Below are 144,179 nucleotides of genomic sequence, written 5' to 3'. Positions count from 1 at the left end.
AAAGCTCTTTACATTGGAAGTCAATCTTTCTTAGATCCACAAAATAAGTTAATAACAGTTGATAAACACAAGCAGATGGATTTGTGATTGGTCATGGGGTTCTGTTTCTGTGTACCCCCAGCCCCAAGTAAAATGTGGTACTTGGAATATTTTATTTTGATTTTCAAATTGCTAAGTAAACATGCCAGACTGACATCCAAAAAGTTAATATTTCCCAAACTATTTAAGACATTTTGACCATTTTCTTGTAATAGCATAAAAAGTTATAGTGATGTAAAAAAATGACTCATGCTAAATTGTATGCTAAACACATCCTTTCAATTTTTAAACTTGTTAAATCTCATTTTTTGTAAGTAATCATTTGCAAATGTTGGTGATTATTTACAATACCGATTATGATACAGTGATAATTTGGTGGCACCATAATTATGGGCAGCAACAAAAATCGTGAAATAAGTGTCTGAGGAATGGAGATCGTGTGCACGAAGAGACAGCGGTTATGGGCACCTCTGTAGAGCAGGGATTCTTAAGATGGGTGGGTCATTGCTTGAAAATCAGAATTTCTTTAAACATTGAAAAGCTTGCTTTTGAATATTGAGCATGTGCTACACGTTCACTTATCAAGTGAACCCTTTACATGCACTATATCTAATTCTTATTACCATCCTATAAGTTTGATTCAATCATATTCTCATTCTACAGATGAGGAAACTAAAGCTTCAAGAAGTTTTGTGACTTGCCCAAAGTCACATAGTAAGTTGTAGTGAAGCTAGCATTTGAATCCAGACCTACAGTTCATGGTCTCAGGTTCTGTGTAAACTGCCTATGAACTACGAAAAAGTAAAGTTCCATAAAATCTCAGATGCTCGGGCTACCTTCAGCCTGGGCATGGGAGATGGGATGATACAAGTATATCAAAGCTCATGAGAGTAAGCCAAAACATAAAGGTGCTTTTTTGTTTTCACATTTTAGGGCAGTCAAAAAACAGGGAAAGAGAAAGTTATTATTTAGAAAGTTAAAAAAGGTCTTTGACCAAGCTGAGCCTAAAATTCTAAATCAGAATATTTTCCTTTCTTCTGAGCATGTTGGACTGCCTGGGAATATCAGACATTTCCTTTATCAACCCTGTGATCATTTTTCTGAGCTTGTTCATATTCTCATTCTAGGTTCCCTTGGAATTGTAAATGGACTTAACCAGGACCTTTTAATTATCCTGAGTTTTTATAAAACTTGGGGAATAAACTTCTGACCCTGTATTGTACTTCTGTGCCAATTAGGAAGATGTCAACCTTTTCTCAGCAGTTATTAGCAAATAGATAAAATGCCACTGGCTGCTGCTAAAGAATAAATTTCCAACAAATTAGGTATGTTTATTTAAGTGACATACTGCCAGTAAGTGGCAAGGCCAAATCTAGAATTCCAGGCTTTCTGACTCGAGTCTATGCTATTAACTTTCATTTTGTTTTGGTTTAGTTTTTATTTCTCTTGCTAATCCTTTAAGGTGAAAAAACTTCGACAGGAATTCTTTGTATTTTCTTTACCAATTATATTAATGGATAACAACTTGTAAAGACAATTTTTTTTTTTTGGTCGTCATTTAAACTTAGTTTTCACCTGGTCTCAGAGATCACTGAAATGATGTCAGAATCATGGCAGTCTAAGTCATTCTTTTCTCACTCCTTTTTTAATAACAACTAACTAGACCTCCATAACAGAACAGAAGTGCCTCTGCACATTACACCAAGGGACACACCAGCCCACCTGTGCAAAAATAACAGGTCCGTAGTAAGGGCTGTGGATCCATGGGGTTTGGTGAATCTGCCCTACCCACCACCACTTGCCATGATGGGGGGGAAAAAAAGCCTGGAGAGTGCAAAACTGGGCAGATATTCACAGGTGAGAGAGAATTGGTGGAAGTCCAGCCTACCTCGGGAGATTCCAGCACACCATCAGAACAGCATAGACACAGATAGAGATGAGTTTGGATGCAAAGAGGGAAGAACTCACACAGGCAGCCGCCTTCCCCAAGAGCGCACTGCAAGGGGCTGGGCTTTTGGTGGCAGCAGTGGCAGCCTCTAAGGCAGAGGAAGTGGAAAGTGGGGACCTCGCCCATGGAGAAGCTAGGTGGAGAGCAAAAGTGGTGAATGATGCCTGACTACCACAGTTGTGCAGAGTTTGGCTGGAGAAACCCATCTCTCTCCAGCAGCACCAAGTTTTCTGAGAACAGACATCCATGACTGGAGAGAGGAAAGAGAAAGGTAAGGATATCAAAGGGCATTAAAGAAATGCATTTCCTGGTGTCTGCTTCAGGACTTTAACAGGAAGTCCACCAACAAACCTCTGGGAGTATTCCCAAGGATACCCCCACCAGGCTGTGGGCACCATCATAGCCTCAAGTGCCAGACTCACCTCCACCCCAGTCTACTGCCAATTCCTTGTGCACACTCCTGAATGCATCCCAAGAGCTAGCTCCTATAGACACAGAGGATGCCCAGATAACAGCTCAAGCTCAGTGAGCAAGGGAGAAAGCCACAAACTTGAGCTTTAGAACCACAGTCTGAAATACAAAAGAAAGGATTCTAATAGCCTGTTGAACTGTAAGAACCAAAGAGGACATAAAACCTTAGTTAAGGTGACTGCTGTTTCAAATGTGAAAGCAGGAGTTCGTACCTACAAACATGAATAATCAAAGAAGTATGGTATCACAAAAAGAAAAATAATTCACCAACTGAACACAAGGCACAGTAGATGGCAACCTAACTGATAAAGAATTCAAAATAGCTTTGATGAAGAAATTCATTGAGCTCCAAGAATACTCAAAGATAATTCAATGAACTAGGGAATAAAATGAATGAACAGAAGAAGGTTATTTTTTTTTTTGGAGGTTATTTTTTAAATTAATTTTTATTTTATATTGGGGTATAGTTAATCTACAATGTTGTGTTAGTTTCAGATGTACAGCAAAGTAGTTCAGTTATGGAAGGAATTCTTTAACAAAGAGAGTTAAATTATAAAAAAGAACCAAATTCTGGAGCTGAAGAATTAAATAGATGAAGAATGCAATAGAGAGCATCAGTCACAGGACAGACCAGATGGAAAAGAGAATAAGTGACTTGGAGAATAAGAATATAGAAATAATTCAGTTAGAAGAGGAAAGAGAACTAAGATCTAAAAAGAGTGAAAAAACCTTATGAGAGTTAATTGAATTCAATATGAAAGACAAGATTAATTGGTGTACCAGAAAGAGAAGAGAGAGATAAGAAGACATTATTTAAAGAAAAGCTGAGAAGGTCCCAGAACCTGGACATACATACCATAAAGCTAATAGAACAGACTATTACTTCAATGCAAAAAGACCTTCTCCAACACCCATAATGAAACTGTTAAAAATCAATGATAAAGAATCTTACAGGCAGACAGAGAGGAGAAAAAGTAACCTACAAAGGAACCCCCATTAGGCTAGCAGTGGATTTCTCAGCAAAAACTCTACAGTCAAGGAGTGAGTGAAATGACATATTCAAAGTGTTGAAAGATAAAAAATACCAGCCGAGAATACATCAGGCAAAGTTATCCTTCAGATATGAAGGAAAAATACTCTCTCAGACAAACAAAAGCTGAGGGAATTCACCACCACTAGACCTGCCTTGCAAGAAATGCTCAAAGGCGTTTTTTAAGTTGAAATTAACATGCTAATTAGAGACATGAAAACATGAAAGTATACAATACTCTGGGAAAGGTGAAAAATAGAATTAGAAAACTAACTCAATATTAGAATGGTGTGTTAACCATTTAACTATAGCATAAAGGTTAAAGGAAAAGAGTATTACAAAATAGCTACTATCATTTGTTAATGAATACACAGCATAAAAGAGGTAAATTATAACATCAGAAATATAAAAGGGGAGGAACAAAAGGGTAGAGCCTTATATATAAAGGTTTATATATGAAGACTTATATGTCTTATATATGAAGACATATGAAGATAAGTTGCTATCAGCATAAAAAGGACTGTTTTATCTATGAGATGTTTTAAGTAAGCCTTATGGTAAACACAAAGCAAAAAATCTAGAGTAGATTCAGGAAACAAAAGCGGGGAGAGGAGGCAGAGCATACCACCATGGAAAACCGACAAAGGTAGGCAGAAAGGGAGGGAAAAAGAAACAATGGAGATACAAAACAACCAAAAGTCTAACAATAAGATGGCAGTAGTGGGTCCTTACATATCAATAATCACTCTAAATGTAAATGCATTGAATTCACCAATCAAAAGACCAAATGGCTGGATGGATTGAAAGAAAAAAAAAAGACCCAAATATATGTACTGCCTGAAGGAGACTCATCTCAGCCCTAAAGACACATAGGCTCAAAGTTGAAGGGATGGAAAAAGATATTACATGTAAGTGGAGACCAAAAGAAAGCGAGGGCAATCATACTTATCTGACAAAATAGACTTTAAGCCAAAACCAGGAATGAGACAAAAATGGTCATTATATGATGATAAAGTGGTCAATACATCAAGAAGATATAACAATCATAAAACTATATGCACCCAACATTGGAGCACCTTATATATATTAAGCAAATACTAACAGATCTGAAGGGAGAAATAGACAACAATACAATAATAGTAGGGGACTTCAATACCCCACCATCAGCAATTGACAGATCATCCCCACAAATATTAAGAAGACATTGGAACCATACTTTCAACCAAATTGATTAACAGACATATAGAACATTTCATCCAACAGCAGCAGAATACATTTTGTTATAAGTGCACGTGGAACATTCTCCAGGATAGATCATATATTAGGCCACAAAACAAGTCTTTATAAACTTGAGAAGATCTAAATCATCTATCTTTTGTGATCACAACAGTAAACTAAAAACAAGAGGAAAGCTGGAAAATCAACATGTGGAAAGTAAATAACATATTTCTGAATAACCAATGAGTCAAAGAAGAAATCAAAAGGGAAATAAAAAATTATCTTAAATAAAATGAAATCACAGCATATCAAATCCTGTGCTGCAATAGTTCTGAGAGGAAGGTTTAAAGCACTAAAAGCATATATTAATAAATTAGAAAGATCTCCAATAAACAACCTAACTTGGCAACTTAAGGAACAACTTCAGAAGAAGAACAAATTAAGCCCGAAATAAGCAAAAGGAAGGAAATAATAATATCAGAGTGGTAATTAGTGAAATAAAGACCAGATAAAAATAGAAAGGATCAACACAACTAAGTGCTGGTTTTTCAGAAAGATAAACAAAATCAACAAATCTTCAGCTAGAATAAGAACATGAGAGCAGACTCAAATAAAATTAGAAATGAAAGAGGAGACATTACAACTGATTGCTACAGAAATACACAGGATCATAAGAGATTACTATGAAAAATTATATGCCAACAAATTAGATAACCTAGAAGAAATGGATAAATTTCTATAAACACACAACCTACCAAGACTGAATCAGGAAGAAATAGAAAATCTGAACAGACCAATAATGAGTGAAGAGATTGAATCAATAATCAAAACCTCCCAACGCAGAAAACCCCAGAACTAGACAGCTTCACTGGCAAATTCTACCAAACATTTAAAGAAGAATTAATGCCAATCTTTTTCAAACTCTTCCAAAACATTGAAGAGGAGGGAATACTTCCAAACTCATTCTACAAGGCCAACATTACCCTGACACCAAAGCCAGATAAGGACACTACAAGAAAACTCTAGGTCAATATCCCTGATAAATGTAGATGCAAAAATTCTCAACAAAATATTTAGCAAACTGAATTCAAGAACATATTAAAAGGATTACACAAGATGAGCAAGTAGGATTTATCACTGAGAGGCAAGAATGGTTCAACATAGGTAAAACAATAAGTAATACATCATGTTAAAAGAATGAAAGATAAAAATCACATGTTCATCCCAATAGATACAGAAAAAACACGACAAAATACAACATCCTTTCAAGACAAAAACCCTATGACCCAGCAATTCCACTTCTTAGTATATACCCAAAGGAAATGAAAACAGGATATTGAAAAGATATATGCACTCCTATGTTTATTACAGCCTTATTCACAATAGTCAAGATATGGAAACAACCTAAATGTCCATCAACAGATGAATGGATAAAGAAAATGCGGCATATATACAGTGGAATATTATTCAGCCTTTTTTAAAAAAGGAAACCCTGCAATTGGTAACCACATATATGGGCCTTGAGGACATTATGCTAAGTGACGTAAGTCAGACAGAGAAAGACAAATACTATATGATCTCACTTATATGTGGAATCCACAAAAGCCAAACTCATAGTGTTCTGGTTCAAGATGGCAATGTAGGAAGATCCTGAATTCACCTTATCCCACGAATATACCAAATCTACAGCTACAAATGGAACAATTTCCTCTGGGAAATTACCCAAAACTAGGCTGAGCAACTCCTACACATCAGGCAAATGAGGAAAAAACCCATACTGAAGCGGGTAGGAGAGGTTGAGACACAATGTTACCATAAACCCCACCCCCGGCACAGAGAACCCTGAATTGGGAGGAAACTCAAAATCTGGAGCTGCTTCTTGAAGAATGAAGGGTTTGAACCCTGTATCAGACACCTCAACTTTTAAGACCTGCACTTTATAGACGAGCCCCCCAAACATCTAGCTTTGAAAAACCAATGGGGTTCATGTCCATAATAAATACAAGGATACAGTGAACTGAGAAATGACTCCTAAAGGGCTTGTGTGCTCAGACTCACCCACCACAGGGAGCCAATTGAGAGGCACTGAGACGTCCTGTGATAAAGGTTTATTTGCTTACCTTAAAGCACTGACTTAAGGGGCAGGCACCTGATTTAACACACATCTAGGGACCTGCTGGGGTACCCTCTGGAGATGGACACTCGTGGGTGCTATCTTTGCTCACTCCCTCTGCCTCATGTCAGCTTGCTGGTATCTCTGGGAAAGGAGCTTGTACCCTCCTCTAACACTGATTTTTGTGGCTGCCACCAGGGATACCTTTGAGATTGACTGGCTTTGGTGACCAATCAGGCTTACACTGGCAGTTCCCATAGGCATGTAACCAATCGAGAAAGTGTTCTTAACTGGCTAACACCCCCAGAGCACAAGAAGCAACAGACTGAGGCACCCAGTCCTACTGTGAAAGAAGCCTATTAGCTTATCTTCATAGCTGTGGCCTAAAGGGCAGGCTTCTAATTAAACACACATGTGAGGGTCCACTGTAATCCTCTCCAGAGACCCCAAGTGTGGGCACTATCTTCATGCTCTCCCTCTGCTATGCTCCAGAGTGCCCGTATCTCCTGGAGAGGAGCCTGTACACATATCTGGTGCCCTGGTTTTTGTGGCTGTGGCCTAGGGGATGCCACTTGATTGCCTAGCTCTGATGGCCAGCAGGGCTTGTGTTCCTGAGTCCCATGGGACTGAAACAAATGGAGATACAGATCTTGGCTGGCTACCATGCCCAGGGCACTGTGCAGACAAGTGGACTAAAACACCCCCCCACATACACTCTTTCTGTGAGAGAGACCGGTTTGCTTATTCTGGAGCTTCAACCTGATGGGCAGGCTTCTGGTTTGACACATCTAGGAGCCTGCTCAGCTCCAGGGATGGAGGCCAGTGGAAACCATTTTCCATTCTCTTTACCTTGCTCCAGGTCACCAGTATCTCCTGAAAGGAACTACTGGGTTGGTCAAAAAGTTCGTTTGAGTTTTTCCATCAGATGTTACAGAAAAACCCGAATGAACTTTTTGGCCAACCCAATAGTATACTCATCTGTTGCCTCAATTTTTGTGACTCCCACCCAGGGAACATCTCAAGATCACCTGGATCTGGTGGCCAGCAGGACTTATGCTTGCAGTTCCACAGGTCTGTATATATCTGCATACTTTAAAAGCTGCTGCCTGGGGGTCTAGCTTTCAATCAGCCTGAATCTAGGTACTGAATGAGATCTTTCCCTTTGGAGTACTGACAGGTCTTGACATACCCTCAACTATTGGGAGCCACGAAAAATAAAATAGGCTCCTTGGACAATCACAAAAGTTTGAGAGACAAATAAAAGATAGGACAAGGTTGAATGATAAGGCTCATCTCCTACACAAGACTGCTTACTCAAGACAAGAAGAGGTGGCTGTTTTATCTAATACATAGACTCTAACACAGAGTGTCAAGGAAAATGAAGAAACAGGAATATGTTCCAAAAGAAAGAACAAGATAAAACCTCAGAAAAATCCATTAATGAAATAAGAATAAGTGATTTATCTTATAAAGAGTTCAAAATAATGGTCATAAAAGTGCTCACCAAATTCTGGAGAAGAATGGATGAACACAGTGAGAATGTCAACAGAGAAAGAAAATATAGCTCTTGGCCCTAGTGCCATCTTCTGAGAAACCTCCACGCCATTAGAGCAAAGTGGAGGAAGAAGCAAATGTGCAGGCTGAAGCGCAAAAGAAGAAAGATGAGACAGAGGGCCAAGTAAACTTGTACACCCATGGAAGCCACAGGAGCAGAAACAAGGGCACCCAGAGGCCAGGGATGCTGGTACAAATTGTTGGACTGCATGCCTACTGTCTAGAACTTGTCTCAATGGATCTAGAACATCTATGGCCATTCTGGTCGCCTCTCCCACCTTTGAGAGACCCACCTTGCTCATATCAAAATGGTCCCTTTTGGTCCTTTGCCCTGGACCTGTGACATTCTGGACTAGTTCTGTTCTCAGTTGTGGCTGAATATAACACATGTACAATAAATCAAATCTTTTGCTGTCTTAGCTGAAGAAAAAATCATTAAAATAAAATATAAGATAGTATCAAATAGAAATCATGGGGCTGAAGAATATAATAACTGGACTGAAAAATACACTAGAGGTAGAGGGGTTCAACAGCAGACTAGATGGAGAAGAAAGAATCAATAAACTCAAAGACAGGAAAGTGGAACTTACCCAAGCAAAGCAGAAAAGAAAAAAAGTTAAGATAGCTTAAGGGACTTATGGGACAATATCAATCAGACCAGTATTTACATTATAGGGGTCCCAGAAGAAGGGGAGAGAAAAGGGGGAAGAAAACTTATTTGAAGAAATAATGGCTGAAAACTTCCCACACCTGGAAAAGGAAACAGAAATCTAGATCTAGGAAGCCCAGAGAGTTCCAAAAAGATGAACCCAAGAGAGCAACACCAAGACGCAGTATAATTAAAGTATCAAAGTTAAACAAAGATAGAGTCTTAAAAGCGGCAAGAGAAAAACAACTTGTTATATTCAAGGGAACCCCCATAAGACCATCAGTAGATTTTAATAGAAACTGCAGGCCAGAAAAGAGTGGCACAATATATTCAGGTGTGAAAGAAAAAAAACTGCCAACCAGTAATACTCTACTCGGCTCCACAAAAGCAAAAGCTAAAGGAATTTATCATTACTAGACTGGCCTTACGAGTAATGTTAAAGGGATTTCATTAAGATGAAACAAAATGGTGCTAATGAGCAACAGGAAAATATACGAAAATATAAATTTCACTGGTATAGGTAAATGTACGTAATATTCAGAAAATCTAATGTTGTAAATGTGGTAGATTAGTTACTAATAAAGCTACTATGAAGGTTAAAATACAAAAGTAGTGAAAATTACTATAACTACAATACTTTTTAAAGGGAAACACAAGATAAAAAATGTAAAATGTGACATCAAAACATAAAATGATGGGGGAGGGGCATAGAATAAGAATGTAGACCTCCAGAATATGTTCAAACCTAAGTTGTTATCAGCTTAAAATAGACTGTTGTAAGTTATTATTTATAAGCATCACGGTAGCTACAAAGCAAAAACTTATAGTAAATACACAAAAGAGAAAAGAGAATCTAAGCATACCACCACAGAAAAATCATCAAATCACAAAAGGAAGCAAGAGAAGAAAGGAACAGAAACACTACAAAACAGCCACACAACAATTAACAAAATGGAAATAAGTACATACCTATCAATAACTAAATGTAAATGTATTGAATTCTCCAATCATAAAACAGAGTGGCTGAATGGACAAAAAGACAAAAACAAAACAAACAAAAAACCCAAGACTCAATATATACTGCCTACAAGAGACTCATTTCAGAAGTAAGAACACACACAGACTGAAAGTGATGGGATGGAAAAAGATATTTCATGCAATGGGAACCAAAAGAACTGGGGTAATTATATCAGACAAAATAAAGTTTAAGACAAAAACTGTAATAAAAGACAAAAAAGGAATTACATAATGATAAAGGGATCAATCCAACAAGAGGATATAACATTTGTAAATATTTATGCACCCAACATAGGAGCATATATTTTATATTTATTGACAGACATGAAGGGAGAAATAGATAGCAATGTAAAAATAATAATAGTAGGAGATTTTAATAACTTGCTTTCATCAATGGATAGATCATCCAGACAGAAAGAAAGAAAAAAAAAAAAACACATTGCCTTAAACAACATATTAAAGCAGATGGACTTAACAGATATAACTGATACAGAATTCATTCTATCCACAAGCAACAGAATACACATTCTTCTCAAGTGCACATGCAACATTCTCTGGGTTAGATATATGTTAGGCTAGAAAACAAGTCGTAATAAATTTAAGAAGACTGAAATCATACCAAGCATCTTTTCCGGCCACAGTGGCATGAAACTAGAAATCAATTACAAGAAAAAAACTGGAAAATTCACTAATATGTGAAGATTAAACAACATGCTACTGAACAACTAATAGGTCAAAGAAGAAATCAAAAGAGATCAAAAAATACCTTGAGATGAATGAAAATGGAAATACAACAAACTAAAACTTATGGGATGCAGCAAAAGCATTTCTAAGAGGGAAGTTCATAGCAATAGATGCTTACACATCAAGAAACAAGAAAGATCTCAAATAAACAACCTAACTTTATATCTCAAGGAACTAGAAAAAAAATAAAATAGAGATGATAAAGGAAATAGAAAAGATTAAAAAAAATCAGCTCTTAGTTTCATTAAAAGAAAAAATTGACAACCTTTAGCTAGACTCACTAAGTTAAAAAGAGTGAAGACTCAAAATCAGAAGTGAAAGAGGACATGTTACAGCTGATACCACAGAAATACAAAGGATCATGAAACTACTATGAACGATTACATATGTCAACAACTTAGATAACCTGGAATAAATTGATAGATTCCTAGAGACATACGACTTAGCAAGATTAAATGAAGAAGTAGGAAATCTGAACAGACTGTTTACTAGTAAGGAGATTGAATCACTAATCAAAAACCTCTCAAAAAACAAAAGTCCAGGACCACATGAATCAACTTATGAATTATACCAAACATTTAAAGAAAAATTAACAACAATCCTTCTCATGCTCTTCCAAAACGAGAAGAAGAAACACTTCGAAACTCATTTACAAAACCAGCATTACCCTTATACCAAAACAAGACAAGGACACAAGAAGAAAAAATAATTACAGGCCAATATCCCTGATGAACAAAGATGCAATAATCTTCAACAAAATATCAGTAAACCAACTTCAACAATACATTACAAGGATCATACACCATGATGAAATGGGTTTTATTCCAGGTATGCAAGGATGGCTCAACATAATATAATCAATGTCATACATCACATTAACAATATGAAGGATACAAATTATATGATCATTTCAATAGATACAGAAAAACATTTGACAAAATTCAACATCTATTTATGATAAAAACTCTCAACAAAGTTGGTGTAGAGGAAACATACCTCAACATAATGAAGGCCATATATGACAAGCCCACAACTAACATCATATTCAACAGAGAAAACCTGAAAGCTTTTCTTCTAAGGTCAGGAACAATATAAGGATGCCCACTATCCCCACTTCTGTTCAGCGTAGTATTGGAAGTTCTAGCCACAGCAACTAGGCAAGAAAAAGAAATAAAAGACATCCAAATTGGAAAGGAAGAAGTTAAAGTGTCACTATTTGCAGATGACATGATATTATATATAGAAAAACTTAAAGACACCACAGAATACCTGTTGGAACTAATACAAGATTCTATACGCTAATAATGAACTATAAGAGAAATTAAGAAAATAGTCCCATTTACGATTGCATCAAAAATAATAAAATAGGGCTTCCCTGGTGGCGCAGTGGTTGAGAATCTGCCTGCCAATGCAGGGGACACGGGTTCGAGCCCTGGTCTGGGAGGATCCCACATGCCGCAGAGCAACTAGGCCCGTGAGCCACAATTACTGAGCCTGCGCGTCTGGAGCCTGTGCTCCGCAACAAGAGAGGCCGCGATAATGAGAGGCCTGCACACCGCGATGAAGAGTGGCCCCCACTTGCTGCAACTAGAGAAAGCCCTTGCACAGAAACGAAGACCCAACACAGCCATAAATAAATAAATAAATAAATAAATAAATAAATAAATAAATAAACTCAAGAGTTAAAAAAAAATTTATAAAAAAAATAATAATAATAAAATAACTAGCAATAAATTTAGCTAAGGAGGTGAAAGACCTGTATACTGAAAACTATAAGACATTGAGGAAAGAAACTGAAGAAGACACAAATAAATGGAAAGATATTCCATGCTCATTGATTAAGATGTCTATATTACCCAAAGCAACCTACAGATTCAACACAATCCCTATAAAAATTTTAATGGCATTTTTCACTGAAATAGAAAAAAACAATTCAAAAATTTGTATGGAACTAAAACATACACACACACACACACACACACACACACACACACACACACACACCCCAAATAGCCAAAGCAATATTGAGAAAGAAGAACAAAGCTAGAGGCATCATGTGCTCTGATTTCAAACTATATCACAAAGGTCTATAATCAAAACAGTATGTGTCTCTCTTTATGCCAAAACCAGAGATCAACAGAACAGAACTGAGAGCCCAGAAATAAACTCATGCATATATGACCAATTAATTTAGGACAATGGGGTCAAGAATATACAGTGGGGGAAAGGACAGCCTCTTCAATAAATAGTGTTGAGAAAACTGGACAGCTCCATGCAAAAGAATAAAACTCGACCACTATCTTACAGCATACCCCCCAAATTAACACAAAATGAGTTAAAGACTTAAATGTAAGACCAAAACCATAAAACTCCTAAAGGAAAACAGGTGGTAAGCTCCTTGACTTTAGTCTTCCTTGTGTACATCAAAGGAAACAATTAACAAAATGAAAAGGCAACCTATAAAATGGGAGAAAATATTTGCAAATCATATATCTGATAAGGGGTTAACACTCAAAATATATAAAGAACTCATACAACTCAACAGTAAAAACATAAACAATTCTATTAATTATTGGGCAGAGGATCTTAAAGACCCAAAGCAGACATATAGATGGTCAACAGGTACATGAAAAGGTGCTCATCACCAATTATGAGGAAAATGCTAGTCAAAACCACAATGCGATATCACCTCACTCCTGTTAGAATGGCTACTATCAAAAAAACAAGAAATGACAAGTGTTGGCGAGGATGTAGAGAAAAGGGAAAACTTGTGCACTGTTAATGGCTGCACCAATTTACATTCCCACCACAGAAAACAGTATGGAAGTTCCTTGAAAGATTAAAAATACAACTACCATATGATCCGGCAATTCCACTTCTGGTTATTTATCCAAAAGAAATGAAAATGCTAACTTGAATAGATATACGTACCCCCATGCTCACTGCAGCATTATTTACAGTAGCTGAGATATGGATGAATGGATAAAGAAAATGTAGTACAGTCATCCCTCTTACCTGAGGGGGATTGGTTTCTGGACCCCCCACAGATACCAAAAGCTCCAATGCTCAAGCCCCTTATATAAAATGGCATAGTATTTGCTTATAACCCATGCACATCCTCCCATATTCTTTAAATCATCTCTAGATTACCTATAATACCTAACACAATGTAAATGCTTTGTAAATAGCAGCCAGCATTCAAGTTTTGCTTTTTTAAACCTTCTAGAATTAAAAAAAAAAATTTTTTCTGTCTCAGTTGAATTCATGCATGCGGAATCTGCAGATATGGAGGTCTGATTGTGTGTATGCGTATATATTCAATATATATATGCATAGATATATATAATTTCCCACATATATAAAATGGGAAATTATTCAGCCATAAAAAAGAAGGAAATCCTGCCATTTGCAACAATGTGGATGGACCCTGAGGGCATTATGCCAAGTGAAATAAGTCAGACAGAGACAAATACCATAGGATCTCACCTTATATGTGGAATCTATAAAACAAAAGCAAATAAAAAACCTGAGCTCACAGATACTGAGAACATGTGGCAGGTGCCAGAGTCAGGTGTGGAGTGGGTGAAATGGATGAAGGGGATCAAAAGGTACAAACTTCCGTTTATAAAATAAGTAAGTTCTGAGGATGTAATATACAGCATGGTGACTACTGTTAGTAATACTATATTGCATATTTGAACATTGCTGAGAGTAGATCTTAAAAGTTCTCATCACAAGAAAAATATTTTTAACTATATGCGGTGATGGATATTACCTAGACTTATGATCACTTCAAAATAGATACAAATATCAAGTGATTATGCTCTCCATCTGAAACTAATATAATGTTACATGCCAATTATACATCAATATGAAATTAAATAATGTTCTTAAAAAGCCAACCTCGGGGCTTCCCTGGTGGTGCAGTGGTTGAGAGTCTGACTGCCAGTGCAGGGGACACGGGTTCGAGCCCTGGTCTGGGAAGATCCCACATGCCACGGAGCAACTAGGCCTGTGAGCCACAACTACTGAGCCTGCGCGTCTGGAGCTTGTGCTCCTCAACAAGAGAGGCCACGATAGTGAAAGGCTCGTGCACAGAGATGAAGAGTGGCCCCCGCTTGCCGCAACTAGAGAAAGCCCTCGCACAGAAACGAAGACCCAACACAACCAAAAATAAATAAATAAATAAATAAATAAATAATAAAAGTAAAGGAATTCCTTTAAAAAAAAAAAAAGCCAATCTCATGTAGCCACCAATGGTGTGGTTACCAGGGGTTGGGGGTTGGGGGTATAGGACGGATATTGTTTAAGGGTAAAAACTTGCAACTAGAGGTAAATAAGTCCTAGAGATCTAATGCACAGGGTAGCAAACATAGTCAACAATAATGTATTATAATCGTAAAACTTGCTAAGAGACTGGAACTTAATGTTTCCAATAACTAAAAAGAAATGGTAATTATGTAATATGATAGGGGTGCTAATTATCACCACAATGGCAATCATAATATATAAATGTATTAAATTAACACATTGTACACCTTAAATTTACACAATGTTATATGCCAAATAAATTTCAATTGAAAAACTTATAGATGACCAATACATATGTTTTGTGACATTTGAATGTAAACATAGATCTCATCCCAGCTCTTCCCATGAAGAAACAAACCCGTGGATTTATGGAGAGATGGTGTATTTATCATGTGTGAGTGTAGCCAGGAGACTTTTAGCATACTGTAAACGAGGTATCCTTGTTGTATTTCCTTCTAATAACATCTTGGATACATGGCAATTTGGGAACATTACCCCATGCCCTGCCTTGAGGGTTTTTGTTGTTTGTTTTTACTACAACCAGATTTCATTTTTACATGAATTCTATTTTTTTATATTGAGGTATTTATATTCATTTGGGTGCAAAAATCTAAAGAGTACAGCTTTATGATTTTTAGCCAATGTTTATAATCACCGTATAATCACCACGCACACCAGGAAACAGAACACTTTCAGTACCCTAGGAGGCTCCCCTGCAACCCCACTCGGTTAATATTCAACCCCCCCTTTCCAAAGGTAAACACTTTTCCTACCTCTCTCACCATATATTTGTGTTAGCTGTTTTTGAACTTCAAAGAAATGAATTCACACAAAATGGACTCTTGTGCTTGGCTTCTTTTGTCCAACATTATGTCTGTGAGATTTATCCATATTGTGTGTAGCAATAGTTTGCTTACTTTGCTGTATAGTATTCCACTGTATGAATATGCCACAATTTATTCATCCCATTGTTGATGGAAACTTGGGTTTTCAGTCTTTGGCTGTTATGAAAAAACAAGCTTGTGACCAGGCCTTTGAACTACAGAAAAACCCAACAAGTGGGATACCATATACTGTAGTGACAATTGCTCTGCTAAGGCCACCAGCAAACTACAACTTGATTTAGTGCTCTAGAACAAGCCCCAAACTCCAGAGACAATATAAATTCATTGTTCATTGCAATATAATCATTGTTTATATGGTGATCCCCAAAACAAAGGGAAAAATGTCTTCAAGGTGCTACAAAATCAGAGCAAATCTTAAAATGTGTACTATTAGTGTCTTAATAAAATGAGATGTCTTGAAGTGTATATTTACTGTTATGACTTTCAAACAAACCTACATATAATTTCCTTTCTCTTTATTCCCTTTTCTCAACTGTTGAGAAGGGCTTTTGCTCTTTGAAGAAGTGGACTGCAATCACGATGATAATAACAAAGGTGATGATGACGATTCAGGGATTTGCATTGAAATCCGACCCTACTGCTAAGATCCTAGATGAAGGTGACTTCAGCAAAATAGATAAAAGTAGATAATAGAGCTGGATTTCCCTCTCTGCTAGGGCACTTAAGGGGAGGGTCCTTACCGAGTGTTCTCTCTAGCTTTAGTGCCTGGCACATAGTGGGTATTCAGTAAATACTTGCTGAATCAATGGTTCAAACATCAAATACTATTTCTTCTCAGGTTATTACTTTCTAAAATGAGAAACTAATTACTTGAAGGATGGCATACTTTCAGTTTTTACTTTTCATTGAAATAATCCCAAACTTACAGAGAAGTTGCAAGAAGAGTATTGAGAATTTTCACATACTCATATTCACTGAAATTTAACGTTTTACCTCATTTACTTTTTTTTTTAAAGACTTTTTGTTTTAGAGCAGTTTTAGGTTTATAACAAAATTGCTGTGGCCTCACACATGCGCAGCCTCCCTCATTACCAACATTGCTCATCAGAATGGTACACTTTTTAATCAAGGATAAACCTATATTGACACATTATAATCACCTGAAGTCCACAGTTTACGTTAGGATTCACATTGTACGTTCTTGGGTTTATATTCAATGGGTTTGGACAAATGTACAATGACATATATCCATCATTATAATATCATACAGAGAATTTTCACTGCCCTAAAAATCCACTGTTCTCTGCCTATTCATCTCTCCCACACACACACACATCCCTGGCAACCATTAATCTTGTTACTGCCGCCATAGTTTTGCCTTTTCTAGAATGTCACACAGTTGGAATCATACAGTATGTAGCCTTCTCACATTGACTTCTTTCACTTAGTAACATGCGTGTAACTTTCCTCCATGTCTTTTCATAGCTTGATAGCTCATTTCTTTTTATCAGTGAATCACATTCCATTGTCTGGATGTACCACAATTCACTCATCCATTCACCTACTGAGGGGCACCTTAGTTACAAGTTTTGGCAATTGTGAATAAAGTTGCTATAAATATCTGTGTGCAGGCTTTTGTGTGGACATAAGTTTACAGCTCATTTGGGTAAATACCAATGAGCATGATTGCTGAATCATATGGTAAGAATATGTTTAATTTTGTAAGAAATTACCAAAGTCTTCCAAAATGACCAAACTGTTTTACATCCCAAATAATGTATGAGAGTTCCTGTTGCTCCACATCTTCATCAGCATTTGGTGGTGTTAGTGTTCTGGATTTTGGCCATTCTAATAGGTGTGTAGTGGTATCTCATTGTCTGACTTTGCATTTCCCTGATTATATATGATGTGAAGCACCTTTTCATATAATCACTTGTCATCTGTATATCTTCTAGGGTGAAGTGTCTGTTAAGATCTTTGCCCATTCTAAAATCAGACTATTTGTTTTCTTATTGTTGAGTTTAAAGAGTTATTTGTACATTTTAGTAACAGTCCTTTATCAGGTATGTCTCTTGTAAATATTTTCTCCCAGTGTGTGGCCTGTCTTCGCATTCTTTGGACAGTGTCTTTCACAGAGCAGACTTTTAAATTTTCATGAAGTCCAGCTTACCAGTTATTTTTCATGAATTGTGTCTTTGGTGTTGTATCTCAAAATGCACCACCAGGGAATTCCCTGGCAGTCCAGTGGTTAGGACTCAGCGCTTCCACTGCCAGGGTCCCATGTTCAGTCCCTGGTTGGGGAACGAAGATCTCACAAGCTGTGCAATGCAACCAAAAGAAAAAAAAAAAAAAAAGAACTAAAAAAAAAATTAAAGTCACCACCATATCCAAAGTCATCTAGGTTTTCTCCTATGTTATCTCTGTTACCTCCTAGAAGTTTTATAGCTTTGCATTTTACATTTAGGACTGTGATCCATTTTTAGTTAATTTTTGTGAAGGGTGTAAGTTGTGTGTCTAGGTTCTTTTTGCTTTGTTTTGTTTTTTGCATGAAAATATTCAGCTATTCCAGCACCATTTGTTGAAGAGACTATTTTGCTCCATTTTATTGCCTTTGCTTCTTTGTCAAAGAACAGCTGACCATATTTCTGGGAGTCTATTTCTGGGTACTCTATTCTGTTCCATTGATCTATTTGTCTTTTGACCAGTGCCACACTATCTCGATTACTGTGGTTTCATAGTCTTAAAGTCAGATAGCATCAGTCCTCCAACTTTGTTCTTCTCCTTCAATATTGGGTTGACTATTTTGGGTCTTTGGTCTCTCCACATATCTTCACGATCATTTTGTTGTTATTCCCAAAATTACTCACTGGGAACTTGATTGGGATTGCATTGAGTCTATAAACCAAGCTGAGAAGAACAGACACCTTTGACGATATTGACAATATCATCCTATCCATAAACATGGAATTTCCATTATTTAGTTCTCTGATTTAATTCAGAGTTTTATAGTTTTCCTCATATACATTTTGTACATATTTTGTTAGATTTATACCTAAGTTTTTTGTTCTAATGTAAATGGTATTGTTTTTAATTTCAAACTCCATTTGTTAATTATTGGTGTATAGCAAAGTAATTGTTTTTTTCTTTTTTGGCTGCGTTGGGTCTTTGTTGCTGCGCACAGGCTTTCTCTAGTTGCGGCGAGCGGGGGCTATTCTGTTGCGGTGCAGGCTTCTCATTGCAGTGGCTTCTCTTGTTGCAGAGCATGGGCTCTAGGGCACATGACCTTCAGTAGTGCTGGTGCATGGGCTCAGTAGTTGTGACTCGTGGGCTCTAGAGCACAGGCTCAGTAGTTGTGGCACATGGGCTTAGTTGCTCTGCAGCATGTGGGATCTTCCTGGACGAGGGATCAAACATGGGTCCCCTGCATTGGCAGGTGGATTCTTAACCACCGTGCCACCAGGGAAGTCCCAGTAATTGGTTTTTGTATGTTAACTTTGTATCTTTAACTTTGCTATAATTATTTATTAGTTACAGGAGTTTGTCAATTTTCTTTTCTACATAGGCAATCATGTCATCTACAACCAAAGACAGTGTTATGTCTTCCTTTTCAGTCTGTATACCTTTTATTTCCTTTTCTTGTCTTTCTTGTGTTAGCAAGGAATTCCAGTATAATGTTGAAAAGCAGTGGTGGGACATCCTTGCCTTGTACCTGGTGGGAAAGCTTTGAGAGTCTCACCAGTAAGTATATGTTAACCATAGGGTTTTTGTAAATAATCTTTATCAAGTTGAAGTAGTTCCCCTTTACTCCTAGTTTGCTTTTCATCATGAATATGTGTTGGATTTTGGCAAATGCTTTCTCCGCATCTAATGATGTGATCATGTGATTTTTCTTCTTTGGCCTATTGATGTAATGGATTACCATAATTGAATTTTTAAGGCTATCCTTTGACTCCTAAGTATTAACTACCTACAGTCAATTATCCTATTTTACTTTTCCTTCTTTCTCTTTCCCTTCTCTAAATTTTTATTTTTGTCATTTTGACCTTTTTAATTTTTACTTTGGAAATTTGTACATGTATACAAAAACAAAGAAAATATTATAATAAATCCAATGTTCCCATCACCCACTTTCAACAATTATTAACACCTGGTCAATTTTGTTTCATCTACCTTTCCCTGAACCCACATGCCCCCAGATTATTTTGAAGCAAACTTCTAACAGCATATCACTTTATCTGTAATTATTTCAGAGGGTATCTATAAAAGAAGACTCTTAAAACAACCACAATGCCATCATTCTAGCTAAAAGAAATTAACAATATTTAATACATAAAATATCTAGTCAGTGTTCACATTTATCCAATTGTTTCAGTTTTGTTTTGTTTTGTTTTTTTGGCAACAGGTTGTCTGTTTGAATCCGGATTTAAATAAGTTCAATTTATTGGTCTTGGTTGACTTATCTCTGACACATCTCTTAAGCCTCTCTTGATTTAAAGGTTCCTACGTACTGACCACTAGTGATACTGGGCACTTTTTCCTTGCTTATTGGCCACTTGTATGTATATCTTGTTTTGTGAAATATCTGTTCAAGTCTTTTGCCCCAGTTTTAAAAATTGGGCTTATTTTCCTCCTTATTACTGAGATGTAGAAGTTTCCTTATATGTTCTAAGTACAGGCCCTTTGTGTGTGTGTGTGTCTCTCTCTGTGTGTCTCTCAATTATTTTCTCCCATTCTGTGATTTGCCTATTCTTTCTCTTAGTGGTATCTTTTGATGATCAGAGGTCTTAATTTTTATAAAGTTCAGTATATCAATTTTTTCCTATGTGATTCATGTTATTTAGGTCCTCTCTCAGTACTCAGTAAAGGTATTATACTTAATATTGTTAAATTCCTGTATTATTGTTGGAGCAGGGTGATGAGGGACACTAAGTGGCAAAACCTTAGAGGCTAAGACAATAAGTTACGGCATTTAAAAAATTGAGATGTAATTAACATATTAGTTTCAAGTGTACAACAATGATTCAACATTTGTATGTACCACGAATTGATCACAATAAGTCTAGCTGACGTCCATCAGCACAGGTCGTTATAATTTTTCTTGTGGAGAGAACTTTTAAGATCTCCTCGCTTAGCGACTTTCAAATATACAATACACTGTTATTAACTGTAGTCACTATGCTGTACATTACATCCCCATGACTTATTTTATAACTGGAAATTTGTACCTTTTGATCCTATTCACTCACTTTGCCCATAGCATGTGTTTTAAAAAGTGTCTGTATTAGTTTGTCCTTTTGCTTATTCTAAAAATAATAGCTCCTCTTAAAAACTATTCAAAATAAAGCAGAAAGTAACTGGGTGGAGGGGGGGTGGGGGAGTGTTGGGGATGGGGAGTTATGAAGGAAAACTTCGAAAATGTCTCTTACATCCTAAAGGAATGGTTTTAACATTTTTGAGCAAGAGATTGACATGGCCCAATCAAAACACTCATGTCCATGTTCAAACCTCCAAATCAAAATATGCCCTGCAATGGAGAAGCTAGAAGGAAATGTCCTGCTATACTGCTGAGCATATTGTTTTTTCAATCAAGTTTAAATTTTTTATACTTTGAAACAATCACAAGTTATAGAAAAGTTGGAAATATAGTACAAAGAATTTTTTCTTAACCATTTGAGAGTTAGTTGCCAACCTGATGCCCCTTACCCTAAATACTTCAGTGCCTGTTTTCTTAAAAAGGACATTTTCCTGCAGAACCATAATACCACCATCCTCGAACCCCATGTAAGTTTCTCTAATTGTTTCAGTGATGTCCTTTATAGCAAAAGGGTCTAATTTAAAAGCACGTGTTACATTTAGTTGTCATGCTTTTTTGTCTTCTTCGATTTAGGGCAATCCTCAGTCTATTCTCAACTTCCTGACCTTGACACTGTGGGGCATGATGGACCAGTTATTCCATAGCATAGCCCTCAATTTGGGTTTGTCTGATTTCTCCTCATTAAGAGATTGAGAGTATATACATTTTTGGTGGGAATGTCATGGAACTGGTGCTTTCTTCTCACCACATCCTGTCAGGTGGCCCACAGTTTCCATTTGTCCCATGACTGGTGATGTTCATTTGGAACACCTGATTAAGTTGGTATCTGACCCTGTAAAGTAGCTATTTTTCCCTTTGTAATTAATAACTATTTTGTAAGGAATATTCTGAAACTATGTACATGCCCAGTTTCTCCTCAAACATTCCATTTATTCATTGATTCATTTATATCTGTATGGAGTCATGGTCCCCTACTTTATTCAATAGGTTATAATCTGTTACTTTCATTATTAATTACTGTGTGCCAATTGTGCCACTGTCCAGCAGTCCGTTCAAGCTGGCTTATGTGTCCTTTTGACATGTTCCCATGATGCTTTGAGCACTTTCTTGTTTTGGGCCACAAGATATTCCAGGCTTTTCTTATCTTTTTCCTGCTCCAGCCCTAAAATGAGCCATTTTCTCTAAGGAGCCCTGGTTTCTTTTAGTGGAAAATAACATTTATAAACCAAGACCTGGGTGTATATATTATATATATGCTTGTATATTAAGAGGGTCTCTGCTCCTAAGCTGTCTCAGTGAAAAGTGCTAGGGAATATACCCAAGACCTACTGAATTAGAGTACACATCTTTAACAAAACCCCAGGGTGATTCACACACACATTAAAGTTTGAGACACACGGCCCACCTATAGAGTAAAGACTGCCGTGTCCTAGCCAGCTGTTGGCGTGTCAGGTGTCACAGCTGCATCTAAGGAGTCGGGAAGGAAGAAGAAGGCAGAAGGACTCACCTCCCTGTTGCGTCACCTTCCTTTAATCCCAGAAAACCCTCACAGCAGTCCTGCTAACAGCTCATTGCTTCAAACTTATTCACCTGGCTGCATGCAAGTGAGGCAGGAAAATCTAGATTTTCCAGCTGCGCCCATTGCCACCCAGAGTAAAATTAGCAATCTGTTTCTAGGGGTGAAAGGGAAGGATGCATATTGGGAAGGTTACAGGAATCTGTCCCTCTGGCCTCATTTGGTAATCCCTCTGTGTCCTCTCAGCATGTAGGGAAGTTGTTGGCAGCAGCAGCCGACACTGGGCACAGCTGCCAATCACCCATATGTGGACAGCAGGGAGGTCACCAGGGCCAACCCAGAGTTGAAGCCCAGAGGTAAAATCTGCCTTTCATTTAGGCTCTGGTACCATCATGCCTGCCCACCCCACCTTCTGCCCAGCAAGGGCCAGAATTCAAGGAGCAGCAAGGTAGAACTGAAAGTCTGGAGGGCCTAGTTTATCACCGTGTCTTAGGCTGGAAGACTCTAGAAGCAGACCTCCAGGTTCACATCCCAGCACCATCACTTACCAGCTGTAGGGCTTTCAGAAAGTTATGTCTCCTCACTAGGCCTCAATGGTCTCGTGTTAAAATGGGGATGAGTGTAGCCCTACCTCACAGGTTCTTGTGAAGATGTAATGGAAATCACCCATGCAAAGCTCTTGGAGCACCTGGCCCATGTGAATTCTCCACAAACAGTAGCTACTATTACTGAGCAGAACTACCACAAGCAAAGACATGACCTCCCTGGAGAAGGCCGCCTACCCTGACAGTGGGCTTGGGCGCAGAGACCCGTCGCACAGGAAGTATGGAAACCACCAACTTGGAAGTGCTATCGATTTATTTAATACTTTTACTCAATATTCCCACCATCTTAGAGAAGAAGGCAACTAGCTTCCTTTACTATTTAACACCTTTGTGACAAATTCCCAGGACTTTCCTGTTTGTTGTTATTTTATGGCACAGTATCTTTTCTTTCCTCAAGTTTTGTTTCCCTTCTTGACTACTTGAACTGCTCCCAAAGCACTTTTTTTGAACAATACTTGAACAAAAAACCAACATACTAGATAGAGCATTTGACCTTACACTCATCTTTTCCACGATAAAGCCTGCAGCCACCACTGTCCCTTCACAAGGACTTAGCGAACCCTGGCAAATCCACATTTGTCACTGGATACACGAAAAGGGACACTATCATTTTCTTAGACAAACATCCTGGGCAATCTGGTTTCTTTTACTTTCTCGTTAATACATCTGGTTTTGCTGAGTATCTTAGGGGACCTTGAAAGACCAGTTCTTGTTATTTTAACCTCCTCACTGTCTTATCATTTGGGTTTGTAATTCTAACATATTTGCCAATGGCTTCCAGGTATCACTGAAAGAAATTCCTAAGATAAACAAAGAGCATTTTTTCTTCCTAAGATCTGTGTCACCGTGATGGGGAAAGAGTTGAAGAATGCCAACAAGTGTGTGAACATGTGAGCAAGTGTTTATGCAAAACCAGAACTAAATGTCCCTGGCAGCTCTGCTTTAGCTCTTTCTGCCACTTCCCAGTTTGGCTGAAAAGGTTGGAAGTAATCCCTCCGCCCTTTTAACCTGTGATTTAAACTGCGATCTAAATGACACCTGGCTGGCCACCTCAGGAACCAGAGAAGTGAGTGAGAAGAGTAACACCGCCCCCTACAGGTGTGTCTATGACAGTGAACTTGACCATCGGAAACCTCTCCCAGGGGCTCCCTGAAAGCAGCCAGATTGTGTCCCTTGGTATCTGGCCTGATGGCAAGTGCAAACTAGTGATTAATGGAGAAAATAAACATGGCACTGGCATAGATTAACCAAGATGGCGGAGTAGAAGGACGTGCTCTCACTCCCTCTTGCGAGAACACCAGAATCACAACTGGCTGCTGGAAAATCATCGACAGGAAGACACTGGACTTCACCAAGGAGGATACCCCACGTCCAAGGACAGAGGAGAAGCCACAGTGAGATGGTAGGAGGGGCGCAATCAGAGTAAAATCAAATCCCATAACTGCTGGGTGGGTGACTCACAGACTGGCGAACACTTATACCACAGAAGTCCACCCACTGGAGTGAAGGTTCTGAGCCCCACGTCAGGCTTCCCAACCTGGGGGTCCGACAACGGGAGGAGGAATTCATAGAGAATCAGACTTTGAAGCCTAGTGGGAATTGATTGCAGGACTTCAACAGGACTGGGGGAAACAGAGACCCCACTCTTGGGGGGTGCAAACGGAATAGTGTGCGCATCGGGACCCGGGGGAAGGAGCAGTGACCCTGGGGGAGACTGAACCAGACCTACCTGCTAGTGTTGGAGGGTCTCCTGCAGAGGCAGGGACTGGCTCTGTTTCACCGTGGGGACAAGGACACTGGCAGCGGAGGTTCTGGGAAGTAGTCCTTGGCGTGAGCCCTCCCAGAGTCTGCCATTAGCCCCACCAAAGAGCCCAGGTAGGCTCCAGTGTTGGGTTGCCTCAGGCAAAACAACCAACAGGGAGGGAACCCAGCCCCACCCATCAACAGTCAACTGGATTAAAGTTTTACGGAGCTCTGACCGCCACAGCAACAGTCAGCTCTACCCACCACCAGAGCCTCCCATCAAGCCTCTTAGATAGCCTCAACCACCAGAGGGCAGACAGCAGAAGCAAGAAAAACTACAATCCTGCAGCCTGTGGAACAAAAACCACATTTACAGAAAGATAGACAAGATGAAAAGGCAGAGGGCTATATACCAGATGAAGGAACAAGGAAAAAAACCCCAGAAAAACAACTAAATGAAGTGGAGATAGGCAACCTTCCAGAAAAAGAATTCAGAATAATGATAGTGAAGATGATCCAGGACCTCGGAATAAGAATGGAGGCAAAGATTGAGAAGATGAAAGAAATGATTAACAAAGACCTAGAAGAATTAAAGAACAAACAAACAGAGATGACCAATACAATAACTGAAATGAAAACTACACTAGAAGGAATCAATAGCAGAAGAACTGAGGCAGAAGAACGGATAAGTGACCTGGAAGACAGAATGGTGGAATTCACTGCTGCGGAACAGACTAAAGAAAAAAGAATGAAAAGAAATGAAGACAGCCTAAGAGACCTCTGGGACAACATTAAACACAACAACATTCGCATTATAGGGGTCCCAGAAGGAGGAGAGAGAGAGAAAGGACCAGAGAAAATATTTGAAGAGATTATAGTTGAAAACTTCCCTAACATGGGAAAGGAAATAGCCACCCAAGTCCAGGAAGCGCAGAGAGTCCCATACAGGATAAACCCAAGGAGAAACACGCCGAGACACATAGTAATCAAAGTGGCAAAAATTAAAGACAAAGAAAAATTATTGAAAGCAGCAAGGGAAAAATGACAAATAACATACAAGGGAACTCCCATAAGGTTAACAGCCGATTTCTCAGCAGAAACTCTACAAGCCAGAAGGGAGTGGCATGATATACTTAAAGTGATGAAAGGGAAGAACCTATAACCAAGATTACTCTACCCAGCAAGGATCTCATTTAGATTTGATGGAGAAATCAAAAGCTTTACAGACAAGCAAAAGCTAAGAGAATTCAGCACCACCAAACCAGCTCTACAACAAATGCTAAAGGAACTTCTCTAAGTGGGAAACAAAGAGAAGAAAAGGACCTACAAAAACAAACCCAAAACAATTAAGAAAATGGTCATAGGAACATACATATCGATAATTACCTTAAACGTGAATGGATTAAATGCTCCAACCAAAAGACACAGGCTTGCTGAATGGATACAAAAACAAGACCCATATATATGCTGTCTACAAGAGACCCACTTTAGACCTAGGGACACATACAGACTGAAAGTGAGGGGATGGAAAAAGATATTCCATGCAAATGGAAATCAAAAGAAAGCTGGAGTAGCTATACTCATATCAGATAAAATAAACTTTAAAATAAAGAATGTTACAATAGACAAGGAAGGACACTACATAATGATCAAGGGATCAATCCAAGAAGAAGATATAACAATTATAAATATATATGCACCCAACATAGGAGCACCTCAATACATAAGGCAACTGCTAACAGCTATAAAAGAGGAAATTGACAGTAACACAATAATAGTGGGGGACTTTAACACCTCACTTACACCAATGGACAGATCATCCAAAATGAAAATAAATAAGGAAACAGAAGCTTTAAATGACACAATAGACCAGATAGATTTAATTGATATTTATAGGACATTCCATCCAAAAACAGCAGATTACACGTTCTTCTCAAGTGCGCATGGAACATTCTCCAGGATAGACCACATCTTGGGTCACAAATCAAGCCTCAGTAAATTTAAGAAAATTGAAATCATATCAAGCATCTTTTCTGACCACAACTCTATGAGATTAGAAATGAATTACAGGGAAAAAACCGTAAAAAACACAAACACATGGAGGCTAAACAATACGTTACTAAATAAGCATGGCACTGATTGCCAGTGTCTCAAGGAGCCCAGAGACTGGACCCTCCATGTTGTCTCTGCAGTGGGCTGTAGTAGCTACAGCTGGGGTCTCTTTGGCTGGTTTTCCCATTCCTCTTTTCCTGGTAACAGTACCCCCTTTCCTTCAGGAAATGTCCTCCCAACTCCAGGTGACTCTAGTGGGTTTGACAAGCCACTGTGTTTGATCCTGTCTACAGGGGTAGGTTATGACCCTGCCAGGCCAGTCTTGGACCTGCCTACCTTTGGACATTATTGAACAAGCTGGAAAGCAGTATGTCATCCTTGATACCAACTGCCCCCTTACCTGCCACATCCAAGGTGTCAAGGCCTGCCAATTTCACCACCTACATTTCTTTGCTGTCCATCTCTCCTGTCACCCTAATCCCAGCTGTTACTCTCTCTCCCAAACAACTGTATAGCTTCCTAACAGATGTTCCCACATCCACCTCGGTCACCTCCATCCAGTCTACTGCAGCTGGAGTCCTTCTTTCAAAGGACAAATATGATTGTGTCACTCCATCCATTCCCCATTTCTATCCTGGCTTCCCATGGCCTTAGGATAAAGACAAATTGTTTTAATGTCACCCACATGGCATTCCATGGACTGCTACCTCCCCGTTTCTCCTGTCTCACTTGAACTACTCTCCACAGGGTACTTTCGTTCCAGCTACTCAGGCCTTCTTGCAGCCCCAGGCCTTGGTATTAACATGCTGCTTTGTACATGCTGTTCCTTCCACCCTAAATACCTCTACCCTAACTCTGCACCTAGGTTACTCATCCTTTTGACCTTAGCTCAAATATCATTTACTTACGGAAGCTTTCCCTGACCTCCAAGGTCAAGTCCTTATGTACACTCTCATAACACCACCTATCTCTTTCTTAAGGCACCTGCCACAGTGCAATCTTGCACTTGTGGCCATTGATTTACATTTGTCTCCCCCTATTGATTATGAGCTTCATGACTACAGTGTCATTTTGCTCATTATATTTGTTGAATGACTGACAATGAATTGGTCCAAGTGACAGGCACCCGGCATAGGCTGGGCTGACTGGAGCCTTTCCCCAGATTTCCCAAGTCAAAGGTGAAGGAGAATTGCTCTCTTTTGTCTTGGGCTCGTGAGCTACCAGGAGGCAGGCTCTGGGTTGCAGATGACCATCTTCCCTGCCTTATGGTGCTCATCTTACCACAAGATGAAACCTGGCAAGTGGAGGGGAGACAGGTCCTGCCAGAGTGGCGTCCCTTGCTCCATCCCAGGCCTTGAGCTCGGAGCTCTCCCCCAAGTTCTCCAAGCCTCCCCAAGTCATTCCCAGCTGTGAGAGCCAGTAAGACCCCAGGTTATACAATCTGGTTGGGGTTTTGTGACTTGCAACAGAAAGATTCTTGGCTAAGGCAAGTTAACCTGGTGGCATGAGCCAAGACAGCTAGGACTGGAGAGACATTATGTTAGGCCTTTAACAAACAATCAGCCTAAAGGCAAGTTAAAATTGTATTTGATAAGCCAAATTTTGCCTGCTACAATTAGATGGCATGAATGCTGACGGCCATCGGCCATAGGGAAGTTGGCTGTAAGCTGCCGGCAAGCCTCTGGGGCATGATTCAACTATTTCATGCGAAGGCTGAGTCCGTTTCTGCAGCAAACAAGCAGCAGCCAATCTAACCAGCCATCCATTCTTGCAACATACATGTATTGTGTACCTACTATGTGTACCAGAGTTTCCATAGGGAGCACAGATGGATAGGAGCCAGTCTCCTTGAGAGACCTACAGTATGGTTTGTTAGGGGGTGGGGCACAGATGTGGACAGGATAGAAAGTGCTCAGAACTCCTGTCAGGTATTGGGCTGGCCAAAAGTTTTGTTCAGGTCTTTCCATACCATCTGAGGGAAATAGCTAACTTCTGACAGGCTGCATGATGGGTAGGGCAGCAGCATGCTGGTAAGAGTCAGAAAGCCTTGGATGTGGATTTTGGCTCTTCTTCTCACTGACACTGAGCCTTACTTAGTTTCCTCTGCTCTTAATGGGGATAATAATACCTTTGCAGGTTATCAGGAGGATTAAAACAGAGAGAATATATAAAGTGCCAAGCAGAAAGGCTTTCAGCAAATTGGAGTTAATGTTATGTGTCCAGATGGTACTTTGAGAGCCACCTGGAAAGAGCCTCTGTCCAAAATTAACCTTCCACACATCAGCTGGAGCACTTGAAATCCCAGCTTTAGGGATTCAGGTTGTGAGTTTATGGTTTGATTGCTAGAAGGTCCCTGTAAAAATGCAAATGTGTTACTTGAAAGTGCTAACACAATGAGTCAGTAGAAGACATAAACACTTAACAAGGATGAATCAAACTAAATCAGCAAAGAACAGAATAGAACTTGGAGAATAAGGCAAAGGATAATGTGACCCAGCTGCATGCGGGCACTGTGGCCTGTGTTTTTCACACCCAATTTCCCTCAGATAATTGAACTAAGCTCTTGGTGGCTCAGTGTCCTTATCTGGAGACCCTAATAATAACCGCATCTCTCTCATAGGATTGTTTTGATAGTTGATTAAGATAATACAGGAAAAGCACATGCCAACATGCCCAGGCACGCCAGAACTGGAGCCCAGGCCTGTCTGAATGGTTAGGAAGCATGTGGAGCCATGGTCCATCTAGTAAGAAGGGAGACAGCAAAAGGAGAGGAGGGAGCACTCAGGTTCATCTGCCACTAGAGCAGTTAAGATGCTGTAGTAACATGACCATGTAGTACTGCTTCACCAACTAATTTCATTTCCCCTGGATATAGGCCCAGGAGTGAGATTACTGGATCATATGGTAGTTCTAGTTTTTGGGGGAACCTTCACACAGTTTTTCTATAATGGCTTTACCAATTGGCATTCCTGTTAATGAAGTTATAAGGGTACCCTTTTCTCCACATTCTCACCAACATTTGTTATCACCAACTGAAAATGGCCAATGAAGGGATGAGGAAAACGTGAAGGAGCTGGATCCTTTTGTGATGGTAACAGGAAAGAACGAGATGTGACCAGATCTCTCTGACCTTGAGGAAATCTGTTCTTGAAATTCCACCAGTTCTGTGAATGTCACCTTTTAAGGTGTGTTCTCTCTTTTTGTATTTCCAAGGACTAAGATGTGCGCTGTCTCTAATATTCTAAGACAGGTGAACTGACAAGAAGATGATACCAACAGGAAAGATTGAGTTATATGGTTAAAATATCTGAAAGCAATGTAAACACTGAGACTTCTTGTTGCAATAGTCCACAGGGGGGCATTGCATGCCAATTCATAATTTATGGAACTTTCTGTTCTGTCACTAGACACCTGAACATCACAAACAACTCCTACACACAAACAAATGACAACTCTGTTTTTATCTCTTGTCTTTATTAACTTATACTCCTCTTCTGATGGGATTGGTTGATTTTTTTTTTCAAAAAAGGTCAGTCAAAGGCAACAAAAGCAAAAACAAGTGGGACTACATTAAACTAAAAAGCTTCTGCACAGCAAAGGAAACCATCAACAAAATGAAAAGGCAACCTGAAAAATGGGAGAAAATATTTGCAAATCATGTTTCTGATAAGGGGTTAACATCTAAAATATATAAAGAACTCATACAGTTCAATAGCAGAAAACCAAAAAATCTGATTTTTTAAATGGGCAGAGGATCTGAATAAACATTTTTCCAAAGAAGACATACAGATGGCCAACAGGTATATGAAAAGGTGCTCAACATCAATAACCATCAGGGAAATGTAAATCAAAACCACAGTGAGGTTTCCAGTCACAATCAGGTTCCCAGTGAATAATCACAACTTAGATTTTGTGGAATCTTAAAAAACCAAACCAAACTAAACAAACAAAAAATTGAGCTCAGGGGTACAGAGAACAGATTGGTCGTTGCCAGAGGTAGGGGGATAGGGAGTGGGCACGATGGGTGAAGGGGTTTAAAAAGTACAAACTACTAGTTATAAAATAAATAAATCCTGGCGATGTAATGTACAGCATGGTGACTATAGTTAATAATACTGTATTGTATATCTGAAAGTTGCTAAGAGAGTAGATCTTAAAAGTTATCTTCATAAGGAAAAGAATTTGTAGCTATGTGTGTTGATAAATGTTAACTAGACTTATGATGATCATTTCACAATATATACAAATACTGAATCATTATGTTGCATACCTGAAACTAATATAATGTGACATGTCAATTATCTCTCTCTCTCTCTTTCTCTCTCTCTCTCTCTATATGTGTGTGTATATATATATATACATATATGTGTGTGTATATATATATATATATACACACATATATATATATACTTTAAAAACAGAAAAGGTTAGGGAGAGATCAAGATGGCAGAGGAGAAGAACATGGAGCTCACCTCCCCCCACAAACACATCAAAAATACATCTAACACGTGGAACAGTTCTCACAGAATACCAACTGAAACCTGGCAGAAGATCTGTTATACAACCAAAGCTGCAAGAAAGATCCCCACGTAGTTGAGTAGGATGAAAAGGGAAAAAAGAAGAAAGGAAAGAAATCAGGACAGGACCTGAGCCCCTGGGAGGGAGCGGTGAAAGAGGAAAGTTTCCCTCGCCCTGGAAACCTCCTTTGCAGTGGCTAGGTGCTGAAACTTGGGCTTCAGCTAACAGACCTGGGGAGAGGACTCTGTTTGGCTGTGCTGGACAGCCTGAAGGGCCTGGAGTGTGGTCTGGGCCTCCACTGTGGGTATGAGCAGGACAGAACACGGGTCCACCAAAGAAGCGCCATCATCAGTGCACAAAGGATGGGGTGTAGGTCCACCGTAAGAGACTCACTGTCAGCATGCTCATGGCAGGGCTTGGTTTGGGCCACCTCAGGCTTTGTGAGTGGGCATGTGCTGGAGGGGGAGCAAACTTGGAGCCAATTATAGGAACTCCCACAGCAGATGGGGCTTCAGTGGACTTCAGAGGTGGGACTGACATCTGAGCTGAGTACCAGCACTCCTGCGGGGGGGGGGTCTCACTCCTGCGGGGGGGGGGGGTCTGGGGGCAGCGCCAGCAGCAGCAAACTTTGTAGGCATGCACACCTGGTGGTGGGTTTTGCCACAGAGTCGCACGTCTTGGTGGACAGCCCCTGGGAAGGAACACACAGTGGCTCCTTTCCCAGTGGGAGTGCTCCAGTCCTGCCTACCTCACACTGCAGCTTAGAACTAGATCTGGGGGTTTCTACTCCAACAATGGGGGAGCAGACCCTGTCCCCAACAGGGCTGTGTCATCCACAGAGCAGAGGAGGCCCCGCCCAATGTCCAGTGCAAGCTCTGGTCACTACAACACCAAACACACCCCCTATCAAGGGGACAATGGCCAGTATACTCTGAGGAAAGATGTGGCAGGCATTCATACCAAAAACAGCCCTCACACCAAAAATATTAGACTCATGGAGGCTATCAGTAGATAACTGTTTCTCCTAAATTCATAGAGCCAGAGAAATTTAAGTTAAATGAAAAAACAGAGGAACTACTCCCAATTAAAAGAACAAGAGAAATCCCCTGAAAAAACAAACAATGAAATAGACCTCACCAGTCTACTAGGCTCTGAGTTCAAAAAGCAGGTTATAAAAACGTTAAAGGAATTAAGAAAGACTATTAATAGAAATGCAGATCACTGTAACAGGGAACTAGAAACTATAAAGAGGAACCAATCAAATCACCCAATCAGAACAGCAGATAGAAAGACAAATAAAAAAAAAAATCAAAGCAATATATGAGATCTCTGGGATAATATAAAGCATACCAACCTACACATAACAGGGATTCCAGAAGGAGAAGAAAGAGAAAAGGGGATCAAAAATGCATTTGAAGACGTTATGGCTGTAGACTTTCCAAACTTAAAGAAGGAAACAGATATCCAGGTAGAGGAAACACAGAGGGCCCCAAACAAGATGAGCCCACACAGACCCACATCAAGACATAACGTAAGTAAAATGGCAAAAGTTGAAGAGATGCTTCTAAGGGCAGCAAGAGAAAAACAAAGTCAGTTACAAGGGAACCCCCATAAGGCTATCAGCTGATTTCTCTACAGAAACTCTGTAGGCCAGAAGGAAGTAACAAGATATATTCAAAGTCCTGAAAGGAAAAAATCTGCAACCTAGGATACCCTACCCAGCAAGATTATCATTTAGAATACAAGGAGAGATAAAGAATTTCTCAGATAAACAAAAACTAAAAGAATACAGCAATATTAAACTTAAACTAAAAGAAATAATAAAAGGGCTTCTAGAAGAGAAACAAGAATCTATAGGAAAGGGAAAAATCACAACAGGAAAGGCAAATATATAAAAGAATTGAAGATCACTTACATAAGCCAGTACATAGATTAAAAAACAATTTTTCTGAAAATGGTTATAACTACAATGAACAGCAAAAGGATAAACATGAAGACGTAAAATAGAACATCAAAATCACAAAATGTAGGGGAAGGGAATAAGAAAATGTAGATCGTTTAGAATGTGTTTGAACTTACATGACTATCAGTCTAAAAGCAAGTAGATATAGTTACGGCTTAACATACTTGAAAACCAAGGTAACCCCAAACTAAAAACATGTAATAGATTCGCAAAAACCAAAAAGAAAGGAACTCAAGCATAATACAAAAGAAAACCATCAAACCACAAAAGGAAAAACAAAAAGAAGAAAGGAGCAAAGAACTACAAAATCAACTAGAAAACAAGGATCAAAATGGCAATAAATACATACTTATAATTATTTTAAATGTCAATAGACTAAGTTCACCAATTAAAAGACATAAAATGGGACTTCCCTGGTGATGCAGTGGTTAAGAATTCGCCTGCCAATGCAGGGGACACGGGTTCGAGCCCTTGTCTGGGAAGATTCCACATGCTGCGGAGCAAAAAGCCCGTGTGCCACAACTACTGAGCCTGCCCTCTAGAGCCCGCAAGCCACAACTACTGAAGCCCATGCGCCTAGAGGCCGTGCTCTGCAACAAGAGAAGCCACTGCGATGAAAGGGCCGCACACCGCAACGAAGAGTAGCTGCCGCTCACCGCAACCAGAGAAAGCCCGTGCGCAGCAACCAAGACCCAACTCAGCCAAAAAAAAAAAACGAGAAAATAAAGACATAAAATGGCACACTGGATAACAGAACAAGAACCTACAGTAAATAATAAATGATGGAGAGGGTGTAGAGAAAAGGGAATCCTGATGGGAATGTAAAGTGGTGCAGCCACTATGGAGAGCAGTATGGAGGTCCCTTAAAAAACTAAAACTAGAGTTACCATATGATCCTGTAATCCCACTTCTGGGCATATATCTGGAAAAGATGAAAACTCTAATTCAAAAAGATAAATGAACCCCAATGTTCATAGCAGCACTATTTACAATAGCCAAGACATGGAAGCAACCTAAATGTCCGTAAAGAAGATGTGATATATATATATATATATATATATATATATATATATATATATATATACACACACACATGCAAAGGAATATTACTCAGCCATATAGAAGAATGAAATATTGTCATTTGCAGGAACATGGATGGACCTAGAGATTATCATTAAGTGAAGTCAGGCAGAGAAAGACAAATATCATATGATATCACTTATATGTGGAATCTAAAAACATGATACAAATGAACTTATTTACAAAACAGAAATAGACTCAAAGACATAGAAAACAAATTTATGGGGGGGATAGCCAGGGGGAGATAAATTAGGAGTTTGGGATTAACATACATACTACTGTATTTAAAATAGATAAACAACAAGGATTTACTGTGTAGTATAGGGAACTATATTCAATATCTTGTAATAACCTATAATGGAAAAGAATCTGAAAAAGAATATATATATATATATATACTGAATCATTTTGCCATACACTTGAAACTAACACAACGTTGTAAATTAACAATACTTCAATTCAAAAAAACAAACAAAAAAAGGGAGACCAGCCTTGAAAATTCCCTGATCAGACAAAACCAGTTTAGTCAAAGAAATAAAGCTTAATTTAGCCTATTTTTGGAGACTAACGTGACCTGGGTCATTTCTTACATGTATCTCTGGAAATTGTAGCAAAACTTGGACTGTTTCCCTAGGTTGATATGACCCAACCACTGAAAATTCTAATACTGTAACCAACCACTGTGAAGAATAAATGGTAACGTTTTTTCACTATATAAGCTGCTTTATAACAATTTACCCCTGAGCCCCATTCCATGTTTTGGTTTGAGTGCTCCTGGTTTGCAAGCTGTCTTTTTCATATGTGCACAATATACTTTCACTAATTAAAGACAAACAAACAAAAAACCAAACAAACAAAAAAACCCAAGAACCTACAATATGATGCCTACAAGAGACCCACTTTAGGGTGAGAGATACACATAGGTTGAAAGTGAGGGGATGGAAAAAGATATTTTATGCAAATGGAAATAAGAAAGTGGAGGTAGCAATACTCATATCAGACACAGTAGAGTTTAAAACAAAGTCCATAAAAAAAAGAAAAAGAAGGATGCTATATAATGATAAAGGGATCAATATAAGAAGATATTACACTCATTAACATATATGCACCTAGTATAGGAGCACCTAGACATATAAAACAAATACTAACAGACATAAAAGGAGAAATTGATGGAAATACAATAATAGAAGGAGACTTTTGCACCTCACTGACATCAGTGGACAGATCTTTCAAACAGAAAAATCAGTAAGACAGAGATCCTAAATGACACAATAGAACAGTTGAACTTAACTGATACCTATAGGACACTACATCCAAAACAACAAAAAAACAAAACCCAGAATGGAAGTGCACATGGAACATTCTCTAGGATAGACCACATACTAAGAAACAAAATAAACCTCAACAAATTTTAGAAGACAGAAATTATTTCAAGCATCCTTTCTGACCACAATGGTATGAAATTAGAAATTAACCACAGAAAGAAAAACAAGAAAGTTCAAATGAACTTATTTACAAAATAGAAATAGACTCACAGACATAGAAAACAAACTTATGGTTACCAAAGGGAATGAGGGGAGGGGAGAGATAAATTAGGAGTTTGGGATTAATGTATACACACTACTATATATAAAATAGATAAACAACAAGGACCTACTGTGTAGCACAGGGAACTATACTCAATATCTTGTAATAACCTATAATGGAAAAGAATATGAAAAAGAATATAAGTATATATGTATAACTGAATCACCTTGCTGTACACCTGAAACTAACACAACATTGTAAATTAACTATTCTTCAATTAAAAAAAGAATTAAAGTATAGCCTAAAAACACAGAAAAAAATAATTACATGGAGACTAAACAACATGCTACTAAAAAATACCAATATGTCAATCATGAAATCAAAGAGGAAATCAGAAGATATCTTGAGACAAATGACGATAAAAACACAACAATACAAAAGCAGCTCTAAGAGGGAAGTTCATAGCAATACAGCTTCTCAAAAAAAAACAAGAAAAATCTCAAATAAACAACCTAAACCACCACCAAAAAGAATTAGAAAAGAAGAACAAACAAAACCTAAAGTAAGCAGCAGGAAGGAAATAAAAATCAGAGAGGAAATAAAGTAGAGATTTAAAAAATAGAAAAAAAAATTAATAAAACTAAGAGCTGGTTTTTTGAAAGGATAAACAAAATCAACGAACCTCTAGCCAGGCTCACCAAGAAGAAAAGAGAGAGGACCCAAATAAAGTAAGTAAGGAAAGAGGAGAAATAATTGATACCATGATACCACAGAAATACAAAATAAAAATCATAAGAAAATACTATGAACAGTTATATGCCAACAAATTGGACATCCTAGAAGAAATGGACAAGTTTCTAGAAATATATAGGCTGTCAAAACTGAGTCAAGAAGAAACAGATAATTTGAACAGACTGGTCACTAGAAGTGAAATAGAGTCTGTAATAAAATAAATAACAAACCCCAAAAAACCTCCCTGCAAACAAAAGTCCAGGACTCGATGGCTTCACTGGGCAATTCCACCAAACATACAAAGAAGAACATTCACCTATCTTTCTCAAACTCTTCCAAAAAATTGAAGAGGAGGGAACACTCCCAAAGTCATTCTATGAAGTCACCATCACCCTGATACAAAAACCAAAGACACTACAAAAAAAGAAAATATCTTTGATGAATACAGATGCAAAAATTCTCAACAAAATATTAGCAAACCTAATCCAACAACACATAAAAAGGATCATACACCATGATCAAGTTGGATTCATTCCAGGGTTGCAAGGATGGTTCAACATACACAAATCAATCAATATGATACACCACATCAACAAAAGAAAAGACAAAAACCACATGATCATCTTCATAGCTGCAGAAAAAGCATTTGATAGAATTTGACATCCATTCATGATAAAAACTCTCACCAAAGTGGGTATAGAGGGAACACACTCAACATAATAAAAAACAATTTATGACAAACCCATGGTCAGTATAATACTTAACGGTGAAAAGCTGAAAGACTTCCCACTAAATTCTGGAACAAGATAAGGGTGCCCACTCTCACTACTTCTATTCAACATAGTAATAGAAATTCTAGCCACAACAATAGACAAGAAAAAGAAATAAAAGCTATCCAAACTAGAAGGGAAGAGGTAATATTGTCATTATATGTAGATGACATGATACTCTATATAGAAAACTCTAAGGACTCCACAAAAAAGCTACTAGAACTAATAAATTCAGCAAGGTAGCAAGATACAAGATTAACATATAGAAATTTGTTGCATTTCTTTACTTTCTCTTATATTTTATTGTTAGTGTAAAGAAATAATCCCATTTAAAACTGTCAAAAAAAGAAACTACCTAGGAATAAACCTAACCAAGGAGGTGAAAGACCTATATGCTAAGAACTATAAAACGTTAAGAAAGGAAACTGAAGATGATTCAAAGAAATGGAAAGAATTGGAATTGGAAAGAATTAATATTGTTTAAATGGTTATACTACCCAAAGCAATCTACAGATTTAATGTGATCCCAATCAAATTACCATTGACATTTTTCACAGAGCTAAAATAATCCTAAAATTAATATGGAACCACAAAAGACCCAGAATTGCCAAAGCAATCTTGAGGAAAAAGAACAAAACTGGAGGCATAACCATCCCAGACTTCAGACAATACTACAAAACTACAGTAATCAAAACAGCATGGTATTGGCACAAAAACAGATATATAGATCAATGGAATGGACTAGAGAGCCTAGAGAAATAAACCCACACACCTACGGCCAATTAATCTTCGACAAAGGAGCCAAGAATCTACAATGGAGAAAAGACAGTCTCTTCAGCAAGTGGTATTGGGAAAGCTGGATAGCCTCACGTAAATCAATGAAGTTAGAATATTCTCTCAACACCATATACAAAACTAAACTAAAAATACTTTAACTTAAATGTAACATGACATGATAAAACTCCTAGAAGAAAACATAGGCAAAACATTCTCTGACATAAATTGTAGCAATATTTTCTTAGATCAGTCTCCTAAGGCTAAATGAATAAATAAATAAATGCAAGCAAAAATAAACAAGTGGGACCTAATCAAACGTAAAAGCTTTTGCACAGCAAAGGAAACCATCATCAAAATGCAAAGACAACCTATGGAATGGGAGAAAATATTTGCAAATGATGCAATGCAACTGACAAGGGGTTAATATACAAAATACACAAATAGCTATACAACTCAATATCAAAAAACCCCCAAAAACCCAATAAAAAAAAATAGGCAGAAGAGCTAAATAGATATTTCTCCAAAGAAGACATACAGATGGCCAAGAGTCACATAAGATGTTCATCATCACTAATTATTAGAGAAATGCAAATCAGAACTACAGTGAGGTATCACCTCACACCAGTCAGAATGACCATCATCCAAAAAATCAACAAATAATAAATGCTGGAGAGGGTGTGGAGAAAAGGGAACCCTCTTGCACTGTTGGTGGAAATGTAAATTGATACAGCCACTATGGAGAACAGTATGGAGTTCCTTAAAAAACTAAACATAGAACTACCATATGACCCAGCAATCCCTCTCCTGGGCATATATCTGCAAAAAACCATAATTCAAAAAGATACGTGCACCCCAGTGTTCATTGCAGCACTATTTACAATAGCCAGGACATGGAAGCAACCTAAATATCCATTAACAGAAGAATGGATAAAGAAGATGTGGTACATATATATAATGGAATATTACTCAGCCATAAAAGGAAATGAAATTGTGCAATTTGCAGAGATGTGGATGGACCTAGAGACTGTCATACATAGTGAAGTAAGTCAGAAAGAGAAAAACAAATATTGTATAATATCACATATGTGGAATCTAGAAAAATGATACAGATGATCTTATTTACAAGCAAAAATAGAGACACAGACATAGAGAACGGATGTATGGATACCAGGGGAGGAAGGAGGGGTGGGATGAATTGGGAGATTGGGATTGACATATATACACTACTATGTATAAAACAGATAACTAATGAGAACCTAGTGTATAGCACAGGGAACTCTACTCAGTGTTCTATAGTGGCCTAAATGGGAAGGAAATCTAAAAAAGAGGGGATATATGTATATGTATAGCTGATTGACTTTGCTGTACCGCAGAAACTAACACAACATTGTAAAGCAACTATACTCCAATAAAAATTAATTTAAAAAATACTTTGCTGAAACCCATTGAGGAGTTCCCAGTGTTTCGAGCACTAGCTGTCTGGACTCTTCACTTGGTGCCCTGCAATAAATGCTGCACTTTCCTTCACCACAAAAAACAAAAACAAAAACAAAAACTACAATGAAGCATCACCTCACACTGGTCAGAATGGCCATCATCAAAAAGTCCACAAATGATAAATGCTGGAGAGGGTTAGAGAAAAGGGAACCCTCCTACCCTGATGGTGGGAGTGTAAACTGCTGCAGCCACTATGGAGAACAGTATGGAGGTTCTTTAAACTAAAAATAGAGTTACCATATGATCCTGCAATCCCACTCCCAGGCATAGATCTGGAAAAAGTGAAAATTCTTATTCCAAAAGATACATGCACCCCAATATTCAAAGCAGCACTAGTTACAATAGCCAAGACATGGAAACAACCTAAGTGTCCATCAACAGATGAATGGATAAACAAGATGTGGTACATATATACACTATGGAATATTATTACTCAGCCATAAAAAAGAATGAAATATTGCCATTTGCAGGAACATGGATGGACCCAGGGATTATCATACTGAGTGAAGTAAGTCAGAGAAAGACAAATATTGTATGATATCACTTACATATGGAATCTAAAAAGTGATACAAATGAATATATTTACAAAACAGAAACAGACTCACAGACATAGAGAACAAATTTATGGTTACCAAAGGGGAAAGGGCTGGGGGAGGAGTATGGGATTAACAGATATACACTACTATATGTAAAATAAACAACAAGGATTTACTGTAGAACATAGGGAACTATGTTATATATTCAATGTCTTGTAATAACCTATAATGGAAAATAATTGGAAAGGTATATATATATTATGCATAACAGAATCACTTTGCTGTACACCTGAAACTAATACAATATTGTAAATCAACTATACTTCAACAAAAAAAAAAAGGTCTGTGACTCAGCCTGAGATTTGGAGAGAACCATGGGGTTGGTGGAGATTCCCAAACACTGGACAGCTGGCCAGTTGCATCAGGATGACATCGGGAGTTTTCAACACATGCCTGATTCTCAGGGTCTGCTCCTTATAGAACCTCACTCAGTAGTTCTGGGATAGGAAGTGAGTGAGCACATGTGGCAGAGACTTCTTTCTTCTTTTGGTTAACAGCTTTATTGAGATATAATTCACATAGTTTACAATTCACCCATTTAAAATGTACAATTAGTGGTTTTTTGTATATTCACTGAGTGATGCGACCATCTCCATGACCAATTTTGGAACATTTTCATCACCCCCTAAAAAAAACCCTGTGCCCATTCATCATCAGTCTTCAATCCCGCTATCACCCCAGCCCTAGGCATACACTGATCTACCTTCTGTCTCTATAGGTTTACCTATTCTGGACATTTTATATAAATGGAATCATATAATATGTTGTATTTTGTGACTGGCTTCTTTCACTTAGTATAATGTTTTCAAGGTTCATCTATATTGTAGTATGTGTCATTATTCAATTCCTTTTTATGGACAAATAATATTCCATTGTATTGATAGGCCACCATTTATTTATCAAGTCATCATTTGATGGACGTTTGGGTTGTTTCCAGTGTTAGGCTATTGAATAATCTGCTATGAACCTTCATGTACAAGTGTTTGTGTGGACAAGAATTATTTTTAAAGTGCTCCCCTAGATCAGTGATTCTCAATCAGGGGTAATTTTGTGCACCAGGGCACCAGGCAATGTGGAGAGAAATTTTTGGTTGTCACACCTGGAGGAGGAGTGCTTCTGGCATGGAGTGGATATAATTCCCTAGAGTGCCATTATTTTGTGCAATCGTTTATATGCAGCCAAGTGTTACCAAAATTAGTGCTTTGCTAGTGTTTCCTAAGGACTGATTTACCATTCAATGGGGGAGCCTGGATGGCAAACCCTGTTCTCAGGTGTTGCCATCTCCCACTGTGCGTGTGCACGGCATAGCTGGAATTCCTGCCAATTTTAGGTGGAAGCTTTGTTGTTATTGCATCATCAGTGTTGTTTAGAGAGGATGATGGTTTTCTCTTGCAGTTTTTCTTGCATTTTAATGATAACTTTTTGTTTCTTTTCCTCCTTGGCAATCTGGTTCATTGTGGGTTTGTGTTGTCAGCCCTGGAGGTTGTGGTAGGGAATGTTTCATTAACACTACTCCGTCACTTGGGTTCTAAGTTGTGTGTATTTATTTTTGTGCCTAATTGTCACTTTAGCCTATCCAGCTTCTGCTTTCATGCAGAAACAGCACTCCAGTTTTATTTTGGGGACCCCTTCCCCGACCCTCGTGTCCCTAGTTGGACTGTGTAACTTGGAGTCTTGCCTCCCCTGCCTCCCTCCTTGCCCCTGCCCCAGGGGTGTTCAGCTACCCAGGCTAGCCAAGAAGAGCACATCCTTCTTCTAGCCATAGTGAGCCTGGGTTCGGGGATGGGGTCTGACCCATTCTAGACGATCAGGGTCCTCACTGTGAGTTGGCAAATTGATGCTCATTAGGAGGGAGCAGGCTGCCCTCTTCCTCTAGGACAGTGGTTCTTAAAGCCAACACTTCCTTTTTATAAATATTTTGTTATTATCCCTTTAACACACCAAAAGGGAATTCATAGAGAATACATATGCCGTTAAAAAAATGTTGCCCTAACTCTAATGCAAAAGAGAAAAATCGCTCATAAAAAATAACATAATAAAAATAGTTTATAGAAACAGTTTATAATGGAATAGTAATGCATTAATATATACATGCATGGGCATGCCTACACTAGAAGATAATTATATGCTTGCCCCAACGTATAGAATCACTGTGAGCAGAACAGTGACAGATGGAGACATGTACAGGTGAGCTGTATGGTACCTCTAATACCATTAGTGACATTACCATTGGTGATGTGATACCTGAAATAGTGAACCTCCCTTGTTAAAATTCCAAACAAAAGAGTACAATTTTCCCCTCACTTTATACATGGTAGTATTCATGGACACTTCAGTGTATATTAAAACTGTACAGCAATGGGAATATATGTATACATATAGCTGATTCACTTTGTTATACAACAGAAACTAACACAACATTGTAAAGCAATTATACTCCAATAAAGATGTTAAAAAAAAAACTGCACAGCATATCTAGGGGCCTACCAATGTGCTCTCTCAGGATGGGGGCCAGGGTACTCTATCTTTGCTCTCTGTTCTTCTGCCTCTTTCCAGGTCACCAGTATCTCCCAGAAAGGAGCTTATATACTCTTCTGGCCTGTGATTTTGGTGGTTGCCATCCAGGGGACTCCTCTAGATCACCTGGCTCTGGTGGCCAGTGGGGTTTATGCTTATGGGCCCCACAGAACTGTAAAAATGAAGAGTTCTTAACTGGCTACCAACCCCAGGGAGAGTAGAGCAGCAGAGAGGCAACAGACTGAGGAGCCCAGTCTTTCTGTGAAAGAGGCCTATTAGCTTATCTTCATAGCTATGGCCTGAGGCTCAGGTTTCTAATTAGACACACACCTAAGGCCATCCGTAATCCTCTCCAAAGACCTCAGAGTGTGGGTGCTATCTTTGCGTTAGTTCTCTGCCATGCTTCAGAGGGCAGGTACTCTTGGCAGTGCCCCAGTTTTTACATCTGTTACCCTGGTTTTTGTGGCTGCCACCCAGGGGACATCCCTATATCACCCGTCTGTGGTATCCAGTGGGGCTTATGTTCACAAGTTAAATAAGATTGTAGCAAAGAAACAAGCCATTCTTAACTGGCTATAACTCCAGGGCTCAGTGCAAAGGGAGCAGACAGAAACAGCCATCTCAGTCTTCCCCCAGAAAAAAAAATTTACATACTTTAAAAGCTACAGCCTGAGGATCTACTCTTCAATCAGCTTGAATCTAGGTGCTGACTGAGGTCATCTCCTCTGAGACACTGACAGGTCTTTGCACACTCTCAACTACTAGGAGCCACTTAAAAAAAAAAAAAAAAGGCTGCACAAAGGTTTGAGGACATAAAACAGCTAGGCAGGGTTGAACTAAAAGGCTCATCTCCAATATGAGGTTATTCCTTTAAGACTGGAAGTGGTGGTTGCTTTATCTAATGCACAGAAACCAACACAGAGAGTCAAAGCAAATGAAACAGAGGAATATGTTCCAAATGAAAGAACAAGATAAAACTTCAGAAAAAGGCCTTAATCAAATGGAGATAAGTGATTTATCTGATAAAGAGTTCAAAATAATGGTCACAAAGATGCTCACCTAGCTGAGGGGAAGAATGGATGAACAAAGTGAGAATTTCAAAAAAGACATAGAAAATATAAGGTATTACCAAATATAAGTCACAGGGCTGAAGATACAATAACTGGACTGAAAAATACACCAGAGGGGTTCAACAGCAAACTAGATGCAGAAGAAGAAAGGATCAGTGAGCTCAAAGAAAGGGCAGTGGAACTTACCCTATCAGAGTAGCAAAAAGAAATAAACAATGAAAAAGAATAAAGCAAGCTTATGAGACTTATGGGAAAACATCATGTGGACCAACATTCACATTATAGGGGTCCCAGAAATAAAAAAGAGGGGCAGAAAACTTATTTGAAGAAATAATGGAGAAAAACTTCCCACACTGGGGAAGAAAACAGATATCCAGATTCAGGAATCCCAGAAAATTCGAAATAAGAGGAACTCAAAGAGACCTACATCAAGATACATTACAATTAACATGTCAAAAGTTAAAGACAAGGAGAGAATCTGAAAAGCAAGAGAAAACAACTTGTTATGTATAATACAAGGAAACCCTCAGAAGGCCATCAGCAGATTTTTTTTAGCAGCAACTTCACATACCAGAAGGGAGTAGAACAATATATTCATTCAAGTGCTGAAAAAAACAAAAAGCCAACCAAGAATACTCTACCAGGCAAAGTTGTCATTCAGAATTGAAGAGATAGAGTTCTCCAGAAAAGCAAAAGCTAAAGGAGTTCATCACCAGTAAACTGGCCTTAGAAGTTAAAGGGACTGCTTTAAGCTAAAACCAAAGGGTGCTAATTAGTAACAAGACATGTGAAATTAAAAATCTCACTGGTGAAGGTAAATATTAGTAAAATTCAAAATAATCTAATGTTGTAAAGGTGGTGGATTAATCACTTATAAAACAAGTGTGAAGGTTAAAAGACAAAAGTAGTAAAACTAATTATAATAATTAAAGGGATACACAAGAAAAAAAGGTGTAAAATGTGAAATTAAAAGCAAAACGTAGGGGTGGGGAGTAAAAATGTAGAGCTTTAGAATGTGTTAAAACTTAAGTTGTTATCAACTTAAAATAGATTGTTATAAATATACGTTGTTTTATATAAGCATCATGGTAACCACAAAGCAAAAACTTATAACAAATACACAAAAGATAAAGAGAAAGGAATCTAGCATACCACTATAGAAAATCATCAAATCACAAAAGAAAAGAAGAAAGGGACAGAGGAACTACAAAACAGCCATAAAACAATTAACAAAAAGGCAATAAGTACATGCCTATCAATAATAAAATATAAATGACTTAGATTCTCCAATCAAAAAACAGAGTGGCTGGAGCAGAAGCAAGAAGAACTACAGAAGCAAGAAGACACCAGAAGCAAGAAGGACTACAATCCTGCAGCCTGTGGAACAAAAAACACATTCACAGAAAGGTAGACAAGATGAAAAGGCAGAGGGTTATGTACCAGATGAAGGAACAAGCTAAAACCCCAGAAAAACAACACAATGAAGTGGAGATAGGCAACCTTCCAGAAAAAGAATTCAGAATAATGATAGTGAAGATTATCCAGGACCTCGGAAAAAGAATGGAGGCAAAGACTGAGAAGATGCAAGAAATGTTTAACAAAGACCTAAAAGAATTAAAGAACAAACAAACAGAGATGAACAATACAATAACTGAAATGAAAACTACACTAGAAGGAATCAATAGCAGAATAACTGAGGCAGAAGAACGGATAAGTAACCTGGAAGACAGAATGGTGGAATTCACTGCTGAGGAACAGAATAAAGAAAAAAGAATGAAAAGAAATGAAGACAGCCTAAGACACCACTGGGACAACACTAAATGCAACAACATTTGCATTATAGGGGTCCCAGAAGGAGAAGAGAGAGAGAAAGGACCCGAGAAAATATTTGAGGAGATTATAGTCAAAAACTTCTGTAACATGGGAAAGAAAATAGCCACCCAACTCCAGGAAGCACAGAGAGTCCTGTACAGGATAAACCCAAGGAGAAACAAGCCGAGACAAATAGTAATCAAATTGGCAAAATTAAAGACAAAGAAAAATTATTGAAAGCAGCAAGGGAAATTGACAAATAACATACACGGGAACTCCCATAAGGTTAACAGCCGATTTCTCAGCAGAAACTCTACAAGCCAGAAGGGAGTGGCATGATATACTTAAAGTGATGAAAGGGAAGAACATACAACCAAGATTACTCTACCCAGCAAGGATCTCATTCAGATTCGATGGACAAATCAAAAGCTTTACAGACGAGCAAAAGCTAAGAGAATTCAGCACCACCAAACCAGCTCTGCAACAAATGCTAAAGGAACTTCTCTAAGTGGGAAACACAAGAGAAGAAAAGGATCTACAAAAACAAACCCAAAACAATTAAGAAAATGGTCATAGGAACATACATATCGATAATTACCTTAAACGTGAATGGACTAAATGCTCCAACCAAAAGACACAGGCTTGCTGAATGGATACAAAAACAAGACCCATCTATATGCTGTCTACAAGAGACCCACTTCAGACCTAGGGACACATACAGACTGAAAGTGAGGGGATGGGAAAAGATATTCTATGCAAATGGAAATCAAAAGAAATCTGGAGTAGCAATACTCATATCAGATAAAATAGACTTTAAAATAAAGAATGTTACAATAGACAAGGAAGGACACTACATAATGATCAAGGGATCAATCCAAGAAGAAGATAAAACAATTATAAATATATATGCACCCAACATAGAAGCACCTCAATACATAAGGCAACTGCTAACAGCTATAAAAGAGGAAATCGACAGTAACACATTAATAGTGGGGGACTTTAACACCTCACTTACACCAATGGACAGATCATCCAAAATGAAAATAAATAAGGAAACAGAAGCTTTAAATGACACAATAGACCAGATAGATTTAATTGATATTTATGGGACATTCCATCCAAAAACAGCAGATTACACTTCCTTCTCAAGTGCGCATGGAACATTCTCCAGGATAGATCACATCTTGGGTCACAAATCAAGCCTCAGTAAATTTAAGAAAATTGAAATCATATCAAGCATCTTTTCTGACCACAACGCTATGAGATTAGAAATCAATTACAGGGAAAAAAAATGTAAAAAAGACAAACACATGGAGGCTAAACAATACGTTACTAAATAACCAGGAGATCACTGAAGAAATCAAAAGCAGTTCTAAGAGGGAAGTTTATAGCTATACAAGTCTACCTCAAGAAACAAGAAAAATCTCAAATAAACAATCTAATGTTACACCTAAAGGAAGTAGAGAAAGAAGAACAAACAAGACCCAAAGTTAGCAGAAGGAAAGAAATCATAAAGATCAGAGCAGAAATAAAAGAAATAGAAACAAAGAAAACAAGAGCAAAGATCAATAAAACTAAAAGCTGGTTCTTTGAGAAGATAAACAAAATTGATAAACCATTAGCCAGACTCATCAAGAAAAAGGGGGAGAGGACTCAAATCAATAAAATTAGAAATGAAAAAGGAGAAGTTACAACAGACACCACAGAAATACAAAGCATCCTAAGAGGCTACTACAAGCAACTCTATGCCAATAAAATGGACAAGCTGGAAGAAATGGACAAATTCTTAGAAAGTTATAACCTTCCAAGACTGAATCAGGAAGAAATAGAAAATATGAACAGACCAATCACAAGTAATGAAATTGAAACTGTGATTAAAAATCTTCCAACAGACAAAAGCCCAGGACCAGATGGCTTCACAGGTGAATTCTATCAAACATTTAGAGAAGAGCTAACACCCATCCTTCTCAAACTCTTCCAAAAAATTGCAGAGGAAGGAACACTTCCAAACTCATTCTATGAGGCCACCATCACCCTGATACCAAAAGCAGACAAAGATACTCCAAAAATGAAAATTACAGACCAATATCACTGATGAATATAGATGCAAAAATCCTCAACAAAATACTGGCAAACAGAATCGAACAACACATTAAAAGGATCATACACCATGATCAAGTGGGATTTATCCCAGGGATGCAAAGATTCTTCAGTATACTCAAATCAATCAATGTGAAACACCATATTAACAAATTGAAGAATGAAAACTATATGATCATCTCAATAGATGCAGAAAAAACTTTTGACAAAATTCAACACACATTTATGATAAAAACTCTCCAGAAAGTGTGCATAGAGGGAACCTACCTCAACATAATAAAGGCCATATATGACAAGCCCACAGCAAACATCATTCTCAATGGTGAAAAACAAAGCATTTCCTCTAAGATCAGGAACAAAACAAGGATGTCCACTCTCACCACTATTATTCAACATAGTTTTGGAAGTCCTAACCACGGCAATCAGAAAAGAAAAAGAAATCAATGGAATACAAATTGGAAAAGAAGAAGTAAAACTGTCACTGTTTGCAGATGCCATGATACTATACATAGAAAATCCTAAAGATGCCACCAGAAAACTACTAGATGTAATCAATGAATTTGGTAACGTTGCAGGATACAAAATTAATGCACAGAAATCTCCTGCATTCCTATACACTAATGATGAAAAATCTGAAAGAGAAATTAAGGAAACACTCCCATTTACCACTGCAACAAAAAGAATAAAATACCTAGGAATAAACCTACCTAGGGAGACAAAAGACCAGTATGCAGGAAACTATAAGACACTGATGAAAGAAATTAAAGATGATACCAACAGATGGAGAGATATACCATGCTCTTGGATTGGAATAATCAATATTGTGAAAATGACTATACTACCCAAAGCAATCTACAAATTCAATGCAATCCCTATCAAATTACCAATGGCATTTTTTACAGAACTAACACAAAAAAAATCTTAAAATTTATATGGAGACACAAAAGACCCCGAATAGCCAAAGCAGTCTTGAGGGAAAAAAATGGAGCTGGAGGAATCAGACTCCCTGACTTCAGAGTATACTACAAAGCTAGAGTAATCAAGACAGTATGGTACTGGCGCAAAAACAGAAACATGGATCAATGGAACAAGATAGAAAGCCCAGAGGTAAACCCATGCACCTATGGTCAACTAATCTATGACAAAGCAGGCAAAGATATACAATGGAGAAAAGACAGTCTCTTCAATAAGTGGTGCTGGGAAAACTGGACAGCTACATGTAAAAGAATGAAATTAGAACACTCCCTCACACCATACACAAAAATAAACTCAAAATGGATTAGAGACCTAAGTGTAAGACCGGACACTATAAAACTCTTAGAGGAAAACATAGGAAGAACACTCTTTTGACATAAATCACAGCAAGATCGCTTCTGACGCACCTCCTAGAGAAATGGGAATAGAAACAAAAATAAACAAATGGGACCTAATGAAACTTCAAAGCTTTTGCACAGCAAAGGAAACAATAAACAAGACAAAAAGACAACTCTCAGAATGGGAGAAAATATTTGCAAACGAATCAACGGACAAAGGATTAATCTCCAAAATATATAAACAGTTCATGCAGCTCAATATTAAAAAAACAAACAACCCAATCCAAAAACGGGCAGAAGACCTAAAGAGACATTTCTCCAAAGAAGACATACAGATGGCCCAGAAGCACATGAAAAGCTGCTCAACATCACTAATTATTAGAGAAATGCAAATCAAAACTACAATGAGGTATCACCTCACACCAGTTAGAATGGGCATCATCAGAAAATCTACAAACAACAAATGCTGGAGTGGGTGTGGAGAAAAGGGAACCCTCTTGCACTGTTGGTGGGAATGTAAATTGATACAGCCACTATGGAGAACAGTATGGAGGTTCCTTAAAAAACTAAAAATAGAATTACCATATGACCCAGCAATCCCACTACTGGGCATATACCGTGAGAAAACCATAATTCAAAAAGACACATACACCCCAATGTTCATTGCAGCACTATTTACAATAGCCAGGTCATGGAAGCAACCTAAATGCCCATCGACAGACGAATGGATAAAGAAAATGTGGTACATATATGCAATGGAATATTACTCAGCCATAAAAAGGAATGAAATTGGGTCTTTTGTAGAGACATGGATGGATCTAGAGACTGTCATACAGAGTGAAGTAAGTCAGAAAGAGAAAAACAAATATCATATATTATCACATATATGTGGAACCTAGGAAAATGGTACAGATGAACCGGTGTGCAGGGCAGAAATTGAGACACAGATGTAGAGAACAAACATATGGACACCAAGGGGGGAAAGCAGTGAGGGGTGGGGGTGGTGGTGTGGTGAATTGGGCTATTGGGATTGACATGTATACACTGATGTGTATAAAATGGATGACTAATAAGAACCTGCTGTGTAAAAAATAAATAAATAAAATTCAAAAATTAAAAGTTTGCCAACCAAAAAAAAAAAAAACAGAGTGGCTGAATAGATATTAAAAAAACAAGACTCATTACATGCTGCCTACTAGAGCTTCACTTCAGATATAAGGATACACACAAGCTAGAAGTGAAGGGATGAAAAAAGATATTCCATGCAAATGGAAACCAAAATAAAGCTGGAGTAGCTATACTTAGACAAAATAAACTTTAAGATAAAGGCTGTAATAAGAGACAAAGAAGGGCATTACATAATGCTAAAGGTATCAATCCAATAAAAATATATAACATTTGTAAATATTTATGCACTCAACATAGGAGAACCTAAATATAAAATATTAACAGACCTGAAGAAAGAAATAGATAGCAATACAATAATAGAGAACTTTAATACTTCACTTTCGTCAATGGATAGATCATCCATACAGAAAATCAATAAGGAAACATTGGTCATAAACAACACGGTAGACTAGATAGACTTAAACATTTAGAGAACATTCCATCCAAGTAACAGAATACACATTCTTCTCAAGTGTATGTGGAACATTCTCCAGGATAGATCATATGTTAGGCCACAAACAAGTCAATAATTTAAGAAGATTGAAATCATGTCAGCATCTTTTCCAACCACAATGCTATGAAACTAGCAATCAATTACAAGAAAAAAACTGGAAAATTCACTAATACATGGAGATTAGACAACATGCTACTGAACAACCAATGGTCAAAGAATAAAAAAATACCTTGAAATAAATGAAAATGGAAATACAACATACCAAAACCTATGGGATGCAGCAAAAGCAGTTCTAAGTGGGAAGTTCACAATAATAAATGCCTACATAGAGAAACAAGAAAAATCTCAAATAAAAAATCCCAATGTTACATCTTAAGGAAGTAGAAAAAGAACAAATGAAACCCGTAGTAGAACTAAGGAAAAAACAAGGATCAGAGTGGAAATAAATGAAATAAAGCCTAAAAAGACAATAGTAAACATAAAAAAAAACTAAGGTGTTTGAAAAGATAAAAATGACAGGGCTTCCCTGGTGGCGCAGTGGTTGAGAGTCTGCCTGCTAATGCAGGGGACACGGGTTCGAGCTCTGGTCTGGGAAGATCCCACATGCCGCGGAGCAACTGGGCCCATGAGCCACAACTACTGAGCCTGTGCATCTGGAGCCTGTGCTCCGCAACAAGAGACGCCGCGATAGTGAGAGGCCCGCGCACCGCGATGAAGAGTGGCCCCCACTTGCCACAACTAGAGAAAGCCCTCATGCAGAAATGAAGACCCAACACAGCCAAAAATAAATAAATTAATTAATTAAATCCTTGTTTAAAAAAAAAATGACAAAACATTAGCTACGTTCATCAAGAAAAAAGGACTCAAAATCAGAAATGAAAGAGATGTTTCTACTGATACCACAAAAATATAAAGGATCATAATTACTATGAACAATCATACACTAAAAAATTGGACATCCCAGAATAAATTCCTAGAAATTTACCAAGATTGAATGATGAAGAAATAGAAAATCTGAACAGACCAAAGAGTAGTAAGGAGATTGAGTCAGTAATCAAAAACTTCCCAACAAAAGTCCAGGACCAGGTGGCTTAACTAGTGAGTTCAACCAAACATTTAAAGAATGCCAATCCTTCTCAACTATTCTAAAAAATAGAATGTACACTTCCAAACTCATTTTATGAGGCCAGCACTACTGATACCAGAATGAGACAAGAACACCACAAGAAAAGGTCAATATCCCTGATGAACATAGATGCAAAAATCCTCAACAAAATATTAGCAAACTGAATTCAACAATACATTAAAAGTATCATACATGATAAAGTAGAATTTATTCCAGGGATGTAAGAATGGTTCAGTATCCACAAATCAATGTGATACCACATTGATAAAATAAAGGATAAAAACCATATAATTATCTCAATAGATGCAGAAAAAGATTTGACAGAATTCAACATCCATTTATGATAAAAAAACTCTTAACAAAGAGGCTATAGAGGAAATGTACCACACATATATGGTGTGTTTAATAAAGGCCATATATGACAAGCCCATAGCTAACATCATTCTCAACAGCACAAAACAAAAACAAAAAACAAAAAACCAAGAAACCAAAAAAAAAAAAAAGTGAAAAAATTTCCCCTAGAATAAGTAACAAAATTTTCCCCTAAAATCAGGAACAAAGTAAGAATGCCCACTCTTGCCACCTCTATTCAACATAATGTTGGAAGCCCTAGTTACAGCAATTAGTCAAGAAGAAATAAAAGTTATCCAAATTGGAAAGGAAGAAGTAAATTGTCATTATTTGCCGATGACACGATATTATGTATATAAATTCTTAAAGATACCATCCAGAAACTTGTTGGAACTAATAAACGAATTCAGTAAAGTTGCAACATCTATACACTAATAATGAACAGTCAGAAAGAGAAATTAAGAAAAATCCCATTTAAAATAACATCAGAAAAAATACCTAGGAATAAATTTAACTAATGAAGTAAAAGACCTCTATACTGAAAAATATCAGATATTGATGAAAGAAACTGAAGACACAACTTAGTTGCAAAGATATTCCATAAGAATGGATTAGAAGAATAAATATTGTTAAAATGCCCATACCACCCAAAGCAATCTACAGTTTCAACATAATCCCTATCAAAATTCCAAAGGCATTTTTCACAGAAATAGAAAAAATTCTAAAATTTGCATGGAACCACAAAAGGCCCTGAATAGCCAAAGCAATCCTGAGAAAGAAGAAGAAAGCAGGAGGCATCATGTGCTCTGATTTCAAATTATGTTACAAAGCTCCAGTAATCAAAACAGTATGGTATTGACATAAAAACAGACACACAGATCAATGGAACAGAATAGAGAGCTCCAAAATAAACCCACACATATATGGTCAATTAGTTTATGGCAAAGGAGTCAAGAATACACAATGAGGAAAGGATAGTCTCTTCAATACACAGTGTTGGGAAAACTGGACAGCCACATGCAAAAGAATGAAACTGTACCACTAATTTACACCATACCCACAATTAACTCAAAATGGATTAAAAACTTAAACATAAGACCTGAAACCATAAAACTCCTAGAAGAAAACATAGGCTGTAAGCTCCTTGACATTGGCCTTTGCAATGAAATTTTGGTTGTGACACCAAAAGCAAAGGCAACAAAAGCAAAGATAAATAAGTGGGACTAAGTCAAACTAAAAAAGCTTCTGCACAGCAAAGGAAACCATCAATAAAATGAAAAGGCAACTTACCAAATGGGAGAAAATAATTGCAAATCATATAATCTGATAAGGGGTTCACACCCCAAAATATATAAAGAACTCATACAACTCAAGAACAACATTAAAAAATCTGATTAAAAAATGAGCAGAGGACATTCTTTTCCAAAGAAGACATACAGATGGCCAACAGGCACATGAAGACATGTTCAACATCACTAATCATCAGGGAAATGCAAATCAAAGCCACAATGAGAGATCGCCTCACTTCTGTTAGGATGGTTATTATCAAAAAGACAAGAAATAAATGTTAGTGATGGATGTGGAGAAAAAGGAAGCCTTGTGAACTTTTGGTGGGAATGTAAACTGGTTCAGACACTATGGAAAATAGTATGGTGTTTCCTCAAAAATTAAAAATAGAACTACCATATGAATCTGGCAGTTCCACTTCTGGGTATTTATCCAAAGGAAACAAAAACATTAACTTGAAAAGATATGCACCCCCATGTTCAATGCAGCATTATTTACCATAGCCAAGACATGGACGTGTCCATCAATGGATGAATGGATAAAAAGATGTGGTGTACACACACACACACACACACACACACACAGGAATAATATTCAGCCTTAAAAAAAAGAAGGAAATCTTGCCATGTGGCAACATGGATGGGCCTCAAGGCATAATGCCAATGAAATAAGTCAGAGAAAGACAAATACCATATGCTTTTACTTATCTATGAAATCTAAAAAAGAATAAAAACCTGAGCTCACATATACAGAGAACAGATGGTGGTTGCCAGAGGCAAGGGTGGAGGGTGGACAAAATGGGTGAAAGAAGTCAAAAGGTACAATCTTCCAGTTATAAAAAAGTCACGGGAATATAATGCGATGGTGACTATAGTTAATACTATATTGTATATTCGAAAGTTGCTAAGAGCACAGATCTTAAAAGTTCTCATCACAAGGAAAAAATGTGTAACTATGTGTGGTGATAGAAATTAACTAGACTTATTGTGGTGATCATTTCACAATATATATAGGTATTGAATCATTATGTTGTACGCCTGAAACTAATGTTATGTCATTATGTTATATACATCTCAATTAAAGATAACCCCATTTTATATATAAAGTCATTTGCAGAGTTAAGTCTAGACTCAGTTCATTATAAATAGGCTTTCCACCTACATGAATGTCCAGTGGGAGGTTAGAAATTTGTGTAGAACATGGGAATTCTTCTTTGTATAGGAGTGCTCCGTGCTCTGCAGGATGTCTAGCATGAAATTCAAGCAGTAGCTCCCCACTGTCATTGTGACAACTCCAACCATCCCCAAAGATTTCCAAGATGACTTCTAGGGGGGTGCTGCTGCCGCCCCCCCCATTCCTCTCATTGAGTAGCACTGTTCCAAGATGGTGAACTTTATGCTTGGGCTGCCTGCGGTCCTCTCTCCCAGCTTCATGGAAGCAGCCATTTGTGGAAGCTATGTATGAAGCCAACGTGGAGAGGATGGCAGAACAGAGAGGGGGCAAGGGAGAAAGGCAGAGTCCTCAAGATATTATTTGAGCTCCTGGATCCAGCTATGCCTGAAGTCAGATCTAACATCTATACTTCCCCCTTCACATGAACATTAAATGTCATTTTTCTTGCGTTTGGTTTCTGACATGTGCAAACAAAAATTTAGTCTAATACATGCTTCAAAAGGCAGTTGTAGGGCTTCCCTGGTGGCGCAGTGGTTGAGAATCTGCCTGCTAATGCAGGGGACACGGGTTCGAGCCCTGGTCTGGGAAGATCCCACATGCCACGGAGCAACTAGGCCCGTGAGCCACAACTACTGAGCCTGCGCGTCTGGAGCCTGTGTTCCGCAACAAGAGAGGCCACGATAGTGAGAGGCCCGCGCACTGCGATGAAGAGTGGCCCCCGCTTGCCGCAACTGGAGAAAGCCCTCGCGCAGAAACTAAGACCCAACACAGCCAAAAATAAATAAATTAATTAATTTTTAAAAAAAACGGCAGTTGTAGACACAACTTAACTTTTTTTTTGCTTGTTCAGTGATATTTTATCATTACTACTGACTTATTTTTTCTCCTGCAAAGTAGGAATAGAAAGGGAAGGTGAACTCTAGGGTGTTACGTTCCAATAGGTCAGACTTAGTAAAGCGTATGAGCAAATGACTCTACCTTCTCTTTTTCTCATGGAATTGATCTACACCCTGCCCCACCCCACCCCCACACACACATGAACTCTAGCAGGCATATTCATACACTATGGTCACGTTCTCTGGGTATAACTGATTGGACCAGGGATGCACCACTCAAATTCTCTTTCCCTGGAATTACAACCCAGGGCCTGGCGGACTGAAGCACTCTCTCCAGGGCTGGAACTGTTACCAGGTGACAATGAGCACTAGGGTGGGGGAGGGGGGAGAGCTGTAAGGCAGCTTTATTCTGCCTGGCGGCTTCGGGAAACAGGAGAAACTGATTAGCAGATACATAGAACGAGGAAAAGAGACACAGAGTTTCAGGAACTTTCTAGTTCCAAGACCCATTGCTTCCCAAGATCCAACTATAGTCTGCTCTTGGGCTCTTTAAGAAGCCCTGTATCTTTAAGTGAATTTCCACTCTTTGTTTACATCTCCAGTGGGTTTCTATTACTTGTCTCTAAAGAATTCTAATCTAACACTTTATTCCTATAGGTATTCTAAGTTTTCTCCTCACATCAAATCAGATCACCAGGAAGCCACACTGCATGGTGAGGGTAAGGGGGTGGGTTGTCCCTGCAGAACCAGGGGGTTGGGAGAGGTGGTGGGGAGCTAAGTGTTGCCCTTGGCTTTATTTTTAATTTTTCTTTTCAGAGTTTCTTTCATTATTTTTTAAAACGTCTTTATTGGAGTATAATTGCTTTACAATGGTGTGTTAGTTTCTACTTTATTAAAAAGAATCAGCTATACATATACATATATCCCCATATCTCCTCCCTCTTGTGTCTCCCTCCCACCCTCCCTATCCCACTCCTCTAGGTGGTCACAAAGCACCGAGCTGATCTCCCTGTGCTACGCGGCTGCTTCCCACTAGCTATCTATTTTACATTTGGTAGTGTATATATGTCCATGCCACTCTCTCACTTTGTCCCAGCTTCCCCTTGGCTTTAATCAAAGGTCAACACAAGAAACAACCACAGGCTTTCACAATCAAATCTAGAGATCCAGGCTCTGAGCTTCATCAGCTGTCTCTTAGGGTAAGTTACTTAACTCCCCTGATCTTTAAGCTTGGGACAATAATGACAACCTAGCTCCCAGGGTTGCAATGGCAGCTCAGTGAGATGAAGACAGAAATGTGCTCAGCACAGTCGTCTGGGCTCAGTAAATATTTCTCCTACGTCCTCCCCTTTCCTCTTTGCAACCTTGCTCTTAGCTGTTAACCAGTTCCTCAGTATCGGCACAACAGGTAATGCCTCTCTTGCACTTGAATTTTAATCTGAAATTCTGACAAAGCACAGAATGATAGAGGAGGATTGGGTCTTAAAAGTTATCTAGTCCAATCCCCACCCTGTTTAATTTAAATTTTTTTAATTTTTAAAAGGTTAGAGTTGCATATAGGTTAGAGAGCCAACTAATTCTATAAGGTTTATGAAGGCAAACAGCAGTCTCTAGACCTCACCACCATCTTACCCTCCCTAGAGGCAATCTTTCCTTGTATCTGGCTGATAACCTCCATGCCACCAAATACCACGCTTGTAACGCCGCATATTTTTCGGGATCAGGCATCATCTATTGACCTCTCACTATAGAAAATGAGGATCTGCTCCCTTATTTTGCAGATCAGGAAGCTGAAGTGGTTCAAGACCAGTGACTTGTCCAAGGCCCCACTTAGATAATTTGAGGTTGAGGTCAGAATTGTTTTTTTTAAAGCTTCTAAGCATTGTCTCACACTCGATGCAAGTTTGAGTCGCTGCCAAGGCAGTGAGAGCTTCGGAGGCGGAACTTCAGCATTTAAGTCTTGGCTCTGATGCCTCTGGCTATGTCCTCTTGAGAAAACCTTTTCTGAGCCTCAGTTTCTTTATATCTAAAATAGGCACATTTTTAAGGACTTACAGGAATAAAGGGGGACGGCATGGTCAAATGCTGCATGAATGTGAGTGATGATTGTGAGTTCCAGCTACAAAAGCGTAGGCACAGTAGTGGCTTCCCAGAGCCTCATTTTCCTCATCAGCACAATGGGCCTCACCTGGCCCCATCTTACCTCCTGCTCCTCCACTCCAATTCAATGGCCTTATTTCTGTTTCTCCAACTGAACTAAGGGTTTCCTCACACTTGCCCATTTTTCTACTTTAAACACTTCTCTTTCTCACTCTCTTCACAGGCTCTTCATCTGACTCATCCTGACTCACACCTCAGGTCTCAGCTAACTGTCCCTGGTTCAGGGAAGCCTTGCCTTTGCCCCTGACTCAGGGATGACCCCTCCTTCCCCAACCCCATGCATGCTCTGTGCTCTATGCCTGTCCTGCATAGAACAGATCGTGCTTAGAGTCTATTGTGATTTTTTCTTGCTGAATGTCTGAGACTGTGTGAGCACTGCAACAACATCTGCACGGTCCCCAGGTACCCACAGCCCGGGCACAGGGCAGACACATGGTAGATGCTCCACTAAACATTCTCTCTCTTGGCTGAATACCAGTGCATCTTGCTGAACCAGCTCACTGCTAGAACCACCAGCTCAACCTTGCCCTTCCAACTCACCGACTAGAGATGCAGAAAAGCTGGTTGTCCTCAAGTTCATGTTTATTTCAACAAAAGCAAAGTCCGATAGCTGAATAGTAAGACAGGCTCAGCAGGCAGGGCATACCCAGGTGGGTTACTGTTTACAGAGTGTCCTGGCCTGGCTGGTAACGCACTGTCTTCATCGCCAGCCATGGACCTGTGGCTCTCATTTCTCTTGAAGGAACCAAATCTTCTTTAAATGAATCCTTAAACAATAGAGGGCCAAGAGGCAGGGAGCGCCCAGCTCTGCTGCAGAGCTGCGGGGCATCACTGCAATTCACATGGTATCCTCGCAACTGAGGAAGAGGGGCCAAAAAGAATCAAAAGCAGAAACAAAGCTTTTCCGAAAAGGCATTCCAAGAAAGCCCTGTACCCTCAGAAAAGGGTGGCTTGGGTCATTTCCAGTTGTACTGTTGGGGAAAGAGTTATTTCTCTTTTTTAACTTTCAAATACAAAGATACTGTTCAGTGGCAATCATGTGTTCCTGATTTTTGCTGATTTTCAGAAGTCAAAAGTATTCTTTTAAAAAGATAAGGCGAACTGTGTTATGATATTCTATCGTTGGAAGAGAAATTTCTAGTGCTAAACAAATTCATACCTAGAAATATTTTCCATTCAATGAACACCTGAAATAGATGTTGTAAGGGGACTTAAGCATGTGGTAGGACCGTTTAGATGACAAATGATGGCAGTTATTAAAAGCCTGGGCACTGCAAATACAAGGTACAACTGCCATCTCCCCACTCCCACATAGGACAGGGGTGGCTAAGTTTTGGTAACGGTTGAGCAGGACAGTTGAGAATGTTGGCTCTAGAATCATGCTGTCTGGGTTTGAATCCTGGCTCTGCCCTTTAACACCTGCATGACCTTGGGCAGTTTACTCAACCACATAATGCTTCAGTTAGCTCATTAACAAAGGAGCAGCAGAAGAGTACCTGCCTCATATTGTGTGATTGGCTGAATGACTAAGTGATTTGATATATATATATATATATATATATATATATATATATATATATATATATGGCACTTAGAAGGGTGTTTGGCCCAAAGTAAGTACTCAAAAAATATTAAGCTCTTAAGTCAAAAACTAGACACAACCCATGTGCCCATCAACAAGCCAATGAATGGATAAATTGTGGTATATACATACAATGGAATACTACTCAGCAATGAAAGGAAAAACTATTAACACACACAAGAACCTGGGTGAATCTCCAAATAACCGTGCTGAAGGAAAGAACCTAGAGCAAAAAAACTATATGATTCCATTTACACAGAACTCGTGGAAAAACGAACAAATCTATAGTCACAGCACATCAGAGGTTTCTTGGGACTGGAGAGGTGGGAGGGAAGAAAAAGGGGCACAAGGGAACTTCTGATGGTGATGGATATGTTTACTGTCTTGACTGTGGTGATGGTTTCAGGAGCGTATGCATGTCAAAACTGATCAAATTATACACTTTAAATATGCGGCTTGTATGTCAATTATGTCTCAATAAAACTTTTTAAAAAATGTCAGCCATAAAAAAAAAAAAAAAAAAAAATGTCAGCCATTACAATTTCCCACTAATCCCACCCTTGTTTACACAGCGCCCCAGGTGGTCATTAATGGATCAGAGTCACTCAATTCTAGTCCTATTGGTTATCCCTGGTTTAGATGAGCTTTTCTGATTCTCTCCTACTTTTGAGAATTTATGATTTTGTAACTTACTAGTGCTCTGACCTTAGACAAGTCACAAACTCTGAGCCTCCATGTTTTCCATCAGGAACATGGAAATTATATCTACCTGCCTTTCTGGATAGTTGTGAAGGTTGAATGTGGAAATGTTCATCAAAGTGCTCCAAAACACAGTACAGTGTTAGGCAAACACGAGGGACTGACATGTGCTGTATTCGTTTGAATATCTGATGTATTTGCCAGGACTTGGTCTGCCAGCAGAGCTTGAGACTAAGCACCTCTTAAAGCAGCCCTTTTTACAAATACTACTTGGATTGATGGTTTTTGTATGAATACCATTTTAGCTCATTTTTATGGTTACTCATCAGGCTGTGAGGAGGAGGGATTCAGAGGTGTCAGAGTCTTGAGGGACCCAGGCCAGGCCACTTGGAGAGGCATGGCCAGTGTTAGCTGGATCATCTTATACAGGAATTTTCCAGGTGGAGATTCTGCTACCTATCAAAGCTTCTTCCTTCTGGCCAGGGCCCCTTGCCCTTTGATGAGTTAAAGTCTGCTGCTGAGTAGTGTAGCAGGGACTGGTTTGATCCCTTGTGTTAGAAAAAGACAATTGTTTAGTATCACTCCAGAGAGCCTGCAGGGGTGTTTGCAAGAAACAGCACTTGTTAGAAGACCTCATTTTAGGGGTGAGAGGGAGTTTATAAACCCGGAGTAAAAAAGAGTGGAAAGATGCAAACTAAAATTGTACCAAGTATGTGCCAAGAGGTATAAACCAAAACACTAACGGTGGTCACATTTTGACTTAGGGTTAAGCTTTTTACTTTCTTCTTTCAGCTTATCTGTATTCTCTAAATTTTCTACGAGTGGACATCACTTTTTCAATAAGAAACTTAAAAAAAAGCCAAACCAAAGTATTTCTGGTATGGAATTGCTACCTTTGTTCAGAAAAGCAAGAAACATTCCTGTTACCTCTAACCAATAAAGATAACATCAGCTGTAAACAGAAAAAGAATTAAAATGCCTAAGTATGATCTGCCAGCTCAGGCATCCGCCTCTGAAAGCTGTGCCACTGGGTAGTTTCAGGAAGGTCCTGCTATGCCCCTTGACACCCAGATGAAAAAGATAATGCTGTCCCCAAGCCTCCTTACGTCCCTTAATGCTAGATCTTGCTCTGTAATCCATACGTAAATCTCAATTCTTCTTGAACCCACATGTTTTCTACCTGTATGACTCAGCTTGAGCCTAACCCTATTGGACCCTGAATTCCCCCAAAACTATTAGTCACTGGGTTCCACCAAGAGTGATGAAACACTGTCACCGGTTCATGGCCATCCCTGCTCAAACCGAGACCGGAAGCCACCGCAAAGAACTTTCTAAAAAGTATGGTGATCCCAGGAGCATTTCATGTGCCCACTTTGGCCATGCCCCACCATTGTCCTTTTGTCTTACATTTCACTGCAGAGCCCAAACAGTCGAATTTCAAATCCTGGGATTTACCCGCTGTGTAACCTTGGGTGAGATAGTTAATTTCTCTGTATCTCAGTTTCTTTGCATCCACTTACCTCCCTCAGTAGGTCCCCAGCAGCATGGGAATCAAATCTTCACTCTGCAGATGGATGAAAAAAGACTTTGAATAAAATCCCAGGCGATGCTTCAGAGACTTCAGTTTTATCTCAGCAAGCAGCTTGGATGAAGCTCTTAATGCAGCCTCCTAGGGAGCCATCTCTTCAAGACTAGACATCATCTCGCAAAGAGCAAGTTGGAGCCAAACTCAACCTTCAGAATCCTAAAAACCTATGAGGGGCTCTGACTACAACGGCTTTTATTCACCCTCCCGTAACTTTCACACCTGGGAAGTTTTAAAAACCAGATGCCCAGGATGTAGCCCCACACCGATTAAATCAGGATCCCTGAAGGTGGGACTTAGGCTTCAGTATTACAAGCTCCCCCTCCCCAGGTGATTCTAATGGGCAGTCAAGGCTGAGAAGCGCTGCCTGGGTCTAAACCAAATGTCATGGGTTTATGAATGTTTTCACAGTAGTAATGGGTCACAGGTGGTGACTAATGTGTGTTGATATTTAAAGATATGCGATGCTAAGAAATTGGCAAGATTGGGGGCAGAAAAGGTTCAGGAATGGGGCCCTTTAATGAAATAGGCTGGGACTTGGGACCCTTTGCTGCAGTGCTTGCACCTGGACAGACAACTCTGAGCAACAAACTCCATAAGATGTTACGGATAAAACCTGAACGAACGTTTTGGCCAACCGAATACAAAGACACTCTAAGGGACTAAAAATAACTGCATGAATGCTCAGTTGGGCAAATTATGAACAACAGATACCAAAAGACAAAAACCCAGCTTCCACTTCTGAGGTGCCAGGAACAAAAGCAGGGGCTGCCCATGATCCCTGCACACGGCACCACCCGGGGGCAGGCAGACCACCTAAGCCGTCCCTCTGGCCTGACCCACCAATCCACTCCCACCCTCACCCCATTTAAGGGACCAGCTCACCCCGCCTCGGGGAGCAAGCAAGGGCACCTGTTACTGGTTTTCACTCCCTCGTGCAGCAGCAGGAGACTCAATAAAGCCTTGCCTGAATTCCTCGTCTGGCCTCTTAGCAATTTCTATTAATTAAAGAGTCCAAGAACCTAGATCAGTAACATTAAGATGTCAAAGCTCCATAGTATTTGATCTCCTTTTCAAAAGATGCTTGGCTTGGGGGATCCGCAGGTAGTACTGCTTGTGTTCTTGTAATTTACAGAGCTTTAGGGGAACAGTTCCCTCTTGTTTGCTAACACCTGTTCTGCTCTCAGAGCCTCCTACGTGAAACCAAAGGCAGGGCTGGGCAAAGGCAAAGCTGAGCCTCGCCCTTCTGAAATGGCCCTCACGGAGGAGAACTGATGTATAAAGGGGAAATGACCAACCCTCCCACACATGCTGAAGGTGCAATGGGAGCCGCACCTGGAACACAGGGAAGGGGGCTATGGAGAGTCTCTGAAGAGGTGAGGGGAAGCTGGAGGAGGCCATGAGGGAGGGACGAGGGCTGTGTGTCCCTAAGAAAGTTTCTCAACCTCACTGTGCCTGCTTCTTCAAAGGTCAAATGGGGATAATAGCATGTATCTCAGGGTCACTGTGAAGACTGAGTTAATACAGTCTATGGAAAGTAGATAGTGCTTGGCACTGAGAAAACCCTTACAGGTTTAGCTGTGCTTATTATTATCATCGTCAATATTAAGTAGCAGTGGTTATTCAGACTCTTCTACAACCTGGATTAAGTTTTCCTTTGAGAAACTTTTGAGAGGCAGCAAACTCCTTTCCATTGTAGCTTTTGGGTAATGCTTTGGATGGTCTTTGAACTCTGACGTCCAAGGTCTGTGTTTGTGTCATAATCATGGTTGACATCTACACCACCTGTAATAATTTAACAGTGTGCTTTCACTTTATAGCACATTTCTCTACAAAAGGTCATTTGTTCTTTATCCCCTACATCAAAACATCTATCTTTACCTCAAAAGCTGTGGGTGTGGGTACCATACAGCAAAGGACCAAAAAATTACACAAAGTAGATAAGGGGCTATATGCAAATAACATTTAAAAGGCTTAAAAAGCAGTAGATGGATTGCCGCAACCATGATGCCCAAACGAAAGAAGCAGAATCAGCAGCCTTCGCCACCGCAGCAGCAGTCCCTCCACCCCTCCCCACTGCCAGCGCGGGAAGAGCCAGGAGATGAGGAGGATGAGTGCCATTGGACCACCCAGCCTTCTGGGCACCCCCCCAATGACCAATGGAAAGACTGGTGGCCCCAAGTCAGACAAATTCGACCGCCCTGCCTGCCGACACTTTGCCAAAAAGGGCCACTGTCGATATGAGGACCCCTGTGCCTTCTATCACCCAGGTGTCAATGGACCTCCTCTGTGAGACTGTGCCTTCCCATCCACACTGGACGGAGCTCTCTGACCTAGCGGCCATATACTTCCCTGTGGCCCTGTGATGGCTACCATGAGGCTGTTCCACCCGCCACCCTCAGTCAGTCCAACCCCACCACCACCTCCCTCACTTGGGGTCCAGAATCGTGTTCCATCACTGGTGCACGGTGTGCACCCTTTCTTCCGATCCAGCCTCTAGAGACTCGCCTCCCGGACCCCATCTTTGCTCCATTCAGCTGCCTCCTGGATCCTCTTCCCCCTTGCCAGCTGACTGTGGAACAGGAAACCTCTTTGGTGCCATTTCTTGTGCATCTGTCCACCCAACCCTCGGTATTGCCCTGGATTCCTGAGAGCCCTGGAGCAGTTTCCTACCATTCCCTTCTTCAAGCTGCTTGTTCTAAGTCCTTTTTATGTGACACCCCCTCCCCGCCAATGTTGTCAGCTGCTCTGTGCCACTCACCAGGTTGTCTGACCTGGGGTCGAGTTGGGATGACTGGTACAGAGTCACTCCTGAGAGGCCATGCTCCCTGCTTTTGGATGTCGTGGTTTCTGTGTCAGCAGCGTGATCCCCACCACTGTGGTCTGTGATCACTGTGCCTTGTGAAACTGAGCATCCCCTCAAGGCCTTTCTCAGTGTCCGCAGCATTTCTGTGACTTCCCAACACTAGAGTAAGTTTGTCTGCCAAGATGCGTGGGGCCGTTGGTGCCCTCTAAACTTTCCCCACCTCCTGACATGGGAGAACTGTGAAACTTCCACAAGACTGCCTCTCTGGTCCTCCCCATTCTCCCAGTGTCGGTTTCTCTGGGTTTCACACAGGCCCAAGAGATGTCCTCTAAAGCCTTGGATGGGCCTACCCTATCTCCTCTCCGGCCCATTTTAGTTAGACTACATTATTGTTAGGCCACCAGCCCTTTCGTTTGAATTCGGTGAATCTCCACTTGGTCTTCCTGTGGGGGAACTGGGCGACAGTACTGTTGCCCTCTTCCCCTACATCCCTGGCACTGGTTATTTCCTGTGAAAATGGCAGTGAACAGGTTCAGTTTTGAACTGGCCCTGACGAAATGTGTCAGGAGTTGTGTAGGCAAGAGGGAGGGATGAGAGCTGTTGGAGAACTGAGAATTAATTTTTTTCTTTTTAACGTTTTTTATATTAGTAATAAAGGCAGTGGAAACAAAAAAAAGCAGTAAATGGTGTATATGTTTGGTAATACTACGGATCACACTACAGAAATAGCCTTTAAAAAATAAAATCTATAAACTAGGCTGTAGGTTCTATGAGGTTGGGATACTGAATCTGTCACGGCAGTGCCCAGCCTATAGGAGGCATTCAATAAATAGTCCTTGACTGAAGGAATGTTAAGCTTTTGTTGAATGCCTACCATGTGCCAGGCACAGAGTAAATTAAAATACCCCTTAAAAATAATAGAGTTGATTCAGAGATTGAGCACCATAAAATTTATTTACTTAAAACTACATTAATTGTTAAAAACTATAAAGGGCATCATGGTAAAGTAATGGCAGAGATTTCACAAGGAACCCTTGAAAAGCAACTTCCTAGAACATGGGCTGTAGATGCAGACTGCCTGCTTCATATCCCAGCTCCACCACTTACAAATTCTGCCATTTGGAGCAAGTTTCTCAACTTTTCTGTGCCTCAGTTTTCTCATCCATATATGAGGATAATATTAGTACCTCCATATATGAGGATAATATTAGTACCAATATGGTTATTGTGGGAATTAAATGAGTTCATTTATGTGAAGTGTTCAGAACAATGCCTGGGAGAATAAGTTCTTAAAGTGTTAGCTATTATTATTATACTTATCTCTTGGACATGTTTGAGCAATGTATCTTGCATAGTGCTGGGTAAACAGAAGGAGCTCAATAATGTTCTTTGATAAATTGTAACATCAATAACCTAAAATGTGAGGGGAAGAAGCAAAAGCATAGAATTTCTATATGCTATCAAATTTAAGTTATCAGCTTAAACTAGGATGTTATAAGATATTTTATGTAAGCTTCACGGTAACTACAAAGGAAAAACCTGTAGTAGATATGCAAAAGATTATGATAAAAGAATCAAAGCATACCACCACAAAAGGCGTCAAGTCACAGAGGAAGACAGCAAGAAAGACTGAAACAAAGGACATATAAAACTGTCAGAAAACAATTAATAAAATGGCAATAATAAGTCCTTACTTATTAATAATTACTTTAAATGTAAATGAATTAAATTCTCCAATAAAAAGACATAGAATGACTGAATGGATTAAAAAAAAAAAAGAATCAATGACATTCTCCCTCAAAGAGACTCTCACTTTAGACTGAAGGACACACAGGCTAAAAGAGAAGACATGAAAATATATATTCCAAGCAAATGGTAACCAAAGGAGAGCCAGGCAGCTGTAGTTATATGAGACAAAATATACTTTAAGCTAAAAATGTTAACAAGAGACCAGGAAGGTTATTACATAATCACGAAGGCATCAATTCATCAAGAAGGTATAACAAATGTAAATATTTACCAACTCACATAAGAGCACTGAAACATATAAAGCAAATAGTAACAGAACTAAAATGAGAAACAGCAGTAGAATAATAGTAGGGGACTTTAATACCCCACTCTCAATCATGGATAGATCATCTAGACAGAGAATCAATAAGGAAACAGTGGATTTGAACAACACTATAGACCAAACAGACTGAACAGATATGTATAGAATATTCCATCCAACAACAGCAGAATACACATTTTTCTCAGTGCACATGGAATAATCTCTAGGGTAGATCATGTTAGGCCACAAAACAAGTCTCAACAAATTCAAGGGAATAGAAATTATATCAAGTATCTTTTCTGACCTCAATGGTATAAAATTAGAAATCAATAGGAGGAAATATGAAAAATTCACAAATACATGGAAATTAAACAACACTCTCCTGAACAACTAATCGATCAAAGAAGAAATCAAATGAGAGATTAAAAAATTCTTGAGACAAATAGAAATGGAAATACAATATATCAAACTTAAAGGATGAAGCAAAAGCAGTTCTAAGAGGAAAGTTTATAGCCATAAATACCTATGTTAGAAAAAAGAAAGATCTCAAACAACCTAGCATTATGCCTCAAGGAAGTAGAAAAAGAATAAACTAGGCCAAAGTTAGCTGAAGGAAGAAAATAATGAAGATTGGAGCAGAAATAAATGAAATAGAGAATAGGAAAAAGACAAGATTAACAAAACTAAGTATTGGTTCTTTAAAAAGATTTAAAAATTAACAACCGTTAGCTAGACTAACCAAGAAAAAAAAAAGGACTCAAATAAAATCAGAAACAAGAGATGCTACAACTGATACCACAGATTTAAAGGATCATAAAAGACTACTATGAACAATTATATGCCAACAAACTGGGCAACCTAGAAGAAATGGATAAATTCCTAGAAATATACAACTTACCAAGACTGAATGATGAAGAAATAGAAAATCTAAACAGACCAATTGCTAGTAAGGCAGTTGAATCAGTAATTAAAAATCTCCCAAAAAACAAAGGTCCAGGACCAGATGGCTTAACTGGTGAATTCTACCAAACATTTAAAGAAGAATTAACACAATTCCTTTTTAAAATCTTCCAAAACTAGAAGAAGGAACACATCGAAACTCATTGTCCAAGGCCAACAATACCCTGATACCAAAATGAGAGAAGGACACCACAAGAAAAGAAAGGTACAGGCCAATATCCCTGATGAACATAGATGCAAAAATTCTCAATGAAATATTAGCAAGCTGATTTAACAATACATCAAAAGGATCATGCACCATGATCAGGTGAGATTTATTCCAGGGAAGCAAGGATGGTTCAGTACCTCAAATCAAATAATATGATGTACCAAACTAACAAAATAAAGGATTTTAAAAATCATATGATCATTTCAATAGATGAAGAAAAATCATTTAGAAAATTTAATATTCATTTATGATAAAACTCTCAACAAAGTGGGTATAGAGGAAACATACCTCAACATAATAAAGGCCACATATGACAAGCCCACAGTTAATATCATAATCAATGATAAAAAGCTGAAAGCTTTTCATCTAAGATCAGGAACAAGACAAAGTGCCCACTCTCACCACTTTTATTCAACATAATATTGGAAGGCTTAGCCAGAGCAATTAGACCAGAAAAAGAACTAAAAGCCATCTAATTCAGAAAGGAAGAAGCAAAACTGCCACTATTTGCATATTACATGGTATTATACTTAGAAAAAACTAAAGACTCAATCAAAAACCTGTTAGAACTAATAAATGAATTCAGTAAAGATACAAAAATCAACATGTAAAAGTTTGTTGTGTTTCTATACACTAACAACAAACTACCAGAAAGAGAAGAAAGCAATCCTATTTACAACTGCATAAAAAAGGAATAAATTTAACCAAGAAGGTAAAAGACCTATACAATGAAAACTACAAGACACTGAAGAAAGAAATTGAAGAAGACACAAATAATTGGAAAGATATTCCGTGTTCATGGATTAGAGGAATTAATATTGTTAATACCAGGACTTCCCTGGTGGCGCAGTGGTTAAGAATCCGCCTGCCAATGCAGGGGACACGGGTTTGAGCCCTGGTCTGTGAAGATCCCATATGCTGCGGAGCAACTAAGCCCGTGCACCACAACTACTGAGCCTGCGCTCTAGAGCCTGAAAGCCACAACTACTGAGCCCACGTGCCACAACTACTGAAGCCCACGCACCTAGAGCCCATGCTCCACAACAAGAGAAGCCACAGCAATGAGAAGCCCGAGCACTGCAACGAAGAGTAGCCCCCGCTCACTGCAACTAGAGAAAGCCCGCACGCAGCAACGAAGACCCAACGCAGCCAAAAATAAAAAGTAAATAAGTTAATTAATTTTTTTAAAATGTCCATACAACTCAAAGCAATCTACATATTTAACACAACGCCTATCAAAATTCCCATGGCATTTTTCACAAAAATAGAACAAACAATCCTAAAATTTGTATGGACACTCAAAAGACCCCAAATAGCCAAAGGAATCTTGAGAAAGAACAAAGCTAGAAGCATCACGCTCCCTGATTTTAAACTATATTACAAAGCTCTAGTAATCAAAACAGTATGATACTGGCACAAAACCAGACACATAGATCAATGCAACAGAATAGAGAGCCCAGAAATAAACCCACACATACAGGTGAATTAACTTACTACAAAAGAGTCATATAATGGGGAAAAAACAGTCTCTTCAATAAATAGTGCTGGGATAACTTGACCACTATCTTACACAGTACCTCCCAAATTAACTAAATATGGATTAAAGACTTGAATGTAAGACCTGAAACCTTAAAACTTCTAGAAGAAAACATAGGTGGTAAGATCCTTGACATTGGTATTGGCAATGAATTTTGGATGTGAAACCAAAAGCAAAGGCAACAAAAGCAAAAATAAACAAGGGGGCTACATCAAACTAAAAAGCTTCTGCACAGCAAAGGAAACCATCAATAAAATGAAAAGGCAACCTACCAAATGGGAGAGAATATTTGCAAGTCATATATCCAATAAGGGGTTAACACCTCAAATATATAAAGAATTTATACAACTCAATAGCAAAATTTAAAAATCTGATTTAAAAATGGGCAGAAGATCTTCCTTTCCAAAGAAGGTGTACAGATGGCCAACAGGTATAAGAAAAGGAACTCAACCTCACTAATCATGAGGGAAATGCAAATTAAACCACAATGAGGTATCACCTCATTCCTGTTAGAATGGCTATTATTAAAAAGACAAGAAATAACAAGTATCATTGAGGATGTGGAGAAAAAAGAACACTTGTGCGATGTTGGTGAGAGTGTAAATTGGTGTAGCCACTGTTGAAAACAGAGAGTTTCTTCAAAAAATTAAAAATAGAACTGCCATATAATTCAGCAATTACACTTCTGGGTATTTATCCAAAGGAAACAAAAAACACTGACTTGAAAAGACAAATATGCCCCCATGTTCATTGCAGCATTATTTACAGTAGTCAAGACTCGGATACAACCTAACTGTCCATGAATACACACACACACACACACAAACACACACACACACACACACACACACACACACACACACACACACACTCAATGGAATATTATTCAGCCATGAAAAAGGAAATCCTGCCTGGTGCAAAAATCATGGATAAAACTTGAGGGCATTATGCTAAGTGAAATGAGTCAGACAGAGAAAGACAAACGTTAAATGATCTTACATATGTGGAATCTAAAACAAAACACATTCATAGAAACAGAAAGTAGACTGATGGTTGCCATGGGCTGGGGCTGGAGGAATGGGTGGTGGTGGTCAAAGGTGTAAATTTCCAGTTATAAGATGAAAGAGTTCTGGGCTTCCCTGGTGGTGCAGTGGTTGGGAATCTGCCTGCCAATGCAGGGGATACGGGTTCGAGCCCTGGCCTGGGAGGAGCCCACATGCCGCGGAGCAACTAGGCCCGTGAGCCACAACTGCTGAGCCTGCGTGTCTGGAGCCTGTGCCCCGCAACAAGAGAGGCCGCGATAGTGAAAGGCCCGCGCACCACGATGAAGAGTGGCCCCCGCTTGCCGCAACTAGAGAAAGCCCTCGCACGAAACGAAGACCCAACACAGCCAAAAATAAAAAAAAATAAAAAAAAAAAAAGATGAAAGAGTTCTGGTGATATAATGTACAGTATGGTGGCTGTAGTTAATAATCTGTACTATGTACTTGCAGGTTGCTAGGAGAGTAAACCTTAAATGTTCTCATGAAAAAAAACAATGTAGCCATATGAGGTGATGGATGTATTAATTAACTGTATTATGGTGATGTATATATGTGTATCAAATCACCACATTGCACACCTTAAACTTGCACAATGTTATATGTCATTTATATCTCAAAGTTGGGAAAAAAATACTCTAGCAAAAAAATGCCCACTGGCAATGAGTGATTAAGAGCTGACTGTCAGGGGCAGAGATTGGGGATGGAGGAGGGCAGGGACTTACACAGAGGCCAGTCCTGTTTTAGTTCAGATTCAGGTGTGGCATTAGTTAAAGGAAGGAAATGGCTTTGTTTGGACATAGCCATGGGGTTGAGCCAGGGCCCAGGCCCTTCACAGGTAGAAGTAAGTTCCCAGGAGGAAAAGCCTGACCAGGATGCTTCGCTTTGCTGCCTGAAGACTGGACCAGATCCCAGAGCATACCTGATTAGCCTCTAGTCAAGGGGATGCTAAGGGACACCCCTGCCTTGCTATAGAGCAGCCCTCCAGATCAGAGATGGCCCACAGGCAAAGGATGGAATGAAAATCCTCTTGAAGTGGGTAGAGTGATTAACATGACTTCATAGGAGGAAAGGGTAGTTTAAGAATCCACTAACATGCCCGAGGCCCCTGAGCCAGAGGCCGCTGAGCTGGGATATGAATTCCTGCTGCCATTCTCTTAGCCGCTGCCTTATACGGTCTCCCTAACTCTAAGGCCCTAAGTCTCGATTCCCTTTTCTGAAAAACCAGAACAGTCGAAGGTTCCTAGCTCTCAGTTACTGGGGAAATTAAACGGCATGATGTACATCAGAGCCTGGCACCCAGCAAGCCTGTGAGAATGAATGGGGGCTCAGCGGTGCTGTTCTCCTTCCCTCGTCTCAAATTCCCATGTCAGGCCCTCAGCTCTCACCCAGTGGTGACCTGCATCTTTAAGGACTTTCCATGATTCTGATGAAATCCTAGAATAAACTATTCAGACCTATGAAAAAGTCATCTGTGACCTTGGAAAAATTACTCCACTCTCTGGGCCTGTCATTGGTGGGATGTTGCTCTTACTGTTTGCCTGAAAGAGTTACAGGAGGATTAAAGGGCAGGAAGCACAGAGAGGGCCCCGTGCCTGCCTATGACGGACACACGTGTGACTGCTGCTTCCCTCCAGCCTCCTTCCACCCCGATGACCACCGCGAGGCGGGAGGAACGCTATCTTGGTTTAACTAAAATAACAGAACTAGGAGGATTACTTTCCACAGCGACTAAAAATGAGAGACTGTTGAAAGAACTTGGGATGGTTAGTCCAGAGAACAAAGGGTTTATATGAACCCAGCTAACTGGGTGCTGGCACCTATTTGAAATCAGGGCTTCTTGGGGATCAAGAGTTGCCCAAACCACTTCCAGTTGATGAGGTTTCTGGTATATTAAGGGGAAAAAAATTGTTGAAGTTTCTCATATATTAGGGGAAAAAAATTTTTCTAAAAGGAAAAATATTTAGTATTTAAAAAATACTAAAGCAGGGTTATAAATACTGCGGCATACCTTAAGTGTTACATATAACAAATGTTAACACATAAAACTGAACCTAATAGAAATGTTCTAGTCATAGGGTAATTGCTAGATGTATGCATATTTTGAAAACCTTAATTCACAGTGTACTGCAGGCAGTGTTGGCAGGTAATGGGACACAAATTTTTTTCAACCCTGTCAGGGCACTGACTTGCAGAAAATGTCAACATTTTGAGTTTGAGGGTCGGTCTGAATGTGATCTGTCTCTGTCTCTCACGCCGGACCCAATGGAAGGCAGACTGGACATTCTGCAGGCCACAGAGATCAGAACGCGGCCCTGGGGCGGGCGCTTGGAGAAGAGGGGCTTCTCCTCAGCTGTGCCTCCCTCACCCCTAACCCCCAGCAAGGAGCCTGAGCCGAGATGCTGGGGCAGTGTGGGGAGTAGTTAGTGAATTACTCATCAGGCGGGGGTACAGGACATCTATGCTGCTGGAGCAACGATTTTTAACTTTTGTGAGTTCGAGGAACCTTCTGAAAATCCGATGAAACCCTGGACCTTCTCCCCAGAAGAATTCCATCACCTCATCCATCCACGCACAACTTTCCCCCAAAGAGCCCCCAGGAGTCCATAGACCCCGGGGTGAAACCCCTGGCCCGAGGGAGGCACTGGCACTTTCTAGAGTCTCTCTACCCTGAATTGCGTCTCAGGCCCCGCCTCGCACCTGGGAGCCCTGCCCGGGGCGCAGGCCTGCCCGGGGGCTGTGCACGGGGCCGGGCCCTTGGCCGTGGACGCGCTCCGCCTCCCTCCCTTCCCGAGACCCGAGTGGCGCAGCCGGAGCGGGGCGGCGACCAGGAGGCCGGCCCCACCTGCGGACACTAGAGGCGAGGGGTCAGCGGGAGCCCGGCCCCGCCCCGGACCGCGGGGCCAGCCCACTGCACCCACCGCCGCGGGGCTCAGAGCAGAGGACCGCGCCGCCGCCGCCGCCGCCGCCGCCGCCGCAGGTCCGGCTTCCCCGCCGATCGCGGAGTCCGGATTCGCTAACCGCGCCGCCGCCGCTGCCACGGGTCGGGTTCCCAGCGCTGCTCCGGGGCCTCCGCCCGAGCCATGAAGATGCATTTCTGCATCCCAGTGTCCCAGCAGCGGCCCGACGCGCTGGGGGGCCGCTACGTGGTGCGCCGGGGGTCGGGGTCCGACTGGGCAGGGAGGAGGAGGCCGTTGACAAGGCGGGGGCGGGAGCTCACCTCGCTCGGCTAATCCGGACGTGATGACTCTGTTTGCAGCTGTACTCCGTGTACCTGGACGGGTTCCTGTTCTGCAAGGTGCGCTACAGCCAGCTGCATCGCTGGAACGAACAGGTGAGCGTATCCGCGGCGGGTACCAGCCCGCCCACCTGAGGCAGGTGAGGAAAGGTGCGCCCAGGGGGCTCTGGCTGCTTGACTCTGGCAGGACGCTGCACCTCTTTTTTTAAAAAATTATTTATTTATTTATTTTTGGCTGTGTTGGGTCTTCGTTTCTGTGCGAGGGCTTTCTCTAGTTGCGGCAAGCGGGGGCCACTCTTCATCGCGGTGCGCGGGCCTGTCAGTGTCGCGGCCTCTCTTGCTGCGGAGCACAGGCTCCAGACGCGCAGGCTCAGTAGTTGTGGCTCACGGGCCCAGTTGCTCCGCGGCATGTGGGATCCTCCCAGACCAGGGATCGAACCCGTGTCCCCTGCATTGGCAGGCAGACCCTCAACCGCTGCGCCACCAGGGAAGCCCCGACACTGCACCTCTTGAGGGCTTCAGGCTCTTAATCCTGGTCGTGGTAACAATTGTGAATTGCTTGGCATACAGCTCAATGAATACATGATATCGCCCCTAATCACCTATAGCTGTGAAATGAGGGAACAGGGCGCAGGTAATTATCCCAACCCGTTCCAGCCCGGTGATCCCCGCCAGCCCCACCTGGGCTGCATTGCAGTGCCAGCTGCTCCCCCAGGACAATATCCCTGTTCAAAATGAGCAAACCAAGTCTAGATCAAGGCGTAGTCTTAGGAATCTTGTACATGGGTAATCTCTTTTCTCCCAGAGTTTAATTTCCCCCTCTTTAAAAAGGTGTGTCTTTATTTTTGTTTTCAAACGAGGGTATTCATAGGCTTCAAACACGGGCGGTCTGGAAACCCAGGAAACAGACGACTTATCAAGTCAGAAGGCCATTTCTCACTCCAGTTTCTCACAAGTCCTGATGGCATTTTCTTCCCGGAGGTAGACTGATTTATTAACCTGCCCTAATGGGTTTTATTTTCCTAATAAGGAAGTGTTGCAAGTCTTCAAAGTGGGTTAGAGGAGTACGTGGGCGTTTGAAATGAACGCCACCCTTCCCCCACACTCATGCACAGTGTTTTTTTGTTTTTTTAAGATTTTGTGTACTGATTATAAAGAGCACATACCTAAAGCTGAAAGAAAGAAAGAGACAGAGAGAGAGAGAGAAAGGAAGAAAGAGAGAGAGATGGAGGGAGGGAGAAAGGAAGAGAGGAAGGAAAGAAAGATGCTTGCCTAGGCAACAGCTATTAACATTTTTGGGAGAGTCCTTTCAGACAATCCTGGTTTCTAGTGAGTAGATACATCACATTTCCTTTAAGACCATTTTCTGTTGATAGCTCAGTTCCATTGTTCTGCTATTAAAAACATCATTGCAGTGAGCCTTCTTGCTCATACATCATAGTGCATTGGAAAAGTCCATTTTCAAGGTATGACTAAGTTTCTTTGGTGTCAACAAAAACAGGTGTAATGTGGTCATTAGTTAATTTCTGTGCTTGTCTTTAAGTCGGTAGCACCTAACACAGTGCCTGTGACCTGGTAGGTCCTCAGGAATGATTGTCAATGGCTGAATAAAAAGGGCATGGATTCAGACTTCTGAAGGATGACAGGCTACTTGTGACCGAAACATGTCTGGGGAGTTGGGAGGACTGCAGAGGAAGGCAGATGCGGATCTCAAAGGAAGAGAAAGTACAGGTCGTTTAGGCATTTGGAGGAGGAATTTGAGGGTCATATCCCGCCCTCATCTGTCTTCCTGTGTGTGAGGTGTGATCAGGGAGGTGACTATCACGGGGTAAAAGCAGGAGACGGCCGGGAGGAGCAGGGAGGGCGTGGGATTGACCGACCACTTCCTGGATGGACACTTCACCTCTTCTCTGATCTTCAATTTCCCTTTCAGAAATAATCAGGTAATCGGTTATGGATGTCAACTTCACAGGGCACTTATGAAGATTAGGGTCCAGTTTCTCACAGAGCGTGGCACATAGTTTATGTGCTCAGTTAACATTTACTGACTCAGATGCTTGGAGAATTCCTGAATCTGGTCCTTATTAACCAACAGACACAGGAAAATGCTTGTTTTCAGGAAAATTCGGACCTATCCAATCTTAGAAGGTCCAGGAGTGGAGATATAAAGCCAGTTCTTTTGACCTTCTATTTTGGAAACCATGAACAAGAAACCGTCTGTTATTCACTGCAGTGGACTTTTTTTTTGTTTTTCTTTATTTTTTTGGCTGTGTCGGGTCTTAGTTGCAGCACGTGGGATCTTCGTTGTGGCGCGCAGGCTTCTCTCTAGTTGTGGTGTGCGGGTTTTCTCTCTCTAGTTGTGGCACACAGGCTCCAGAGCACGTGAACTCTGTAGTTTGCAGCACGCAGGCTCTCTAGTTGAGGCACACAAGCTCAGTAGTTGTGGCGTGCGGGCTTATTTGCCCTGCGGCATGTGGGATCTTAGTCCCCCAACCAGGGATCGAACTCTCGTCCCCCGCATTGGAAGGCAGATTCTTTACCACTGGACCGCCAGGGGAGTCCCTGCAGTGGACTTTTACATATGGAATTGCCACAGCCCAGTGCCCTCTGTGAAGTATACAAGGGATATTAATGAATACTTCATATCTGTCCCAGGTTTTTCAAAATTCTAAAGTCGGGATTTCTTTAGCCAGTTTCTAACTACCTTACACATGTCATTGTTTCCCTTTTCTGTAGGAACAACTTCATTTTAAAGAAACTATTTAGATCTTAGGAGGTGGCTATTGGTATTATTATTAATTTAAAACAATAACTAACATCAGTTTTTCTGTGCTAAGGTTGGTGCCAAGAGCTTTCCATGTCATATCGTGTTTAAGTTTTACAACAGTCTTATGAGTTAGGATTATAATTAGCCCCTTTTAACAGATGAGGAAACTGAGGTACAACTTGCCCAAGGTCATACTGCTAGTAAGTGTTGGAGCCAGGATTTGATCTCTAGAACCTGCTCTAACCCATTACATTTTGTGGTTCCTTATCAAAGTTGACAAAATAAATTGCATCAGAAAAACAATTGCATCCTACACTACCATCCTGTTAGGCATAACATAATAAAATTCCCCAATTTTATGTATTGTGTGATGAATTTTGGTAAATATATACAATTACCACCACCATAATCAAGACAGAGAACAGTTTCCACACACATAATGTTCCCTTGTCCCTTTGCCCTTGGTCCCCTCCCTCCACCTCTGGCCCCAGACAACATCTGATTTCTGTTATTAGAGTTCCAGGCACAGGATTTTATTCCACCTGCCCAGGAAGCCCCTGTAAGGTGGGTATTGCAAGATGAAGAGTCCAAGTAAGGTTGCTAGATTTAGCAAATAAAAATACAGGATCTCCAGTTAAATGTGAATTTCAGGTAAACAACGAACACTTTTTTAGTGTAAGTATGTCCCATGCAGTATTTGGGGTAATCTTAACTGGTCATCGTCTATTTTATCTGGCAACCCTAAGTCTGAGACTGAAGGGTTGGGTGACTTCTCCCAGCCACTTCTCAGCTAGTTTTTATTCTTCCTATTCCATGGAAGATGTGAAATGGCTCAGAATTCTTAATCTGATCTAATACTAAGCACTATAAAAAAGGGAAACAGTATAAAGGCCCCATCTGTGTTTATGTGTGTGTGTGTGTGTTATGTGTATGTTTGGTGAGTATAAGTTCATTTCCAATTGATTTTTGGGGAAGTTCTGCATCACAATAGAACAGAAATTTCATCTTAATAGAATTAACTGATTTCCTCATTTACTTAAGAATATTTACTAAGTGCCTATTAAATACCAAGCACTATGTTAAATTAAGTGAAGACTCTGACTTTAGCACGTGTGATTTTTGGATTTACGAATTGGATTTCTGTTTTGTATATTGGGGAACTCTGCAATCAAGGAGGAGAACCTGGCCCAGGTGAAGTGGCGCCTGCTCCTCTCAGCTAAGCTGTGCGGAGACTAATGCCTATAAGACTGACCTGAGGAGAGATGGTTGTGTTTCCCAGAGGTCAGCTGCGCTCTCTGAAGTCATCACTGGCGGCCCTGTCCCCACTGAGGCTCCCTTAAGGTCTGGCGGCTTCCCTCGGCTGCTGAGTGCTGCCAATCTCTCTGCTGTGTGAACTGCCTGACCTGACTGCTTTCTGTGCCTTTAGATGAATAAAACCAGTTTGATCTATGCCCTTGTCTGTACCGCCTCCCTCAAGGGGACTTAAAGAAATCTGTAAAAGAAACCTTTAACTAGCTCATTTTGGCCATCCTGTGTAAGTGAGGGTAGACTCTGTGGAAAGGATGCTTGCTTCTTTGAAAGCACCCTGCCAGTGCCAGACATGGCAATGCAGACAAGCCGTGGGAGCTTGCAAAGGATCCTTCAGTGGGAGAGGAGGGCTACACACCGGCTCAGTCTTCCTCCCTGCCGAGCGCTGACTCAGCCTTGCTTCTTCCCTTCTTTCACCGGATAGCCCCTCTTTCCCCCACTCAGACCCTCTGTTCTCATCAAGCAGCCCATTGCCTCTGCCTGGCTCACTTCCCCCTTCTGGGAAGACCCCTGCTTTCTGGCCCATGGGTTAGGGACCAGCCCTTTCTCAAGGCTCACCTTAAGCCTCACCTCCTCTGGGAAGTCCCCCTTGATTGCACAAGATGCCTTTCTCTGATTCCTGTGCCACTTTATGTTTAGACCTTGTCGCGTTCCTTTTGTGTGTGTGAAGATCTTGTTTCCCCTGTTTATTTAGTTGAAAAACCCAAATACTTAAATGAAGGAATGAATGAAGGCTGTAGGCATAGTGTATCCAGCACAGAATCGTGCTTTAGGAGATGCCCAATAGAGAGTTGATGGAGGAGGAGGATGGGAGGAAAAGAGGGCAAGGAGAAGGAAAAAAGAGTAAAAAGACTGTGTCCAAGTTCTGCTGCTGTAGGATCTTGGTTTAAGTCACTTCAGCTGCCTGAGCTTCAGGTTACTCATATTGTCAAGGAACCTTGTTGTCAAGGTGGAAGGATGTTGTGAGATTGCCCTCGTTGTCAAGGTGGGAGGATGACAATGTTAATGGCAGCGATGATCATCTACCTCACAGGACTGTTTTGAGGAAGAAATGGAATAATATACAAGGCTAGTGTTCTTTGGTACAAGATATCACAGTTCAGATTGCTTTGAGCTTGTGGCCCTTTATCTGGAGAATCTGAGATTTTTATTACCAGGGGCCTTGGAGAGGTGGGATGAATGAGTCAACAGTAGAAAAAGAGACTGTAAAAAGGACAGCATTTGTGACTGTAAGTCCACTTGTCCCAGATCACCATTGTGGGATAAGAATAGGGGTCTGTGAGTGCATGGGATGGGGAAGGAGGTGACATTTTCAATTGGCCAGTAAAGTTCTCTTCATGTTAAGAGGCAGAACTGTACGATGGAGAAATTAGAACAGGAGATTGTGCTGGGATTTAAAAAATATGCTATCTGAACATGGTCTTTCAAAGCAAACAAACAAGCAAAAACACCTCATAATAAATGAACAGAAGAGGTGTGTTTTCCTTTTGATCTCTTGAAACAGTTTTTGAAAGAGTGATGGAGCTAAACTCTAATGCCAGATAATTCTTAGTATGTGAGTGCTTTTACTAGCTAAACTATGTGCTATTTGAGACCAGTGGAAAAGACTGTATTTTGATAGAGTTGAAGAACTTGTGGAGTGGGTGATTGACTTTTGGTGGACTTAACTGCTCAGTTTATTGTATGTTTATCTCCCCCCCTTAGACCAGTGCTCAAGAAAGGAGGGGAAAGATTCCTTGAGAAGTCAGCTCAGGTTGTAAAACCTGCTGGGAGAGTTTTTGCTCTGGGTTGGGTATTAGGACCTTAATCCTTGTTGACTTTTTCCCCAGCTCTTGGCCTTAGGGCTCCCCCCCCTCCAGATGCTCCCCTGTAGATGGGTAACCCAGGCAGCCCTACTGGCTCAAGGCTGCTATGATTCCAACCAATTTGGGAGCATCTGCTGCATTTATGAATACATGCCAAGGAAGACAATTGCCTTTTAAAGATCACTCACTCAGTTCATCAAGAAATAATTGCATGCAAAGAAGACAAATTCCTGCTTCTACTTAATGGAATTAGCAGAGATGGGGTGCATAAATCCCAGGTCGTTGGAGCAGCCCTGCCTGGGATGGTGCTCTAACTGGGGGGCCTTTGGACCATCTCTGTCACAGCAGGAAAATTTCCTTGAATTTAAAAGAAACGTATCGTTCCTCTAATATTTTATACTACTAGATTTAGAGGAAAGATGACAAACTAAATGGCTACTGGGGTCAGGCAGGTAATTTAAATGAGAGGCATGGATCAGATGAGAGGCAGTGGTGGGTGGTGGGAACAGCCTGAGAGAATGTAAACTTGGTGATTCCAGACCTTCTGATTTTTCAAGAGAAGCCAGAACATCAGTTTTTCTTTTTTTAATAAACATTATTTTTGTGGCCCAATCTTAGATTTATTTTAAAAAATTGCAAAGATAGTACAGAGAGTTCCCATCTACCCTGCAACCAGTTTCCCCTGTTGTTTTCCATGAGTATTATACTTTGGTTACAGTTAATGAACCCGTATTGATACCATGTTATTTATTCAGACTTCTTTAGTGTTTACCCAATGTCCTATTTCTGTTCCAAGATCCCACCCAGGTCCCACATTACATTTAATTGTCATGTCTCTTTAGGCTCCTCTTGACGGTGACAGTTTCTCAGACTTTCCTTGTTTTGAATGATTTTGACAGTTTTGAGGAGTACTGGTCAGGTAGTTTGTGGAATGTCCCACTATTGGAATTTGTCCAATGTTTTTCACATGACCAGACTGGGGTTATGGTTTTGAGAGGAAAACCACAGGGGCCAAGTGCCATTCTAATCACATCATGGCTAGGATACTTGATATTGACATGACTTAACACTATCGATGTTTACCTTGGTCACCGGGCTGAGGTAGTTTTTGTCAGGTTTCTCCATATAAAGTTACTTTTTTCCCTCCTTTTCCACAGTGTGCTCTTAGGAAGGAAGTCACCATGCACAGCCCACACTTAAAGAGTAAGGATTTATGTTCCATCTCCTTGTGGGATAAGTATATACATACATTATTTGGAAATTTGTCTATTCTCTCCGATTTGTTTATTTATTCAATAATTTATTTTTTTTAATACATTTATTTATTTATTTATTTATTTATTTATTTATAGCTGCATTGGGTCTTTGTTGCTGCGCACGGGCTTTCTCTAGTTGCGGCGAGCGGGGGCTACACTTCGTTGCGATACGTAGGCTTCTCATTGCGGTGGCCTCTCTTTGTTGCGGAGCACGGGCTCTAGGTGCAGGGGCTTCAGGAGTTGTGGCTCGCGGGCTCTAGAGTGCAGGCTCAGTAGTTGTGGCACACGGGCTTAATTGCTCCACGGCATGTGGGAACTTCCCAGGCCGGGCATCGAAACCATGTCCCCTGCATTGGCAGGTGGATTCTTAACCACTGTGCCACCAGGGAAGCCCCTAAAATCATAATTTTTTTATAGACGGGTTTTTAAGTCTTCATGGGAGGGGTCAGCCTGCATTCAGTCTTAGTTTTTAAGGTAAGTTGATCGAGTGTGGGTCCCAAGGCGGGGAGGGCAAGTTCTTGCTAATTAACAATCATCATTTTGGTGAGTTAACATTTTTCTGGAGCAGAAGGAGGAGCAGTGAGGCAATGGATCAAGGGCTTAGGAAGAGGAGCCTCAGGGACCAGGCCACGTAGGGCCACAGGGGACATTCTTAGTCCTTACATGTCCCTCACACTGCCCAGAACAGTGAGTGGGTCAGCCACATAACAGGGCAACAGGGACAACCTGAGGTGGGTATATAAAGAAGATGGACAGGACCTTGGAAACGAATCACTGCATATGGCAGTGGAGCCAGTGTCAAATCTGGGGTGACACCAATGACCCAGTCCGGAGTGCCTGGCTTAGTGCTGCTGTCCCTGTGGAGAACTTCCCAAGCAGGAGAGTGTTTCCGGGAGATGTGCACTGGTGAAAATGAAGCTGGAGATCCTGGTGGAGATGCAGATGTCAGGTGTGGGTAGTTCATGGTCAGGACACAGCAAATGGAGGCCCTGCTCGGAGGGGCAGGAGAGAAGCCAGTGGATGGGTGCAGTGTGTAGATGAACCACTCTCATCAAAGTCCTGGCAGTAGTGAGCCCTTGTGGAAGTCCCTCAACCTCTCTGAGCTGGACACCCCTCCTTTCATAAATGGCAATAATAATAACTGAATCACAGCACTGGTTTGGTTGAGTAGATAAATGGAGTCAGTCACAGGAAAGTCATCAATATTGGTTCCCAGAGAAAAGATAATCCTGTCCATCAGCATGGGACTGGGGTATGAGCAGGGCTCCTGGTGTGGGGATCGGCTGGCAGAAGTGTCAGGATGGACAAGGTGTTCTTTCAGTCCCCAAACCTGGGTGGGGGGCAGGGGAGGAGTGAAGTGACCAGACTCCTGATATCCTGAACCAGGCAACCTGGCATTGAAGCCCAGATCCCTGTCCATTTCTGGAAGATCACAAACAGATGACACATCATCTCTGTGCCTCAGTTTCCTCTCTAGAAAGGGTCCATTAGCTGCACGGGTTCTTCTTACTCTCTTACCACCTGAAACTCCTTCAACGTCATTGCCAGCCATATTTGCGATAGTCATAAGACCCTTTCTCCACTGTGAACTCTCTGATGTTTAATCAAGTGGCACCTTTGGGTGAAAGATTTACCACATTCCTTGCACTCACAAGGCTTTTCTCCAGTGTGGATTTTCCTATGGATGCAGAGGAGCTGTCTTTGCTTAAAGGCTTTTCCGCATTCACTGCACTCATAAGGCCTTTCTCCAGTGTGAACTGTGTGATGATCATAGAGAGAGGATCGAGTAGTAAAAGATTGCCCACATTTACTGCAGTCATAAGGCCTTTCTCCACTGTGAACTCTCTGATGACGAAGAAGGCTAGAGCTACCAGTAAAACATTTCCCACATTCACTGCAGTCATAAGGCCTTTCTCCACTGTGAACTCTCTGATGATCATGAAAGCCTGACCTAGCAGTAAGAGATTTCCCACATTCACTGCAGTCATAAGGCCTTTCTCCACTGTGAACTCTCTGATGACCACGAGGGCCTGACCTAGCAGTAAAAGATTTCCCACATTCACTGCACTCATAAGGCTTTTCTCCAGTGTGAACTGGCTCATGCTGAATAAAGTTACATGTGTGGGTGCAGGCTTTCCCACGTTTGCTGCACTCACAAAACCCTTTACTAGTAAGGACTCTCTCATCCTGAACAAGTATTTCTGTGTGGCTGGAGGCTTTCTTGCCTTCTCCCCAGCTGTGATGACCTGTTCCACTGTGAAAAACAGCTTCACACTCCTTACTGTTGTTCGTTTTCTTCCTGGTGTTAGTGGCTTGTGGCTGAAGTCCCATGTTGGCCACGAAGTCGTTCCCAATCTCCATGTAGGTAGGTAGATTCCCTATTGTGTGGATTGTGCAGCTCTTCCAAAATGAGGGTCTCCCCATATCATATCGTACGGGATTCTCTCTAATATGCGGCTTCTGGTGCTCTTGAAGGTTTGCAGTGAAACAGAATTGTTTCCCGCATGGCCCACATGTGTATGCTTTCTGCCCCCTATTTGTTCCTTGCTCTTCAGCCAAGTGCAAAAATGTCTCTCAAGACTGGGGTGCACATCTTACAGGGCTGGGTCTTCTCAGGAGACAAACCTGCCCTGGGGGTCCTCATCTGTCACACTCCTTCTGCAGATACGCTCTGTTCAGAAGGTGTCTTTTCATCCTCAACTCCAGGAAAAGAACCTGCGGGAATTCCTTGGCAGTCCAGTGGTGAGGACTCGGAGCTTTCACTGCTTTAGCCTGGGTTCAATCCCTGGTCAGGGAACTAGGACACTGCAAGCCTGAATCCTTAGCTGCAACTTTGGGGCTACTGGTGTTAGGGCACTAAGGAGTAGGGATGCACTCTGGCTAGCCATAGTAACCACAACACATGACCAAGCAGTTGAAGAAGAAAGCAGTATCCATGGTCCAGATGTGAGAATGACACAGCAGCCCCTAGGGAAAAGCAGAAAGGCAGAACCTAGCTCAGAGGATAGGGGTGGGTGTGAGGGCCTTACCCAGCATGCATACAAGTGCAAAGTTCTCCACCATGACATCAAGGTACAGGTGTATCTGAATCTCATCAAGAAGACACCATTCCTCCCAGGAGAAGTACACGGCCACATCCTCAAAGGTCACACTGCCCTGAGGTGGGTCCATCAGCGCAGGCGCTGCCATCGGATCCTTTGCGCGGAGCGGAGCGGCGACAGTCCAGCAACCGGGTCAGACTCGGCATGGTTACTCCCCACCTATTCAATAATTTATATCTATGTAGACTCCTAGATATTTACTTTATACTTTAGGTTATACTTCAGTAAGACTTTATTTTATTGTTCAAATTGTTCCAGCTTGTCCTATGGGAGCTCTTTCAGTTTGCTCCTGCATTTCTTTGACACACCCCTGTTGTTGACTTTTGTTTGTTTTGCACACTTTCTTATTTGCTGGTGCTACAAGATGCCCCAGACTCACCTTGTATATTTCCGGTCCTAGAGTCAACCATTTCTCCCTGGAGCCCTAGTTGCTTTTATTGGAGAATGATATTAGAAACCAAGATCTGGGCACCAGATGTGTTCCCTGCTACTGCAGTGTCATTGCTTCTAGGCCCTCTCAGCTGACACAGCAAGAAAATATATGTGTATATATGCATGTCTGTAAATACTTCTATGTGTAACCATCTGTATGTATATTAAGTTAAACATGAGTTCATACCAATATCTCTGACAATAATCCACTACCACATGGCTTACTCTAGCCTATTCCCTTTACTTACCCAAAAACTCTCATTCCAACAGTGAGAAATCTGACTCCCACCATCTGCCATCCATTTACTTAATTATTCCATTCTGTACACACATATAGTGGTATTAGAATTGTTAACCTGTACCTGTGTAGGAAACAACTTTATCAGCTAAAGCGCAGTGCTTCTGTACAGCTTCTTTTGCCTTTACTGTTACAGACTCCACTCATTTGCAAAGTGACTTAGGTCAGCACCTTTTCCCTCGTCCCCTTCATTGCAGTTGTTTCATATATTTGTAATATAGTTAAATTGTTTTCTCACATTCTGCATTCCATCCTGTTTTTTTCCCCACTTCCTAAATTATTTTTAAAAATATTTGGACACATTAAGGTTGTATTCTAAAGTTCAGTAGGCTTGACAAATGCATAGCCTCATGTATCCACAATGACAGTATCATACAGACTAGTTTCACTGCCCTAAAAAATTCCACGTGCTTCACCAATTCAATACCCCCATCCCAAGCTCCTGGTGATCATTGATGTTTTCACTCTCTCTCTGATTTTGCTTTTTTCCAGAATATCATATAATTGAAGTCATATAGTATGTAGCTTTTTCAGACTGGCTTTTTATTTATCAGTATGTATTTAAGATTCCTCCATGTCTTTTTATGGCTTGACAACTCATTTCTTTTTATTGCTGGGTAATATTCCATTGTAGGGATACACCAGAGTTTGTTTATCCATTCACATACTGAAGGACATCTTGGTTGCTTTCAGCGTTTGGTGGTTATGAATAAAGCACCATTTGTATGCCGGTTTTTATGGACATAGTTTTCAAATCTGTTGGGTAAATAACTAGGAGTGTGATTGCTGCATTATGTGGTAAAACTATGTTTACTTTGTAAGAAATTGCCAAACTATCTTCCAAAGTGGCTGTACCATTTTGTATTCTCTTCAGGACATAACTTTAAAATTTTTTTAATTGCAAAAATAAATGTTGGCATCAAATGAAAATTCTTTAGTAGTCAAACAAACAACCTAGCAGACCAAACAAAACAAATCAGGGAGCTGTTATCTTCCCTACAGGTAGACAGTTAATAACATTTCTAGGTGTTAGATCAACACTGTCCAATAGAACTTTATGTGCTGGTGGAAATGCTCTATATCTTTTGTGTCCAATTCAGTAGCAACTTGCCACATTTCCAGTGGCTATTGAGTATTTAAAATGTGGCCTGTATGACTGAGGAACTGAATTTTAAATTTTATTTTATTTTAATTTAAGGAGTCACAGGCAGTTAATGGACATCTTATCGGATGGTACAGTTCTGGGCCACTCTAAGGATTTTGGCTTGTACTTGAGTGAGATGGGATGCCATGAAGGATTTTACACAGGGCAGAGGAATGATCTGACTTACATTTTTAAGTTATAACCTCAGATTCTGTATTAGGAATAGACAGAAGGGAAGCAAGGACAGAGGCAGAGAGATCTGTTGGAAGAGATGACAGTGGTTTGGGCCGGGGTGATGGCAGTGGGGGTGGAGAGATGTGGTCAGATTCTGGTTGTATTTTGAAGTTAAGGCCTATGCAAGGTAAATATTTGCCAAACACACACTGTATTTTTGACAGAGGTCATGGAATGAAAGTTCTTATTTGTTTGCAGTCTCATTTCTCTTAGATCTGCTTTCATTTTCTTTAAGCCACTGAGCCTTCCTGCTCCAGAGGTACCATGTTAAAATCTCAGTGGGTTTCTCACTGGTTTTCTTTCTCCTATTTTAAAGAGAATGATGAGGTATCTTATCTTCAAGCTATCACTGTAAGTGTAAGGCCAGAATGAAGGAAGATGCACTTTTGGTTATCTTAATTTAAAAATTATTTTTGATGCATCCACTATGAGCTTGCATAAAAATAATTTCCGCCATGGTCTTGGGTCATATGTGGGTGGGGAGGAAGAAGGGGCCTAGCTGGGTTTCTATCGGGATTGTCTGTCAGCATTATAGGAATTCTAGAAACCAGCGTTGTCCACTAGAAATATAATGTGAGCCACATATATAATATAAAATTTTCTGTTAAAATTTTAACATGTTAAAAAGCATAAAAAGAAACAGGTGGAACTAATTTTAAGAATATATTTTATTTAATCCAACAGATCCAAAATATGATTTCAACAGGTAATCAATGTAAAAAATTATTAACGGGATGTTTTGCATTCTCTTCTCTCTGTACTAAGTCTTCACAGTCTGGAGTGTATTTTACTCTTACAGCCCATCTCAGTTCGGACTAGCTGCATTGTCAGTGGCTACCAAATTAGATAGCACAGCTGTAAACATCTGCTGTTATATTCAGATTGGGTGGGGGGCATGGTGGGGGAATTAAATTCCTAACTCTCATCATTGACGTCACAGATACTATTGGGGAATTAATTAAAGGAATATTGTATGATGTGACTGGTGGGCAGTTTTGTAAAAACAAATGCAAAATTAAAATGTACCCCAAATCTACCAAACTCAGACTGGAGTTGTCAGTCCATGATATTTCTAATAGTGTTCTAGAAACCTATACAGAAATAAATTGCTCCTTAAGAAAATCAAGGTATCTCCTTTTGGCCACCAGGAAGGGTTCATTTTGAATAAAGTGCTGGAGAGAGACTTGCCCTAAGAGGAGGCTTTGGTATCTCACCAACCCTGAATTTCAGGCGCTTTGCCTTAACCGTGTGTTTTCTGGATCTTTCAGCTAAGGCGGGTGTTTGGAAATTGCCTGCCACCCTTTCCACCAAAGTACTATCTCGCAATGACTGCATCTATGGCTGATGAGAGAAGGGACCAGTTGGAACAGTATTTGCAAAATGGTATGTGTTTGGATTTTTTAAAACAGATTTATCGAGATGTGAAAGTCACCCATTTTATATATATACTCAGTGGTTTTTAGTATATTTACAGGATTGTGCACATCACCATAATCTAATCTGAGAACATTTTTACCACCCCAAAAAGAAATTTTATACCTATTATCAGTCAATCCCTGTTTCTCTCCTCCACCAGCCCCTGTCTTTATACACTAATTTATGCCTTTATAAATTTGCCTGCTCTGGATATTTCATGTAAATGGAGTCATAAAATATGTGGTCTTTGTATTTGGTTTAAAAATGCTTTGTTTAGTTTCACCATCCCCCATCCCCTGCCCCCGGGGGCTCTGTGTTGGCTTTGATTGTAGAAGTCAAAGAAATATCTCTGGATTAAGACTGAACAAATGGATAAAATGAACTGCTTATGTGAAAGCTCTCAGGAGATAGCGGAGATGTTTACTGGCAGTGCCAGAGTTGGTTATTCCATCTCTGTCTTCCCCAGGAGCCATGCTAAGGCACCAGGGATACTCTGAGGTCTGCTCTGGCCTTGTGAGGTTGGCAATACAGAGGTCCTGGCCCATTGCTGGTTTCCTGAAAAGTGTTGTACACAACAGGACTGAGCTCTCACAAAGAGAACGGGGTGGGGAGAAATAGAAACACTGGCATTCAAATATTTAAAGGTTTAAAAAGGGGGAAATGGTATAGACATAAAATGTTTTAAAAATATAACCCGTCCAAAGAGTATAAAATAAAAGGTACATTCCCTTCCACCTGAGATTCCCAAGCCTCTAGAAGAAAACACTATTACAAGTGACTTGTGTATTTCTCAGAAACCATCATGTGTATTCTAGTGTGTGGGTACATCCCTGTTGGTTAAACACAAATTGAAACTTACCTTATATACATTTCTGTATCTGAGTTTTTGAAATTTTTATTCTGAAAGAATTTCTGATTTACAGAAAAGTTGCAAAATTGATGCAAAATTTTCTGTATTCTCTTTACCCAGATTTCCCAAATGTTAACATTTTACATTTGCTTTATCTTTCTCTCTCACTTTCCCATATCTCTGTTTGTATTATGAATGTATGCATACATATATATTATATATAACTTTTTGAGATGCTTGTTTTGCATATACAAGCCAGTTTACCCTTAAATACATCTATGTGTATTTCCTAAGATCGAGGACAACTCTTCTGTAACTACTGTATAGTTATCAAATTCAGGCAATTAGCATTGATATAATAATGCTATCTAATATAGAGACCTTATTCCAACTTCACCAACTACCCCACTAATGTCCTTCATAACAAAAGAAAAAAAGCTTTTTCTTCTGTATGCTGATTTTATTCCTTTTAAAATATTACTCTTACAGGTCATTTTAGGTGAGACATTATAGATTTACCTCATTATTTCTCAGGGCTGCACATATTTTTTTTAAATGTAGTAAATAGAAATTCTAGACGTCATCTATTTTCCATCCATCTTTTGTAGTGGAGACTATCCCTCTTTTAGACCTGTTAAATAAACCCTTTCTAGCTCAAAATGTAATATCTTTTGAATTTTCATTCCTTCTTGGTTTGTGTTCTCATATCTTCGTGGAATACTCCTTTTAACAACTAGCCTTTTCACAAATGATCACACTGCTTAAAGGGTCACTTCTCCAGGCCTGGCCTTTATCTGTAGTCAGGATGCTTCGTGCATCCTCTTGGAAGGTAAAGGAAGGAGACAGTGCAGCATAGTGCTGTGACTGTGAACACAGGCTCTATTCAGACCTAGAGTCAGGTCCCAGGTTTGCACCTCACTGGCTGTGTGACCTGGGGCAAGACACTTACCTTCTCTGAGCTTCAGTGTCTTTATCTGTAAAATGGAGATACTATCTACTTCAGGTAATCTTCTTTTGTTGTGAAGATTAAGTGAGCTAAAATATACCAAGTGCTTTGCATAGTACCTTGTACTTAACAGTTGTACAGTAAATACTAGTTGGATGAACACTTCTTCAATAGCTTTCCCCATCCCCAAGGATCCACGCTAATGATTATAATGAGTAGTTTGTATACATGGTACACATATTCCAGAAAATAAGACAAGAGCTTTTTCCCCCTTTAAAAAAGAGGGAATACGTTTTATAAAAAAAGTTTCTCCTGTTACAGAGACACTCTCTCTCTTAGTTACTTTATTTTGAAAAACATGGCATCGTTTGGGAAGCACTACCTCAAATGACCTCAGTCAGTGCTAGTTTTGAATGCTGGTAGAAGTTATTTGACAAAATCAGTAAAACAGGAACAAAAAGAAAGACATTTAATACAGATTTAGAAATTGGATAAGTTTAGCTCAAGTGCAGGGTCCAGGAGAGGACTTGTGGGGAGGAAGATAAGAAGTGGGGAAGCGGCTGAGAAGCACTTCACGTGTGAGTGTGAGGTCCTCAGGGGAAAGTCTTGGCCCATCTGCTCGGGCCACAGCTCTGGGTATTGGTATCTGGAACCTTAAAACGAAGGGGGAAATTGCTCTTATAAGTATAGAAGAATGAAATTTTAAATATCTGACAGCCTTATAATTGCTTTTTTTTGGTAACCTCTTGAGAGCTCCCATCTTGAAAAGAGGTCCTTTCAATCAGTGTTTCTTGGTTGATTTAAAATTTTCAAATTACCAAGCATCTTGCTAAAGTGGGAGTCTAGGTCCAAGTTTTTAGATCTCATTGCTACCTCGTATTAACCTCATCATCCTTCTATAGGGGCAGCTAGATGGATGTTGGGCCATGGGTGTGCATGAATAAAGTAGGATTCCTGGAAACAGTCAGCCGGATTGGTGTGATGGGTTCATGCCATCTGCGAGGCTGCCTGGAGGAGGCGGGCTTTGTAGATTTTCTTGAATTTGAGAAGTCACAGGCTCCATCGCCTTCAAGGAGGCAACGGTGCACTGGCAAGGCCTGGAGGGCTTCCTGGAGGACAGAGCAGTCAACCCAGCCCCGTGGTAACCTGGCTTGCTGTCCCTGTTTTTCAGTAACCATGGACCCAAACATGTTGAGAAGTGATGTCTTCGTTGATTTTTTGAAACTGGTGCAGCTGGTAAGCTTGCTTTTCTTGACTAAGGTCATTATTTCACTGCAGAATATGTCTCCATGTGTGCTTTTCTGGTCATCAGCCCTACAGAGCCTGGATTCAGATAAAATACATTCGTTTGGAGTAACAGGAAAATGGTTCCTATTTTGTTGTTTTGGAAGTTTAGATTCTAGATGGAAAATTAAGTGTGTCACTTGACCTTTTGCCCATTTTATTTAAGCAGATACCTTTTTTCCTGTAGCTTAAGCATTGTGCATCTCAAAACTGGCCATGGAGAAGAGAACCTTTTACCATTAAGGGCCCCCATGACAATTGTGGGACCCTACTTTTGTAGCTGGGACTTCCAAGTGTGCCCCAGTGAAGACCTCAGGACAGCAGTAATAGCCATGCCAGCTATTACTTGTATATTCTCTGCTCCTAACTTTATCGTAAACGGATCATGGAGAAAATTCAGTCTCAACAGAATGACAGGCAGCAACTCCCTTTCCTTTGTTGGTTCTTTTTTTTTAAACTTTTTTTTTTGTTAAGTTTTTTTTCCCCCGCAGTTGCATTTTTAATTTATTTATTTATTTATTTATTTATTTTTGGCTGTGTTGGGTCTTCGTTTCTGTGCGAGGGCTTTCTCCAGTTGCAGCGAGCGGGGGCCACTCTTCATCGCGGTGCGCGGACCTCTCACTATCGTGGCCTCTCTTGTTGCGGAGCACAGGCTCCAGACGCGCAGGCTCAGTAGTTGTGGCTCACGGGCCCAGTTGCTCCGCGGCATGTGGGATCTTCCCAGACCAGGGCTCGAACCCGTGTCCCCTGCATTGGCAGGCAGATTCTCAACCACTGAGCCACCAGGGAAGCCCTCCTTTGTTGGTTTAAAGAACAACTGGCCCCTTGTCCCCTAGAGGCTGGAACTTGGCCAAGTACATTTGTTTAGCACAGCACCCATTTAGGTGGTACACATGGGAACATTTTTATGCCTGCATGTACTTTCTTTTTTTTTAACATGTAGATTTAATTAATTAATTAATTAATTATTGGCTGCGTTGGGTCTTCGTTGCTGCGCGCGGGCTTTCTCTAGTTGCGGCGAGCAGGGGCTACTCTTCACTGTGGTGCACGGGCTTCTCACTGCGGTGGCTTCTCTTGTTGCAGAGCACGGGCTCTAGGCGTGCGGGCTCAGTAGTTGTGGCACGTGGGCTTCAGTAGTTGTGGCTCGCGGGCTTCAGTAGTTGTGGCTCGCGGGCTCTAGAGCGCAGGCTCAGTAGTTGCGGCGCACGGGCTTAGTTGCTCCACGGCATGTGGGATCTTCCCGGACCAGGGCTCGAACCCGTGTCCCCTTGCATTGGCAGGTGGATTCTTAACAACTGCGCCACCGGGGAAGCCCTGCGTGTACATTCTTGACTGAATGGAAGAGCTTCAAAAGGATTGAAATTGCACAATGACGTGATATTATTGAACTGGCTCCTTAGGTCAGGGAGGAATGATACCTTGATCAGACGTGTAAAAACTGGGAGCAAATTTGCATTTACTCAGTTGTTCAAGTGTGTTGACAAACTTACTGGTCCATACAACTGAGAAATGCCCCTAGAGCCTCCCCTCACATTGTATAATTGCTCATACTTTCACATACACTTAATGGTATGTTTGTATATATATATGTATATGTATATACTTTTTTTCTTTGAAAAGGTTGTTTTTGAGGTGCTGCTGGTGGTAACATTCCAACGGCACAAAAGGGTCTATGATGAAAGTAACCTCACACCCACCACAGGTCTCCAGCGCCCCCCCTCAGAGACAACTGTTGTTTACAGTTTAATGTACGTCCCTTCTACACATTTCCATGCACATGCAAGCATTCGTATGTATGCATATCCTTTTTTGCTTTACAGATAAGCACACACTCTACCCACTTTCTGAACCTTGTTTTTCAAAGTTTACATCTTGCAAATCATTCTATGTGAATGCATGGAGGTACCATCAGCCGTGGTTCTGTCATCTTTGTGTTCATTATGGTTTTTGCTTTCAATGCTTTCTAAAAATCATTCAGAGGGTGGCAGTGTTTTGGAGCTTGGTTTTGAGTGTCTTTTTTTCCTCATAATTTAAAGGAGTTTTTTTTTTTTTTAATGTGTTTTTCTTTCCTCCTTTCTTTCTTTCTTTCTTTTTAATTGGGATATAATTGTTTTACAATGTTATGTTAGTTTCTACTGTACAGCGAATTGAAGTACAGTTCCCTGTGCTATATAGCAGGTTCTCATTAGTCATCTATTTTATACATATTAGCGTATATATGTCAATCCCAATCTCCCAATCCATCCCACCCCGCCTTTCCCCACTTGGTGTCCATACATTTGTTCTCTACATCTGTTTTATTTGATTTTAGTGCTCTCAGTATTTTTTTATCTGTATAGCTCTGCACAGAAACCTTTTGCCCCCGCTGCATTTTGCAGTGTCTCTTCTTGCTTCTTCTGATGAGATTTTCACTTCTGCAATGGCTTTATTTTTCGCTTCTGTTGCTTCCGTGAACTTGGCCAGCTTCCTTTCATGTCTATTCGCTTACCTCTTTTTTGAGACCTTGATCTGTTCTTTGAGGTCTGAGTTCAGAGAAGCCTTATTTTGATTAACACAGCCATTGTTTTCATCTCCTTGGTGGCATCACTTTTGGGGGGATATATTTTTCACCCTTAGTTGGTCATGTTTCTTTCCTCCTTTCTTGCGGAATTTTTGCCTCTGGTTCTTCCCAGGTGATCCGTCAGCTTTGAAAGGGGTGCATTCAGTGAGCCAGCTGATGGCTGACGCACGGTGTTGGGAGTTGCTGGAGCTGAGCTGGTGGAACCTGTCTGCCGTACTTCTGGATCTTGCCTCTCCGTTTCTGAGGACTTTCTCACTAACACTTTGCCCCAGGCCAGAGCGTCATGTCTGCAGTGAAACCCAAACCACAGTTTCTCTTATCAAGATCACATCTTCAACCATCCTGCTGACTAATCAGCCTCAGAACTAGCTTAGTGGTTAGGAGTGCAGGCTCAAAGTGAGATGGCCAAGGTTCAAATTTTGGCTGCCCTACTTTGGATTTGTGTTTACTTAGTCTCTTTGTATCTCAGTCTCCCTATCTCTAAAATGGGGAGAATGGCTCCTCTCTTAGTGTTGTTGGGAGGATTAAGTGAGCCAGTGCTCTTAAGGCACTTAAATGTAATCTGGCCAATGTCATAACACCTGTGAGGTCCTCCTGCTATTACCAACGCCAGTCCTTTTTCCTCTTCCCAGCCTGCTGAGAGATTGCTTCCGGCAAAGATGGCGCCAGCACATCTCTCCCCAGACACTAGGTGGTGTCAAATGGGCCCAGAGTTGTGCTCCCAGACCTGCCTAGTGCCTCCTGATGAACTGCTTTAACACAGCTTCTATGTGGCTTGAGTCCTGCCTGCTGCATCTTTGTACCTCTGCTTCCCTCCTCCCTGACCAGACCCAATTTTCACCAGAGACAGCCCCTCTGAAAACCCAGTTGTCCAGGCTTGGGACCATTTTCAACTTCTTCAAAGATGGTGAGGTGTGGGTCTGCCAGACCATTAAAGGAACCCAGGGAGCAGGGATTGGGAAGTTTCCCCACCTCAGTATTATACAGACCCCACCTAAATATTTTCACTGCCTTTGATAAGTGCCTGGCCTGCAGTTTCCCAGTGGTTATTGCCAAATAATCACACGCTCACGGGCGTGGCCCTCCAGGGCTCAGCAAGTACAAGCACATCTTCCTGTCTCTGGGCAAGGACACGCCGTGTGAGAAACGTGAATACATGTGACTGCGTAGGAGACTTCCGAGGAGGCTCTATCAAGGATGGCCAAAGGCAAGCTGCAGTCATCAGAGGGGGTTGCCTCTGCAGGGCATTCAGTCTGGGCCAGACCCAGTGCTTTCTGTGTGGTATCTCATTTATCCCTCACAACTTGTTGAGGACGGTGCTGTTAGTATCTCTTTTTCAGGTTAAGTAATTTGTCCAAGGACCCACATCTTCATAAGTGGAAGCCCAGCGAGCCTGGATCCACTGATGCCATGAGATATTTCTAGAGTGGTGGCCGCCCCCCAGCCCCGCCCCCCACCAAGTACCCCTTGTTGTGTGTGTCTAGCCTCCACCCACCCCCCCGCCCCCCGACTTACCATGCTCTGTGTTTTTGCCCTGCGATTGCCTCTGAGATGAAGGGACTTTTGAAAAGGCAAAACCAAAGTTTTTAGACTAAAGACTTTTTATGTTCCTGGTTGTTAATCTAAAGTGTGAACAACATGTTTGAGAAAAAGGAGACTAAGAAGGTATTTGGAATGGCTTTTGTATACTTGGGAAGTTAGGGGCAATTTATGTATCTGGGAAGTGTTGCCCACCATAGCTCTGGGGGCTCTAGGAAAAGACTGTTTCCCCATTTCCTCTTAAGAATGTTTTCTGTGTCCCTTGGAGTGAAATAATTAGGGCCGATTATTAAGTGTGATGGAAATTTAGAGGTTGGCGAGTCCAAATATGGATTTTCTTGGATAATAAAGCTCAGGGTAAGCACTGTGGCTACCAGACATTCTTCTGCCTCAGAGCAGAATATCAATAAAGCATACTGATGGAGCTTCTTTGATAAATTAAACAATTTCTCAGGGTGTTACATTCGATTTGAAAAGAATTAGCACGTTTCAAAATGTGTTAAGGCAGCCCATGGTATTGGAGGATTTCAAGGTTTCTTAAAGATAAATGCATTCCATTTACTACTGTGAATTGTGTGTTTTAATTCCTGATCTGCCCTAGATCAGGATGAGTTAAGTTTTGTTTTTCTACAATCCGAACCCACCACTTTGGTTTCTTTCCTCTAATTGCATTTTTGTATGGCTTTTACATTTTATAAATTATATATGTAAAGTAAAATTCAAATATCACAAATAGAGCCAAATTCCTCCTTGATCACCACTCCAAATGTTTTATCTGTTGTTCACTTGCTTTTCTCTCATAATACAAAGGTTTTTCAATGGTTTATTTCTCCTCTTTACCATATTGTTCTAAAAATGTTTATTTTTTTAATCAAAGCAAAATGTGCTGATAGTTTTAAAAGTAAAATAGTGCTAAAAAGGATTTAAAAGTAAAATAGTGCTAGAAAGGATTATACTATAACCATCTCCTGCTTTCCAGAGGCAATGGCTTTCAAATCTTTTAGCTTTTTCTTTAGATATTTAAATATCTAGAGGTTAATGATATACATCTCTTTCCCCTGTTCTTCAATTTGAAGACATTATCCACTGACTGCCTGTTATGGGGGACGAGGATTCAGCTTTCTTGTATCACCTTCTTTCATTCCCCTCTTCCCCCCAATTTTGTTATATTACAATTAAAAAAAATTAAATCCTTAGTCAATATTTTGATCATTATAATATTTCTTACTACTGAACAAATAATGTTGATGATTACCTTTACTTTCTTGAACAACTTTTGTGGGTTTTTTTGGGGGGAGTTAAAAATGGCATCATTTAAAAGAAAAAAAAATGCTTAGTTGTTTTTAAACATATGACTCTATCCATACCCATAGCAGTGCTGAAAGCAGAACTTCTCCCACGGTCAAACCAGTCAGATCCTTTTCTTGGAGGTGATCCACCCAGAGTCTCTGTCTTTCTGATGTTTGAGAGAGATTTGAGTCAATCCGCCTGCTGGTGGGGAGTAGCCAGTAGAGAAGGAGATGGGATTGGCCTTGATAATCAATGGGACCAAGTCCTTGAGGAAGGAGGGTTGAACACGAACTGGGATTGGGTTGAGGAAGGATTCCTCTTGAACTGAATGTGAGACAGAGAGAAAGTCTGGGCGAGGCTACAGGCAGGTCTGAGGTTTGTGAGTTGAAGTAGACTGAGTCCCCTCTTGATGTTTCCTCTGTGACTTATAAGAGGTGAGGTCACCTGGTGGGGATGAGGGAGGAGGTAAATATGGTTGGAGTCTTGGGGAAAGTGGGGAAGCTTGAAGCAGAGTGATAGTCAGAACACCGCTAGCTCAGGCAACCAAGAGGACAAGCTGGAGAGGCGGGCAGTTGAGGGCCAGTTGCCAACCAACGCGTCTCCTTTTAACCAATGGCAAAGAGTTGGGTGGCGCTTAAACTTTGTACCTCCTTTGATGAGGAGGTTACCCACGGAGAGGAGGTTGCCCAACTGAAACCAGCGTCACTGTGTCAAACAGAACACTGGAGACTTTAATCTTAACATTCTCTTCTCAAATCGAGGTCACGTAAATATGGAATGATGGGATAAAGAGGGAGGTTATGTGCATAAATAATCAATTTTAAATGTACCATTTTAGATGCCACTATCATAGTTCCTTTGATCCTCTCACTTGGATTATTTTGAGAAATATGGCACCAAGATTATTCAAATATCTGTTTGCACAGGGCACCCTTCAAAATAAATGTACTGCCTAATCCCTGCTCTGAAGGAGTTTATCATCTAAGCAGCCATCTGACCCAGCTTTAAACAAATTACGTATAAAAAAGCCAAGAGCACAGGGCTTCCCTGGTGGTGCAGTGGTTAAGAATCCACCTGCCAATGCAGGGGACATGGGTTCGATCCCTGGTCCGGGAAGATCCCACATGCCCGTGCGCCACAACTACTGAGCTTGCGCTCCTGAGCCCATAAGCCACACCTACTGAAGCCGGCGTGCCGCAACTACTGAAGCCCACGCGCCTAGAGCCTGTGCTCTGCAACAAGAGAAGCCACTGCAATGAGTAGCCCGCACGCAGTAGCAAAAACCCGACGCAGCCCAAGATAAATAAATAAATAAATAAATTTATTTGTTAAAAAAAAAAAGAGTATGCAAGAAATGAATACTTAGCATAGGTAAGGTGGAGTTCAGCTATTTCCATATTAGTCAGGCCTTTTTCAATCGCAAGGGACAACCATAAAAGGGAAATGTATTCATTTAACTGAAAAGCTGGGGAAGCTTGGCCGGCACACTCTTTCCACTCCCTACCCCGAGCTCTGCTTTCCTCTGTGTTGATTTCATTCTCACAGAGCGTCTTCACGCCATGGCCTCTGCTTCAGGACTGGCAGCCCCACCTGAAGGAGAGTACCCTCCTTTCCCCCTCTCGGATGGGGTCAGAGCTCCACTGGCTGAGGCAACCTGTAGGGTGATTGCTAGAGAGAAGGAGGAAGGAGAGTGAAGGGCAGCTGCCAACTGACTTGCCTCATCCTGACCAATGGCAAAGGGCTGGGTCTCCGAGACAGAATAAGAAATAGATATTTAGACTCTGAAGTTTTTCAGAGTTTTTGGTGAGGAAGATCACAAAGGTAACGTGCCATTCCCGTCACATCATATCAAGGGTATGTACTCTCAAGATGACTTATCACTGGTGATGTTGACATCAATGCTAACATTTTTACGATGCTGATTATCTTCATGTCCATTTGTAAACTGAGACAGAGGAAACTAAAATATAAGATCCTAAATATGTTAAATATTAACTTCTCATTTTATGTGCACATAAGAAAAGAAATAAATTATGGAACACTTAAAAAAAAAAAAAAAGAAATAGATATTTGGTCTCTGAACCCGGTTCCTGACACAGAGCTCCAGAAACCCTTGCAGTTTCCTGAGTGATGGGGATGATAGGAGCATCTGACAGAGTTCCTAAGGCCCCTGGAACCTCTGGAGTGCTAAGGGTGTCTTTTTGCATGCTGATGAGATAATTGGTGGCTGGGGACCCCTACAGAGCTTCAGGATGGGGGCTGGTCACCCCAAAGACTAAGGCATGATTGGAAGGTTGGAACTTTCAGCCCCACCCCCTGGCTTCCCGGTTTGGGAGAGGGGCTGGAGATTGAGTTGATCACTGATCATGCCTACATGATGAAACCTCCATAAAAATCCCTGAACTATGGTGTTCAGAGAGCTTCTGGGTGGGTGAACATGTAGAGGAGCTGGGAGGGTGGTGCACCCACATCCCTTGCTCTATGCTTCTCTTCCATTTGGCTCTTCCTGAGTTGTATCCTTTATAATAAATGAGTTATAGTAAGTAAAGAGCTTTCCTGAGTTCTATTCTAGAAAATTATCAATCTCAAGTAGGGAGTGCTGGGAATCCCAGATTTATAGCAAGTTGATCAGAAGTATGGGAGGCTTGGACTTGCAGTTGGCTTCTGAAGTGAGGGAGGGGCAGACTTGTGGGACTCGGTCCTTAATCCGTGTGGTCTGTGCTAACACGTAATTAGTGTCAAAAATGTTGATGTGAGTGGCGTAGAGAAAAATAGTGTTTTTCTTTTTAGTGTCCCATGAATGATGTAAGGACATTAGAGAGTTTGGAGCACGAGAGGTACATTTTCAGGTTTGCATTAAAAAAAAAATTTCTCTGACTGCTGTGTGGCGAATGCCTTGTGGGGAGCAGGGGAGTGGGGCAAGAATGGAAACAAGGTGACCTATAAGGAGGCCATTGCAGGAGTCTAGGGGGGAGGACATATCAGTTGGGACTAGAGTGCTGGTGGTGAAGATGAAGAGAAGTAGACGGACTGAAGAGATACTTTAAGATGTGAATATACAGGACTCAGAACTTGATTGGATATGAGTGTTGAAAACATCTCTCTGAATCTTTTCTTTTCTTTTTTAAAAATTTATTTATTTATTTATTTATTTATTTGGCTGCGCGGGTCTTAGTTGAAGCACGCGGGATCTTTAGTTGCGGCACGTGGGATCTTTAGTTGCAGCACGTGGGATCTTTAGTTGTGGCATATGGGATCTAGTTCCCTGGCCAGGGACCTAACCTGGGCTCCCTGCACTGGGAGCGCAAAGTCTTAACCACTGGACCACCAGGGAAGTTCCACCCCTGAATCTTTTCTTGACTCTCTTATTTCTTATCTGTTGCCGCTAAGTCAAATCAAAGATACATAACGACCTCATCATTCCTACTGCTAACAATAATGAAACAATAAAGCTGTCATCTGAGTGTCTGCAATGAATGGCATCCCACTCTTGCCAGCCTTACTTTTAGAGCTGAAGGAATGGAGTACACAGAAGGGAAGTCACCTGTCAAGGTTTACACAGGGTCACATGCAGTGAGGGTGGACTTAGGCTTGGAACCAAGCAGTCTGCTCTGTGGATCATGCATTTCTTAAGCACACGGTCTAGCCCCGTCCCTCAGTACCTCGCACACGGATGACTGTCTCCAGCTTTGCTCAAGTCTCTCACATCCTCCAGTCCCTCCTCTAGCTCATTTTCACCACAGTGCCAGACACATCTTTCCATGACTCCATTTACATCCTTCCATGTGCCTGATCCAGAACCACCATGACCCCCTTTTGCCTTTTTAAATAAAATCCTCAAGTGTCTGATTTCAGGGCCATCTATAATCTGACCCACTCTACCAATGCAATCTGCTTCCTCGCTTTTCTTTTGCAGAAGAATTTAATATGGATATGCGTTTCTATCATTTTAACTGTTTATATAATTTAGATATCTATTGGTCTGCAATATAGTTTGAGTTGGGTGTTGCACTGAAGTAACAAATTAATGGTAGCTTTTCCTTAAATCAAACCCAAAGACAATGACATCTTTCCATTCATTTCAAGTGTGTTTTTCCTCGGAGGTAAGAAGTGTTTGTGAGGCCAAATACCTTTAAGAACCTAAGACCTAGGCAAAGGTATACCTAGAAAGGGACTGTTTGCAACAGTTGCTCTGGGGAAACCCCTGACCCTTGACTACTCTGCTAGATATGGGGTCTTGGGAGCCCTACTGTTATCAGTTATCATAACTGCAGGGGAAGTGGGGAAATCTACCAGAATTCCCCCAGGAAGGTAGAAGTGAAGAAAGTATGGCTGAGGTTGTGTAGGGAGAGCTCAGGGCCTGTGCTATGGAGGCGGGAAACCAGTGCCCCTGACATGCTGTGGGAGGGCTTGGAGTGATTTTCACAGGATCCCAGGAGGTGGGTTGTCCCAGCACTGGATGCCTGAAGGGAAAACCTGGCAGGTGGTTGGTTTAGCATCTGCTGATTTGGAGGCTAGTACTGACAGGGAGAAGCCACAGGACTGTTTGAAAATTGACCAACACAGTGTTCAATAAGTGGCAGATTCACTCAGGCAGACAGACACTTACTGTACATGGAGGGGGCAGCATAACATGGTCACTCATGCTGGTACTATGGTAGTAACATGGCAGCCATGTAACTTATCCAAACTCGGACACTTTTGAGAGTGGAAGGAACACTATGATTGTTATGATACGTTAGTCTGCTCGGGTTGCCGTAACTGGGAATCTTAAAGAACAGAAATTCCTAAAACTGTGAGAAATAAATTTCTTCTTTGTGCGTGTGTGCAGAGAGAGCAAGCTCTGTGGTGTCTCTTCCTACAAGGAAACTAATCCCATCATGAGGGACACAACCTCACTTAACCCTAATCACTTCCCAAAGGCCCCATCTGCAAATACCATCACATTGGAGGTTAGGGCTTCAACATATGAATGGGGGAGGAGGGACACAAACATTCACTCCAAGGCAATGCTGGACCAGCCTTCCTGGACCAGCCAGGAGTTAAGTCCAACCTAGTTGAGCCCAGGCTGTAGAGTCATGAGGAGCTGGCCTTGAATCCTGCCTCTGCCACCAACTAGCAGTATGTCCTGGAGGAGTTCAATATATGTGAAGCAGTTAGCACAGAGCACAATTATCAGTATCGTGATCTAACAATATATTTGTATGTAATAAATACATAGCTATTATATTTACTCATAAATGAGATGCTATCTCTACAAGTTGCCTGTATATGTAGATATAACACATTCACAAACTGCTGCTTTTGTGGACGAACCCTTTGAATTTGGGAAGCAGCAGCATTTCTCTTCTAAAGTACTTAGGTTCAGAATCATAGACATTTAGTGATTGTAAGTAAGTGGGTTCAGGGTAGGCGTGGTTAAGATTGAAAGTCAAAGCTTGCCCTTGGATAACAAAATTAGGAAAAAATAAGCCTGTCACTAACATGATGGACCTTTTGAGGTACCTGGGCGGTGCGATTGGGTTGTTGGATTTCCTGGTTCCCTACAAAGCCAGGTGCCTAATCCGCTGTGTCTGTGAATGGCAGGGGGTGGTCAGGAGGACTAAGGAGGGCGAGGTGCTGCCTGTTGAGGGGAAGGGGGTCTCACCTGGTCAGCTGACCTGAACCCCAACCCCGTGATCCCCCAATAATCTTCTGATCAGTCATCAGGATCTTCCCTCCCCCAAACCAATACCAGGAAGGAGGTGGCCTGGATGTAAATTTTCTGGTCACTAAAAAGAGATACTGCCTCTCCCCGCATACCCCCCGCCCCCATCCCCACACACTGTGTTGCTAATTACTAATATTCTGACTTATATAGCAGGCTCAGAACACAGAAAATGATTTGAATGGCTCTTTTCTCATTTCTGCCAAGGATGACACACCACTAGTGCCATTCTAAATGCCTAGGAGAGAAGTGAACGCATTGCATGCAGTGGCTGCGTCAGGGTTTAGTCCATTGTGGAACCTGAGATGAGAACGCTGTGACCGGGATCAGCCTCCCAGAGACAAGCAGCTCTGTGGACTGACAGGGTCCCCTTCAGAGGCACTGAGAACAGCCCCCCCCCCCGCCAGATGCAGCTGCCCTGGAGGCCCGTGTGGGCAGCTGCTGGCCCTGCCTCCCCGCCAGGGTCACTCTCTCTACGGTAACTGAGTGCCAACCTCAGCCTCGCGCTTTCCTGAACTCGGACGGGCTTCCCCTGTCTCTAGCATGTCTCTGACATACTAGAATGCTCCATCCAAGAGGTTCACAGGTGCCCGGATTCGCAGTCCCCTCTGGAACACACGCATCCCCTCAGAGAAGGCCAGAATGCGAAAGTGCAGGCAGGGCTGTGCTGAGCTGGGGTGTTGGCCCCTTAGCTGGGTGCCTATTCACCAGATAGAGACCAGATCCCCGCACAGGCCTCAGAGTTTGCGGCTTCAGAGTTTTGCTGCAGCAGAACCATAAATTAGCGCATATTACAAACTTTTAGGGATGCCTGGCAATATTCAATATGAGAGTTGAAATCTGGGATGACCAAGAGTCACGTGGATGATTTTCTTAAAAGCTTTTTTCCTAAGACGAATGCCTTGTTTATTTGGAAATTATTCAAGCTGCATGTCATTGCTTTGCCTGGGCTCCTCTCCACCCTCTCCTCACCCCCACCCCACCCCCAAAACCAGTCCCCCAAATCTCTGCACTTGGCTTTCATTTGCTTTGGATACTGTATGCCCCAAGGGCCCACAGAGAAGAAGATGACTGTTTCCTGCATCGATGTGCCCCACGGAAGGGCGACAAAGCTCATTGTGTTTCCTTTTGCTTATAGGACACATTTAGCATCACTACCAAGAAAGCGTCTCTGGATATATTTCTGCCCGATGGAAGGAGCATTAAAGTCGAAATTCTAACATCAGATACTGCCGAAAGAGTCCTAGAGGTAAATTCTATCCAAATTCCAGCCCCAGAATTGAATTTAGGAATCATTCTGTTTGAAGGCAGGGACTAGGATACGGTTACCTTCCAGAAGCTTCCTGCCTATCATTTTACTCTGGATGACTTATCTGTAGAGATGCTGGCTTTTTCTGACAGACTGATGGATGAATCTCAGCTACAGCCAATCCCCAGGGTCTCTTTGGTTTTTTTTCCCCCTCTGTGGGCATCAACTTTCCAGGTCCTTGCGAAGGCTGCTGTTGGTTCTCTGGAACTCAGCCAGGGATGTGCCCTGCAAATATGCCAAGTGCTTTATTACAGGATGTCCCTACTTAGGAGCAGGAAGGAGGGTGGAGCCCAGATGAGACTACCCAGGTGGGCTGGTGACAGCTTCTGGCAGAGAGTGACAGTGGGGTTGTCAAAGCCAGAAAGAGTGGTCCCTCCTCCCTCGCAGGGGAAAACCCCTGAAACCAATGCCCAGCACTTCTAATTCTGGGTCCACAGGGCCAGAACTGAGTTCTGGTCGGTTCTCTGAGGACTCAGAGGACGAGACCCAGAAAGCATCCTTCCTTCTGCAGATGCAGCCATTACCAGCTCTGTCCCTGAGGCCCTTCCTTCCTCGAGCTCGGCTTCAGAGAGGCCTCTGTCTTCTCACACCCACACACTGCTCTAGGGCCAGCTCCCAGGTCCCTTGCCTTTGGAGGGTTTTAGTTTGTCAACTTAAATAAAAAGGTAAAATGAGGTAGCTCAAAATTGTCAAGAAGATGAGTGTATTCAGGAATAGCAGAGGAATTGCAGCTGGGGACATGAAAGCTGGAAAGGCTGCCGGCATGTCTGCTGAGGGTTTGGGGGAGGCTTTATTTATGGGCCGGGAATGTAAAGAGGGGAGAGTTCAGTTAGAGTCTACTAAAATCAAAACAAACGGAGACCAGATTTGAAAATTCCCCCAGCAGACAAAACCAGTCCGGTCACACAAACAAAGCTCAATTCCACTTATTTTGTGAGACCAACCTGACCTGGGTCATTATCTTGTTTGGGTCTCTAGAAACCATGAGCAAAATTTCCAAGGCTGATATGAGGCAACCCCGGACTAACTCCCTATCATTTAAGAAAATTCCAATATTATCTGTTTTCTGTGAATTAGGCATTTACGGGAAATCAGCCTCTCAGTCCTTACGTCTTGTCTTCCTGAGTCACACTTGTGGGGCTTTCCATCTTATATCCTCCGGTTCCATTTAGATCGAAATTCTTTCACAAATTCTAATCCTCCAGAGAAACATTCAAGGGAGAATAAGAAGTTATAAACAGGAGGAAGTCGGAAAGTTTCTAGGACCTTTCCAAGGACGGAAATTTCTTGTGCTGGGGTCCTGGTGTCTGCCACCTTCTGAGCCAATGACTGGAGGTGCTCCCTGCTGGGCTCCCAGCTCTTGAGCCTGCCTCTACCTGAGACTGTGGGACCCTCCTCCTGCATCATGGCTCCCCTTCCCAGCCTGGAGATTTGAGCCCACCCTCCTGGTTGAGTCCTCAGATTAGGAAATACTCCTTCTCTAGATCTTGCTCTGCTCAAGAATGATTATTTTGCACCTTTCTTCCTACTAGTCACTACATACACCCTTTTCTTGGCTCCTGGATTGTGACCTGGTTGCTGAGGCCATCCATTGAGAAGCTACCCTGGGTCCTCCTCCTTCACCCCCCAAATCCTACTGACACTACATCCCAAGTCTCTCTCCTATTCATCCCCCTCCCAATTTCCTCCCCTTCATCCCCATGCCCCTAGCAGCTCCCAAACTAATCTCCCTGCTTCCAATCTTGCTAATCTGTACTGATTTCTAGAATGATCTTTCTAGAAATTATCAAGGGCCCTTGATGCTTAACACTTGAGTGGATTTATACCAAGAGACCCCAAAATACAAAACACAGTTCCCTAAATTGCCCTCCCAGGACTTACAAGGTGGGAGACAGACACGTAATAGAAAGAGGAGGAGACAGAAATAGTGAAGGTAGGGACCACAAACTCAGGTACTCTGGGGCCAGGCAGGTAAGTCAGGGGTGCAGCTGTAGGATATAAGCTCATTTGGAAATGGTTGAGCCTACACAGAACCGGAGAGCAGCTGCCCTGCCCAAGGACACCATTATTGACATGTTTTATACACACTGGGCTCACTGGCCAAACTAGACATAACTGTAGCTGAAGTTGGCTGCTGGTGGGAGTATGGGATCTCCTATCTGCTGGGGTTAGGACAAGTCCCAGATTCAAATTACAGAGCTGCCACATGTGAGTTTGGGTAAGTTATTTAATTTTTTGAAATGATGTCTAAGTAATTATAGCAATAGCTCACGATCCGTCAGCAGTGCTGAGTACGGTTCTTTATCATCATTAGTATTGATGTTAGAGGGAGTGCTGAATAAGTATTGAGTAGGGCAGTAAGTCTAGGGTTCCACAGTGCAACTTGTTTTGTCCAGTTCCCCTTGTAACTGATAGCAGAAGTTGAATGAGGTACATTAACCTCAGAAAAATGTACTTCCCCTCTTCCATCACATTGGCTCGTGAGAAATTCAAATCCATAGCATGGACATCATTAGCACTGGAGGTAAAATGAAGTAAAGGAGTTTCTGTATAAGGTAAAGCGAGCACTTGGCCAGGCACAGATGTGAGTTCTCTTCCAGGGGCTGGGAAATTCTCTAGCTGACATAAAAATGTAACGTACATTTTGTAATTAAAAATTATTGTCCGTATCTTCTCAAGCATACTTGTCACCACGCTCACTTTCCTTCTCTAGCCATCCTGATGGGCTCTTTAAGGACCAGCAACAAACTAAAATCTCTTTTTTGCTTTCTATGCATTTGTGCTAATGTAGTTTTATTGGTGGTGTTTGTGTTTTGAAGCATCATTAACATTTGCTAAGAAGGAAATACTATTGTGTCTCTTTTTGTTCTGCTTTCTCCCCCTCGAAAGGTGTCTGTATTTATGTCTTTATAAATTATAGAAAGTGCCTCCGTTCCCACTCCTCTATCTTCCTTGGCATGTAAGCTTGCTGTTTTCACTGAATGAGTCAGAGAAGAGAGAAATCTAATTTGAGTGGGCATGGGTTCATATTTACTCTAGGAGAAGACGACTTTGCAATCTGTTACCACTGGTGCACACTCAGCCCCACACACAGAGGTGCCCTGTGTTTTGGTTCAGGGTTTTGCTTTGTTGTTTTTGTTTTTGTTTTTGTTTTGCAAGGGCATGGGGAAGAGAGTAAGGTAGAAAGAAGGAGAATGGGGATAAACATTGAGTAGAAGTTGTGAAAAGTTCCCAGGCTCTTCTTTATTTTCAGAGCTATTCTGAGAACACCTACTCATACCATCCACCTAATCAGACCGTCTCCCAAGGTAATTTACAGACCTCGGACAAGAAAGTACCCCTTTGAGCCTGGTACAACTGCCACCTTGAGAACTTGGAGCCATGGTCAAAGGGTCAGCTCACGCACAGAGCCATACAGGTGGACCCTCGCGCAGAGGGTTGCAGAGGTGATCTAGCGAATTCAGACTAGGCATGCAGAGAAATCACCCAGGAACCCAGCCTTAAAGAGAGGGTGGGCTGGCCAAGTGGAGAGGGAAAGAGTCTGTGGAAGCATGAATGTTCCTACTAAGGGAGGGTGAATGGATGTGAAATGTTTCGAGGTTACAGCCTCATGACCAGTTGGTAAAAACGAAATCACTGGTGTTGAAATGAAAGCTGTTTGAGGTAAAGGTCAAAGAGGAATATGAAATGAGGGCAGCCTGTGCCCGGGTTCTGAGGTTTCACTGAGCAAAAGCCACATAAATTAGCCTTGAGCGTCACAGCAGACATCAGAGAGAAGCAGGCCTGGCGTGTCATAGGCGGACATTAGCCTGTATACTTCTATATGCCAGCCAATGGTGGGGAACATCTCTTTTCCCAATATCTGGTAATCCAGCCCCCAGGGAAGGTAAATTAGAGTGTGGGTCCCAGGGGTAGGTATTACAGAAGGGCTGATGGTCCTGGAGAACAGCTACTGCCCTCCAGTGGACAATAGATGCCAAACCGATCTGGGAGACAAGTCCTCATCCCAGATGGGACAAACCAGTCTCAGCTGGGGGCCAGTTCATGTCCATTGTTGGGGGGACTGGTTTTTATTTTTTTCACTGTAATTTTTTAAAATTTCCAAATTTTCTAAAATGAGTATATACCATTTTTAGATTCGGGAAAGATTTCTCTTAATATCCATTGGCCCCTTAAAGCTCTTTTTATTGGTATTTACAGGCGGACACTCCTAACTTTTCCCTCCTCTTTCTCATCTTTGGTTAAAGGTGGTATCACGCAAAATTGGACTGTGTCAGGAGCTGCTGGGATACTTTGGACTATTTCTCATTCGGTCTTACAAAGAGGGCAAGCTGTCTGGTAAGGAGAGAAGGAAATGCAGGCAGCCTGAGACGGGGTGGGCAGGTGTGGGCAGGCACTCAGCCAGGAGATGCGGGGTTGCAGCTGAGGGGCCAGTCACCCCCCCAGGGGAACGCCCTAGTGTGTGGTCTCTACTACGACTCTCGGCCCCTGAACCGGACATTGGGGGATGGGGGGCTGTGCCTTTGTTCAAGGTGAGCTGGGGGTGAGCAGCTCCAGAGAGGCAGTGTGGTCAGGAGCAAGACATCAGTTCTCTCCAGTAACCACACTTCGTCTTGTGCCTCCTGAGCCCCAGCGCTTCTGTCCGGTGCACCTTTATCCCTGCACACTGGGGGCTGGTCTCCAGCCACGCCACAACCCCCTTGTGGATGAAGTGCTGGTCTCCGGGCATCAGCCGATCCCATCAGACCTTGTTAAGGAATATCTCCTCGTTAAGGAATATTTGCTATGAAATGTGGATGATGTAAATAAGTTCTTAGGTTCTTTAAAAAATACACATGCAGTGAGATCGTGACCAATGACATTGTTTCATATAGCTTTTGCTTTTCTCTACAGTGCATTTCGAGATATTACAACTTTTTTTGTTGTGAGATGGTATCAGTTGTCTCCGAGTAGTTTACATATGTCCTCAGAAGCTGTGGGGAGGTGATTTGGAGGTGGAAGTTAGCTTGGCCACCAGGAGCTGTGGTGTGCTGGTGAAGGCACTGGACCTCTCTGGACCCCAGTTTCTTCATCTGTATCACAGTGAAAATGTCCCCTACTTAAGCCATTGGTCTTTTATGAGGATCACATGCTACTTATTTTTTAAATGAACTTCAGAAAGTTAAAAATTACATATAAATGCAAGACAGTATTATTATTCTTCCAATAGTAATGCTCTATTTTATCATTTTAAAGCACTGCACTGTATGAAAACTATCTGTGCTGTTTCAACCAATAAGACTCTTTTCCCTTTCTCTAGTCATTAAAAAACTGGTGGACTTTGAACTCCCTTATGTTAGCCTTTGCAGTTCTGAAGTGGAAAACTTCCAGGTTGGACTCAGGAAGTGGTGAGTAAGCATTTACTGTGACAGAAGGTATCTCAGGATATCTTAGCTTTGCAGATCAGAGCTTGTCAGAATCTCCCACATCCAGCTCACAGTCTGACAGCTCCAGGGAGCTCAGGAGCTTGGGGAAGGTCCAGGAAAGCAATGAAGGAGAGAAAGGAGGGAATGAACCAGAACATTTGCCCTAAAGAATAGGATGTTGAGGATGACTTTCACTGGTCTCAAGTTAAAAACTTGAGGGATATTATCATGAGGATGGCAGCCATGAAGGTAAGGCTGGGGGTGGTGGGGCTGGGGATTGAAGCAGGTAATGGTGAGGAATTATAGGTCGTGTGTTTGCTTTGGAATAGATGACTGACTGTATTTAATTGAAGGACTTTGTTGATGATTACAAGCAAGTCTGATTTATCTGTTGAACTGTGGTATTCCCTGAAGGCAAAGAGTGGACTCAGCCGATTCGCAGTGAATTTTTTTTTTTTTTTTGCGGGATCCTAGTTCCCCGACCAAGGATTGAACCCACCCCCCTCTCAGCAGTGAAAGTGCAGAGTCTAACCACTGGACCCCCAGGGAATTCCCCCACAGTGAATTTGAACTCTACGTATTTGGCTTATATTCCTAAAGGGTTCCAACAATACATGCTAATTTACTAGAGCCAGACATATTTTCCTAGATTGATAGGACACAATCTAGGAAAAAAATCTGCAGTATTTTTGCAGAAAATACTTTTATTTCTCCCAGAAACAAGGGGTCCTCTGAAGAACAAACAAAATAACAATGGGGGAATGGGAGAATTAATCTGTAATTTCCCATGTTTATTACCGTGGCTGTATTGGATTGCTTCTTTGGCTCACTCTCGCCCAGCCCAGTTAATCTGTAATCTGAACACAGAAGTTTTCAAAGAAAGGCATTTTGACATCGAGGAATAGTAGATATCTTGACCTTGTGATGCCTTGCTAGAGCTCCAGGCTGTGCCTTTGAATTTTGGAAGAAGTTTCCCAGCAGGGCTAGAAGTTCATATACTGCTATTCAAAAGTATTCTGAGAAACAGTCAAAACCTGTGACATGGAGCCCTGAGAAGGGGAAAAGGATGCAGTTCCGTCTGAGAGTTTAGAGAGTAGTTATTCTTCTGGAAGCTGCCCATAATAACAGGTGGCTAAGCATAGTTGTTCCTGGGATCTGAGTATGTGAATCGCAGGGTTTAGCTGAACTTCAGTCAAGTTATTCAAGCTCTCTAAGCCTCAGTTTCTTTATCTGTAAAATGGGAAATAATAATAATAGGGTCTATCTCATAGGATTATAGTGAGAGTTAAATGGAGTAATCCTATATGCTCAATAAATTTTGGTCATGTTTATTATTGTTATATTGATGATAATAATGATGATAATAGTAACCACCCCTACCCCCCAAATCCCTGGGGCTTAGACTGTTTTGTCCATGGACTCTCCAGAGAACCTGAGATCAAAGAAGAGATGAGGATTCTGTCCCTCACCTCGAAGCTTGAATTGGAAATTGGGCTTTGCCTATGTCTTCATTAAATAGATAACTTCTGGATCATAAGTGCAAGGCAAAAATGTCTACCCCATCACCAGCCTGTATCTCAGATCCGGGCAGATTGCCTTTGCTCCTGGGGACTGGGAGGAAAGGAGGTCCCACTTCAGCTGTTAGAGCTGAGGATGAGGTCACTGGAAGGGGAGAGCCTGGAGAAAGGATCCCGCAGGTGCCTGGCCCTCTGTCCAGAGTGAGGTCTTATTGGGTTGGAGCAGGGAGGCTCGCTTGACTAACACTAGCTGTGGAATTCCCAGCAGGTGAGGCCTCGCAGTGAGACCTAGTCAAGTTTTAGGGATTTTTCTCTGTCTGTGAATTCCCTGGTGCATCTCTCCAAAGATGGTATAGTTCCTTCCAGACCAGAGGGTGCCTGCCCTGGCCTCGCAGGGCCCCAGTCTGGGGTGGGTCTGGGAGTTCTCCAACTCTGGTGCAACAGTTGCTATTCTCTGCCACACGGGGCACCTGGGAAGAAGGGGTGAAATAGCTAAGTGGAATACAGGGAGGAATACTTCAGCTTCTCCTCCGCAGCCCCTAGAATGAAGCTGATCTTCAAGCAACATTTTCATCTTTTTCCTGGTCTATGCCGATCCCACTGTCTCCTCCCCCTCCACTGCTGAGTGCCCTGATTCTGCTCAGCTGTGCCTTCAGACTGGTGATAGACCAGCCCTGGTGCACCCTCTCCTGATGGTCTCTGTCGGTTCTTAGCCTGCTACTGGGCTCACACAGTACTTGCAACTTCACTTCATCCTGGCGATTCTAGAGCTGTTAGACAGACATGAGGCCCTGCTATTTGCAAGTCCCTTTGTCCAGAGGGGCAAGTCTGAATAGGACCCAGCCCTGATCTAAGGAGTCTTCACACCTGGTGTCAAGATCAGCTTGATCAGAGCAGCAGTCAGGATAAACTCAGGGTGCTGAGGAAGCACAGTGGGTGGGTGGGTTGCTAACACAGACTCGGGGACTAGAGACCAGAGGAGGGGACATGAGGATGAAGCTTGTGGGAGAGGCGGATAAGGCCAGGACGGAGGCTGATGAGGCGAGTGGTCTTCGGGGTGGAGGAAGAGAAGAGAAAACAGGGTTGGAATGTAGAGTGTGGGGGAGGGGAGAGAGGTCAGAGATGGAACCGGAAATGACATTGGGGTCTTGGGAGCAAACAGGATAAATGCTCTAACTCCTGGGACTATGAGAGTCTGAAAAGTTACTTGGGAAAGACCACTCCAGTTAGAATGTGGAGTGTGGGACTGAGGGAACACAACCAAGGCAGAAAGTCTGGTGAGGAGGTCACGGGAGCAGCTCAGGCAAGAGATGACGTGGCCTGGGTACCAGGCAGTGATATAGATGTGGGTACAGGGCAGATCGTTATGCCAGGGATTGCAGGTGGGGTGAGGGCGTGAAGACTTGGTGGCCAAGAGGGGGGCTGGGTGTGAACGGTGATGTACACCATTCCCTTCAAGCTTTTTTTTTTTTTTTGCATTTCTATTCTCAGAGCCCACCAGGTAAGCTTACAATATAAAGACAATAGGAAACAGAAGAGGCGGAAGGACAGGTGAAGACTAGGCAAGCAGAGGGTTGTGGCTTTGCTAGAAAGGGGGCCTTGGTTCAAGGCGTCGAGGACCACCACTTCGGAGAGCATGCACTCCCAGGTGTGCCCATTAGCCGTGTCATGAGTTAACTGAACGCTCCTGAATCACGCAGGTACCTGGACCCGTCCCTCGACTCCAGGCTGATGGACTGCAGAGCAGCTGTAGATTTGATCTACATGCAGGTGAGGCGAACCAAGAGCTAACAGAACACCAGATACTATAGGCCTTTTGAGTTTGAAACCATTACAGAACACGTGTGGCAGTTCAGAATTCTACCTCCATACCTAGAAGAGGCGAATTCATATAAACAGAAAGTAGAATAGAGGTTACACAGGGCTGGGAGGAGGGGAAGAGTTATTGTTTAATGGGTATAGAATTTTTGCTAGGGATGATGAAAAAGTTTTAGGTATAGAGAGTGGTGATGGTTACACAACACTGTCAGTGTTTTTAGTGCCGCTGAATTGTATACCTATAGATGGTTAGAATGATAAATGTTATGTATATTTTAACCACAGTAACTAAATAAATAGAATATAAATAGATAAATAGATAAATATTTTTAAAGAAGTAGAGTTTAGAGGGAGAAGAATTCTACTCCATTCTAACAATCTCTCCGAATTGGCAGCTGACGCTCCATCATCTAGGCTAATTTACATGAGCCCGGAAAGGATATCCCTGCTAATTTAAAGTCACGCATGGTCCCTAAATCTCACTTTAGCATAATCTTCTTTTTCCCTAAACCAACAAGTAGTGTACCTGCCCCCGGGGCCAGCCTCATGGGCAAGTGGCCTGTGGCGCTGCACTGCCCCCTGCCCTCCATGCTCCGACGGCCCCAGGCTTGTTGAATACTCTGCTGTCACATCTTGAAATTCTTAATTTTTTAACAAGGGACCCTGCATTTTCATTTCGTACTAGGCCCTGCAAATTATGTAGTCGGTCCTGCCTTACCCCTGCCCCTCAGTCTCCAGAAAAGTAAATTTAGAGTTTGGCCTCCTTTCCTTTCCCTACTTAACGTGGTGAAGGCTCTGCTCAACCATGGTCAGCAGAGTCTGTCTCTGTGATGCCCCACTGGTTACCCCCATCTCAGCTCCCACCTGCTTCCCCAGCTCCCCGCCACTCTTCACCCTCATGAGGCAGCATCTTCGGAGGCCTGATCCTTTCCCAGGCCTGGCTTGCTAGTTCTGGGAGGGAGGTTTGGAAACTTCTTTTAAGGTGTTCCATGAGGTTATCCCTCAGTTTGTTCTCAAGCAGCAGAATGGTGGGTCGAACTCCTGGCCTGTTCAAACCCTCCCACGGTTTTCTATTCCCTCAGACTAAGCCCCACATCCTGACGTACTTGCTTTATCTTCTCCTTAGCATTTCCACCATTTCACTATATATAACATTTTTGTTTACTGTCTCTGTCCCTGCTAGAATGATTTCTCCATGAAATTGGGAATTTGTTTTGTTCACTGCTGTATCTCCAGAAACTAGAACTATTCCCAGCATGACCTTAGCATTAAGCCTCCTGGGGGGCCCCTCATAGTACTAACTGTTTTAAATGCATTGTTTCATTTAAGCTTCATAATAATTCTGTCAGGCAGTTGGTACCATCTGCATTTTTAAGAAAAAGAAAAAATAACATTTGCTGACAAAGGATTGAGTAGGCTTAGATGTGGAGGATTTAGAAAAGGGATTTAACACATTTGCAGGTGGGTTTTATGCAGTGCGGTTCTAAGCTGCTATACTCTGTGGCTTTTCATAAACTAAGGAGGTAGAATTGAAGAGAGGGGAGAAGTGTCAGGTCAGACATTACTTTTAATGAGCTTTGCAAGGGGACAAGGAAACACTGATAGAACCTCCTGCAGTACTTTGGTTGTAGCAAAAAAGTGAAAGGGTCGATTTTGATGCTTTGGTTTACGAAAGAGCATAGAAGAGGAAAAGCACACACTTCCTTAGGTGACTTCTGGTTTTGTTTTAAGCAATTACATTGCTTTTATTGGATTATTTTAAGCAAGTCTTCATTTTGGAGTGGTTTGTTATGCAGCAATAGCTAACTGATACCTAGCTGTTCATACTGTTTTCCCTTTAGTTGGATTAGGTGTGTTGTTGACATATGTGTTGAGTCTAATTGTCATTTAAACTTACTTCATAAAGTATGATTCTGCATGGAATGGGAGTTATTGCTTACACAGAGAGGAAAAGAGTGGGTGGCAGGGTTCCCTTTTATACTGGAAAAGCAAATGTTCATCTTTGAAGAAATGACCACAGTTCCATGTTTCACATTTTCTCGCAAAGCAACAACCAGGTGCTTTATGTTCCCAGAGAGAGGAAACTGCTCCATTTTATACTAAGATTAAACAAAAGGACTGCCTAGCACAGGCTGAGCAGTGCTGCTGAAGGTGAGAGAAATTGCCACATGTCTCAGAAGAAATGAAAGCAATTACTAGCTGGGAGAGACTGGCATGAGCAGTTCATGCACTGCACAGGACTGCCACATGGCACTGTGTTATAATTCAATTGGCAGTGTTTTTTCTTAGTGTCACACAAGACCATCGTATTGTAAAATCAACGGAATCATCAGTTTGACAAAATAGAGCATCATTTGTGTATATATCTCCCCCACTAGACCACCAGCTCCACACAGGGACCTTGGCTTTTTCAGCACAGGGCAGAGAACCTGGGTGTATGACTGAAGAGACACAGCAGACCCCAGCAGCCAGAATGTCACAGGACTCACAACCTTAATACACATTTCTCCTTAGGTGATTTTTTAAGAGACCAAGACCATCTAGTAAATGATTTCCATGAAACTCTTCTAAATTCTAAGAAGGCAAATCAAAATATCACTTATTAAATAGTTAATGTTCACTATGGTATTTTTTATGGCTAGGATATAGTTTTGAGCTCGTTTCATATCCCACTTTGATCCATGTATACCCAAGTTCAGTGTACTTACACCCCTGTTACATGAGCTGGAACATAATTTACCGTTTTAAATGCTTACTGAGGCTCTGTGCCATTCTTGCTGTTATGATACATTATTAGTGTCTGGTTTATTTGCCAGCACATCCTTCATTGAGAATGCATCACCTAAGTCTAATATTGTTTCTGTGGCATGGTTTCCAGGGATACAGAGTAGTGAGAATTAGGAACTGCTAGCATCATAATACGATATTTACCTGTCTTCATTAAGGAGTTGTAAACCAGAGAGATATCGATGGTGTCTCCTCCTCTTATAGCTGGGGGAAAGATGGCTTCATGGAAAGCACACTGAATTGTAGTTTCAAAAATGCATTCTATCCCTTGCTCTGTCACTGGCTTTCTCTCTCTCTGGGTGACCTTGGGCCAGTCACTTCATCCTTCTGGAACTGGAACTACAATTTCTCCCTGTGAAGCAACGAGACTGAACTGATAGTCTCTAAGTAAGTTTTCTTCCAGCTTTAAAAGACTGACATTCAAACCTTAGCTCTTTGCCTGGCAAAGTCTTCAAAAAACTGTAGTTGATGTCATAATATCTTGTGCCATTATCATTCCTTGAATTCGAGCGGAGCCCCTGAGAAATGGAAAGGGGGCCCCAGGGCAGCAGGAGGGAGGGAACCACAGTGCTGCCTCCTTTGGGAAGCCTTACTTGCCTTCTCCCTCCCTGCCCTCATGGTATTTTGTTCTGCCCTCCATTATGGTGCCCGCACCTGGTATTGTGAATACTGGTTCACATAGTATCTCCCTAGCTAGACTCTGAATGGCCAAGGGCACAGACTATGTCCTGGGTACTTAGGATATGTGAGTGAGAAGCAATCATCCTTTTAAAAAGTTAATGGAAAAAGTTCTGAGGAGTTCTGATAAATAACAGTGCCATCATAATTAACCATTAAGGAATACTCTCAATTTTTTTAAAGCAAGCGTGTCCAGTGATGTCCCACGAGCCAAGTGGACTTCCGCAAGGTGTTTCCTTCCTCCTTCTTTTTTAAAATTTGAGTGACATTAAACAAAATGGAAGATTGCATATAAAAGTATAAGTTTCTGGATTTTCTAAAAAATACTGAAGGCTCAGTCAATTCTGGGCTTACATTCAGCAGGGCCACCACTGGCCCATTTACAATTTGTGCAAATTAGAAAAAGGTGCCCCTTCGCCCAGGCAGGCCCAGCCCTGCATCAGGGCCCATGGTACGATAAGGAGAGTGTGGGCTGACCACTAGCCTCCTAATACCCCCATGGCTCAGTGCCCTTGTATGGGCCCAATCTGCTCCCACATCCCTGGCCTTGCTCTGCTCAGCCTCAAACACCCGGAGCCAAGTGGCTGATGCCTTGTTTAAAAAGGCATGCACTCTCCCTTTCTCACTACAAAAGCCTCTGCAGAGGGCACTAGCGTATGCGTGATTGAAGCTCATGAAAACCTTGACTTACGTGATCTCATGCAATTTTAAAAATTAGGTTCCACGTGAGTCTCCATCAGCCAGTCTTCGGGGAGCCATATAACTGAGTAGAGACATTTATCTAAACTTGACTCTCTCATTGCCTGCAGTGAGGTACTGTATATAATACATTTGAGTGATGACTTCTGAAGTCATAATCAGGGGCAAAGGTTTTCAAAGGTAGTAAAACAAAAACAGTTATGTTACCTCTCCTGTAGGACATGTAAATCTCTGTGTTTGAGACTCCCAGATCTTCTAATGATGAATGATGTATCTTTGGTTAGTACTTACGTACTAACCGCCATGATTGCTGTTTACCTTGTATTTTTAGCCATGTTTCTCTTTGACATCATTGCCCTGTTCTAACAGTCCTTACAGGGCTCTAAGATCAAGTAGAATTCTGGAAAGAAAAAGGTGTTTTCTTCTTCACACCCATGCTGATTCCATTCTGCTGTGGTATCTAGGTTCAGTTTTGAGAATAGTTGGCAACAAGGAGAAAACCTTGGGGTGTGTAGCTGCCTACATGGTCAGAATTCAGTGTCCTGGGCAATAGGAGGAGGGCTTGGTGGAGTGATCAGATCTGGGTTTTAATCCAACCCTTGCCACTTACTTACTGGGTTGTCTTGAAAGTCATAACCTCTCTGGACCTTGATTTTACCCATCTGTAAAATGGGGGTAAATGTTCCTACCCCACAGAACAGTTTGGAAAAAGTCAATGAGAAAACTTATGTAAAACAGGTTCTCAACAAATAGTAGTTATTCTTCTTCTCCTCTCTAAATCCATCTCCTTTCCTCTAACCTAAAGAGCAGCATCAAAAATTTATTCAGCTTTTCTTTCTCCTCTTGGAGATAAGGCATAACCTGTCCTTCAGTGATATGAGGGACATAACACATAGACTTACATTCAGACTAAGCTATAAATAAGTGCTGATAATTGGCAAAGAATTGTTTGCAATTTTGCTGTATGTAAGACATTGGACAAGATACACTGAGGTAAAGGATTCAGGCTCTTTCCTTGAGGTGTTAACAGTCTGAGGACCACTGGAAAACTCTTTTAAAGCATGATGGCAGCATAGCACAGGCTAAGTGTATGCAGCTGATGAGATGGAAAGCTGATCTCAGAGCCTGCCCTGGGGCCAGGCGGGATAAAGGGGTAAGGGAGGCTGGATGCCAGGAAAAGAAGGGAAGAGCACAGAAGAAATTGCTGAGGGCTTAAGTTGTCTTCAGGTGATTTCTGTCTTTAAGACCAGTGTCGTTCTGCTTAAATAGTCAGTGCAGATTAGGAAACAGAACTAAGCAACCCATCAGGGAGTTGGAGTTTGGGAACACTAGCTGGTGGCAGTTACCCAAAGCTAAGCAAAAAGGGCCTAACAGTGTATTCACTTTTAATTGTTTTTCAATTGTAAAATTTGTTTTCATCTTATAAAACTATGCAAATATGGAAGAGCTCAAAAACAAAAGTAAACATCATCCCAAATCTTAAATCGACCATACGTATAAACTCAACTTTTTTGATGTGTTTATTTCATATACTACATTTCGCTCATATGTACATCCATTTTCTTGACTCCTAAGTGTGGATACAAGGTCTTTTGGGTTTTGTTTTATATATATTTTTTGTTTTATAAAAACCAGGATCTACTACTATGCCCTTATTTTGTAACTTGACATTTTTTCATGTATCAATGCATCACAGACTTTCCTCATGTTGTTAAATATTCTGTATAGTTTTAAATGATAGCATAACCTATTATTTGGTTATACCTAAACTCAATCACCTATTTTTGGGCATTTCATAATAGTACCTATTTCATAGGGTGGCTGTGAGGGTTGACTTTTTTCTTTATGCGGGGGGTGGCAGGGAGGAGCGCTAAAATAATAGAAATTTATTCTCTCACAGTTCCATAGGCCAGAAGTCTGAAATCAAGGTGCTGGCAGGACCATGTTCCCTCTCAAGGTGCTAAGGGAGTTTCTGTTCCTTGCCTCTTCCATCTTCTGGTGGCTCTGAGCATTCCTTGGCTGGAATACTACTCAGCCGTAAAAAAGATGAAATCCTGTCATTTGTGACAACATGGATGGACATGTTGTATTTCACTCAGTATTTTGCTGACTGAAATAAGTCAGATGGAGAAAGAAAAATGCCATATGATTTCACTGAAATATAAATTAAATAATCAATAAATAATATGATAAAATAAATGAACAAACCAAACCAAACAAAAACAAATGCATAGATACCGAGAACAAATTAGTAGTTACCAGAGGGGGAGGGAGTGGGATTGACTTTTGTTTTAGAGCAATTAGAACATTGCCTGACACATAGTAAGCACTATACATGTGTTTGCCACTATTAATAGTTGAAAATTTTTCAGTATTACAAACAATAGTAATAATAGCCTTGTCAGTACATTTTCCCCACATCTATGTTTATCATGTCTATAGGTGGTTTTAGATTTATATGCCAAGTCACCTCCATAAAATTTTACCAGTTTAAATTGCATCAGATCTATATGAAACTTCCTGTTTCTCCAAACCCTTGCCAGCTCTGAATATGATATATATTTTTTGTCTTTGCCAATTTGAGAGGCAAACAGATTCTTTGACTACTAGTGAGGTTCAATCTATATTTGTCATTTGGAATTCCTTTTTATTAATTGCTGATGCATATCCTTTGTCCATTTTCCTATTAGGGATGTTTACATTTTCACTGTTGGTTTACGTAAATAAGATCAACTCTTTGCCACATATGATGCAGTCATTTCCCCTGGTTTGCCATGTGCTTCTTAGTTTTGTTCTTGGTGGTTTTATATACAGAAGTTTTTATATTTTTATGTAATTATACATTCATTTATATGACATTTTATCTTTGTATCTTAGAAAGGTATTTCCTATCACAAGATCAGATAAAAATACCTTTTATTTCCTTCTGGTTCTTTTATGGTTTTTACATTCGAATCTTTAACCTATCTGTGTTTATTTGATTGGGTGGTGTGGGGAAAGAGCTAGTTTTATTTTTTTTCCTAAGTGCTACCAGTTGTCCCCAAACCATTGAGAAATTGCTTCCCACGTCCAACTAATTTAAAAAGTAACCTTTATAACATGCTAAATCCTTGTATGTGTCCACTTGGGTCTGTTTTTATAGCCTTTCATACACGAGTATGTTTTTGTCAGATTAATTCATTTCTGTTAATTTTGCTCATTTTACAACTTATATTGTTTTAAGGCAATACAGGACATTGAAAAAGAATGGGCCAAACCCACAGAGGTGCAGAGGCAGAAATTAGAGGCTCTCCAGAAAGAAGACAACCAAACTAAGGTGAATGAAATATTGCACCAAGAGAAATCTCTTGGAAGGGAGTTAAAGAAACAGACTGGAATTGAGCTGTTTCTGTAATTTATAAACCCATGAAGCACTAAAAATGGGGCCTTTTTAAAAATGAGAATACTTTCATTGATTTTTCTTTTCATAAAATTAATAAAGGCTTATTGTTTAAAGATTCTAAAAAATACAGACAATATATTGTGAGTCCTTTGCCAGGTTAATTAATATAGACCTTCAACATCATTTTTAATGACACAGAGTATTCCATTTTATAGTTATGTTATCATTTAGCCAACCAATTTCCTATTATCGGAAGTCAGGTCGTTTCCAGGATTTGCTGCTATAAATCACGTTGGCAGCGAGCGCCATGAGGCCCAGGACTGAGTCTAATTTATACATACTCTGTGTGTTCCCAACACCTGGTATGGTTCCTGGCTGAAAGTCCCTGAACACAGCAGCCAACATCCTCTGTCTTTGAATACATGTTCTATTATTCTTTAGGATATATTTCTAAATGTCCATTTTTATAACTTCCATAAATATGGTACCGACTCACATTCCCCCAAGCAGTGTATACGAGTCTGACAAGTCATATTTTAACAGAAGAAATGGCCTTTGCTTCATTGTGTTGTCTTTTTTTTTTTTTATCCTTTATACTTTACCAGTGTTCACCACCAAAGCACTGATTTTGAAGAAAATGCCAACAAAATTTAGAGGACTCATTTATACTTAGGTTGATATAGAAAGTAATTCTTCAAAGTCTACCATGAGAATTTTATTGCTGAGCTGCGAAAAAATAGAAAAAGCATATACTGCCATGATTTAGTATTTCCCCCCTTAGTATTCCACCACAGCTTTGTCTGAGAAATTTTGAAATTCAATTTCTCTGTGTATTTGTAAATTTTTATAATTACAGCTTCTGTTTTGATGGACAGCATATTGCTACTACTTTGGATACAGTTACCAGTTCTAAGGACGTTTCTGCTCTATAAACTTCTTAATTTAGTAAGAATGCCGTTTTTAACCATGTTGCTTGGCTCTACCAAAATTTGTACTTGTATTTTTGCCACAAAACAAATTTTCTTTTCTTTTTTTAAAAAATGTTTTATTTATTTATTTATTTGGCTGTGTTGGGTCTTCATTGCTGTGCGTGGGCTTTCTTCTAGTTGCAGTGAGTGGGACCTGCTCTTCCTTGCGGTGTGCAGGCTTCTCATTGTGGTGGCTTCTCTTGTTGCGGAGCGCGGGCTCTGCTGTGGGCTTCATTAGTTGTGGCACGCGGGCTCTAGAGCGCAGGCTCAGTAGTTGCGGCACACGGACTTAGTTGCTCCGTGGCATGTGGGATGTGGGATCTTTCCGGACCAGGGCTCGAACCCGTGTCCCCTGCATTGGCAGGCGGATTCTTAACCATGACGCCACCAGGGAAGCCCTAAGTTTTATTTTCTATGTTGAATGTTTTACCTGATTTTTTTTTTTTTTTTTTTTTTAAAAGGTGCAACCCATTCTTTTTTTTTTAATTTTATTATTTATTTATTTATTTATTTTTGGCTGTGTTGAGTCTTCGTTTCTGTGCGAGGGCTTTCTTTAGTTGTGGCGAGTGGGGGCCACTCTTCATCGCAGTGCGTGGGCCTCTCACTATCTCGGCCTCTCTTGTTGCGGAGCACAGGCTCCAGACGCACAGGTTCAGTAGTTGTGGCTCACGGGCCTAGTTGCTCCGTGGCATGTGGGATCCTCCCAGACCAGGGCTCGAACCCGTGTCCCCTGCATTGGCAGGCAGATTCTCAACCACTGCGCCACCAGGGAAGCCCTGTTTTACCTGATTTTATCATACTATTTTGATAGTGGTCTTTTAAAAAGCTCACTTTGAGTGCATGAATTTAGTCCTCTAAATTTTCCTTGCATTTTGTTCAAAATCAGTGCTTTAGTGGTTGGCCAAATATAAAGAATAAAAAAAACCACAATGAAGCACAGGCCATTTCTTTTGTTAAAATATGTCTTGTTTGTCAGACTCATCTATACTGCTTTGGGACAGGGTATGTGTGGGGTTTTTTTTCATTTGAAAAAATATTGAACCATTATTCAAGTTAACAAATGATTTTCTCTTGAAGCATCTGAGAATACTGCTATAAAACCAGCATTATTTAAGTGTTTGTGAAGTTCTGCTAATGGAGTGAACACATTAACAACTATTGCTTAATTTTATGCACATGTACAAGAAAACTTGGAATTGAAAATGAGTGAAATTAATCTAAAGGAGCAGTCATTTGTTCTAAACCAGAGAGAGGCTATGGCCCATGGGCCACTGTTTGTGTAAATGAAGTCCACGGGCATGCAGCCACGCTCATCCATGCATGTATTGTCAAAGGCTGCCTTTGTGCTAGAGTGGAGGAGGTGAGTAGCTGCGATAGAGATCATATGCCCACACAACTGAAAATATTTACTACGTGGCTCTGCAGAAAAGTTTGCCAGGGCTTCCCCGGTGGCACAGTGGTTAAGAATCCACCTGCCAATGCTGGGGACATGGGTTCGAGCCCTGGTCGGAGAAGATCCCGCATGCCGCGGAGCAACTAAACCCTGCGCCACAACTACTGAGCCTGAGCTCTAGAGCCTGTGAGCCACAACTACTGAGCCCACGTGCCACAGCTACTGAAGCCCGGGCGCCTAGAGCCTGTGCTCCACAATAAGAGAAGCCACCGCAATGAGAAGCTGGCACCACAATGAAGAGCAGCCCCTGCTCGCCACAACTAGAGAAAGCCAGCGTGCAGCAACGAACACCCCACGCAGCCAAAAATAAATAAATAAATAAATTTATTAAAAAAAAAAGTTTGCCAAACCCTGATCTAAATGTAAATACATAACCATACCTTCAGCAGTTACACATGTTAAATTATCTTTTTCAGGCACTTTTTTTTTTTTTTAGGCCACACCATGCAGCGTGCGGGATCTTAGTTCCCAAACCAGGGACCAAACCCATGCCCCCTGTACTGGGAGCACAGAGTCTTAACCACTGGACCGCCAGGGAAGTCCCTTTAAAGTACTTCTTAAAAGAACTAATTTTCAGGAATTCCCTGGCAGTCCAGTAGGTAGGACTCTATGCTTTCACTGCCGTGGCCCATGTTCAATCCCTGGTTGGGGAACTAAGATCCTGCAAGCTGTGCGGCACAGCCAAAAACAAAAACAGAACTAATTTTCAAATAGATAATCCTTTTAGATTTCTGTCCTCTGGTTTTCACATGGTCAGTAATATCAGTGCACCTCCTTTGAATGGCAAATGCCAGCCAGCATTTTGAGCAAAGTACTTATTCATCAACAACTTTCTCGAGAAATGGAGCTTAACTTTTAATTAAACAAATACTTTCATCTCTTTTAGAGCGTTGCAGCCAAGAGTTTATTAAAAATTTTTTAAGTGTTACCAAAGAATAAACTAAATTAAATTTATTTTAATTTAAATTAATTAAAGATTTATACCATATAATAAAAAAGAACTTTTGTGGTAAAAGCCATGAAACTCTTCTAAATGCTCTGTGGCAAGATTGCTCAGCCCCGGTCCCCACCCACACAGGTAGGTAGCATCTACTTACAACCTGTCATTTCTGTTGTTGCCCACTGACCCAAAGGGACGCCCGGCAGCTTAACGCATCTCCTAAACTGAATGCATGGGCTGCAGCACAATGAGCTGGTCCGACATGTGGCCGGGAGGGACAGTAGCCTGGAATCCTCTGCCACCTAGTAGCAAGAGTCAGCTGTCCCTCACCGCATATGTCTCAGCAGGTTTCCCTTTATCAGAGAGCGCTCACGTAGTCCTTGAAAGGGAGGTGTCAGTTACCTTGCTTCAGGGAAGGATTGGGAGAGAGCCAAGTTGTCACTGGGTGGTCCTTCTGACTTAACCATGTGGTAAAGTGAGAACTACCTTCTCTGAACACACATCTCCCACCCCATCAGGCAGGACCATGGTGAAGGCTGGAAGAACAAGGTGGAGGTCGCTAAACTCATATCAGGTTATTTGAATGCAGTCATTAATAATCACTTTTTTTTTTAAAAAAGTCCTCAATAGACATTAACAAGACAGGATGCCAGGACCACAGGTGTGAAATGCAGCTGTCGTCTGTTCTTGAGTAACATCAGAAGCAGAGGGAAAATCTAAACCTTAAGCATCACTAACATTAAACATTCCCTTGGCACTTTTGGGCTGTGGAACTCTACCTAGAGAGAAGACTCACTCTTGCCCTCATTTTGTTGCCATTTCCAAAAACTCTGTCTCTGACAATTAATGCCACCAGCATATAAAACAGCCTGTAAAAATGAACTACTTTCCTGATCTCAGCTTAGTTTTTTAAAACACAGCATTTTAAATATACACTTTTTATTTTGCTGCTATAATCTGCTGAGATAGAATCCTAACTATTCATTCGATTTCCTTCTACTCTTTTCTTCCTTCTTCATTCACACATCAAATATTTTTATTTCCACTCTGTCTGAGCACTGTAACAGGAGCAGGAACACAGTGGTCAACGAGGCAGGACAGGACACACCATGAACGTGGGCAGCCTTTATTGTCAGTACAAGGGGAATTGTCTTCATTTGTATCGTCCAGAAGAAAAAGGTGCTTTCACTGTGACTCCGTTCCATGTGTTGCATTAGAATGGTAGTAGCTTCTGACATGAGATTTTCATTTGCTTCAAGCAGTCTTTTGCTTCCTCCATCCCCCACCCCCCTTTGGAGCAGTTTTTGGAGCTATCCCAAGAGGTGTGGCACTACGGATATGTGCAGCTGGATCGCTGTACCTGTGACTACCCAGAACCCGGCTGTGGCACCGTTCTTTCTGTTGGCAATAATGAGATCAGCTGCTGCATAACCCTGCCTGGTAACCAGACCCAGGATGTCATTTTCCAGATGAACAGAGTGAAGTGCTGGCAGGTCACTTTCCTTGTGAGTATCTTGGCAGCTTGCCTTACCCATGATTTAAAGCCTCCACCCATGATATTAAAATCCTAGTGTTCTTGGATGACAACAGTGGTATTGGGGAGACAGATTTGCCATTCGAATCAGTACCTTGGGTGGACTGGCATCTACGCCACGGTAAACATCACCTAGTGGTAAAAACCTGTCTATTATCTGGTACAAGTTCCCCACCCTTGCTGTAGAGACAACCATCTTCCCAACTTCCACCTTCAGGCTTCTTTACTGCTTGAAGGGTGTTTAATAACAATGAGTAGCAATAACAGCTACCATTTATTGAGCCCTCAATACATTCTCAGTACCGACAAGATCTCTGTGCTTGGAAACTGAACGCTGCCCATCAGAGCTACTTTTAAGGATCCCTGGTATCGTATCTACATTGCCATCTCCTCCCAAGAGAAACCCTTCTGATCAGACTTACTGAGTGCCTACTTTGTACCAGGTGCTGTGCTGGGCAATGCCACATCTGCTATTTAATTAAGTTCTTAAAAATAACCCAGTGAGCTAAGAGGGATTATCCCCTTTACACAGGAAATGGAGGTTAACTAGTAGAGGATGAATGCTACTAGAGCAACCATGAGACCCAGGTGCTAAATCCATGAAACCCACAGGGATCTTTTAGCTGGCTTGGTACTAGGCCTGTCTGTGGCATTTGATACAGTCAACCATGTCTTCCTTTTCAAAACTTCCCCTGCTTCCTCCCCTAATTTTGTGGGCTGCCTCTCCCTCTGACTACTCCTGAAATGCTGGTGTTTCCTGGGGTTCCATTTCTAGCATCTTTCCTCTACATATTCCCTGAAATCAATTACAGACGACTGGTTAAAAGTCCAGTATTTCCTACTGCATTCTTGACATCTTCACCAAGTGTTTCACAGACACCTCAAACTCAACCTTTCCCCAAGCCAGACTCGTCTTTTCCCTCTCATGCCCATCCTAAGGTTCTTCCTCCTGTATTCCCTATCTTGATAAAGGGAACCTCTACCACCACTCCTTAATTGCCAAACCAGCAATCTTGAAATAATCTCTGGCTTTTCTCTTACCTTACATGGTTTTTTAAAAAAAATTTTTTTTAATTGAAGTATAGTTGATTTACAATGTTTCAGGTGTACAGCAAAGTGATACAGTTTCATATATATATATATATATATGTATATATTCTTTTTCAGATTCTATTCCATTATAGGTTATTATAAGATATTGAATATAGTTCCCTGTGCTATACAGTAGGTCCTTGTTGTTTACTTTACATATAGTAGTGTGTATCTGTTAATCCCAAATTCCTAATTTATCCTCCCCCCACCTTATACATTTAATTGCTGATAGAGACCTATCTATTCTATGACCCTGCTATCCCTCAAAACTCTCCCTTTCTCTCTGCTCTCACAGCTTGGTCTCAACATTTCCTGCCTGGATGAAATCCACAGCCTCCTAACCCTTCTTTCTGTGCCACTCTTTCCCTCTGGGGGTCAGAAAAAAATATATCATATGATTTCAGGCTTTTTAAACTATGGGAACTTGTTTTGTGGCCCAAAGTTTGGTCTATCTTGAAATGTCCAATGTGCACTTGAAAAGAATGTAAATATACACTGCCACTATTGGGTAGAATAGTCTATAAATGTCAATTATGTCAAGCAGTTGATGGTGTTCAAATAGCCTCTGTCCTTACACATTTCTCTCTACTTGTTCTGTCAGTTATTGTGAGGAGTGTTAAAATCTTCAACTATAATTGTAGATTTGTCCATTTCTTTGAGATATATCAGTTTTTTCCTTCTTTCCCTGCCTTCTTTTGACTGAGTGACTATTTTATGATTCTACTCATTTGCACTGTTGTTTTTTTTTAATACCTTTTAAATTTATGGTTAAGAGATTTTAATATATATCTTTAACTTATTACAGTCTACTTTCAAATATTACACTATTTCACAAAAAGGGTAAAAACCTTACAACAGTGTACCTCTATTTGTCCCTTCTGTCCTTTGTGGTATTTGTTGCTATACTTTATTTCTACATATAAGCCTCATGCTATATTATAATTATTTTTGCTTTAAACAGTTAATTATTTTTTAGGTAAACTTTTAATTTTGACATAATTGTAGATTCACATGCAGTTGAAAGAAATGGTACAGAGATCCTGCATACACTTTATCCACTTTTCTCCAATTATTACATCTTACAAAACTATAGTACGACATCACCACCCAGGGTATTGACATTAATACAATGAAGAGTCAAGGCATTTCCGTCATCACAAGGATCTCTCATGTTGGCTTTTTATAGCTGCATCCACTTTCTCCCACCCCCGTCCCTCCTTAAACCCTTGCAACCACTAATCTATTTGACATTTTCATATTATATCATTTCAAGAATATTATATAAAACTTTTGGAGGTAATGGATATATTTATTACTTGATTGTGGTGATGATTTCATGTATATATGCATATGTCCAAACTCTTCAAATTGTGTACATTAAATATGTGCAGTTTTTTGCATATCAATTATACCTCAACTGAAAAAACAAACACACATAAAACAAGGTTATGTATTGATCGGTTGATGAAAATGTTGTGACCAGAGGTTCACAGGAACCTAAACCTATATTTCCCCTTGGGCTGTTTTTCAGTACCCACTAATTTAGTGTTTATGGTATCATTATAGAACATGACTACTGTGAATAATAAGAATTGACTGTGTTTAGGAGGTAAAAATATAAATAAAAGAAAGGAATTGATTACCTTAAAAAATAAAATAATATTACATGAGTATAATCAAACATTATGTAGCCTTTTGGGATTTTCTTTACTTAGCATAATTCTTTGGAAATTCATTCAGCTTGTTGTGTATTTCAGTAGTTTGTTTCTTTTTGTTGCTGAGCAGTATTGCATATAGGGAATGGCTAAAATTTGTTTAACTACTATCTAGTCGTTTCCAGTTTTTAGCTATTATGAATAATGCTTCTATAAATATTCATGTATAAGCTTTTGTCTGAGCACAAGTCTTCATTTTTCTAGGATAAATGCCCAGGAGTGCAATTTCTGGGTCATGTGGAAGTTGCATATTTAATTTTTTAAGAAACTGCTGAACTGTTTTCAAGGGGGCTGTGCCAGTTTACATTCCCACCAGTGATGTATGAGCAATCCAGTCTCTCTGTATCCTCCTCAGCAATTGGGTGTTTTCACTATTTTTTATTTTGTCCACCCTGATAAGTGTTTAATGGTATTTAATGATTTGATTAGATTTGCTTTTCTCTCATGGCTAATGATGTTGAACATCTTTTCATGTGCTTATTTGCCATCTGTATATCTTCTTAGGTGAAATGTCTTTTCATATCTTTCACCCATTTTCCAATTGGATTGTTTGTTTACTGTTGAGTTTTGAGAGTACTTAAATTTATTCTAGATACTAGTCCTTTGTTAGATATGCGGTTTGCAAATATTTTCTTTCACTTTGCAGTTTTTCATTTTCTTAATAGGGCCTTTTGCAGAGCAAAAGATTTTAATTTTGATGAAGTCTAATTCATCTGTTTTTTTATTGTGTTTCTGGTATCAAGTCTAAGAATTCTTTGCCAAACCCTAAATCCTGAAGGATTTTTCCCGGGGTTTTGTTTTTTTTTTTTTCCCCTAAAAGTTGTATAGTTATAGTTTATACATTTAAGTCCATGACCCATTTTGGGTTAATTTGCATAGAGGGTGTGAAATTTAGAACATGGTTCCCTTTTTTTGCCTATGGAAGTCCAATTGCTCCAGCACCACTTGTTGAAAAGGCTATCTTTTCTCAATTGAACTGCTTGTGTACCTTTGTGAAAAATCAGTTGTGCACATTTGTGTGGGTTTATTTCTGGATTCTCTGCTCTGTTCCACTGATCTTTGTGTCTATCCCTCCACCAACACCACACCATCATTCTCTTCCTTTGTAGCAGTTTTAGTGAGATGTAATTCATAAACCATGCAATACATGTGCCACACTCCAGGAGGGCAGCATTTCCTGACAGTCCTACCTAGAGAGCCACAGCGAGGAGGGAAATTTTTCCCAAGGGAATTTGAAACTCCAGTACTAGAAGAGAAAGGGATAGATGCTGTATAGCAAAAACCACAGGGGCTTTCTCCAGGCTTTTAGGATCCGGCCCTACCCTACTTCTCTAAGTCCCTTTTCTCACCACCCCCCCATGCCTCGCAGTCTGTGCTTCAGCCATACTCCAGTGTGCCAGGTTCCCTCAGGCCTCAGTGCATTTGCGCTTGTTTTTTCTTCTACCAGGAACCACTTGTCACCATCACCCTCCTCCCCCCCAAAAAAACATACAACAAACTTGGATAATTTCTACTTCTGCTCAAATAACACCCCCCCACCACCACCACCGCCCCAGCCTCCTCCAGCCTTCCTTTACATTCTAGTCTGGATTAGGTGTCCATCCTATTTACTTCCATAGACCTGTATTCATTTCCCTTATAATATTATACTTATTATATCACACTATGATGATTTGCTTTAATGGCTCCCAAATAGATTGATACTTATAGTTTCTTGAGAATAGGAATAGTCTCACTTGTTTTGATATTTTGCCCAGCACATAATAGACACTTACATTCCTACTGAATATCAAATAATATCTTTTCCTTTGTAGGGAACTCTGCTGGATACAGATGGGCCCCAGCAAACTCTCAACCAGAACTTAGAGCTCAGATTTCAGTATAGTGAGGATAGTCACTGGCAGTGGTTTGTTATTTACACCAAACAGGTAAGTTCTTAAGGCAGAGCAGGAAAACCTTCTGTGCTAAAATGCTCTCTTGCACTCTGGGGTGGACAAAGCACATTACCCCAAACCAGCTGGAGCAGAGTACTAGAGTATGCTACACATGCTCTTTTGAGCCTGTAATGTCATTTATTTTGTTTGGTTTCGTTTTATTTTATTTCACTAGTCACCAAAGCTTTCATATCAGTTAGAAATGAATTTAGTTACCAAGTAACAGAAGACTCAACTAACAGTGACTTAGACCATGGGTCAGTAAACTTTTTCTCAAAGAACCAGTTGGTAAATATTTTAGGTTCTGAGGTTCATATGGCCTCTGTTGCAACTACTCAACTCTATTGTAGCACAAAAGCAGCCACAGACAATACATGAACGAATGGGTGTTTCAATAAAACTTTATTTATAAAAAGAGGCTAGATTTGTTTGCCAACCCCTGGCTTAGACAATACAGATATTTATCATCTCATTTAATAAGAATACTGGAGGCAAATGATTGGCATCTCTATAATTCTTTTGGCATTTTCCAAGTAGATAAAAGCTATCCCTTTTATCTGTAAAGCAAAAGCCTTACCCCAGAAGCCCCCCAGTAGACTTTCCATTTTGTCTCATTGGCTGGAACTGGGTCACATGAGCACTCCTAGTTGTAAGGGAGTCTGGGAATCAAGCATTTAGCATAGAGGAACTGGATTCATGATCAGTTTAGAATAAGCCTCATTGCCTAGAGCTGGGTACTTCCAAAATCAGTGTTCTGTTACGAGGGAAGAAGGAACAATGGCTGTTGAGTAGCAATAATTAAATTTGAAGTAAATTTGAAATAACTGAAATAAAAAATCCATTAAAAAATCTAATTTCCTAAATGCCAAATCCAATTGAAAATTCTTTTTACCAAGATAAACTATTTCAATTTGGAGTCTAAACTACAAAAGTTCTAAAATGAAACCAAAATATCAAAGTAATCTTTGCATCAACATTATATTCAACTTGAGTTCCTGGTGATCATACTCAACTTCTGTGTTCCATGGAGCATTCTGGGTTCAGGCACAAAGCTCCCTTTCAACTCTCTACTGGTACAGGGGTGATCAGGAGATAATAGATATCAATGTCCTCTGAATAACACAAAGTACTAAACCAACATCCTAGGTTAAAGAAATGTCTCCCCAGGTTCACCTTAAATAGAAAACATTCTTAGGGAAATGATAGGATGGTTTGCCGAGGCAAGATCTGCAGTCACTTGGAGAGACACAGAGAGATTTTGGCAGTGAAACCACGCCCTTCCGCTAGAATGTTATGTGCAGTAGTTAAATTTTATTATGGTCTTTTAATCTAGTCCGAGGCAAATGAGTTTAAACCACTATAGAGACGTGCAATAAACATTCTTTTAAAGGATTCCTGGTAAGGTCGTATTTCCTTTGGAGTGTGGGTTTATTGATATGCACCCAAGAGCTGCTTCTGCAAAAGACAGAAATGTGGCTTGTGTGCCTTGCAAATACCAAAAAGGGCTGGGGCCCAAATCGTTCCTGAGCCCCTTAAACGGAAGCTCAGTCCCTTCATATTTAATAAACCTTACCTGGCTTATAGCAGAATCCTAACCTACATATCTCTGTACTTTGTACAGGAGTATGGAATCAGTCCCCACCTTGTGAGACACCACTAAACACCCTTCCTAGCTGCATCAGCTCAGAGTTTGTTGTTTAACTATTTCGTACCCTGGTTTTGTGTAGGTTACATACATGCACAGATAAACAGGGTTAGTTTTCAGCTAAACCAGGAAGGCAAATTTTGTTTCTGTGTATAAACCCCACATCTGTGACTCTTTTCCTTGTTGGTGGCAGTCCTTTCTTTTCCCTTCCCTCCTTTCTCTCCCCTTGAATAAAATGCAACCCATCATGCTCTACAGTCCTGCAAAACTTTGGAATGCTCCCTCTGTGTAACCCAGTCGCCCTCTAATTCTGCTTTCTATGTCCTGTCCTCCAAGAGTTTTCTATATCGGCTACCACCCCCAGCTGAGTTTTCTCTCCCTCTCCCCCCTCCTCCTCTCCATCATTTCCCCAGTCCCCAGCCACCCTGTTCAGTGACCATCCTTGGGCACAAATTTATACTAAAGTTCTATAGCCTCAAGCTTTGAGCTTCAGTTGTCTCAAACCTCAGTCGGGCTGAATAAGAAAAGAACAAGCCAAGAGTTGAGAGCAGAAAAAAAGAGGGGAAAAAAAGGATTTGTGGAAAAGGAGCAAATGGGAAAATCACAGGAAACCTTAAATTTGGCACATGGGGTGAAGTTCCTGGAAAAAGGAAGCCCCGGCTTTTGTGCAGCAAGGTGGATGACGTGTGTCTTGGCACTAACAGCGATGAGCCAGAAATAAGCCACAGGTGATGTTGGCGGCAACTGACAGTCTTGACAGTGAATGATTAAAACTACCAGAAAATTTTAAAATGAAGAAAAACAATTAATTTTGTCTTTAGTTCAGTAAAAGCCATAAGGTACTAATATATTCTTTCAAACAGCTTAGTATGTATGCCTAATAATAGGTCTCTCAGTCATTATGCATACAGTTAAATATAAGATTGACCATCATCAGTTGATTTGATTGCAATTATAAGCAGTTTTTAGTATTTGTTGCTCATAAGACATGAGCTGTTTACAAAGTAATAGAAAAAAAAGGGATGTAAGGGGGAAGTTTTGAAAGGGAAAAAGATTAATAATGAGATCCTGGTCATTTTTAATCTACCTTTTAAAAAATTACTGCAAATATATCCAGGTAATTGAGAAAATTTATGGTTATTTGCTAATTATATCTTATGCAAATTAATGAAAGTTAAAGAAGAACTCTAAATTCTTTTTTTTTTAATTAATTAATTAATTTATTTATTTATTTATTTATTTTTGGCTGCGTTGGGTCTTTGTTGCTGCATGAGGGCCTTCTCTAGTTGTGGTGAGTGGAGGCTACTCTTTGTTGCGGTGTGGGGGCTTCTCATTGCAGAGCACGGGCTCTAGGTGCGTGGGCTTCAGTAGTTGTGGCACGCAGGCTCAGTAGTTGTGGCACGTGGGCTTAGTTGCTCCACAGCATGTGGGATCTCCCCGGACCAGGGCTCGAACCCGTGTCCCCTGCATTGGCAGGCAGATTCTTAACCACTGCGCCACCAGGGAAGTCCCCTAAATTCTTAAAAGCATACTGTTGTAGGGCAGAGCACAAAATCTGCTTCGCTGTATGAAGAGGGAAGGAAGAGAATGAGGATCTCTTCAACTGAGAGAGTTCTTTATTTCTGGGTTTCTTAGGCTTTTTTGCTGAGTAGCTGCTTGAAAAAGATGATCTCAGAAAAGATGGTAAAGCAAGCTGCAGAGAATCCAGAAATGGTAAGTCCTCTTATCTGTGTATATGTTTCACTTTGTTTCCACCATCAGCTGACACTAAACTACACTGATGAATGCCCTGGGCCAGCAAGTCTGGTCCGCAAGGGAAGAACCCAACTGCCCAGAAGTGAGCTTCTCTGCCTTCTGGGAGCTCAGTCTTCAGAATGCAAGCCATTTTTTCCAAGGAGAAGTCATCCTTGGATTGCTGAGAACGCTCTAATCCTCTACTCTGTATCCTTGTATTTCTACCTTCCCCCAAACGGAAGACTCCAGATTTACCACAAAAGCAATATCATAAAGACAGGATCTTAAGAGGTCTTTAACACAGCAGCGATGAGCTTACATAAGCTCTGCAGTTTTGTCTCTAGAAAGAACTCACAGCCTCTTAATACTTCCACGGTGCCAAATTAAAATGCCTTTAGCAGTTTGGAGAAGCCATTGAGTAAAAGAAGCTCTCAAGGCTATAATTTTTCCTCAATGTAAAATTTACTTTGTTTTTCTAGTCTTCATCTCTTCAATAAAGGCCTAGTTACTCACTGAAAGTGTTGGTGCTATAAAGAGAGTTCCTGAGATTTTAAACTTGCTACTTGCCTTGTCACCATCATGAAAAAAGCTTGTCCCAAATAAGATAGTACAGTTTGGTTTTAAATAAAAAATGATTACAAATACTAATGCTTGGTTGACATTTATAAACATAATTCTCTTGCAGAATAGTACACTGGTCTTTAAAAATACAACAGAAAATATTTGAAAACTTTCCCTAATGTTTTCATTTAATTTTAGTGTTTTATAAAAGGGTGGATAATACCGTTAGTTTAACATTGATCTTTACTTGACTTAGCAGCTTTTTTCTAAGAAAAAACTTGCATTTTATACTTATTTCTCTTTCTTCTAGAACTGAAAATATTTTCCCAGGGAAGATAAAATTCACTGCCCCTTGGTGTTCGAACACTTCAAAATGTACTAGAAAGTAGCAAATCAAAGCAATAAAAGAATCAAGGATGCTTTTTTTTTTTTAAATTAAGAACGTGTCTTTTTTTTTTTCTTTTTTTGGCTGTGTTGGGTCTTCGTTGCTGCACATGGGCTTTCTCTAGTTGCGGCTAGCGGGGGCTACTCTTCATTGTGGTGCGCGGGCTTCTCATTGTGGTGGCTTTTCTTGTTGCAGAGCACAGGCTCTAGACATGCAAGCTTCAGTAGTTGCAGCACACTGGCTCAGTAGTTGCGGCACGCAGGCCCTAGAGCACACAGGCTTCAGTAGTTGCTGTGCGCAGGCTCAGTAGTTGTGGATTGTGGGCTCTAGAGCACAGGCTCAGTAGTTGTGGCGCACGGGCTTAGTTGCTCCACGGTGTGTGCGATCTTCCTGCACCAGGGATTGAAGCTGTGTCCCCTGCATTGGCAGGCGGATTCTTAACCACTGTGCCACGAGGGAAGTCCCAAGGATGCTCTTTTTAAAAGAGTAATAAAATCTAACCTCCTAGGCAGGATGGACCCTCTTAGGCTCCAATTTACATATTTATATATATATATGATAAATATGTATAAACATAAATATATCACGTCATTATACATATGTGTGTGTATATATATGTAGAGAGAGAGAGAGACAGATACAGAGAGACAGAGAGAGAAAAGTAATTAAAGTAGCCCCATTAAAAGGGAGAAGTACTCTCAAATGTTGTTCAGTAAAGTGTAAGCTATTTGATGCAGGAAACACTTGTACAGTGAATAGCAAAAGAGTTTGCTCTATAATAGGAGAAGGTAGTAGTCTATTTAAAGTTTTAAAGAAAAACAAGCACGCTACCACATTCCTTAGATTTGCACGCAAATTAAAATCTATAGTTATCCCAGTGGCTGACAGCAAAATCAGCATGGTAGTCAATAAAACTTGTACTGCTTTATCCAAATACTCAAGTTTTATTTCCACAAACTCTTTATTTCTTCCCTTATTTTCGTTCTTAGAAAGAAAAGTTAAGAGCCTTCCTCTGGAAAACTGGATGTTGTAGGAATAGTCCACATTTTAGTCTGGAATTTCATCTACAAACCCCTGGGTAGAACGGGACCCTGGAAGGGAAATAGAACAGACAGATCAGCTGTTTAACTGCGACTAAGTTCTAGACCTCCTCACAAAGCACAATTGATGAGAACAAGTCATTTTATGGAGCTTAAAGTAGCCATATAGGGGCTTCCCTGGTGGCGCAGTGGTTGAGAATCTGCCTGCCAATGCAGGGGACACGGGTTCGAGCCCTGGTCTGGGAAGATCCCACATGCCACGGAGCAACTGGGCCCGTGAGCCACAATTACTGAGCCTGCGCGTCTGGAGCCTGTGCTCCGCAACAAGAGAGGCCGCGATGGTGAGAGGCCCGCGCACCGCGATGAAGAGTGGTCCCCACTTGCCACAACTAGAGAAAGCCCTCGCACAGAAACGAAGACTCAACACAGTCATAAATAAATAAAATAAAAGAACGTGAATTTCTTAAAAAAAAAAAAAAAAAGCAAACTGGGCTATTCATTTCAGTAACAGTCAAGGGGTCTTAGTTTGCATTCAATTTCCAATCAGTTTCTCAATCTATTTCATCTGAAGTCTCCACATTACCCACTATAAAAAAATACCTATTTAAAAAAAAAAAAAAAAGTAGCCATATAAATGTTTGACTGTGACGTTCACTCATTTTCTAGGTAAACACATACGTCTGAACTGACACCTATCGCTTATAGAAGGCTTGTATGGACTAAGATACAGAGGTCTCTAATTTGCAGGCAGAATAAATTCTAAGATTTTGATAATTGTGAAGAATCTGGGGAGGGAAAGAGAAATTAAGAAAACTGTAACCAAATGAGCCCCATAAATAAAGCAGATGGTCCCTAGGGAGATTAAATAGTACTGTTTTATCCTGGTAAGAAGGAAGGAGTGAAAGAAGAAATTTAGTGCCAACAAAGTTAATTAGCTTAGTTAGCTTTAAGCAATGCTTTCAAAGGTAAGACTTGAACCATTTATGAAGAGATCATTAAAATTTGAAGTCAAACAAATGCACTAAAGGAAAATGTAAACACGCAACAAAAACCATGTTAAATTCTTCAGACAGTATTAATTGAAAACCAGAAAGGGAAAAAGAAGTGTAACATTCTTCTTAGAGCTATGCTCCTACACAAAAACCTAAATTGTTTTTTTTTAATATTTGCTACTTGTAAATAGAACAGAATTAAAGGATTATTTTATTTGAAAATAAAGTCTATTAGTTAGGAGTAGATTTGGCTTCCTGTAACAAAAAACAAAACAAGACAAAATAAGTGTCTTGGACAAGATAAAGGTTTGTTTCTCTCTCATCTAAAAGAAGCCAAGAAGTAGGCAGTCTGGGGCTGGGATGGTGACTCCATGATGTCACCAGAGACCTTTCTGCTCTACCGTCTTCAGTGGGTCTGAATGTCTAAATTGGTTTTCCGAAAAATGGCAAAGAACAGGTAACCTTCTGATTCCAGCTTGCCTCATACCTCCCCTTCCCTCCCCAGCTACCATTGCCATAAATATTTCTCTCTCCACTCCTCTTTCATTTGGGGCAAGATCAGACTATGTAAAAGGCCACTGGGTTCAGAGATGGGTGCTTTGAAGTATGCTTCTGCTATGTGATGAGAAGGGGAAACACCAAGGGCAGTGCTATGTGATGTCCCAAGAATGGCAGCCTTTGCACAGCTGGTCCAGTTCAGGAAACAGAAAGTGTACTGACATTACAGTCATCACAAGAATGGTCTGAGCACAGCAGGAGGACAAAGGTTTAGAGAGCCAAGGGGGAAGTTACTGTGCAGGAATGAAGGGTTATATTATTAACAGAAATTCTGTTGATGAGAGAGAGAGTGCAGGAATACTGCATTATGAAAAAAGGATTACCTTTTTCCCCCAACTTTATTGCCCCAGTATATAAAATATATAAAGCCTATTGAAATAAGTCAAGGAAACTGATTATATCAGAAATTGCTTAACATTTGTAGTGGGTTCTATTTTATTTCATTTCTACATGGGGAGGGGGAGGGGAAGGAGACTAGGAGAGAGAAAAATTCCGGGAGGTTTCCCCCAACTTCTGTATTTCGTCGCACAAGACTACTAACAAACTATAATGTAATATCGTAAAATAATAATAATGAAACACATAAGATATCAGAACATTAATTTCTCATTTACCAAGACCTAATAATGATTTTTTAAAACTATTGAGATAGGCTTCAACTATATAACCATCTCTGTTGAGAATATTAACCTAAAGGAAGTCCTACGTATCCTTCAAAGCAATGTATTTTATGGCAAAATTAAGTTAAAAGATAATGCTCTTTTGCAGTGTCATGTTATTTATCCCACTTATTTTGTAATGTCCCACTCTATAGTCTCATGAGTAATAAGCAATGATAAACAACTTAGTTAATTCACCCCCTCATTCTATCATTTACCAATGCCTATGTTTACCATACAGTGGCTAGAAACTGAGAATCCAGTGTTAAGAAGTTTATTGTTGAAGGAGAAAGGCAATGTACAGAAACATTCAGGATTATAGAGTGATAAGTTGACATACGCACATAATGCACAGTTGTTTAGTAGCAGTTCTTTTCTTTTTCTATAAGGAGAGTCTAAGAGCACTTTCCCCTAAACCCTGGCTAGGAGACTTACCTTTGTGTGCTGTGACCTTGCCCTCTGAGCTCCAGCCTCCCACTGGTGTCACCCAGGGGGAAACCCAGTGAGGTTGGAGAGTGGGAGAAAATGGAGACTGGGGTATTTATTTCTCCACCTCTGTCCCAGCTGGGTCTCTGTGGTTGGCCCGGCCCTCTATTGAGGGCCACGGCTCCTGTAGGTGACCTCTCCTCCCTGCTGCTACGGCCACTCTGGTTCCAGTACCAGCTGCTGCCCTCGCCCCTTCAGGCCTAGAAGCGGTAAGAATTACTCCCACCCTCCCTAGCCCCTCACTGCTAGCCTCTGAGGGCTCCCACACCCCGTCACTGATTCACTTGAATCCTCCCCACACCCCCATTAGGCAGTTCCTTTTAGAAACTCCCCTAGTTACCCCAGGAGTGGGCCATCTATGTTCTGCTGGGCCCCTGACCGTTATATTAAGTTTACCTTATGTGCATGAGATATATTCAAGTATTTTAAACTTTGGTTTGATTCTTCCCTTGATTAATGATGCCTTTTGATTAATCAAAGCCCCATCTGGCTTTGGTTCAGCATATGGATTGGAGCTCTGTGGATTATTTCTGGATTCAGGAGTTCATTTCGTGTGAAGTCCTTTTAAAAGCTGTGTTAAATCACAACATCCACAGGCAGCCTCCAATGTTAAACATTAAGCTTCACTTCACTTTTGGGGGACTCAATTTCTGTAACGCTGAGATACTTGCAAACGAAGGGGGCCTGTGCAGTTGACGAGCAGGTGTCCTGCTGACTGGCAGCCTTCGGGACCATTAAGAGGATTATTGTGGAAGGAGAAATGTGCTGGTTAAATAGATTATTTGTGTGCTCGCTTCTCCGGCTGTGCTGACTGACATTTCACTAATCTGTTTAGCAGATTGAAGTTCCAGAACAAGGCAAAAGTAAAAAACACCACAGTCAACAAAGCCAGGTCTGTGAGTAAAATTATGTAATGGCTATATTATAATTCTGATAAATCTGCCCGTTTTTCCCCTTTAAGTTACCAGTCATTCTACTTTTAAGGTTAAGCCAGAATTGTCTTTCACAGAAGCTCCTCCATATAGGCTGGTCCAATTGGACAACCATCATAGAAATAGTGTTTTTTTACCATGGCACCCAGTTGGGTGAGGAGAAATACTTTCCTGAATTTATATATAGAAAACTTCCAAGAAGCACACAAAATTCTTTAGTAATTTTCTTCTACACTCCATACATTTTTTAAAAATCCTCTTTCTAGTTTGTATATTTTAGTTTCATCGACTTTCTGCAGTGAACTCTGTAGAAAAGAACTTTTAAGTTTATAAACTAGTTTTTCAAGCATTTAGGTCTGCTGTGCAGATAGCAATAGCAATAAATATCATAATAGAAAGCATTAATAGACACTCATTGCCAGGCACTGTTCGAAGCACTTTTCTGTGGATTAATGCATTTATCCTTACCATGATCCTATAAATCAATTGAGGAAATTGGGGCACAGAGAGTTAGGTGACTTGCTCCAGGCTGTACAGTTATCAATGGTAGAAGGAAGCAGGCAGTCTGATTCCGGAGCCGTGCCCTCAACTAACGCTTCCTTTCAAGGTTCAAATCCTAGAGTGGGTGAACAAAATAAAGGTAGCCTCGAAGTAGCATTTGAATGGGATTTATTATTGGTCCAGCTCCCGTCACAGAGTCCACTGTGTATATAAAGATAGTATATAAGTACAGTATTTATAAATATATAAGGTCCTTCCTCGAGTGAATGAGCTCAGAGAAAAATTTTAAAAACAGATTAAATGCAGAGCTGTCTCCCCTACATAATAACGGCATTTCTGGCTGCTTACATCAGAGACAGGAGGTGAGAACTCCACCAATTACTGGCTGTGTGTCTTCAGGCAGATCAAAAAACTAAATGTGTATAAGGGACTCTTGGGGTGCTTACTGAAATGCAAATTCCTGGGCCTCACCCCAAAAGGTGGATTCAGTAAATCAGCATTTATAGCAAGAACTCCAATGGGAAACACTGCACCAAGCTTCAACTTCTTTATCTGTAAAATCACTCCGTCCCTTAAATTCATCCATTTCGGCAGCATAGTGATGGCATAGAGCTGTGGTTCTCAACCTTGGCTGCATATTGTTATCACCTGGAGAGCTCGAAAAACTAATGATGGCTGGGCCGCACCCTCAAAGATTCTGATTTAACTGATCTGAGGGGCCTGGCAGCAGAATTTTTTAAAGCTCCCCACGTGGTCTAAAGCACAGCCAGGATTGGAACTATTATCCTAAAACGGTGGTTCTCAGAGTGGGGTCCCTAGACCGGAAGGGTCAGCATCCCTCGGGAACTTACTAGAAATTCAAATTCTCAGGCCCCCAACTTACTGGATCAGAAACTCTGGGGTTGGGGGCCAGCAATCTGTATTTAGCAAGCCCTCCAGTTGAGTCTGATGCATGTTTGAGTTTGAGAGCCACTGTCCTAGAACAACAGACAACACAATAGTCAGCATGGGTGAGCAGAAATGCTAAAGCAGGCAAACCTCCCTCATGCTCTGAGCAGGGCCAGCATGTCAGAAGGGGGCCTGGTGTCCAATTATATTGAATTCCAACTTATTTTAGCCAACCTTTATAGAGAGCTTATCCTGAGCTAGGCACTGTTATAATTGCTTTCCACATATAACTCATTTAATCTTCACAGCAACCCAAGTATTATTATTATCCTTGGTTTGTAGCCAAGGGAACTGAAAACACAGAGAGGTTAAGTAACTTGCCCAAGGTCACACAGCTGGTGAATGACGGAGTTAGTATCCGTACCCAAGCTGTCTTTATTTGTTATTTAACAAATAAAGTTTATTTGTTCCTTTAACCACTCTGCCATGGGGCCTCTCTATCAAGACAAATCTCTCAGAGAAAAAAAAAATTTAGCTGCTCTGCCTGGTGAGCTGCCACACATTTGTTTCACCAGGGCCAAAGCCCACTCTCCATGGCCCTGTCTTAGAGATTTTATAAACACTGAAAGCCAACTGTTCACTTACTGAAGGTCTGCAGCAACCATAACTTCTTAAAATATTTTAAAATAACTATAATACTTTTTAAAACTTTGTGTGGGATGTGCACTAAAGGTTTTGGGTGAGGTTAAAAATTGAAAGTCACATGTCTTTAAGAGAGGGGAAAAAGGCAAGAGAGGCAGAGTTCAAGTGTTACCTGGAGAGATCCCAGTGCCTGGAAAGGTGCTCTGGACATGCGTACCTCTCCATACCGGTAGGAAGGACTCAGAACTAACAGATGTATACCTACCTCGGAAACAAAGCTTCTACAGGATAAAACCATTTAAAACAACCAGTGCTTAACAGATACAACCTTTTAGTTGCCTTTTTTATATTATTTTAAACTTTGACTTTTTAACTATTATTGTTGTTATGGAAATTATTTCCTCTCATATATATTTCTAACCTCTTTGTTTACTTCATAACAGAAAGACTACTCTAGCTTTCTGCCAAGAAAAAGCAAGATTAAGACAGCTGAAGTTGACTGTGGTTTGGGGACCATAAAGGAAGAAGGTCTTTGAAGAGAAAGTCTAACTTTTTAAAATGTTCTCAAAGGCTGTCTTGACCATGAAAGAGCTTGGGGGTTGAAAGTAGGATTCCTACCACCAGTGGAAGAAATGTGACTCCTTCCCATTTTTTTCACATTAAGATGGACCATATTCATCAAGACTACTTTAGAACTCTGCTCATCTCAAGATTAAAAGGAAATGCAAAACGAAGTTATATAGTTTGTTTTTAGTGACTTATAAATGACAAATGGCAAATCTGAACCAATTAGTACAAAGCTCGTTGGGGTTTTTTTTCCCCTAAAATAGATATTTACCTGGCTTCATGAAACCTGGCTTATATGTTCTGATATTGCATGAATGAAAGCCTTAATATAAAACACTAAAAATGCATTTGGGGTTAAGATCTGAAGACATGACTCATCAGCTGTGGCTCTAAGAAATGGAATCATTGAAAAAGAAATCTGGACTTCACTAATCCATCACCAGAGCAAGGAGGAGATGAAACACCGATTTGTCTCCTTATATAATTCTGAGCCTACCAATATGGATGTACTCAAAGTAATAGGCTGCCCAGTTCTCTGTTTCTCCACTGTTGTAGTTGTATTCTGTTCTTAGAATACCGAATTCAGTTCAATAGTCATGACGCTGTTTTGAATATTTTTATTTTGGAAACCAATGGGGCCCTGCACTTGATATCAGATACCTTAGCTTTAAAACTATGTATACTTTTTCTCTAGACTTTTTCTTATCCAGTTTCAGTTCATCATTAATTAATAGAATTATAGAATAGAATTATATATAGAATTAAGATCGCAGTAAGGGAGAGGGACAGAGGAATCAATGTAATTAGGTAAAGTGCCATATTATAATGTTCTATTCTAACTGGGTTGTGTAACTAATTATATAATAAATATGAAATATATTCTAGTGAACATAGAATTTATTGATGAAAATTCTGTGAATCATTTTTTGAAGTGTAGAATCTATTAAAGCCCTATAATATTTATAAAGCAATGTCTCTAGCCATAACTTCTAGCGCCGTAAAGTTTTATATTTATATTTCAGGCTGTAGTGGGACATTTTTGCAAGGGGGAATCATAAACATCCCAGATCACCCGTGGTGAGTGTATTAATGGGCTAGGATGCATTTTCAGATTAAAATAGAAGCTTATCCTCTATTTCGCCAGTTTAGGAATAGTCAAAGTCTATTTCTATTTAATAGCAAATGCCTACACTGTATAAGGATCTATTGAAGACCCTAGGAATGCAAAGAGAATTTGTATTTGGGGTGAGAAGATGCATATATTAGATTGAACCGTATGTAACTGCTGTTTTGTAGGTCAAAAATAGTTGAATGTTACCCATTTCATATGTTGCAACTTGATACATAATTGCGAGTAATCCAAGACAGCATGGAGTAGGTGTCCAATGTGTAGTGTGGACCTGTGTGTCATAGGAAGGTGGTGGGTGGGGTGAGTCAGAAAGGCCTGAGGGGAAGAGGGACTTTGAAGAAAGAATAGAGACAAGTAGAGGCAGAGATGGGGACACACATGTAAAAGGAAAGGATAGACACTGATGGGAGAGTGAGTACAGTGTTTAGGGAAGGATAAGCAACTGTGCTAGCAAAGTTTGAGATTAAGGGAGTGATTAGGAGATAAGAGGAAAGAAGGATCAGTATATATGCGTACACGACTGCAGCATCCCTATAATATAATAGAGCGATTTATCCCCATTTGAAGATGGCAAAAATTGAAACAATGGATTTAATAGTTTTTTTCCCAAGACATGGAGATTATCATCAATATCAGAATAATACAAGTGAAGAAAAATACAAGTGATGAAGTACATTCTACAGTATATAACATGGAGAATAAAGGAACTGAGATAGCAGAAAATAAAATTCCTCAGCAGTAAGAGAAGAAGGGGCTGTTAGCCCCTTTGGGGGTTACTGGGCCTATCTTTCTCTAGACGGCGTTGGGAGTTTGAATCACCTGTGGATCGAAGCACTTCATCGTTGAGTAAAAAGCCTAAGCTCCACCTGTCAGAGTGGCCTGCCTTGCTGCAGTCTCCGAGAGTAGATGGAGAGTGAGACCCCGTCTCTGCTGGGGGTGATGCCTTCACTCTTCAGGTGGTGTTGCTGGGTCGGGACCTTCCCAACGGCACAGCCATCCAGCAGGGGAGAAGACATCATGCAGGGCATGAGTTATAAAGGTAGGCAACTGTTGAATTCCTTCAAGTAACTCCTAAGGGGTGCGACGTGGCTTTGCAAATTAGCATATGGTTTAATCTATAGATTCACTCCTCGTGGTCCCCACTCAGCCAGATTTTCTCCTGATACATCTACATTCACCAACATCACGTCTCTCCATGCGTAGACATATGTATTTGTTTCTACTGAGGTTTAAACTCCTAAAATAACTGTCATAAGCACTCTGCCGCAGGCAAACACACTTGGGCTTCAAAATTTCACAGAAATAATTATGAGAAAAAAAAGGACAGAGCTGATTAAATTGTAGTCAGGCCTGGAGGTCCGAGCCCCTTTGCGTCCCACGGAGGGAAGCACGCGCGGGCTTTGTTTGAAGAGCTGACGTCTTGCCAAAGCCACCAGTATGTGGTGAGCTTACGGCTTGCACACGTCCCCATGTGGACAATTGGGAAGCAAATTTTATGTGAAATATGTAAACTAGAAATTACCTTACGTTCCCCCTCAGAGTGATTTTAAGAAGAGCTAAGGGATCTTAATTTGCAGAAAACCAAATAGGTTACAAGCCTCAGTGGGAAAATAATGGCCAAAATGACCCTAAAATACAGAACGAAAGAAAACTTCACAATGGAGGCAGCTACTTCACCAGACGCTTTCTGGTCATCCCTCCTCCTGCAGTGTGTGGACAGTGGTCCACCAGGCAGGCTCAAGGAGGGGCCCATGTGGACTCAGGGAGGAGATGGAGTAGAAAGCGATTCTCTCCTTCATGAGGAAGCTCTCAATCCTGCCATCAGTGATCCCAGAAAAAAAAGTCCAGAAAAAGTTAGGTACGTTTTGCTGGCTCATAACACCCCAAAATAAGATGTGCTGAGTTCACTTAGAAGAAGTATGGCAAACTAATAATCCCTTATAAGATGGCTTTTAAGTCTTCTAATTGTACTTTCCCCCCACTTTATTGAACTATAATTGTACTTATAAGTTGCTTTATAATAGCTATTTGTTAGTATTCTTAATAAGCAAATCATTTGTATAACAATTTTCCAAATAAGAAAAATTAGATAGAGCTATAGAAAAAATACATAGTGGGCTTGGGTCTTTGGTGTAGCCCCAGCCCACGTACATTTTGTAGGGTAGTCTTTAGCTAACCATATGGGCTTTGCTTGTGTAATATTTTAGAAGAGGTTAGACATTCAGTTGATTTAAAGGCACTGACCCTAGTGGTTTTGCACTGCTCTTGCACCAAATGTGGTTTCTCTCCTGCAAATATGGGAACACAGAGTTGGCTGTACTTCCTAATGGGTTTTCCATCTGTCCACATGAGCACATATTTGATGGGGTCTGTGGTACAGCAGTTGTCTGGGGTGGAAGCGCTCGGAGCAGCAGTCTGAAAAGTCTGAGTTGGCTTTGCTGTGCACATGCGTGCTTTTACTCTCACTAGAAACTGGTCCCTGTGGAATTTCTGAGGAGCTCCAATCCTTTGGAATGGGGTCTAGTGAGCAGAGGAAGAGATGATGTAAATTTACTACTTCGGGGTCCCAATCAAGGGAAGGTCAGAACAAA

General features: G+C 40.9%; 2 protein-coding genes and 1 pseudogene across 10 annotated transcripts; 2 read left to right on the top strand and 1 right to left on the bottom strand.

Moving 5' to 3' along the window:
* The first annotated feature begins 60,103 nt into the window (after positions 1-60,103).
* LOC309646464 (proline-rich protein 3 pseudogene) lies at positions 60,104-65,851 on the top strand (annotated as a pseudogene). The gene has a single exon. The product of its transcript is annotated as a proline-rich protein 3 pseudogene (transcript).
* A 7,524-nt stretch (positions 65,852-73,375) lies between these two features.
* SNX31 (sorting nexin 31) lies at positions 73,376-141,430 on the top strand. Of its 8 annotated transcripts, none has more exons than XM_082432754.1 (14): positions 73,381-73,612; positions 73,723-73,797; positions 87,315-87,429; positions 90,430-90,494; positions 102,777-102,887; positions 107,195-107,285; positions 108,247-108,334; positions 111,570-111,639; positions 119,075-119,167; positions 123,896-124,099; positions 128,750-128,863; positions 132,150-132,227; positions 137,768-137,821; positions 140,336-141,430. In XM_082432754.1, the coding sequence occupies exons 1-14, from the start codon at positions 73,547-73,549 to the stop codon at positions 140,426-140,428; spliced, it is 1,317 nt and encodes a 438-aa protein (XP_082288880.1). In that variant the 5' UTR covers positions 73,381-73,546; the 3' UTR covers positions 140,429-141,430. The 8 variants fall into 8 exon arrangements, with proteins under 8 accessions (XP_082288886.1, XP_082288880.1, XP_082288881.1 ...); XM_082432753.1 differs by having other exon boundaries at positions 73,383-73,612; positions 137,765-137,821; XM_082432755.1 differs by lacking the exon at positions 137,768-137,821.
* Positions 77,711-86,075, bottom strand: LOC309646420 (uncharacterized protein). The gene is made up of 2 exons (XM_082432782.1): positions 83,867-86,075; positions 77,711-83,552 (listed from the first exon to the last, which is right to left on the bottom strand). The coding sequence occupies exon 2, from the start codon at positions 83,259-83,261 to the stop codon at positions 82,401-82,403; it is 861 nt and encodes a 286-aa protein (XP_082288908.1). The 5' UTR covers positions 83,262-83,552; positions 83,867-86,075; the 3' UTR covers positions 77,711-82,400.
* Positions 141,431-144,179: the final 2,749 nt, after the last annotated feature.

Source organism: Balaenoptera physalus (genome assembly GCF_965194825.1).
Source record: "Balaenoptera physalus genome assembly, chromosome: 17".
NCBI lineage: Eukaryota > Metazoa > Chordata > Mammalia > Artiodactyla > Balaenopteridae > Balaenoptera > Balaenoptera physalus.
The sequence above is the reverse complement of the archived record's forward strand: the minus strand, read 5'-3'. Positions and strand labels throughout refer to the sequence as shown.

Bases quoted from the DNA above. Each gene is read 5' to 3' on its own strand.
- LOC309646420 (XM_082432782.1), bottom strand. From the start codon at position 83,261: ATGGGGAGACCCTCATTTTGGAAGAGCTGCACAATCCACACAATAGGG.
- SNX31 (XM_082432753.1), top strand. From the start codon at position 73,547: ATGAAGATGCATTTCTGCATCCCAGTGTCCCAGCAGCGGCCCGACGCG. The intron at 73,798-87,314 runs GTGAGCGTATCC...TGGATCTTTCAG, and splicing joins TGCATCGCTGGAACGAACAG to CTAAGGCGGGTGTTTGGAAA. The intron at 108,335-111,569 runs GTGAGTAAGCAT...TGAATCACGCAG, and splicing joins CAGGTTGGACTCAGGAAGTG to GTACCTGGACCCGTCCCTCG.